Source organism: Haliotis cracherodii, unplaced genomic scaffold, assembly GCF_022045235.1.
Source record: "Haliotis cracherodii isolate W230 unplaced genomic scaffold, xgHalCrac1.p SCAF_9, whole genome shotgun sequence".
Classification (NCBI taxonomy): Eukaryota; Metazoa; Mollusca; class Gastropoda; order Lepetellida; family Haliotidae; genus Haliotis; species Haliotis cracherodii.
In genome coordinates, this window is record NW_027266343.1 from 50,421,238 (window position 1) to 50,565,416 (window position 144,179).

The 144,179-nt window shown below is 42.8% G+C and overlaps 3 protein-coding genes across 13 annotated transcripts; 1 reads left to right on the forward strand and 2 right to left on the reverse strand.

The window, feature by feature from the left end:
* Positions 1–9,114: 9,114 nt before the first annotated feature.
* On the reverse strand, positions 9,115–54,307 carry LOC139452743 (vacuolar protein sorting-associated protein 51 homolog). The gene is made up of 20 exons (XM_071234335.1): positions 54,282–54,307; positions 52,918–53,213; positions 51,614–51,769; positions 50,743–50,816; positions 49,244–49,376; positions 48,775–48,863; positions 47,993–48,113; positions 46,970–47,073; positions 44,854–44,953; positions 43,708–43,808; positions 43,080–43,159; positions 41,271–41,413; positions 28,324–28,446; positions 26,225–26,329; positions 21,369–21,509; positions 20,518–20,747; positions 19,915–20,035; positions 18,983–19,095; positions 17,322–17,400; positions 9,115–9,918 (listed from the first exon to the last, which is right to left on the reverse strand). Exons 1-20 carry the CDS (start codon positions 54,295–54,297, stop codon positions 9,889–9,891), a joined length of 2,355 nt encoding a protein of 784 aa, XP_071090436.1. The 5' UTR covers positions 54,298–54,307; the 3' UTR covers positions 9,115–9,888.
* A 183-nt stretch (positions 54,308–54,490) lies between these two features.
* On the forward strand, positions 54,491–106,426 carry LOC139452742 (dynactin subunit 1-like). 6 transcript variants are annotated; one of them, XM_071234328.1, is made up of 38 exons: positions 54,491–54,573; positions 56,222–56,341; positions 56,729–56,844; positions 57,776–57,908; positions 58,585–58,913; positions 59,453–59,653; positions 61,113–61,184; positions 61,907–62,111; positions 62,389–62,467; positions 63,384–63,543; positions 64,277–64,381; positions 65,799–65,900; positions 66,118–66,207; positions 66,391–66,507; positions 68,821–68,871; positions 70,222–70,321; positions 71,392–71,477; positions 72,170–72,297; positions 72,723–72,837; positions 74,404–74,457; positions 75,236–75,367; positions 75,640–75,723; positions 76,170–76,232; positions 76,622–76,724; positions 82,737–82,760; positions 88,180–88,279; positions 89,341–89,434; positions 91,302–91,334; positions 95,170–95,298; positions 96,485–96,627; positions 97,179–97,321; positions 98,711–98,775; positions 99,067–99,138; positions 101,730–101,885; positions 102,710–102,767; positions 103,109–103,200; positions 104,231–104,326; positions 104,520–106,426. In XM_071234328.1, exons 2-38 carry the CDS (start codon positions 56,242–56,244, stop codon positions 104,655–104,657), a joined length of 4,068 nt encoding a protein of 1,355 aa, XP_071090429.1. In that variant the 5' UTR covers positions 54,491–54,573; positions 56,222–56,241; the 3' UTR covers positions 104,658–106,426. The 6 variants fall into 6 exon arrangements, with proteins under 6 accessions (XP_071090429.1, XP_071090430.1, XP_071090433.1 ...); XM_071234329.1 differs by lacking the exon at positions 82,737–82,760 and adding an exon at positions 85,646–85,660; XM_071234332.1 differs by lacking the exon at positions 91,302–91,334.
* Positions 106,427–107,343: 917 nt separating this feature from the next.
* Positions 107,344–122,579, reverse strand: LOC139452801 (arsenite methyltransferase-like). Of its 6 annotated transcripts, none has more exons than XM_071234418.1 (10): positions 122,506–122,579; positions 121,045–121,212; positions 116,475–116,625; positions 115,311–115,447; positions 114,601–114,670; positions 113,903–113,984; positions 113,377–113,508; positions 111,907–112,046; positions 110,344–110,469; positions 107,344–108,937 (listed from the first exon to the last, which is right to left on the reverse strand). In XM_071234418.1, exons 2-10 carry the CDS (start codon positions 121,203–121,205, stop codon positions 108,842–108,844), a joined length of 1,095 nt encoding a protein of 364 aa, XP_071090519.1. In that variant the 5' UTR covers positions 121,206–121,212; positions 122,506–122,579; the 3' UTR covers positions 107,344–108,841. The 6 variants fall into 6 exon arrangements, with proteins under 6 accessions (XP_071090519.1, XP_071090521.1, XP_071090522.1 ...); XM_071234420.1 differs by lacking the exons at positions 121,045–121,212; positions 122,506–122,579 and adding exons at positions 120,089–120,097; positions 120,940–120,957; XM_071234421.1 differs by lacking the exons at positions 121,045–121,212; positions 122,506–122,579 and adding an exon at positions 120,988–121,019.
* Between the last annotated feature and the right edge of the window lie 21,600 nt (positions 122,580–144,179).

The window sequence follows — 144,179 nt, forward strand, 5'->3', positions numbered from 1 at the left end:
TGACTAAGAATGTGTAGAAACAATATCGTACATGTTTGTAATTATGGGAATAATCTAGACCCCCTTATAGTAGATAGGTATGATGATAGTCTTTATCCAAATGTCAGGGAAAAATGTAAGTAGGTTTATCATACATCTATAGATATCATTCATCAATTAGTGAGGCGACAAATGAAGAAAAACACCCTGCATATTGTAGTTCTACATTTACACTGAGAATGAAGTCTAGCCACGGGTTGATCGAACGCCTTCTTTATTTACCAACATGATTATCATGTTGTCATCTCTTGGAAGACGTGTCAGTGTTGGGCTGCGTGTAAAGACAACGTAATGCATACAGCATAGAATTTCACTTGGATCTGAACTTGATACACGCCACACCCACGGCACGGAAACACTCATTACACTGATAGGTATGACTCCACAAGGAGCTGACACACATAAATAACACTGACACGCACGTCAGTTAAAACACACATTGCACGCGACACACATATACACGCACGCACGCACGCACGCACGCACACACACATCCAAGGGCTGTGATGTGGTATGATATATATGCTACATAGATCCAAGGACTGTGGGGTGGTATGATATATACGCTACATACATCCAAGGGCTGCAGTGTGGTATGATATATATGCTACATACATCCAAGGATTGCAGTGTGGTATGATATATATGCTACATACATCCAAGGGTTGCAGTGTGGTATGATGTACATGCTACATACATCCAAGGGTTGCAGTGTGGTATGATATATATGCTACATACATCCAAGGATTGCAGTTTGATATGATATATATGCTACATACATCCAAGGGTTGCAGTGTGGTATGATATATATGCTACATACATCCAAGGGTTGCAGTTTGATATGATATATATGCTACATACATCCAAGGGTTGCAGTGGGGTATGGTATATATGCTACATACATCCAAGAGTACAGTGTGATTTGATATATATGCTACATACACCCAAGGGTTGCAGTTTGATATGATATATATGCTACATACATCCAAGGGTTGCAGTGGGGTATGGTATATATGCTACATACATCCAAGAGTACAGTGTGATTTGATATATATGCTACATACACCCAAGGGTTGCAGTTTGATATGATATATATGCTACATACATCCAAGGGTTGCAGTGTGGTATGGATGGTGTAGCAGCTACTGGGAACACGATGGGGGTTCTGTCAGTCGACTATGAACAATAATCATAGCTTCTCATCACGAAGAGTCTAAAAGAATGTATAAATGTCGACTACTTCAAAGATATGTTTGCGTAAAACCCGTGAAGAGAATTTGGAAAATGGGGTTAGAAATTACACATGTAGGTGTACTTTGTTCATCTCCGAGAGAATGAACACAACACACACAAAACATACACCATGACCATGCCATACTGGATGTCATAACCTGACGAGGCAGTTGGGACCACGTGACCTACCGTGGAGCCTATTGGAGCACATCTACCGCTGTTCACGGCAACCACGTGGACCCCAAGGTAGTCCGAATATAGACTTCTCTTCATGTACACGTGTAAAAACCTATAAATTCTGTTATAAATGAATATATCCAGTTCCCGCTCACGGACATGGCGTGTGGGAAGTCCATCAACACGGCTCGCGCCATTGTGTAGTAGCAGTGCAAGTGTTCAACAAAGCGACATCAGCACAACCGATGTTCACGTCGTAAGTCTGAAAAAAAAGAATAAAAGTTACGACGGCCATTGAACCATTGTGTCACAAAGCGACATCACCTCAACGAATGTTCATGTCATAAGTCTGTATTATCGTCTGACAGTTACGACAACCGTAAAACTACACTTGTTTCGCAACGCGATGTCAGCACACCGGATGTTCATGTCGTAAGTCTATTATTTACGTCTAGTGAGTGAGTGAGTATGGTTTTACGCCGCTTTTAGCAATATTCCAGCAATATCACGGCGAGGGACACCAGAAACGGGCTTCACACATTGTACCCATGTCGGGTCTTCGGCGTGACGAGCGAACGCTTTACCACTAGGCTACCCGACCGCCCCCATGTTTACGTCTAACAATTACAAACGTAAAACTACAATCGTTTCGCAACGCGATGTCAGCACAGCGGATGTTCATGTCGTAGGTCTATTGTCACAATATACACCCTTTTGTGCAGATATTTCCTATGTTTGATTTATTTGCATACTGTATGTTCGTGTGTAATATGTTCTCGTTACTTCAAATATTTCTCGTTATTTCAAGTTTATCTGAAAAAACTCGAAATTTCGAATTTTTCTCTCCTTGCTTTGATTATTTTCTTGTCACTTCGATTATTTTCTGGTTATTTCAGTGATTTTCTTAAAATTTCTAGTTTCTTAAATAAATTTGAAATAACGAAAAAATAACCGTCGAAGTAACGAGAAAAAACCTCGTAACTTCGAGAAAGTAACTGAAATGACGAGAATTGTTTTTCGAAATTCCGAATTCTTTAAATAAACTTGAAATAACGAGAAAATAATTATGAAAGTAACGAGAAAAAACTCGGAATTTCGAGTTTTTGAAATAAACTTATAATAACGAGAAATAAATTGACGTAACGAGAAAATAGTTGAAATAACGAGTATGTTTTTGGAGTAATGAGAAAATATTCAAAGTAACGAGAAAATATCGAAATTACGAGAAAACAATTGAATTTACGAAAATATAATAGAAATAACAAGAAAAATAACGGAAATTTCGAGAAAATAAACAAATTATTGAAATTTAGAGAAATAGTGATTTAAAAATAAATATATATGCTACCAGAGAGGCACCATTATGCTTTCGTAAATAATACAGTGATAATGAAGAATATTCATAAATATGTAACAGGAGATAAAAATGAATAAGGGACATGTACATTTAGATTAATGTACTCATTGTTACGTTAATAATTACAACTGCATTTTTAACATGACTGCCATGGTAACAGCAGCTGTGGAGGGCCAAAGCTCAACATGTTCTCCTAATTTAAAACAACAACATACATAATTACGACATATTACATGTCACAATGCTAAAAGGGGCACGGTTGGCCCAGTCGTCTGAGGCGCCGCAATTCGCTGTGCAGAGTTGCGTCCCATGGACTTTCCAGAAACCTATGGTCGTGGGTTCGAATCCCGGTTCGCTTTGATTATGTTTCTAGGTTTGACAGCACCATGCCCATGCTCGCTCGTGGGTTTTACCAAAGTGGTAAACGTCTCAGACCTACATCACTTCGGGCTTTCTTCCCACATTAGGCTGACACGCCGTGATGTAACTGGAATACTGTTTTACTATGCTAAAGTTCAAGCAAACGTGCACAGATGACAATGTTTTCATTGACACTGTTACGACGTTTCGGTGTATATATATAGTTGCATCTTTATCGGCATGTACGGTGCTAACGAAGTTAAATATTGTCAATGCTTGAAGACTGCAAATCGTGTAATATTCGGTCAGGGTGGGTTTGATATTGTCAATGCTTGACGACTGGAAATCTTGTAATATTTTGTGACCGGCTCGGTTTGGTATTGTCAATGCTTGACGACTACAAGTCCTGTAATATCCCGTGAGCGGGTGGGTTTGGTATTGGTAATGCTTGACGACTACAAGTCCTGTAATATCCCGTGAGCGGGTGGGTTTGGTATTGTCAATGCTTGACGACTACAAGTCATGTAATATCCCGTGAGCGGGTGGGTTTGGTATTGGTAATGCTTGACGACTACAAGTCCTGTAATATCCCGTGAGCGGGTGGGTTTGGTATTGTCAATGCTTGACGACTACAAGTCATGTAATATCCCGTGAGCGGGTGGGTTTGGTATTGGTAATGCTTGAAGACTGCAAACCGTGTAATATTCTATCAGCGGGTAGGTTTAATATTGTCAGTGCTTGAAGACTGCAAACCGTGTAATATTCTATCAGCGGGTAGGTTTAATATTGTCAGTGCTTGAAGACTGCAAACCGTGTAATATTCTATCAGCGGGTAGGTTTAATATTGTCAGTGCTTGAAGACTGCAAACCGTGTAATATTCTATCAGCGGGTAGGTTTAATATTGTCAGTGCTTGAAGACTGCAAACCGTGTAATATTCTATCAGCGGGTCAGCTTTATATTTTTATAGGTTAGGGGTTTATATTTGTTAGGTTAGAGGTTATAAACACTATTTCTATCCACGGAAGGGTTGATTACATTTTGTCATTTGTTGAATTACAAATTCCATTCACAGGTGATTGCAATTAATTGCATTTGTGAAAAAAAATTATAGGCTGTTAAAATGTATTGTAACATTTTGGATATATAATACTTAATTGACTTTGTTACATGTTTATGGTGAATTTGAATAATATTTCAGTTGGTACAAATGCCAACTAAGAAGATACAGACCAGTTTCACCAGCGCTAGTTTGCGGGTTAGAATACAGGTCCCAGCAACCCATGCTTGTCGCAAGGGGCCACTTAATGGCTCGGGAACAAACGGTTAGCTGCAGGCCGCCGTTATGTAGCTGGAATATCAGATTAATAGAATGTGGTACAGTGTATGAATCAAATTCTGAAAAGGAAGGGCGTGTGCTATATTCAACCTGTAAAATGTCTACATGTAAACTTTGTGTATTTCAGGACAGAGAAGCTATCAGCATCTTCCGAATGACCAATTATGAACAAAAAGCAGGCTGCGTGCCTGAAGATGAACATGCATAGACGGCTGTCCAATATGGTCCTGTCGGAAGTTCCATTTCAAATAAGACCGCCTCCGTGGTCTAGAGCGGAAGGTCCGGGGTTCGATCCCCGGCCGCGTCATACCAAAAGACGTTAATAGATGGTACTTGTTGTTACCCTGTCTGGCGCTCGGCTTTAAAGGGCTAAAACAAGGACTGGTCGGCTCGGGGTCAGTATACTGTGTCTGAGTGGGGCATTCATGTTAAACTGCGGCATGGTATCTCAGTGAGCTAGCATTATAAATTGGCATCAGTCCGGTACAAGCAGCCACACAAACACACACGTACATGCACGTCGCTATTTAAGTGCAATAATCTTGGACGCGACGTTAAACCCCATTTCACCATCACAATCACTTCAAGTTCTACAATTATTCCTTTAATTGCGAATTTTTTTCTTGAGGTTTTATTTTTCTAAGTTAAAGTTAAACCTCATAACACACTTTATTGTGTTCTGAAAAACCCACCTTACAATGGTAAACGTCCGCTTTAGGTATATAAAACCTAAATCACATCTGACATGACAGAGAATGTTGTCACGAACTACAGTGGAGTAGTTAGTTTACATATCAATCTTCACTTGCCATGTCTGCGGTCGACCGTTAAATCAGACAAAAAAAGGTTTGCAGTACGATATATTATGAAAAGAGATGATTTTAGTGGTGTGTTGGAAGGCTGACCTCATCAATCGAGATGCCCTGAAAATCTGCCCTCGACCGCTCGGTCTAGTCTCGCGTCACTATGGAGCACGCCATTGAAAGTTGGCATCATCCGACCATCAATGCCCGGCACAGCTGTCTGCCATATAAGGACATGACCAATAACACAAACGGCTCATTAGGTATCCTTCTTCTATCGTACTTGAAAACATTGCACATTTTTATGATATTATTATTTTTCTAATATCATATTGATCTCCTGTTTGCAATTATGCTGGCAGTAGATGAAGCAGAATATATAGCTTGGAGTCGGCTTATTAACATGGTATAGTTCTAGGAACCAAATGGAAACTAAACACTTCGCTTAAAAGCCAAGTATGTTCAAAGGATGGGTTTCTTTCCCAAGCATACAGATCACATTTTCAGGACCTACATATTTTAAAACATAATATCTGAATGCATTATTTCTGCTGTGTTTGAGTGGGTCTTGAACATAATTTCAGTTATATCATGGCGGTAGGCTTGTGGGAGGAGGATAAGCCGATTTAAGCTTTTTCATGATGGCCCGTGTCTACAAAGCATTATAATTAATTATTTTGAGATCGGAATGCCGAAAATAGTTGTCTGAATACTGAAATTCATTTTGGCGGAATTAATCAACATTTCAAGTTAATCCATAGTGTAAGATGGACCGAATTTCGTAACAGTAACGGGATAATAGCAACAGCTTGGATTGAACTCCTTGTCACATTTTCAGCAAAATTATTTTTATTTTCGTTTTATGTCTGAATAATAATTTTAACATTCATCTTTTAAATCCAGTAGAAGAAACAGCTTTGGTGTCAACGAGTCCAATGTAAAATAAATATTGAATTCGGCAACATGAAAGAGTTGAGTTGTATTGACAAGTGATACATATCGTTACATGGGCGTCCTTGGGCGTGTGCGCCACAGAATGGTTTATGTGAAACGTATGAAGATCATATTACCTGCTGGAATAACTGTACTCTCGTGCGACAGCCGGCATTTGCTGCGTTGGCGAGTACCGAAAGTTGCCGATGTTGGCGTTGGGGAGTATGACGTGCATTGTCGATTTTGGGGTTGGAGAGTACGGGGTGCGTTGTCGATGTTTGGGTTGGGGATTATGGGGTGCGTTGTCAACGTTGGGGTTGAAGAGTACGGGGTGTGTTGTCGATGTTGGGGTTGGAGAGTACGGGTGCGTTGTGAAAGTTGGGGATGAAATGTGCTCAAGTATTAAACAATATTGCACTCAGAAAGGTATTTAATTGCGGTCCTACTAAATAACGCCCGGGAGCGTCCGGAAGAATGATACTAAATAAATAAGTGTATTCTATATAACTGTGCCATTAATGAGGGTGCAAACTCTTCCTCCCTTGAATCACGAATACCATCTTATTTTTCACTCCGAGTCTCATTGCTCACTAATCTCAAAAGCATTGAGAAAAGGGGTGTGATTTACATTATTGAAACAAATATCGAGAAAATAGAATATATGAAGAAAATAATTGTTCATTTCGCTACACTACGGCAGATGCACACAGATGCATGTAACAGTGACTTGTAATCATGTCTGTAATCATGGTCCTTGAGCCAAGTGGAACATGTGGTCAGTGTGTGTCCGAATTATCCTGTTTTCTCAGGACCCACTGTCTATTTCATTCATATTTTCTTTTTAAATGTTGGTTGACATAGCGCAATATAGACAAGCAGTGGGTACCTTGGCAGTTAGAATTCACGCGAAAAAGTTATATAAATTCCTGATTTTCTTCAATATATCAAACTTTCGCTGCCTGTGTAACCCCCGTGTCTGTTTTCTATTATAATACCATAAGGATTTAAAGATCACACATCTTAACGTTCTCAGTCTTAAGGACAAATTTGATATGTAAATGTAGAATATGGACCTAATGACATAATTTGTGTGACTGAAACTTGGGTAAATGCGGTATGAAGTCTTCAGTTACCTTTTAGTCCATGGACATAACCTGAACAGTTTAAGAGGGGAAGCTCTTCATTCAGCGACACAAGCAACGTGGTAATACTTAAATCAGTCCACCATTTTATTGTAAAAGGTAAATGGCTCCAATAGTAGTTACAATAATCTGAATACATTTTGGATAAATATTGAAAATGAGATACTGCATTCCTTCAGCTCGGTCACCACTAGCTTAAACTCACGGTTACAAATTAACTTTATGTATTGAACATATATACGCAACATGAATATGTTTATATAAAGTTACCAACTGTAATCTGATTTTCCTGGAACGGTATATATATATATATATATATATATATATATATATATATATATATATATATATATATATTATATATATATATATATATATATATATATATATATATATATATATATATATAAGCAATGTTTTGCTTGTTTACCAATCCAGATTTCATTAATGAAACAAAACCATGTTTACTACTTTCATCGCAATATTCCAGCAACATCATTGCAACAGGCTTCGGATCCTTTCAGAAAGGTCGGAAGAGACATTCGTTTTGAGACATAAACTTCCACGTCAGGATGAAGCTGCTTAATAACCTATTACTAGTCGTGCTTGGTTGCGAGCAATCAGTCACAGGTGGTCATGAAATATTCATGTTACATGCGCCTACCTTTTTCTATTTGTAAGTGGCTTTATTCATTTTGTAGAAATACGTTTCTGAGTGCGGCGTTATAAAACAATAATTTAGAATACGGTTCTATTGCGTATTGGCGTTTTGTACCTGGTACACCACAGTTATCTTATACATTACACATCATCATACCCTCCCAACTCCATAGTTATGACTTCATGCTTTTAAAGGGGCGGTCGGGTAGCCTAGTGGTTAAAGCGTTCTCTCGTCACGCCGAAGACCCGGGTTCGATTCCCGACATGGGTACAATGTGTGAAGCCCATTTCTGGTGTCCCCCGCCGTGATATTGCTGGAATATTGCTAAAAGCGGCGTAAAACCATACTCACTCACTCACTCATGCTTTTAAGGCTCATTATCCTGATCGAACGATCGCGATCACATCTCATAAAGTTATATTTCAAGTTTCATTCTTGAATATTGACGTGCCTCTCTCGCCTATAACTGACTACATTTGGCCGACCCCACCCCGCCACGGTCCGCCTAGACCAAGATCGCACTGCAGGCTTCAGGGTCCTGAGCTTGCCCATCTTTCACACAACCAGGAGCATGAGGCTTGACTGAACCCACGCAAGCTGACATGATGTTCACCGTGTTTGTGCAACGTGTTTGTTTGTTTGTTGCTCTCAGCAATATTCAAGCTATAAGGAGGCAGTCTGTAAATAATCGAGTCTGGACCGGACAATCCTGTATTTGATATTATGAGTAACGATCCGCAGTCAGGGTATCCTGCTGGTTATCCACCAGGTCAAGCGCCGGATCCATTTCGTAGTCTCATACGACAAGCATGGGTTAGAGGTTTCTAACCCCTATTCACAAAGTATTTTGTGCAAGGTTACAAATGTACCATTGATTTATAAATCTTAATTAATATTTATAAATTTAATTAGAATATCTCTTAAACCAGAATTATTTTCCCATTTTTATTTTAGACCAAGGCAAGGGCATGTCATTTTAATCATGCAATATTGTAGCTATAATCCAAGAAAGAAAAAAGAAGACTTTCCAGAGCATTTAAACCATGTCTGAGGCAAAACATGTGATAAACATCAATGTTGACAGGATTTATTATATTATCTTCAACAAGATATACATACTTACCAATGGTTACACATCAATGATTATAGCCACATACCTAACATACACAAATGTATATACAAATTAAAGACATCATAACTTGCTATACATGTACACGATGATCTTTACAGCACATCTAACACATGTCTATGTGGACAGCATCACCTGGTTTAGATAGTGACGCAGGCCAGTTGCAGACCTTTCATTCTTAGCTGAAACTGTGAGCTGTACTGTTGCTCAGTCAAATCATTGGGATACCAATAACAATTCTCAATTTTCTGTGCATTAATGATTGATATGAGATGTCCTTCAGTGGAATGTGTTCGCTTCATAATGTTCCACGTCCCTGTGGCAAGCCAGAAACCTATCATCAAGGTTCAAATCCAGGTTCCCCCAATTATTTTTCTGGGTTTGTCAGCACCATACCCATGCTCCTGGGTTTCACTGAGGTGGTAAACATGAGACCTGCATCACTTCAGGATTTCCTGCCACATCAAACCGACACACTGTGACATAACTGGAATACTGTTCAAAGCGGTGTTAAACCCAACTCAATCACATAATGTTCCAAAATCCACACTGTACAACTATCATCCAGGTTCAGTCTTTTCCTGCTCTCAGAGGTGTCTTGATATGACACCAGGTGTGCAGAAACCTTGACACCAGTTGCGCCAGATACCGACATTTGGGTAAGCACATATTTCAGCACATGTTGCACACAGACCGCAGTTGTTGCTGTGAGGTATTTAGCCCCTTTCACAGATGAGCTCTATCACCTGAAACAGAACAAGTCACTTCATTAACAAGTGTTTCTTTAAAAATAGCTACTACTCAAAACAAGCTAGAGAACACTCACAATTGGAAGTCTTTGTGTTGCAAAACCCACAAGCCTTGACTGACTAACGTATGAATGAACTGGGTGTTCTTTAACTTCTTTTGAGTGGTATGGAATAGGATTAAGCAAGTCTGTAATTGGTACATTCCAGGTGTCTTCAAATTCAGGTGTCTTAACAGGCAGGTGTCCTCATACAGGTGTCTCAAAAGACAGGTGTCTTCATACAGGTGTCATAACAGACATGTGACCTAAAACTGGTGTTCTATTACAGGTGTCTCAACAGACAGGTGTCCTCATTCAGGTGTCCCCATACAAGTGACATAACAGAGAGGTGTCCTCATACAGGTGCCGTAACAGACAGATGTCCTAATACATGTATCTTAACAAACAGGTGACCTTATACAGGTGTCTTAACAGACAGGTGACCTAATACAGGTGTCTTAACAAACAGGTGGCCTAATACAGGTGTCTTCACAGACAGGTGACCTTATACAAATTTTGCTTTGCATACAGGTGGACCCCCCCCCCCCCCCCCAACCCCAATGACTTAATGAAAATAGTACTATTCTATCAATTTTAGCTTCCGCGGTGATGCGGCCGTCAAACCAGCTGTTTCATTCAGAGGGGGTTTATTGTGATTTAATAGCCTCTGATTGACCAATCAGAATCGAGTAAATTCCAAATTCATGGTAGAATTACACTTAATTCTCACATGTTTGCTTGAGCAACATCATCTGTGGAAAAAGATAAGTTTGCATACCAGATGAATATTGATGAATTTATAGGTGAGTGACAAAGTTGATTACCACTGCAACATGTGTCCACTGTTATTGGACTTGCATAGCTGAGTGGCTGTTGTGGATGGGTGCCCAAGGGTGACGGGGAAACATGCCTCACAGCACACCATGCATATAGCGCTCTGGTATTTATTCACCTGATCGCATCAATTACTACCATTAAGTAACAACTGGTACACTGTAAATGTGAAACCAGAGAAAAAAACACCAATCCAATTTCCATATCAATTGGATATTTTGTATAATATTTATTTCTCAATAAACCAAGAGCCGAAACAGTACCAGATGTGACCAATCATCATTTGGGTTGAGCACCTGTGTGTAGCTCAGTGTGTAGCTTAGGTTGAGCACCTCTGTGTGGTTTGGTGTGAGGCTTAGGTTGAGCACCTCTGTGTGGTTTGGTGTGAGGCTTAGGTTGAGCACCTCTGTGTGGTTTGGTGTGAGGCTTAGGTTGATTACTGGTGTGTGGTTTGGTGTGGAGCTTAGGTTGAGCACTGGTGTGTGGTTTGGTGTGGAGCTTAGGTTGAGCACTGGTGTGTGGTTTGGTGTGAGGCTTGGGTTGAGCACTGGTGTGGTTAGCTGTGGAGCTTAGGTTGAGCACCTGTGTGTAGCTCAGTGTATAGCTTAGGTTGAGCACCTCTGTGTGGTTTGGTGTGAGGCTTAGGTTGATTACTGGTGTGTGGTTTGGTGTGGAGCTTAGGTTGAGCACTGGTGTGTGGTTTGGTGTGGAGCTTAGGTTGAGCACTGGTGTGTGGTTTGGTGTGAGGCTTGGGTTGAGCACTGGTGTGGTTAGCTGTGGAGCTTAGGTTGAGCACCTGTGTGTAGCTCAGTGTATAGCTTAGGTTGAGCACCTCTGTGTGGTTTGGTGTGAGGCTTAGGTTGATTACTGGTGTGTGGTGTGGTGTGGAGCTTAGGTTGAGCACTGGTGTGTGGTTTGGTGTGGAGCTTAGGTTGAGCACTGGTGTGTGGTTTGGTGTGAGGCTTGGGTTGAGCACCGGTGTGGTTAGCTGTGGAGCTTAGGTTGAGCACTGGTGTGTGGTTTGGTGTGAGGCTTGGGTTGAGCACCGGTGTGGTTAGCTGTGGAGCTTAGGTTGAGCACCTGTGTGTAGCTCAGTGTGTAGCTTAGGTTGAGCACCTCTGTGTGGTTTGGTGTGAGGCTTAGGTTGATTACTGGTGTGTGGTTTGGTGTGGAGCTTAGGTTGAGCACTGGTGTGTGGTTTGGTGTGGAGCTTAGGTTGAGCACTGGTGTGTGGTTTGGTGTGAGGCTTAGGTTGAGCACCTCTGTGTGGTTTGGTGTGAGGCTTGGGTTGATTACTGGTCTGTGATTTGGTGTGGAGCTTAGGTTGAGCACTGGTGTGTGGTTTGGTGTGAGGCTTGGTGTGAGGCTTGGTATGAGGCTTGGTGTGAAGCTTGGGGTGAGGCTTAATGTGAGGCTTGGTGGCTTGGTGTGAGGCTTCATGTGAAGCTTGGTGTGAGGCTTAATGTGAGGCTTGGTGTGAAGCTTAATGTGAGGCTTAATGTGAAGCTTAATGTGAGGCTTGGTATGAGGCTTGGTGTGAAGCTTAATGTGAGGCTTGGTATGAGGCTTGGTGTGAAGCTTGGGGTGAGGCTTAATGTGAGGCTCGGTGTGAAGCTTCATGTGAGGCTTAATGTGAAGCTTTATGTGAGACTTGGGTGAAGCTTAATGTGAGGCTTGGTGTGAGACTTGGGTGAAGCTTAATGTGAGGCTTGGTGTGAGGCTTCATGTGAAGCTTGGTGTGAGGCTTGGTGTGAAGCTTAATGTGAGGCTTGGTGTGAAGCTTAATGTGAGGCTTGGTGTGAGGCTTCATGTGAAGCTTGGTGTGAAGCTTAATGTGAGGCTTAATGTGAGGCTCGGTGTGAAGCTTAATGTGAGGCTTGGTGTGAGGCTCGGTGTGAAGCTTCATGTGAGGCTTGGTGTGAGGCTTAATGTGAAGCTTGGTGTGAAGCTTCATGTGAGGCTTGGTGTGAAGCTTAATGTGAGGCTTGGTGTGGAGCTGAATGTGAGGCTCGGTGTAAAGCTTAATGTGAGGCTTGGTGTGAGGCTTAATGTGAGGCTCGGTGTGAGGCTTAATGTGAGGCTCGGTGTGAGGCTTAATGTGAGGCTCGGTGTGAAGCTTAATGTGAGGCTTGGTGTAAAGCTTAATGTGAGGCTTGGTGTGAAGCTGAATGTGAGCCTCAGTGTTATGATAGGCAGTGGTGTGAGGCTTGGCATGTGTATTCAGAATGAAACTGTAAAATAATTCCCAATGATGCAAAGATATGCACATATGCAGATGCACATATAATAATAACATAGTTCTTCACAAAGTTTCATTAAAATGAATTTTTAAAGGAGTGGAAAATGAAACTTCATGCTCAAGTTTCACAATTTTGAGAGTTACATGTTTCTGGTATAATTACCAACAAATGAATAAAATCAACTATTAATTTAATAACACAGCCACTTATGTTGCCATATGAAATAAAAAAAACATACCAATAAATTAAAAGTTTAATACAATTTCATCTTTCTGTGAAAAAAGACACTTCTGTTAATTGCACTCTGCTGCTGTAAATTGCATATTGTTTTGGCTACATTATATGGCAATGTAATTACGAGTACTGGCTGTAATATCCCTCACATAACAGACTGAGATGTATTACACATCTGACATCAGAAGCTGTAATGACTATATTCTACAGGTGTAATATCTATCACATCCCAACCCCTCACCTGGACCAACAGGTGCAACACTTGAGGCTGCCTCCCCCTCCCCCCATCTCCTCCCCTGTTCCTCCAGGTGCAACACTTGAGGCTGCCTCCCCCTCCCCCCATCTCCTCACCTGTACCTCCAGGTGCAACACTTGATGCTGTCTCCCCCTACCCCAATCTCCTCACCTGTACCTCCATGTGCAACACTTGAGGCTGCCCCCCCCTCCCCCCCTGTACCTACAGGTGCAACACTTGAGGCTGCCACACCAACATATCCTCCCCTGTACCTACAGGTGCCACACTTGAAGCTGCCTCCCCCCTCCCCCATCTCCTTCCCTGTACCTACAGGTGCAACACTTGAGGCTGCCACACCAACATCTCCTCCCCAATACCTACAGGTGCCACACTTGAGGCTGCCCCCCCCCCCCCTCCCCCCCCTGTACCTACAGGTGCAACACTTGAGGCTGCCACATCAACATATCCTCCCCTGTACCTACAGGTGCCACACTTGAGGCTGCCACACCCACATCTCCTCCCCAATACCTACAGGTGCCACACTTGAGGCTGCCACACCAACATCTCCTCCCCAATACCTACAGGTGCCACACTTGAGGCTGCCACACCCACATCTCTTCCCCAATACCTACAGGTGCAACACTTAAGGCTGTTCTGTCCCTCACCTCTTCCTATTGGTGCAACACTTGAGGCTGTTCTGCCCCTCCCCTCTACCTACAGGTGCCACACTTGAGGCTGCCTCCCCCTCCCCCCATCTCCTCCCCTCTACCTACAGGTGCAACACTTGAGGCTGCAACACCCACATCTCCTCCCCTGTACCTACAGGTGCCATACTTGAGGCTGCAACACCCACATCTCCTCCCCAATACCTACAGGTGCAACACTTGAGGCTGCCACACCCACATCTCCTCCCCCTGTACCTACAGGTGCAACACTTGAGGCTGCCACACCAACATCTCCTCCCCTGTACCTACAGGTGTAACACTTGAGGCTGTTCTGCCCCTCCCCTCTACCTACAGGTGCAACACTTGAGGCTGTTCTGCCCCTCCCCTCTACCTACAGGTGCAACACTTGAGGCTGTTCTGTCCCTCCCCTCTACCTACAGGTGCAACACTTGAGGCTGTTCTGCCCCTCCCCTCTACCTACAGGTGCAACACTTGAGGCTGTTCTGCCCCTCCCCTCTACCTACAGATGCAACACTTGAGGCTGTTCTGCCCCTCCCCTCTATCTACAGGTGCAACACTTGAAGCTGTTCTGCCCCTCTACCTAAAGGTGCAACACTTGAGGCTGTTCTGCCCCTCCCCTGTACCTACAGGTGCAACACTTGAGGCTGTTCTGCCCCTCTACCTACAGGTGCAACACTTGAGGCTGTTCTGCCCCTCCCCTCTACCTACAGGTGCAACACTTGAGGCTGTTCTGCCCTTCTACCTAAAGGTGCAACACTTGAGGCTGTTCTGTCCCTCCCCTCTACCCACAGGTGCAACACTTGAGGCTGTTCTGTCCCTCCCCTGTACCTACAGGTGCAACACTTGAGGCTGTTCTGTCCCTCCCCTCTACCCACAGGAGCAACACTTGAGGCTGTTCTGCCCCTCCCCTCTACCCACAGGTGCAACACTTGAGGCTGTTCTGCCCCTCCCCTCTACCTACAGGTGCAACACTTGAGGCTGTTCTGCCCCTCCCCTCTACCTGCAGGTGCAACACTTGAGGCTGTTCTGCCCCTCCCCTGTTCCTACGGGTTCAACACTTGAGGCTGTTCTGCCCCTCCCCTCTACCCACAGGAGCAACACTTGAGGCTGCCTCCCCCTCCCCTCTACCTACAGGAGCAACACTTGAGGCTGTTCTGCCCCTCCCCTGTACCTACGGGTTCAACACTTGAAGCTGTTCTGCCCCTCCCCTCCTCCACTCCCTCTGTTACCATAATGTAACAGCTTTAACATCAAATAGAACATCAATCATTGTATTGAACAACACACTAAGCAGTGTATTGACAGATTCAGTGCCTGTGGAAACAGGTAATAAAAGAACGCTTATTCCATCTATGCTCTAGTTACATCACAGCAGGGATAGGGAGGTATTGCAACAGATGATAGACAAACCGATACATAAAGAGTGCATAGACAAACACAAAATTGCATACAGCGCTGTGAATGAGTAAGTTTCGAGCAATAACACGGCAGGGAACACTATAAAACGTCTTGACCCATTGGGGACTATGTGGGGAATCAAACCCTGACCCTAAGAAGACAGTAACCACTAGGCCACCCCACCATCCCCTCGCCAGACTGTTGACACTGAGACTAATCACTCTGCCAATATCACAATAACAGTACTTTGTATTGAGTTAGTGTTTTAATACCACCATGTATACTTATTGTAATTATATATATTTTTTAAAAGAATAATTGCCGAGGCTTGTCGAGGAGTTTTTGTGATGCAATCTCACTGCAGCGATATCTACAATGTAGATATCGCTTGATCTCACCCAAGCATATCTCCTGTGGGAGCCATTTTTGGATGATAAAATACAATACACTTGTTTCGACTTGAGTGAGTTATGGATTTTACATACAAGGCTTTTGTTTCAAGTAAAAAAACATCTGTATCCAATTACCTGTCTTACATGAGTGTTCAGGTTATCCTCATCTCACCTCTTGGTCCTTGTCACAGCCGGAGGGGGGACAGGTGAGGTGAGGTGAAATTGGGTTTAATGTCGCTGGACGTTATTATAACAGAAACAAACGTATGTTTTCCATATATATCTAAAATGATATTATTTGTTATTAATTATCCGGTGAATTAAACAATTTAAATTGAAACAATTCATAATTCATCATATTATGAATACGTAACGACTTGTAATTTGTGTGTAAAAAGTCGTACTAAAATACGCTGTTTGAAGGGGGCGTGGCATAAATGTAAATGTCCGATTGGGATTTTAAATTTTCCGGACCCCTGGTCGCGTCCAAGATTATTGCACTTATATAGCGACGTGCATGCACGTGTGAGTGTGGCTGCTTGTACTAGACAGGACTGATTTATAGTGCTAGCCCACTGAGATACCATGCCGCAGTTTAACATGAATACCCCACTCAGACACAGTATACTGACTCCGAGCCGACCAGTCCTTGTTTTACCCCCTTAATGCCGAGCGCCAGACAGGGTAACACCAAGTACCATCTTTTGACGTCTTTTGGTATGACGCGGCCGGGGATCGAACCCCTGACCTTCCACTCTCCGGGCAGACGCTCTACCACTAGACCACGGAGGCGGTGGAGGGTGGACAGACCATGGGTTTCACAGCAGTGAATAAGGGGGGAGCAGAGAATTCTTTTCACAAAAGAGGAGGGGTGTGTATCAGAAATAAAGCTTGATAGTATGCTGGGGTGTATGGACTGATATGCTGGGGGGGTATGGACTGATATACTCGGGTGTATGGACTGATATACTCGGGTGTATGACTCATATGCTTGGTGGTATGGACTGATTTGCTGGGGTGCATTGACTGATTTGCTGAGAGGATGGACTAATATTATGGGGTGTATGACTGATATGCTGGGTGGTATGGACTGATATGCTGGGTGGTATGGACTGATATGCTGGGTGGTATGGACTGATATGCTGGGGTGTATGGACTGATATGGTGGGTGGTATGGACTGATATGCTGGGTGGTATGGACTGATTTGCTGGGGTGTATGGACTGATATGCTGGGTGGTATGGACTGATTTGCTGGGGTGTATGGACTGATATGGTGGGTTGTATGGACTGAGATGAATGGATGTATGGACTGACATGATGCTACAGAGTGCGGCATACTCACGCTAGGTTCCATGAGGACTGGGTCGAGGCAGCGGTGCATGGTGCTGCACACTATCTCATCCAGCAGCACCTGCACTAGGCTGAAACAGACACAGGTAAACTTCAGTCCTGGCCTGGGTGCACCTGGTCCCTAACACGACAAGTTGTTGGGGATGATAGCATTAGACTTAGAGGAAGGATTTGCACATATCTGTTTACCAACAGGATGATACCAGTGTTCTGATTGTATTGCTTGGTACAGCTCACAAGGTACATGTGAGCTGAATGTTGTACCGAGTATCGGTGCTGTGGTCCTACAGCTTGATACAGCTCACCAGGTACATGTGAGTTGAATGTTGTACCGAGTATCGGTGCTGTGGTCCTACAGCTTGGTACAGCTCACCAGGTACATGTGAGCTGAATGTTGTACCGAGTATCGGTGCTGTGGTCGTACAGCTTGGTACAGCTCACCAGGTACATGTGAGCTGAATGTTGTACCAAGTATCGGTGCTGTGGTCGTACAGCTTGGTACAGCTCACCAGGTACATGTGAGCTGAATGTTGTACCAAGTATCGGTGCTGTGGTCGTACAGCTTGGTACAGCTCACCAGGTACATGTGAGCTGAATGTTGTACCGGGACCGATGCTGTGGTTGTACAGCTTGGTACAGCTCACCAGGTACATGTGAGCTGAATGTTGTACCAAGTATCGGTGCTGTGGTCCTACAACTCGGTACAGCTCACCAGGTACATGTGAGCTGAATGTTGTACCAAGACCGGTGCTGTGGTCGTACAGCTTGATACAGCTCACCAGGTACATGTGAGCTGAATGTTGTACCGAGTATGGGTGCTGTGGTCGTACAGCTTGATACAGCTCACCAGGTACATGTGAGCTGAATGTTGTACCGAGTATGGGTGCTGTGGTCGTACAGCTTGGTACAGCTCACCAGGTACATGTGAGCTGAATGTTGTACCGAGTATGGGTGCTGTGGTCCTACAGCTTGGTACAGCTCACCAGGTACATGTGAGCTGAATGTTGTACAGAGACCGGTGCTGTGGTCCTACAGCTTGGTACAGCTCACCATGTACATGTGAGCTGAATGTCGTACAGAGACCGGTGCTGTGGTCGTACAGCTTGGTACAGCTCACCAGGTACATGTGAGCTGAATGTTGTACAGAGACCGGTGCTGTGGTCGCACAGCTTGGTACAGCTCACCAGGTACATGTGAGCTGAATGTTGTACCGAGTATGGGTGCTGTGATCGTACAGCTTGGTACAGCTCACCAGGTACATGTTGTATGTAAGTTAACAAAAGGTCTTGTTTCATTTTGTTTGTTGTGAACATCACACTCCAGAAATATTACAGCCATATGATGACTACCTGGAAATAATTGAGTATGGATCAGACAATCCAGTGATTGATATTGTTAGCAATGATCTATGCAGTAGGGTACAATGGTACATATTCAACCAAGTCACTGAGCCTGACAACCCGATCTATTTGCTCGTGACCAGCACAAGCTGCTGGGGACCTATTCTTACCTGGAATTCTAACGAATAGGTAAAGAGATCTCTCACAAATGAGGGATACTGATCACAATACCAGACTTTCACTCAGGTTTGTTTGTTTGTTTGTTTGTTTGTTTGTTGTTTCATTCTACAGCCACAACACTATGATCACTTACTTCTCGTCTGAGACGAATCTCCAGAGGTACAGTTGCAAATAGTGTGTGTCCACCTGGATCTGTTGCAGGCCGTACCGGCCGAACGTCCTCAGGCGCACACACTCCAGGAAGGTCTGAGGAGGAAACAGAGTGAGTGAGTGAGTATGGTTTTACGCCACTTTTAGCAGTATTCCAGCAACATCAAGGCGGGGGACACCAGAAATGGGCTTCACACATTGTACCCATGTCGGGATTCGGCGTGACACATTAACCACTAGGCTACCCGACCGCCTCGGAGGAAACAGGGGATCATATTAGTGGATCATGTATTTACAAACTGACATTAGTATGAGACAGTATGTTAGGGTGAGTGAATAAGTTGGGTTTAACGCCGCTTTTAACATTATTCTAGTTATATCACGGCATGTCAGCTTAATGTGGGAGGAAAGCCCGAAGTGATGCAGGTCTCTGACGTTTACCACTACGGTGAAACCCCCAAGCACGTGTATGGTGCTGACAAACCTAGGAACATAATTGGGGCAAACTGGGATTCGAACCCACAAGGGAATCCACATTTTTGCAGCAGTCATATCACTGAGGTTGGCAAATTGAATCACTGAATCAACTGCCGAACACTAAGCTGGAGTGAGTGAGTGAGTGGGTATGGTTTTACTCCACTTTTAGCAATATTTCAGCAATATCTTGCAAGGGACACCAGGATGGGCTTCACACATTGTACCCATGTGGGAAATCGAACTCAGGTCTTCGGCGTGACAAGCAAACGCTTTAACCACTAGGCTACCACTCTGCCCTGCACTGAACTGCAACCCAAACCTCACAACTCTTCCTGTTGAAAGTGATTGCCATCAACATAACAAGCAGGGGTTGTAGCTTAGCTTCTTATTATAAACGACTCCATCAGCTGTATCAGCTTGTTTGATGCTGAGATTTACCTTGAGGCTGATCTTGATGATGCCTGTAAGGACTGACACTTTGGAGAACTCAACTGCACTGAATATTTCTATCTTCTCTGAGAACAGCTTCTGTATATTGCTGATGAGGCTGTTGTCAACACTGAAACAGAGCAGTTAGAACAGTGGTTTACATCTCTGCTGTTGTGATGACTGATGGTGTGTGATGTGTGATGTGCATGTGCATGGTTCATACCGAGTTTTAGTCACCAAATTTAAGGCCTTTTTAAGGCCCTTGCACACAGAATTAAGGCCCTAATAATGAAAAACGTAACATACTTTTAACAGGTTTAATGACCTAAAACGGAACAGAGCTTGGTAATCCTTGAACCGATTAGATTCAACAAACAAGAACAAATGTTTATCAATATTTCGTAGTATTAGCAGTCAAGCCAGTAACAATGTGAACACAATAATTATTTAAAAAGTGAAATTAAAAATAGACTTGACCGTGTATGACCAATTCAGGCTTTTTTAACGCATATTGTCTGAATTCCAGGCCTTTTCAAGCTAAATTTGCATCTAAGGCCTTTTAAAGCAAGGCCTCTATGAACCATGGTGTTTGTGTGTGTGTGATTGTCTCACCTCGGGGAGTAGGACCAGGGTGTACGTCTCTGCTGCTGAGACTGACTGTATGTGTGTGTCCGCCGACTGGAGTCACTGCTACGCTCCTTTCGTACACCTTCCTCATAGAACTGACCCACTTGGTTGTCGATGGCCGAGATATCCTCCACCACACGCTTCATGACAGCACGGACATTGCGAGGCTCAATTGTATTCAGCCAGTCCCGAGTCTCAACACTCTTCCTCATCATCTGGAAGGTCAAGGTCAGACTTTCCCTCAGTCATCAAGATCATCATTATTCTAATACACCATGAATGCAGCATGTACTTTCAGGAATGAAATGTCTTACATTTACTCCATCATTGATGAAAGAAGATATGGGCAACCTGATGATACCCTGGTATGGACAGCAAAAGTCCAAAACTGACATGCTTCATGTGCGTGAGAAAAGACTAGGCTACCTGTGAGATGGTGAGTCCCATTCAAGGTGAGGAAAGACCGACCTACCTGTGAGATGGTGAGTCCTGTGCCAGGTGAGGAAGACCGACCTACCTGTGAGATGGTGAGTCCTGTGCAAGGTGAGGAAAGATTGACCTACCTGTGAGATGGTGAGTCCTGTGCAAGGTGAGGAAAGATTGACCTACCTGTGAGATGGTGAGTCCTGTGCAAGGTGAGGAAGACCGACCTACCTGTGAGATGGTGAGTCCTGTGCCAGGTGAGGAAGACCGACCTACCTGTGAGATTGTGAGTCCTGTGCCAGGTGAGGAAAGACAGACCTACCTGTGAGATGGTGAGTCCTGTGCCAGGGGAGGAAAGACAGACCTACCTGTGAGATGGTGAGTCCTGTGCAAGGTGAGGAAGACCGACCTACCTGTGAGATGGTGAGTCCCTGCACTCGGACGTGATGGTTCAACAGCTTCTGTGCTGTGTCCTTGGCCATTGCCCACAGGTCAGCCACAGGGGTCACCTGACTCTTCTCAGCCAATAGAAACTGCTCTTCTGTGAGTGTTATCTGGAAAGGGGAAGAAACCTGTCAATGTTGATCAAAGACATCATATGTGGAGATCAAGCTACACAGAATTGGTGGACAATGACTTAAAGTCAACCATGTAAAGTCACACACCAGGGCTCAATTTAACTGTATAGAACATGCACCAGTGCAACCTATTATAGAAAAATGGAACCTAATACTTATGTCTACATGCACCATGTGTCCAAGGTTAATTTAGGACGGTAATTTCACAGTATTAAGCCGACCGTTTGTGTTCTGGCTTAGACATTGCTGACACCTTGATTAACGGCCATACTTTTACAGGAACTATGGTATATCCTCATTCTTCAGTTCTGACTTAGGATGTGGAATAGGTGCACCTGAGGGTCCTTGGACCTCCACCGTAGTTCACTCAGCAATCACAAGAGGACAATGTACGTTAACAACTTTTATTCACTTCTTGTGTTGTCGGCAAAACCACTCTATTTGTCACTTAGTTGAGAGACTTGGGCTGCAAAGTGTCAGTCTCCGTCAAAATGCTGGTGCCTGAGATAAGTTTCTGGTTCAAAAGATAGTGACAACAAGATGAGAGCGTGTGAGCACCAGACTGAGGTCTGCTCTTTGTTAAAAACCTGGGTTCCTACATCACACCTGCCTACATGACTTACAATAGGTCGGTAACTTTTCCAAGCTGAAATAACTATCCCACTTCTCCAGTTGCTCTTAACTTCAATTCCTTATCTGGCCTTCCATCTGTTGAATTCCGACATTCCCATAACCATCTATGTCCGATAAGTTGAAAGATGCCTGGCTGATGCAGTTTCAAAATCTTACACTCACCATGAAATGTGATACTCACCTACTTTCATGTGTTTAGACCATTTCCCTCAGAACAGGTGAGGTGAGGTGAAATTGGGTTTAACGTCATGTCCAAGATTATTGCACTTAGTGACGTGCATGCACGTGTGTGTGTGTGTGTGGCTGCTTGTACTAGTCAGGACTGTGCTAGCCCACTGAGATACCATGCCGCAGTTTAACTTGAATACCCCACTCAGACACAGTATACTGACTCCGAGCTGACCAGTCCTTGTTTTAGCCCCTTAATGCCGAGCCCCAGACAGGGTAAGAACAAGTACCATCTTTTAACGTCTTTTGGTATGACATGGCCGGGGATCGACCCCCGGACCTTCCGCTCTACGGGCGGACGCTCTACCACTAGACCATGGAGGCAGTCTCCCTCAGAACAGTGCATTTCTAATTTAATGATATTATCAAAACTTATAATAGGTCATAATCTATTCCCTTAATTACACCATGCAATGATGTCGAGTGGAATAGCATGATGTCGAGTGGGATGGCATGATGTCGAGTGGGATGGCATGATGTCGAGTGGGATGGCATGATGTCAAGTGGGATGGCATGATGTCGAGTGGAATGGCATGATGTCGAGTGGGATGGCATGATGTCAAGTGGGATGGCATGATGTCGAGTGGAATGGCACGATGTCGAGTGGAATAGCACGATGTTGAGTGGGATGGCATGATGTCGAGTGGGATGGCATGATGTCGAGTGGGATGACATGATGTCAAGTGGGATGGCATGATGTCGAGTTGGATGGCTTTATGCCAAGTAGGATGAGTGGGATTGCATTATGTCAAGTGGGATGGCATGATGTCGAGTGGAATAGCACGATGTCGAGTGGGATGGCACGTTGTCGAGTGGAATAGCACGATGTCGAGTGGGATGGCACGTTGTCGAGTGGAATAGCATGATGTCGAGTGGAATAGCATGATGTCGAGTGGAATAGCATGATGTCAAGTGGGATGGCATGATGTCGAGTGGGATGGCATGATATCGAGTGGAATAGCATGATGTTGAGTGGAATAGCATGATGTCAAGTGGGATGGCATGATGTCAAGTGGAATAGCATGATGTCGAGTGGGATGGCATGATGTCGAGTGGGATGGCATGATGTCGAGTGGAATAGCACGATGTTGAGTGGGATGGCATGATGTCGAGTGGAATAGCATGATGTTGAGTGGAATAGCATGATGTCAAGTGGGATAGCATGATGTCGAGTGGAATAGCATGATGTCAAGTGGAATAGCATGATGTCGAGTGGAATAGCATGATGTTGAGTGGAATAGCACGATGTTGAGTGGGATGGCATGATGTCGAGTGGGATGGCACGTTGTCGAGTGGAATAGCATGATGTCGAGTGGAATAGCACGATGTTGAGTGGGATGGCATGATGTTGAGTGGGATGGCATGATGTTGAGTGGGATGGCATGATGTCGAGTGGAATAGCACGATGTTGAGTGGGATGGCATGATGTTGAGTGGGATGGCATGATGTCGAGTGGGATGGCATGATGTCAAGTGGGATGGCATGATGTCAAGTGGGATGGCATGATGTCGAGTGGAATAGCACGATGTTGAGTGGGATGGCATGATGTCGAGTGGGATGGCATGATGTCGAGTGGGATGGCATGATGTCGAGTGGGATGGCATGATGTCGAGTGGAATAGCACGATGTTGAGTGGGATGGCATGATGTTGAGTGGGATGGCATGATGTCGAGTGGGATGGCATGATGTCGAGTGGGATGGCATGATGTTGAGTGGGATGGCATTATTTTGAGTGGGATGGCATTATTTTGAGTGGGATGGCATGATGTCGAGTGGGATGGCATGATATCGAGTTGGATGGCATGATGTTGAGTGGGATGGCATTATTTTGAGTGGGATGGCGTTATTTTGAGTGGGATGGCGTGATGTCGAGTGGGATGGCATGATGTCGAGTTGGATGGCATGATGTTGAGTGGGATGGCATTATTTTGAGTGGGATGGCATTATTTTGAGTGGGATGGCATTATTTTGAGTGGGATGGCATGATGTCGAGTGGAATGGCATGATGTTGAGTGGGATGGCATTATTTTGAGTGGGATGGCATGATGTTGAGTGGGATGGCATGATGTCGAGTGGGATGGCATGATGTCGAGTGGGATGGCATGATGTCGAGTGGGATGGCATGATGTCGAGTTGGATGGCATGATGTCGAGTGGGATGGCATGATGTCGAGTGGGATGGCATGATGTCGAGTGGGATGGCATGATGTCGAGTTGGATGGCATGATGTTGAGTGGGATGGCATTATTTTGAGTGGGATGGCGTTATTTTGAGTGGGATGGCGTGATGTCGAGTGGGATGGCATGATGTTGAGTTGGATGGCATGATGTTGAGTGATATGGCATTATTTTGAGTGGGATGGCATTATTTTGAGTGGGATGGCATTATTTTGAGTGGGATGGCATGATGTCGAGTGGAATGGCATGATGTTGAGTGGGATGGCATTATTTTGAGTGGGATGGCATGATGTTGAGTGGGATGGCATGATGTCGAGTGGGATGGCATGATGTCGAGTGGGATGGCATGATGTCGAGTGGGATGGCATGATGTCGAGTTGGATGGCATGATGTTGAGTGGGATGGCATTATTTTGAGTGGGATGGCGTTATTTTGAGTGGGATGGCGTGATGTCGAGTGGAATAGCACGATGTTGAGTGGGATGGCATGATGTCGAGTGGGATGGCATTATGTCGAGTTGGATGGCATTATGTCGAGTGGGATGAGTGGGATTGCATTATGTCAAGTGGGATGGCATGATGTCAAGTGGGATGGCATGATGTCGAGTTGGATGGCATTATGTCGATTGGGATGAGTGGGATTGCATTATGTGAAGTGGGATGGCATGATGTGAAGTGGGATGGCATGATGTCAAGTGGGATGGCACGATGTCGAGTGGGATGGCATGATGTCGAGTGGAATAGCACGATGTCGAGTGGGATGGCACGATGTCGATTGGAATAGCATGATGTCGAGTGGGATGGCATGTCATGTGGGATGGCATGATGTTGAGTGGGATGGCATGATGTCGAGTGGAATGGCATGATTTCGAGTGGAATGGCATGATGTCAAGTGGAATAGCACGATGTTGAGTGGGATGGCATGATGTCAAGTGGGATGGCGTGATGTCGAGTGGGATGGCGTTATGTTGAATGGGATGGCTTTATGTCGAGTGGGATGGCGTTATTTCGAGTGGGATGGCATGATGTGGAGTGGGATGGCATGATGTGGAGTGGGATGGCATTATGTGGAGTGGGATGGCATGATGTCGAGTGAGATGGCGTTATGTCGAGTGGGATGGCGTTATGTTGAGTGGAATGGCGTTATGTCGAGTGGGATGGCATGATGTCGAGTGGGATGGCATGATGTCGAGTGGGATGGCATGATTTCGAGTGGGATGGCACGATGTCGAGTGGGATGGCGTTATGTGGAGTGGGATGGCGTTATGTGGAGTGGGATGGCATGATGTTGAGTAGGATGGCATGATGTTGAGTGGGATGGCATGATGTTGAGTGGGATGGCGTTATGTGGAGTGGGATGGCGTTATTTTGAGTGGGATGGCGTTATTTTGAGTGGGATGGCATGATGTCGAGTGGAATGGCATGATGTCGAGTGGAATAGCACGTTTCGAGTGGAATAGCACGATGTCGAGTGGAATGGCATGATGTCGAGTGGGATGGCATGATGTCGAGTGGAATAGCACGATGTCGAGTGGAATGGCACGATGTCGACTGGAATGGCATGATGTAGAGTGGGATGACATGTCAAGTGGGATATTATGGTTCAACACCGTAACAACTGTGTGTGATGGTGAAGGGGAACTGGAGGCTCTCACCAGGTAGGAGATGGATGCGTTCTCTAGATCCAGACAGAATCGGGACAGAACCAGCAGCAGAGCTGGTGGAACAGAACCTCGCTCACTCATCCCCTCGCAGAAGTCCTGAAAACAGGGGCAGTTCATAAACACAAACAACTCTCACAACCTCATGTAATACTACAAACATAAATAACAAGTGCAAAAGTGAGCGTGACTCACTAATACCCCCGACCCGCCTAGTGTGTCAGTAGTTACAAATTAAATAGCTAGGATAGGGTTAGGCAGGGTTCCCCCTAGACTCCAATATCTGAGAGTCACCTTGACTCAGCCTATGAATTTTTGGGAGTCAAAAATATTTTTTGAGAGTCAAATATTTTATTGTATGATTAATACAATACGTCGGACAGACATTAGGGTTTGAAAAATTCATAAAAAATGGAAAATTATTAAAAACAATTTTCTTCTTTTGGCTGCACCCCTCCATATGACACAGATTATATGTACTATGTTTGAGATGAATCCACACAATAGTTTAAGAGAAATCGCGCGGACAAAGTTTTCAGACGGACGTTTGGGTTTGAAAAATTCATTAAAAAATGGAAAATTAATAAAAACATTTTTTTTCTTTTGACTGCACCCCTCCATATGACACAGATTATATGTACTATGTTTGAGATGAATCCACACAATAGTTTAAGAGAAATTGCGCGGACAAAGTTTTCAGACGGACGTTTGGGTTTGAAAAATTCATTAAAAAATGGAAAATTAATAAAAACAATATTTTTCTTTTGACTGCACCCCTCCATATGACACAGATTATATGTACTAAGTTTAAGATGAATCCACTGAATAGTTTAAGAGAAATCGCGCGGACAAAGTTTTCAGACGGCGTTAGGGTTTGAAAAATTCCTTAAAAAAATGGAAAATTAATAAAAACAATTTTTTTCTTTTGACTGCACCCCTCCATATGACAAAGATTATATTTACTAAGTTGGAGATGAATCCCCTGAATAGTTAAAGAGAAATAGCGCGGACAAAGTTTTCGGACGGACGGAATTTTGGTATAACTATATACCCCCGACATTTTGTCGGGGGTATAATGAATAATGGTATGTGACAAACAGCATCAAGCAATGCAGAGCTTCAAACAACTATAAAGACTGACATTTACAGTATTTCATGCATCAGGGAAAGGTTTTTGTTTGTCCATATTCAGCAAATATTCCAGCTATATGATGGCAGCCTGCCAAATGAGTCTGGACCACACAATCCACTGATACTGTGAGCAATGATCCATGCTGCTGGGGTACTATGACACGCCATCAACCACATCACCAAGCCTGACCAGCTGATCCCATTGTAACCAAGAATACCCACTGGGAGACCAGCATAGGTTATTGGGGACGCATTCTAACCTGAAATCCCCAAGGGGGCACCAGCATTAGATGCTTGGGACCTATTCTAACCTGGAATTCCCCCCCCGGTAGACCAGCATAGGTTGCTGGAGCCCTATTCTAATATGGAATCCCAACCCCCAGACTATCATAGGTTTCTGGGGACATATTCTAACCCAGAATCCATACAGGGAAACCAGCGTTGGTTGCTGGGGACGTATTGTAACCTGGAATCCACACGGGGAGACTAGCGTTGGTTGCTGGGGACGTATTGCAACCTTGAATCCACACAGTTGACTAGCATCGGTTGCAGGGGACCTACTCTAACCCACAATCCACATGGGGGGACTAGCGTCGGTTGCTGGGGACGTATTGCAACCTTGAATCCACACAGTTGACTAGCATCGGTTGCAGGGGACCTACTCTTACCCACAATCCACATGGGGAGACTAGCGTCGGTTGCTGGGGACGTATTGCAACCTTGAATCCACACAGTTGACTAGCATCGGTTGCAGGGGACCTACTCTAACCCACAATCCACATGGGGAGACTAGCGTCGGTTGCTGGGGACGTATTGCAACCTTGAATCCACACAGTTGACTAGCATCGGTTGCAGGGGACCTACTCTAACCCACAATCCACACAGGGAGACTAGCATCGGTTGCAGGGGACATATTGCAACCTGGAATCCACATGGGTAGTTGAAGTTATTACACAACTCACGCAGCAGGTCGTGGAAATGTGCTTCAGGAAGGCCACAACCAGCCCTTCTCTCACATCCTGGGTACAGAATGGTCCTCGGAAGTATGGCTTCATCGCGAACGTAATGTCCGTGGCTATGAAGGCCTGTAACAGAAGGACATATGGTTAAAGACAACATTTACACATGGCTGATTTGTGATTGCAGTGATTGTGAGACAGTATCACCTCATGAGGCACTGCAACTAAAACATTACTTATACATTAATACAAATGATGTCTTGATTCTTTACAAACCTAGAAAAACAAAAAGAATTTAGAAGGATCAAAAGCAGTCATGATTATTATTGAATCATAATTCTATTGACAATGTTTAAGAGACATATATTTGTTAGTTTGTTGTTTAACGCCCCAGTCAGCAATATTCCAGCTTTATGACGGCGGTCTGTAAATAATCAGGTCTGAACCAGACAATCCAGTGATTGACATCATGAACATTGATCCACCATATATATATAACCTAAATACTGTTTTAAGATAGAGATCATTCCTCCAGGTAATATGCAACTTAAATACTGTTTTAGGCCAGAGATCGTTCACATCGATCCATGCATTTGGAATACGATGACATGCATCAACCAAGTCAGCGAGTCTGACACCCGATCCCGTTAGTCGCCTCTTACAACATGCATACATGTAGTTGCGTTTTAAGGTAAGTATGGGTTGCTGAAGACAAGAGACATATAGCTGGGATTGATACAAAGGCCTTGTAGTTTCAGTGAAGATGTCAAAAATATAGAAACACTAGAAAAACATTGTACATAAAGGTCAAAGGTTGTATGGCATGTTTGATAAAAATAAAATAAAAAGATGCCCAAAAATGTATTATATGTTACATCACATACTACATGCTTGCTGCATATCATATTTGAGAAAAGTATATTTAAAAATGGCTGATAATTTGGCAAAAAGTACATTTTCAATATGGCTACCATGGTGTCCATGTTTAATATCAGATCAGAATTCTGTGATCACTTTTTAAAGACACAATAGCTGAGATCATTCATTCACAGTTTTAGCTCTATAGGCTATGTTCTGTTATTATGCACACCACACAAGTTTTATAATGATACATGCAGAAATCGATGAATAATGGACAAAATTTGCATATTCAATTTGGTCACTGTGTCAGCCATGTTAAAGATCGGATTGGAATTCTGTGATCACTATTACACTAAGACTGCTATTAATAAGAGATAGGTAATATATACTGCTGTAAGCCAGAGATCATTCCTTCAGATAATACTTAAAATACTGTTGTAAGCCAGAGATCTTTCCTCCAAATAATACTTAAAATACTGTTGTAAGCCAGAGATCTTTCCTCCAAATAATACTTAAATACTGTTGTAAGCCAGAGATCTTTCCTCCAAATAATACTTAAATACTGTTGTAAGCCAGAGATCTTTACTCCAGGTAATACTTAAATACTGTTGTAAGCCAGAGATCTTTCCTCCAGATAATACTTAAATACTGTTGTAAGCCAGAGATCTTTCCTCCAGATAATATATGTAACTTAAATACTGTTGTAAGCCAGAGATCTTTCCTCCAAATCATATATGTAACTTAAATACTGTTGTAAGCCAAAGATCTTTCCTCCAAATAATACTTAAATACTGTTGTAAGCCAGAGATCTTTCCTCCAAATAATACTTAAATACTGTTGTAAGCCAGAGATCTTTCCTCCAAATAATACTTAAATACTGTTGTAAGCCAGAGATCTTTCCTCCAAATAATACTTAAATACTGTTGTAAGCCAGAGATCTTTCCTCCAGATAATACTTAAAATACTGTTGTAAGCCAGAGATCTTTCCTCCAGATAATATATGTAACTTAAATACTGTTGTAAGCCAGAGATCATTCCTCCAAATAATACTTAAATACTGTTGTAAGCCAGAGATCTTTCCTCCAAATCATATATGTAACTTAAATACTGTTGTAAGCCAGAGATCTTTCCTCCAAATAATACTTAAATACTGTTGTACACCATAGGTCTTTCCTCCAAATAATACTTAAATACTGTTGTAAGCCAGAGATCTTTCCTCCAGATAATACTTAAATACTGTTGTAAGCCAGAGATCTTTCCTCCAGGTAATACTTAAATACTGTTGTTTCCTCCAAATAATACTTAAATACTGTTGTACACCAGAGATCTTTCCTCCAAATAATACTTAAATACTGTTGTAAGCCAGAGATCTTTCCTCCAAATAATACTTAAAATACTGTTGTACACCAGAGATCTTTCCTCCAAATAATACTTAAATACTGTTGTAAGCCAGAGATCATTCCTCCACATAATATATAACTTTGTAAGCCAGAGATCATTTCTTTACATAATATATAACTTAAGTACTGTTGTAGCCAGCTAATGAATGCTATTAATGTGATCTGATCCAGTGTTAGAAATTAGCACACAGATCTAGGGACCCTGTGATAGCTTATGTCAATAATGACAGATATTGGCTGCCCCTAGATTCAAATAGTACAGAGGCAAACTTCACGGGCCCAGGACCCCTTCATTTGGAAGACTGCTGATAAGTATTTGTATGCATGAGTCAGGGCTGGCAACATCACGGTCATCATCACTGACGATCAGTTGACTATGAGGACAGAGTCGTGTGTGCTCCGACAGCACAGAAAAATTCCCTAGACAAAAGACCAAGTTTGTGTAATTGGCAGAGAAGTGAATATGAGCTATCACTGCCACAGCAACAGGTGGAAGTGGTATTGTGTTAACAGTCATGGGACAATGCTTCACACAAAATACATTTCAGCAATCTACATATATCATAACAAAAACTTTCTCATATCATTGTGCTTTGACATAACGTACTGTATATTTTAGGGGAAAAACAACATCGGGAGCAGATGTAGGATTGGTCACGACCACTGAACCACAAGTGTGAAACATCTGATTGTATTCTTGCTGCTTCCACTACCTTCAACAGTACAACTGGTATATAACTGTATGGTATAACTGGTATATAACCATATGGTATAACTGGTAAATAACCGTATGGCATAACTGGAATATAACAGTATGGTATAACTGGTATATAACTGTATGGTATAACTGGTATACAACTGTATGGTATAACTGGTATATAAATGCATGGTATAACTGGTATATAACTGTATGGTATAACTGGTATGTAACTGGTATATAACTGCATTGTATAACTGGAATATAACTGTATGGTATAACTGGTATATAACTGTATGGTATAACTGGTATATAACTGCATGGTACAACTGGTATATAACTGTATGGTATAACTGTTATGTAACTGGTATATAACTGCATGGTACTACTGGAATATAACTGTATGGTATAACTGGTATATACCTGCTAGTATAACTGGAATATAACTGCATGGTATCACTGGTATATAACTGTATGGTATAACTGGTATATAACTGTATGGTATAACTGGTATATACCTGCATGGTATAACTGGTATATAACTGCATGGTACAACTGGTATATAACTGCATGGTATAACTGGTATATAACTGTATGGTATAACTGGTATATAACTGTATGGTATAACTGGTATATAACTGCATGGTACAACTGGTATATAACTGCATGGTATAACTGGTATATAACTGTATGGTATAACTGGACTACAAATTCAAGTAAAACATGTCAACAGGCCTATCTACAACAAGTTCTGAGTCAACAAGTTGGTATTTAGACTGTGGGCAATGTTTGGGGCCTGACAAAGTTGGTATTTAGACCGTGGTGCAGTGTTTGGGGTCTGACAAAGTTGGTATTTAGACTGTGGTGCAATGTTTGGGGCCTGACAAAGTTGGTATTTAGACTGTGGTGCAGTGTTTGGGGCCTGACAAAGTTGGTATTTAGACCGTGGTGCAGTGTTTGGGGTCTGACAAAGTTGGTATTTAGACTGTGGGCAATGTTTGGGGTCTGGCAAAGTTGGTATTTAGACCGTGGCGCAGTGTTTGGGGCCTGACAAGGTCGGTAATTAGACCGTGGTGCAGTGTTTGGGGCCTGACAAAGTTTGTATTTAGACCGTGGTGCAGTGTTTGGGGCCTGACAAAGTCGGTATTTAGACTGTGGTGCAGTGTTTGGGGCCTGAAAAAGTCGGTATTTAGACCGTGGAGCAGTGTTTGGGGCCTGACAAAGTTGGTATTTAGACTGTGGAGCAGTGTTTGGGGCCTGACAAAGTTGATACTTAGACTTTGGGCAATGTTTGGGGCCTGACAAAGTTGGTATTTAGACCGTGGTGCAATGTTTGGGGCCTGACAAGGTCGGTATTTAGACTGTGGTGCAGTGTTTGGGGCCTGACAAAGTTGGTATTTAGACCGTGGTGCAGTGTTTGGGGCCTGACAAAGTTGGTATTTAGACCGCTGTGCAGTGTTTGGGGCCTGACAAAGTTGGTATTTAGACTGTGGTGCAGTGTTTGGGGCCTGACAAGGTCGGTATTTAGACTGTGGTGCAGTGTTTGGGGCCTGACAAAGTTGATATTTAGACTTTGGGCAATGTTTGGGGCCTGACAAAGTTGGTATTTAGACCGTGGTGCAATGTTTGGGGCCTGACAAGGTCGGTATTTAGACTGGGGCAGTGTTTGGGGCCTGACAAAGTTGGTATTTAGACCGTGGTGCAGTGTTTGGGGCCTGACAAGGTCGGTATTTAGACTGTGGTGCAGTGTTTGGGGCCTGACAAAGTTGGTATTTAGACCGTGGTGCAGTGTTTGGGGCCTGACAAAGTTGGTATTTAGACCGTGGTGCAGTGTTTTGGGCCTGACAAAGTTGGTATTTAGACCGTGGAGCAGTGTTTGGGGCCTGACAAAGTTGGTATTTAGACTTTGGGCAATGTTTGGGGCCTGACAAAGTTGGTATTTAGACTGTGGGCAATGTTTGGGGCCTGACAAAGTTGGTATTTAGACTGTGGTGCAGTGTTTGGGGCCTGACAAAGTTGGTATTTAGACCGTGGTGCAGTGTTTGGGGCCTGACAAAGTTGGTATTTAGACTGGGGCAGTGTTTGGGGCCTGACAAAGTTTGTATTTAGACCGTGGTGCAGTGTTTGGGGCCTGACAAGTTCGGTATTTAGACCGTGGTGCAGTGTTTGGGGCCTGACAAGGTTGGTATTTAGACCATGGTGCAGTGTTTGGGGCCTGACAAAGTTGGTATTTAGACTGTGGGCAATGTTTGGGGCCTGACAAAGTTGGTATTTAGACCGTGGTGCAGTGTTTGGGGCCTGACAAAGTTGGTATTTAGACTGTGGGGCAATGTTTGGGGCCTGACAAAGTTGGTATTTAGACTGTGGGGCAGTGTTTGGGGCTGACAAAGTTGGTATTTAGACTGTGGGCAATGTTTGGGGCCTGACAAAGTTGGTATTTAGACTGTGGTGCAGTGTTTGGGGCCTGACAAAGTTGGTATTTAGACCGTGGTGCAATGTTTGGGGTCTGACAAAGTTGGTATTTAGACTGAGGGGCAATTAACATTAACACAATGGTGCCTCACCATTCTAACATGACCAGGCTGCTGGCAGCCTACAAGCCCCATGACAAGACAACATGGCTGCCGTGACTCAGCCTGGTACAGATGTCACCAGGAGGGGATATAGATTGTTTATCACAGGCTGCCTGCCACACAAAGTAATTACATGTGTTCTATGGTTTATTGCCCATGAAACCAGTTAATATCAAGCAAGTCACCAAGTGGAAATATATATATACAATTAACAATTTGAATCCATAAAAAATACAGCTATAATGTATTTAAACAAAATTCAATTAAATGATAGTGAGTTGAGAGACAATTTTAATTCCATTGTTGCATCGAGAACATTCTGTTTATATCTATTAATAGTTGGTTTACAAAATGTTGGGCTCAAAATTCTATGCATGTTGCTGAAAAGACATTTTTTTATATTTAAAGTTTTGAAAAACCACAGCCATATTTGGGACACTATATCATGAAGGATTTCAAAACTAGCAGTTGATTGTCAGTGGCACAGGTCAAATTAAAATCACACAGTTAAAATATGTTCTTGGTGCCTACTGGAAATCACATTTGTACATTACCTTGTAATGATGCTTATACTATGCAACAAATATACATATCAACATGACTATTGCACAGAATGCCTCACAATTCAAACTCAGAATTTTGTTAATGCCATTTATTCTTTACCAATACAATATGCAGTATTGAATTCTGATCAGTTTTGGTATCTAGTGCATGACATTGTTGCACAATAGCTGATTGAGATATTGACGTTTCTGTCTACTGCATAAAATGTAGTCACTACACTCTCTATGTCCGTGAGAATTACTATGTGCTCCAATATTCTCCCGCTTAAAATTCTGACTGCCATTCACGAAACCAGTATTTCCAGCAAAAGATACACTTGCGTGTTTGCAAAAATCATAAAACATCATATCTGATGATTTGTCATATCGTAACCAGTCATAGTCTAGCAATCACGACTCCTTAAACACACGTGATTGAACATTCTCGACTTTTGATTTCTTTTCAGGGCTGACATCGGTTTCTTTGATTTCTTTGGATGTTTCAGTCATTAACTTGAAAATATGATGTAATGGTTCGTTTTAATTTTGAATTACCTTTCAAATCGACAGAAGTCTCCATGTTTGGGCGTCTGCTAATGCAAGGGATTGTGGGAGCCCTTTTATATATACTCTGTGGACTACATTGTTATCGATACTCTGTGGACTATATTGTGAGGCTGGATAATGCAAAATGAACTGGCGCCAATTACCTTACATTCATGATCTTTGCACACTTGCCAACAGATATGTGTCTTAAAATATTTTGTTGCATTTCTCAAACTTCACTTGCAAATGCGATCAATTCACTTGCAGCTTGGAGCAGTGCTGCATCTAGGGGATAAATCACTGACACCAGCAGTACCATACTAACACACACACACATACATTAACTTGTATCTAGGGGATAAATCACTTACACTAGCACTACATACTAACACACCAACATTAACCTGTATCTAGGGGATAAATCACTTACACAAGCACTACATACTAACACACCAACATTAACCTTTATCTAGGGGATAAATCACTGACACCAGCACAACATACTAACACACCCACATTAACCTTTAGCTAGGGGATAAATCACTTACACTAGCACTACATACTAACACACACACATTAACCTGTATCTAGTGGATAAATCACTTACACAAGCACTACATACTAACACACCCACATGAACCTGTATCTAGGCGATAAATCACCTACACTAGCACTACATACTAACACACACACATTAACCTGTATCTAGGGGATATATCACTTCTTGGGGATAAATCAGTAACAAACTATTTAATAAAATACACTATAGCCTGTTGTACTGTTGCTATTTATTTACTGAGCACCATCAAACAATCAAAACATTTTCAGTAAAAACACAACATTTGTTACATTTGGATATTTTCCACAAAACAAACTATTCATTAAAAATACACTATAGCCAGTTGTACTGTTGCTATCTCTGGTATTCCCATCACCATGACGATGTGACAGGTGGAACTGACAAGCCGGTCAGGTGACAGTGATGAAGCACGAGGTAATAACTTGTTGATTAAACATAAACCCAACTGTGGATGTTTCAATAATATTTTCTATACAGTATATGTTACTTTGTCGTGTTATTAATTCAGAAACGGTTACTTTTGCTGTTGAAACTGGAGAATGATGATGGCCATCCTGGAAACCTACAATGGCTAATACACACATGCTGTCATCAAGTGCATCCAATTAATACATACCAGTATAAAGCCAAATTGTTTTGACATCATGTGACTATGATATTAGGATCGTGATGGAGTATACTGTTTAGTGTAAAATAACTTTAAAGAAACTAACGAAACGTAAAATAAGTCAAATGTTTATCATAAACTAAAAACATAACAAACCCATAGTCAACTGTTTTGGGTAGATTGAAACTTTACTGTATATCGTAATTGTGCTAAAATCTTGTAAAAGTCGTACGTAATAAAATCTAAAAACACACCCAAACCACTCAGTGTACTGCAAACATGAAGAACTGTCAGCAGAGCCAGCTGTCTCCATGTTTCCCTGCAGACGAGACTGACGTTCCGCACTTGCCTAGAGATGGTTTTGCATGTTAGATTCAACGTAACAGCTTGTGCCTGTTGAATCATTTATACCACACATGTTCAAGTGAGTGAGTGAATGGGTGAGTTAGTGAGTGAATGGGTGAGTTAGTGAATGGGTGAGTGAGTGAGTGGGTGAGTGAGTGAATGGGTGAGTTAGTGAATGGGTGAGTGAGTGGGTGAGTGAGTGAGTGAATGGGTGAGTGAGTGAGTGAGTGTTCAAGTGAGTGAGTGAATGGGTGAGTTAGTGAGTGAATGGGTGAGTTAGTGAATGGGTGAGTGAGTGAGTGGGTGAGTGAGTGAATGGGTGAGTTAGTGAATGGGTGAGTGAGTGGGTGAGTGAGTGAGTGAATGGGTGAGTGAGTGAGTGAGTGTTCAAATGAGTGAGTGAATGGGTGAGTGAGTGAATTGGTGAGTGAGTGAGTGAGTGAGTGACTGAAGGGGACATCAGGCATCAGTCTTCACACACTTCATCAATATTTGGGAATCAAATTCATCTGTTGTGTGGAGTTGTAGCCAACCACTACATATTAGATATTAGATATTCGATACGTGCCAGCCATACCAAGTGTCATCTATATGTGAGTGAATCAGGTGTGCATAACATGATGGTCTTCATTATTAAACAAGCAACCATTGTCTGTCAAGAGAATAAACACAATAACGCCCCTTTGAACAGTATTTCAGTTATAGCCCACCATGACAGCTTACATGAATTAGATGTTTACCAGTCTGGTGAAACCCAAAACCCACTGGTATTGAACAGACAAACCTAGAACTTACTCAGGGCGAATCAGGATTAAAATGAACAATCATATGTGGCTGTAACTGTCAAACAGTCAGGGTGACCTCTTGATTATGGGGATTTCAAAGGGTCAATTTCCATAACTCTTGTGTTAGAATTCAATTAGAGCAATTAAGACCTGTTTATAAACATTTTATGCCCTTTTTGTTAAGTGAGTGAGTGAGTATGGTTTTACGTAGCTTTTAACAATATTTCAGCAAAATCACGATGGGGGACACTAGAAATGGGCTTCACACATTGTACCCATGTGGGGAATTGAACCCAGGTCTTCAGTATGACAAGCGAATGCTTTAACCATTAGGCTACCTGACCGCACCTTTTTGTTAAGTGTAAACTCACCTTAAGAAAGACATAGTTATGCATATTCATGGGAATTCAATTGATTGTACCGTAATTGTACTTTTTTCATTTCGGAAAAAATAAGACAAGAGTACCCAGGAATCCACCAAGTGCTCTTGATTGGTGACAACACAACACAGGGCATGGAAGTAAATTAATCAGTGACCTTGCCCAAGAACACACACAAAACAAACAAGACTTGTGGTTGGACTTATATGTAACATTGACATCCTCCTCACCTACTTCGCCCCACCCCCTCCTATATGTAACATTGACATCCTCCTCACCTACTGCGCCCCACCCCCTCCTCCTATATGTAACATTGACATCCTCCTCACCACCTGTGCCCCACCCCCTCCTATATGTAACATTGACATCCTCCTCACCTACTGCGCCCCACCCCCTCCTCCTATATGTAACATTGACATCCTCCTCACCACCTGTGCCCCACCCCCTCCTCCTATATGTAACATTGACATCCTCCTCACCAACTGTGCCCCACCCCCTCCTATATGTAATATTGACATCCTCCTCACCTACTGCGCCCCACCCCCTCCTCCTATACGTAACATTGACATCCTCCTCACCACCTGTGCCCCACCCCCTCCTATATGTAACATTGACATCCTCCTCACCTACTGCGCCCCACCCCCTCCTCCTAAATGTAACATTGACATCCTCCTCACCACCTGTGCCCCACCCCCTCCTCCTATATGTAACATTGACATCCTCCTCACCACCTGTGCCCCACCCCCTCCTCCTATATGTAACATTGACATCCTCCTCACCTACTGCGCCCCACCCCCTCCTCCTATATGTAACATTGACATCCTCCTCACCAACTGTGCCCCACCCCCTCCTATATGTAATATTGACATCCTCCTCACCTACTGCGCCCCACCCCCTCCTCCTATATGTAACATTGACATCCTCCTCACCACCTGTGCCCCACCCCCTCCTATATGTAATATTGACATCCTCCTCACCTACTGCGCCCCACCCCCTCCTCCTATATGTAACATTGACATCCTCCTCACCACCTGTGCCCCACCCCCTCCTCCTATATGTAACATTGACATCCTCCTCACCTACTTCGCCCCACCCCCTCCTCCTATATGTAACATTGACATCCTCCTCACCAACTGTGCCCCACCCCCTCCTATATGTAATATTGACAACCTCCTCACCTACTTCGCCCCACCCCCTCCTCCTATATGTAACATTGACATCCTCCTCACCACCTGTGCCCCACCCCCTCCTATATGTAACATTGACATCCTCCTCACCAACTGTGCCCCACCCCCTCCTATATGTAACATTGACAACCTCCTCACCTACTTCGCCCCACCCCCTCCTATATGTAACATTGACATCCTCCTCACCACCTGTGTCCCACCCCCTCCTATATGTAATATTGACATTCTCCTCACCACCTGTGTCCCATCCCCTCCTATATGTAATATTGACATCCTCCTCACCACCTGTGCCCCACCCCCTCCTCCTATATGTAATATTGACATCCTCCTCACCACCTGTGTCCCACCCCCTCCTCCTATATGTAATATTGACATCCTCCTCACCACCTGTGTCCCACCCCCACCTCCTATATGTAACATTGACATCCTCCTCACCACCTGTGTCCCACCCCCTCCTCCTATATGTAACATTGACATCCTCCTCACCACCTGTATCCCACCCCCTCCTATATGTAATATTGACATTCTCCTCACCACCTGTGTCCCACCCCCTCCTATATGTAATATTGACATCCTCTTCACCACCTGTGTCCCACCCCCACCTCCTATATGTAACATTGACATCCTCCTAACCACCTGTGTCCCACCCCCTCCTATATGTAATATTGACATCCTCCTAACCACCTGTGTCCAACCCCCTCCTCCTGTATGTAATATTGACATCATCCTCACCACCTGTGCCCCACCCCCTCCTATATGTAACATTGACATCCTCCTCACCACCTGTGCCCCACCCCCTCCTATATGTAATATTGACATCCTCCTCACCACCTGTGCCCCACCCCCTCCTATATGTAACATTGACATCCTCCTCACCACCTGTGTCCCACCCCCTCCTATATGTAATATTGACATCCTCCTCACCACCTGTGTCCCACCCCCTCCTATATGTAATATTGACATCCTCCTAACCACCTGTGTCCAACCCCCTCCTATATGTAACATTGACATCCTCCTCACCACCTGTGTCCCACCCCCTCCTATATGTAATATTGACATCCTCCTCACCACCTGTGTCCAACCCCCTCCTCCTATATGTAACATTGACATTCTCCTCACCACCTGTGTCCAACCCCCTCCTCCTATATGTAACATTGACATCCTCCTAACCACCTGTGTCCAACCCCCTCCTATATGTAACATTGACATTCTCCTCACCACCTGTGTCCAACCCCCTCCTCCTATATGTAACATTGACATCCTCCTCACCACCTGTGTCCAACCCCCTCCTCCTATATGTAATATTGACATCCTCCTCACCTACTGCGCCCCACCCCCTCCTATATGTAACATTGACATCCTCCTCACCACCTGTGTCCCACCCCCTCCTATATGTAATATTGACATCCTCCTCACCACCTGTGTCCCACCCCCTCCTCCTATATGTAATATTGACATCCTCCTCACCTACTGCGCCCCACCCCCTCCTATATGTAACATTGACATTCTCCTCACCACCTGTGTCCAACCCCCTCCTCCTATATGTAACATTGACATCCTCCTCACCACCTGTGTCCCACCCCCTCCTCCTATATGTAATATTGACATCCTCCTCACCACCTGTGTCCCACCCCCTCCTATATGTAATATTGACATCCTCCTCACCACCTGTGTCCCACCCCCTCCTATATGTAACATTGACATCCTCCTCACCTACTGCGCCCCACCCCCTCCTCCTATATGTAATATTGACATCCTCCTCACCACCTGTGTCCCACCCCCTCCTATATGTAATATTGACATCCTCCTCACCACCTGTGTCCCACCCCCTCCTATATGTAATATTGACATCCTCCTCACCACCTGTGTCCCACCCCCTCCTATATGTAACATTGACATCCTCCTCACCACCTGTGTCCCACCCCCTCCTATATGTAATATTGACATCCTCCTCACCACCTGTGTCCAACCCCCTCCTATATGTAACATTGACATCCTCCTCACCACCTGTGTCCCACCCCCTCCTATATGTAATATTGACATCCTCCTCACCACCTGTGTCCAACCCCCTCCTATATGTAATATTGACATCCTCCTCACCACCTGTGTCCAACCCCCTCCTATATGTAATATATCAGATGGTTTTGACTGGGCGCTGCCATTTTGTTTGAAGCAATGACAAGTGATATGAGAGGTGGAATTTTATTGGTCATTAGGAGGGAAATAGAAGGGACTTAACTCATTACAGCCACTGGTGGCGCTATGATCGAGCCTGGCAATTGCAAACTAGTTCAAGGGTGAGAAACTGGACTCTTAAAGTCAGTTAACACCCTTGACTCGGGAAGATGGTCTTCTGCAGGCACAAAGCTTGAGCAACGATCACTAGTACTGTCATTGGTCCCACCAGTGCTTGCCTGGCCTAGTACAGAATACAGACAATGACCTACCTGTAGGTTAGCCAGCACAGACTTGATTTGGTCAACAATTGATGACTGCATGTTGCCAAGCAACTCGGCGAGGTTGGTGCTGCCGTCCTGTTTTCCCACCAGACGGGGCGCGGCCAGACTCTGGCGGATATCTGTCAGACAATCTGGAACAAGATGTCCTGGGGTAGAAGGGGTGCTTCTGCTTAGCTCACTGTGGGTTGCGTTATCCAGGGGTATTATTTTTGGAGCAGGATTAGCTGGTTCCAATAATTTGCATGTAAAAAGCTGAATGTTATCAATAGATGGTCATTTAAATAAATTGGTGCAGCATATTTTCCATGCTTTATGTCTGCAGCATTCACATGCCCCTGTATCTAAAAGGATCTGGATCTGTTTCTGATAGAGTATTACAGAGGGTATTATAGAGGATAGTACAGAGGGTATTATAGAGGATAGTACAGAGAGTATTATAGAGGATAGTGCAGAGGGTATTATAGAGGATAGTGCAGAGGGTATTATAGAGGATAGTACAGAGGATATTATAAAGGATAGTGGAGAGGGTATTATAGAGGATAGTGCAGAGGTAATTATAGAGGATAGTGCAGAGGGTATCTTAGAGGATAGTGCAGAGGGTATTATAGAGGATAATACACAGGGTATTAAAGAGGATAGTACAGAGGGTATTATAGATGATAGTACAGAGGGTATTATAGAGGATAGTGCAGAGGGTATTATAGAGGATAGTGCAGAGGGTATTATAGAGGATAGTACAGAGGGTATTATAGAGGATAGGACAGAGGGTATTATAAAGGATAGTGCAGAGGGTATTATAGAGGTTAGTGGAGAAGTAATTATAGAGGATAGTACAAAGGGTATTATAGAGGATAGTGCAGAGGGTATTATAGAGGATAGTGCAGAGGGTATTATAGAGGATAGTGCAGAGGGTATTATAGAGGATAGTGCAGAGGGCATTATAGAGGATAGTACAGAGGGTATTATAGAGGATAGTACAGAGTGTATTATAGAGGATAGTACAGAGGGTATCATAGAGGATAGTGCAGAGGGTATTATAGAGGATAGTACAGAGGGTATTATAGAGGATAGTGCAGAGGGTATCATAGAGGATAGTACAGAGGGTATTATAGAGGATAGTACAAAGGGTATTATACAGGATAGTACAGAGGGTATCATAAAGGGAAGAAAACAGGGTACTTTAAAGAATATTGCAGAGGGTATTATAAAGAATATTGAGATGGTATCAAAAAGAGTAGTACAGATGTTATTATAAAGGGTCGGACAGAGGGTATTATAGAGTGAGTGAGTGAGTGAGTATGGTTTTACGCCGCTTTTAGCAATATTCCAGCAATATCATAGTACAGAGGGCATCATAAAGAATATTGCAGAAAGTATTATAAAGAATATTACAGAGAGTATCATAGAGGATAGTACAAAGGGTATTATAGAAGGTAGTACAGAGGGTATTATAAAGAATATTACAGAGGGCATTATAAAGAATATTGCAGAAAGTATAATAAAGAATATTGAGAGGGTATCATAAAGAGTAGTACAGAGGGTATTATAGAAGGTAGTACAGAGGGTATTATAGAAGGTAGTACAGAGGGTATTATAAAGAATATTGTCGAGGGCATTATAAAGAATTTTGATTCACCAGCAGGAAATCTAGATTATTAGGATGATGACACTTGTAGTTGATTCCATCAGAGCATGCGTACTCAATGTTCTACTATTTCTGCATTAACCCCTGTCGCCACATTACAGGTATTCTGTTTCCCCACTAGAATGGTGTGGCCACAATGTTAAGGACGGTACCTGAGAAGTGTTGTTTCAGGGCCTGGAGATAGTGTGCGACTCTGTCCTTGGCAGCCCGAGACACGATTTCCGTCCCTGCCCTGGTGATGATTACAAACATGGTCACATATCCTAGTCCACACAATACATGCATCAGAATACTTCTCACAATAACTGTAATACGTCAATTAGGTGGACTATTTCTATATAAATGACCATGCTCAGGCATCACATTAGGGACAACCATTCATTTTTCAGGGGATGGGGGATATTGGTTTGAGATTGGCAATTTGTCTATTGTTCAGAAGCTCAATTATTTTTCCCAAAATAAACAGGTGCTTAATTATGTGTTGTGAATTGAATCGATAAGAATAATATACTGTATTATTTGGACACTTCAACATAATCTGCAAGAAAAAGGCTTATTATATTTATTCCTACGAGGCAAAGCATATGTACCTGGTAATAGTTTTTCAGTAAGAGAAAATGAATTACTACTATTTATGGTATACGTTAATATTTGAATCTTGCAAGTACGTATCTGGCTTTACTATCACAAAACAGGATAAAAATAAAGATTTGAAAATAATCATGTATTGACTATTGACTGCAATAGCCAAGGACATGGGCAAAGGGAGGCAACTCTCACCTTGAAAAGTCGGTGTCCGGTAAGAGCTTGTTCATGGCCTGAAGTCGACGGTGGAATCGGTCAAGGGCTCGGACAAGGATTGTGTTGTCACCAGTCTCTTTCTGTATTGATACAACACATACTTCAGTGTAATGGTGAATGCACTATCTCTGCTTGCTGTGTAACGTGTGGCCTTAAAATGCAACATAAATGTAAAGTTGGTCTGTTATTTAACGCCGCACTCAGCATATTACAGCTGTTTGCTGTTTGGCCGTGGCCTATAAATAATCCATTCTGGACCACACAATCCAGTGATCGATATTATGAGCATGATCCGCAGGTACGATGACACACAATCCAGTGATCGATATTATGAGCATGATCCGCAGGTACGATGACACACAATCCAGTGATCGATATTATGAGCATGATCCACAGGTACGATGACACACAATCAACCAAGCCCCTGAGCGTGACGACTCGATCCATATGATCGTGTAGTGGTGTATGCAACATCTATGTAGTGGTGTATGCAGCATCTATGTAGTGGTGTATGCAGCATCTATGTAGTGGTGTATGCAGCATCTGTGTAGTGGTGTATGCAGCATCTGTGTAGTGGTGTATGCAGCATCTGTGTAGTGGTGTATGCAGCATCTATGTAGTGGTGTATGCAGCATCTGTGTTGTGGTGTATGCAGCATCTGTGTAGTGGTGTATGCAGCATCTATGTAGTGGTGTATGCAGCATCTGTGTAGTGGTGTATGCAGCATCTGTGTAGTGGTGTATGCAGCATCTATGTAGTGGTGTATGCAGCATCTGTGTAGTGGTGTATGCAGCATCTGTGTAGTGGTGTATGCAGCATCTGTGTAGTGGTGTATGCAGCATCTATGTAGTGGTGTATGCAGCATCTGTGTAGTGGTGTATGCAGCATCTGTGTAGTGGTGTATGCAGCATCTGTGTAGTGGTGTATGCAGCATCTGTGTAGTGGTGTATGCAGCATCTGTGTAGTGGTGTATGCAGCATCTGTGTAGTGGTGTATGCAGCATCTGTGTAGTGGTGTATGCAGCATCTATGTAGTGGTGTATGAAGCATATGTGTAGTGGTGTACCAACAGTAGAAATTGTGTATGCTTGAATTTATGCCTCTGAACAAAACTCTCAACACATACCTCGAGCTGCACCCGGTTCTGGACATAGGCAAAATATTGCTCCATCAGCTCATTGACAAAGTTCACCAACTTCTTCAGGGCGATAGTGTCAAAGTTCTCACTGTGGGAGAAGAAATAGGAATGTTACCAATTACTTCACTGAGGAGGCATCCTCCTCCTCATCATCATCCACTAACAGGCTGTTCCTCATGTTTTTGTAAATGTGTGATGTACTACAGAGTAATTGATCATAAACAAATGGTTTTGTTATTTCCCAGGAGACCATAGGTAGATCAAGCCATTGACCCCAGGGGATTTTTAAAGGTAAAGGTCGGTACACATGCATTATATCCGCCCTATTTGTTTGATACGTTTGATGTTTGATGCTACTAATAAAGCCGCACATGTATTTTGTATCTTCTTTGGTAATCAAACATTTCATTTACTTACAAAAGCATTTAATTACAGCCGTTGAGTGGGTGGCAAGCCCCCTAAACCCCCTTGTTATTTTAGTGAGGCGACAAAAATGGTGTCTCAAAAACTTAGAAACCATTACTAAGGAATGAGCTTGATGCAGATTTACTACATTCTTGCCTTTAGGTCTAGACCCCAGGTGACAATTGGTAGGTCAAGGTCTTGACCCAAGGGACTATTGGTAGCTCATGGCTAGATCCCAGGGGTTTATTGGTAGGTCAAAGTCTTGACCCAAGGGACTATTGGTAGGTGACGATCTTGACCCAGGGAACTATTGGTAGGAGGCGATCTTGACCCAGGGGACTATTGGTAGGTAAAGATCTTGACCCAGGGAACTATTGGTAGGTAAAGGTCTTGACCCAAGGGACTATTGGTAGGTAAAGGTCTTGACCCAAGGGACTATTGGTAGGTCAAGGTCTAGACCCAAGAGGACTATTGGTAGGTTAAGGTCTTGACCCAAGGGACTATTGGTAGGTGACGATCTTGACCCAGGGAACTATTGGTAGGTAAAGGTCTTGACCCAGGGGACTATTGGTAGGTAAAGGTCTTGACCCAAGGGACTATTGGTAGGTGACGATCTTGACCCAAGGGACTATTGGTAGGTAAAGGTCTTGACCCAAGGGATTATTGGTAGGTAAAGGTCTTGACCCAAATGACTATTGGTACGTAAAGGTCTTGACCCAAGGGACTATTTGTAGGTCAAGGTCTAGACCCCAGGGGACTATTGGTAGGTGACGATCTAGACCCCAGGGGACTATTGGTAGGTGACGATCTTGACCCAAGGGACTATTGGTAGGTGACGATCTTGACCCAGGGGACTATTGGTAGGTGACGATCTTGACCCAGGGAACTATTGGTAGGTAAAGGGTCTTGACCCAAGGGATTATTGGTAGGTAAAGGTCTTGACCCAAGGGACTATTGGTAGGTAAAGGTCTTGACCCAAGGGACTATTTGTAGGTCAAGGTCTAGACCCCAGGGGACTATCGGTAGGTCAAGGTCTAGACCCCAGGGGACTATTGGTAGGTCAAGGTCTAGACCCCAGGGGACTATTGGTAGGTGACGATCTTGACCCAAGGGACTATTGGTAGGTGACGATCTTGACCCAGGGGACTATTGGTAGGTGACGATCTTGACCCAGGGGACTATTGGTAGGTAAAGGTCTTGAGCCAAGGGACTATTGGTAGGTCAAGGTCTTGACCCAGGGGACTATTGGTAGGCCCAGGGGACTATTGGTAGGTCAAAGTCTTGACCCAAGGGACTTTTGGTAAGTGACGATCTTGACCCAAGGGACTATTGGCAGGTGACGATCTTGACCCAGGGGACTATTGGTAGGTGACGATCTTGACCCAGGGGACTGTTGGTAGGTAAAGGTCTTGACCCAGGGGACTATTGGTAGGTAAAGGTCTTGACCCATGTCTCACCACATGACCCTGTCTTAGTCTATGTCAAAAGTTGTGATATATAACACTACATCACTTAGTGGAACAGGGCCCAGACTCATCCCTTCTTTGGTGCCTTGAATGAGGACTACACTGATCCTACAATCTACTGAGAACTGGTCCTACAGTTACAGGGAACCGGTCCTACAGTTACAGGGAACTGGTCCTACAGTCTACAGGGAACTGGACCTACAGGGACACCCTGTGATCATCTGTCTACCTACTTTTCGCCCTGTCTGTGGAGGAACATGTCGTTGTAGGATGCTATCACCAGACACATGTTGCTGAGGAAACCATTGCAGCCCGAGTCCACAAACTCCAGCACATCCTGAACATCACACAAAAACACATAAAACATCACACTCACCATGTGCGGAAAACAACATGAAAACATATCATCAGCTGGGCAGATAGTCAGGACTACAACATATCATTGCCTCAGTTAAACCCACTCTACACCTATACTGAACGAAAAAAGTTAGGGATCATGAATATGTTTTGGGATATCTTTTCGCGGTGAAGACCATGAAGACTGATCACACAATTTCATAATATCCCCAAAAATATTTATGATCCCTAACCTTTTTGTTTAGTATATATAAAGTCATTATTGGACTTCTTATGCAAATTTATTTCAAATGTGAGGTGGGAGACATGTTATTTATATTATACTGAACAATGTTTGTTTGTTTGTTTGTTTGTTTGTTTGGTGTTTATTGCTCCACAAAATTGAGTCTGGACCAGACAATCCAGTGACTGATGTCGTGAGCATCGATCCACGCAACTGGGATAAGATCAAATGCATCAAACCAAGTCAGCGAGGCTGACCACCCGAATCCCATTAGTCGCCTCTTACAACAAGCATAGTCGCCTGTTAGGGCAAGCATGGGTTGTTGAAGACCTATTCTACCCCAGATCTTCAAGGGTCTATTTAACAACTGCTCAGGCACCTACGTGGACATTCACTGTGGACGGGTGTGATTTATGTGAAGCAGGAATGTATTTTGAGACTATGTACTGGTAGAGGATGCATTTCCCCAAGAAAGAAAGGACACAGATGTGAATGTTCTCCATCTGTAAGGTGTCTACGGGGATTATAATTTGATGTGAGGTGGGTATTTGGTAGTGAGGTGGGAAGTGATGAAAATCTAATTATTAATTTTCCATGGCCTTATGACTTAATGCTTATGCTTAATGATGGCAGTTATGACAAACGGGATGAAAACAAGCAATAAAACAGTGCTCACCATAGGCGTGTTGAGATAAGCCTGTGCTGGTCTCTGATCCTCACTGGGAGTTACCTCCCCTGCCTGAAGTTTGATCTGCCGATTCAGTTCATTCAAGTCTTCATCTATTTTCTGCCTCGCACTGTGAAGTTTTGTTATAACAGAAACATAGAATAAATACCTTCTGATATGCAACAGTTAAAATTTCAACACATCATTTGGTGCAGCTTAAGACTTGTAAAAATAAGATAAGCTTGCTTGTCAAGACAATTAATTATATTAATAAAAAGTATGTATAGTCAGTACCATAGCTACTTGTTATTATCACTACAGTAACAATGTCAGTGTGTCACTATAATAACCCGATCAGCGTGTGATGTATCACTATAATAACCCAATCAGAGTGTGATGATTCACTATAATAACCCAAATAGTGTGATGATTCACTATAATAACCCAATCAGTGTGTGGTGTATCATTATAATAACCCAATCAGTGAGTGATGATTCACTATAATAACCTTATCAGTGTGTGATGTATGACTATAATAACCCGATCAGTGTGTGATGGTTCACTACAGCAGCACAATCAGTGTGTGATGATTCACTACAATAACCCAATCAGTGTGTGGTGACTCACTACAATAAGCTAGTCAGCAACAGGTGACTTATCATAAGTTTGGATTAAAAGGAACGGTAAAGTATAAACATATTGATGTTAACTATTGACATTTTAGCTTGTCTTCTATGTATTGCCATCAGACCCTGATCAGATGAATGGTGACAGTCAGATAGCGGACTCACTGTGACAGGAACTCCTCACACAGCTGTTCAGCTGGCTCCTCCAGCTGCAACAGCAGGTCCACACACTCCGCCAGCTGCTTCGGCGTGGACTGCAGCAACCACAACAACAACCGTGAGGAGATACAGCCATTGTCAAAAATGACTGACTCATTAACTTCAACTAAGATTCCAAACCTGCATCTACATCAACTCAGAGTAACAATTCTCAGGATAATGTTCTTTAAATCAGTAAATTTTCATACTTATGTTGTATTAACTCTGTAAATCTTTAAGACAAGAGTGTGATGCATATTACATGATTTATCAAAGATTTTATCTCTCATATCAAAATTTCGTTGCATATTTCTATATTTCCAATTTTACAACAAATGTTACCCATGCATCCTCAAGAGAATATCCCTCTTCTACTTGATACAAACTGACAACTTGTTAAATATGGTATCAACATTTTCCCAACATAAATACTTACATCTTTGTCTTTGAACTGCTCGCGGAGCTTATTGCTGAGCTCCTCAATGATGGTGTTGCAGTCCCTGTTGATGCCCTGGAAGCTGGGCATATGCTGGTACTGGTGCAGCACTCGCTTGGCCTTCGTGTAGTACCTGCAGCATAGGATGGGGCTGTCAGGTACATGCCAATACTCAACAGGGGCTGTCAGGTGCACGTCTCTACTCAACAGGGGCTGTCAGGCACACGCTAATACTCAACGGGGGCTGTCAGGCACACACCAATACTCAACAGGGGCTGTCAGGTGCATGTCTCTACTCAACAGGGGCTGTCAGGCACACGCTAATACTCAACGGGGGCTGTCAGGTGCATGTCTCTACTCAACAGGGGCTGTCAGGCACACGCTAATACTCAACGGGGGCTGTCAGGTGCACGTCTCTACTCAACAGGGGCTGTCAGGCACACCCTAATACTCAACGGGGGCTGTCAGGTGCACGTCTCTACTCAACAGGGGCTGTCAGGCACACGCTAATACTCAACGGGGGCTGTCAGGTGCATGTCTCTACTCAACAGGGGCTGTCAGGCACACGCTAATACTCAACGGGGGCTGTCAGGTGCACGTCTCTATTCAACGGGGGCTGTCAGGTGCATGTCTCTACTCAACAGGGGCTGTCAGGCACACGCTAATACTCAACGGGGGCTGTCAGGTGCACGTCTCTACTCAACAGGGGCTGTCAGGCACACGCTAATACTCAATGGGGGCTGTCAGGTGCATGTCTCTACTCAACAGGGGCTGTCAGGCACACGCTAATACTCAACGGGGGCTGTCAGGTGCACATCTCTACTCAACAGGGGCTGTCAGGCACACGCTAATACTCAACGGGGGCTGTCAGGTGCATGTCTCTACTCAACAGGGGCTGTCAGGTCCACTAACTCAACTTTCAACACTGTACCCCTTACCCAACAACCTGACTGTAAGCTAACGGCTCTAGACTCCTCCTTACCCGACAACCTAACTGTAAGCTAACGGCTCTAGACTCCTCCTTACCCAACAACCCGACTGTAAGCCTTCAGCTCGATGCACTTCTTACCTGACAGCCTGACTGTAAGCCTTCAGCTCGATGCACTTCTTATCTGACAGCCTGACTGTAAGCCTTCAGCTCGATGCACTTCTTATCTGACAGCCTGACTATAAGCCTTCAGCTCGATGCACTTCTTACCTGACAGCCTGACTATAAGCCTTCAGCTCGATGCACTTCTTATCTGAGAGCCTGACTGTAAGCCTTCAGCTCGATGCACTTCTTACCTGACAGCCTGACTGTAAGCCTTCAGCTCGATGCACTTCTTACCTGACAGCCTGACTATAAGCCTTCAGCTCGATGCACTTCTTATCTGACAGCCTGACTATAAGCCTTCAGCTCGATGCACTTCTTACCTGACAGCCTGACTGTAAGCCTTCAGCTCGATGCACTTCTTATCTGACAGCCTGACTATAAGCCTTCAGCTCGATGCACTTCTTACCTGACAGCCTGACTGTAAGCCTTCAGCTCGATGCACTTTTTCAGACGAGCTGGCAGTTCAAACAGGAACTGAAGCTGAAACCAAGGAGACAATTGTTGAGAAAACAAACTTAAACATACCAGAACTTTACAATCATTTAAGTCTGTCCTTTTACATGTTAGTGGGGGCAAGTGAATCTACATACACAGTGTAAGCATGACAGTCGGGGTCCTTGTCATAACTCTAAAATACTTCCAGGCCGGCGATACCTTGACTAAAAGACTTTAGCAGAAAACCTCACTGAGTGTGTGTGTCACAGTATACTGACTCTGATCTGAGTAGTCCTTGTTATAGCACCTTAATCCCGAGCACCAGACAGGGCAACAACATGTACCATCTTTTAACGTCTTTTGGTATGATGAGGCTGGGGATCGAACCCCGGACCTTCTGCTCTACCTAGACCACGGAGGCGGTCATTTCCATAACCAATTGTACATTGTTTGTACATCCATAAACTGCAGTGCATAGGCAGAGTCACACCGGTTACTCCACAAGTCATAGACTCAAAACATAAACAAATCGGGTAAATAATCGGGTCTGGACTAGACAGTCAAGTGGTAGCCATCATAAGCAACAATCTAAGCAATAAGGATGCGATGACATGCATCAACCAAGTCAGTGAGCCTGACCACCCGATCTCATTAGTAGCCTTTTACGGCAAGCATGGGTTGCTGAAGACCAATTCTAACCCAGATCTTCACAGGGCACTCTTGAGTAGGAAACAATACTACCTCGGTCAGCTATGGTAGAGGCCGGTTGTTGACAGAAAGGCAATGGAAGAATGGCAACTGATAAGAAAGGTCTACATCTACCAAGCAGCACAACACCTTACCTTCTTGAGCAGAGAGTGAACTCCGGCCAGCTTGGTGATCTGTTGGCGCCGGTCTTGGAGAGTGTTGCTAATGTTGGCACTGAACTCTGTGATGGCAGACATGTTGGTTGCTAGGTGATCCATCTCATCCTCCATCTTCTTGAAGTCGTTTTTCATCTAGAATCACAATTCACAAGGAATACTGAGCTGCAGAGACTAGGTGTGATGCTCAACTCAATGAGTGGTGTTTACATGGTACACAATGCTTGAATTAATACTGCCACCATATCACTGTCAGATATACAAAGTAGGGGTCTTTACATATTGTCCCGTGAACAAAATATACCATTTTAACATAGGCCTTGTATCACCAGCTCATTTAATATACCTCTCCCATAAATAGAACAACACCTATATATAATATTTCCAGATTAAACGTCAAAATGCACTGAAGTATGCAAGTTAGTCCTATTATTACACTATCTGGCTAATAAAGTGTTCATTGCGTATCTGGACATGCATTTGTAATCAATTACATTACTTTTCTTCCAGATTTCATTAAATTTTATTTACATTAATTTCGGCAAAATGGTGTATGATCTCATCAGCAAATCACATCAACTCGCCTTGAAACCAACATTAGTCGTTAGAGATACAAAGTCTTCGGTCTCCCTATCAATTCCAATGAAATTTCTTTTCAGTCATGATATTGGCCCTGACATTAAGTATTTTCTTAAAATAAGTCACCCATAGATCAGGGAGTAAATGTGTAAGCAGCTGATTGCTATTCTGTTGTTTTTTTACAAGACAAAAACACATGTAATCCTAATCTCTGCGTATGAAACATTGTCTGGCATACAGTACACAAATACCATTGAATTTGTAAATCATTATGTCTAGTGATGTCTTATCGTAAATTTCATTTTTCCATTGAAGAGGTTTGCAAACGTCAAAACAAGCACACCAACTCCTGTTGCCGCCATGACCATAACACAAGATGCGCAATAAAGCAGTGAGCATGTAAAGGGAAGTAACTGCACGCTATATTGGATCGTGTTTTTTTAAACTATTGTAGCATTTCAATGCTGGGGTCATGTGTTCGAAATGCGGAATATTTAACTTTAAGGCTTTTTTTTATCATAATAGAAATATAAACAAACCATGCTGCATACTTTGTGATGATGCAGCAGTGCCTGAGAACCAAGACTAATTTTTTCTAGCCTTATACACAAGACACACATTATATGATATCATATTGGGAAATTCAATTTCTTTTCTCATATTTCAGATGACCGTAACATTACATCTACTAAGATAGTTCTTACTTTGCGAATGGTGTCTGTAGCACTGATGAACTTGTTGTAGTTTTCATACACCAGAGTCTGCATGTCGCTGTCCAGGGCACGGATCTGGCGCACCATCTCATTCTCTCTGTCCATCAACTCTGTCAGAGAGCTCTTCTTGATCAAAGTTGACAAGTATGTGTCAGGCTTGAAGTGGGCTCCATCAATGTCGCATGGATCAACTGTTGTTGTACCTGGTTTCTCCTCGTCAATCCCATAATACATCTTGAGCACTTCGTGTCTCCGTCGCTTGCTATCAGCCTGATCACCTTCATCGTCTGAAAAACAACCAGGATTCATCCACTAGTTTGTTTTCTCACCACATGGTGTTAGCTCCTTTCTTCTCTTAAACATTCAGTGCTTCTTTACATATCTGTCAGTCATATGTGTTTGAACATGTATTATTGTATGTTGTTGTATTGTACCATACAGGGTAAACTCAAACCTCTGAGTTTTCTAACTGGCTTCAGATTCCACAATTTGATGTGAAAATAGCTACAAGATTGCTTATGCATAGTTAAGCAATAATTACTCACTCACTCTGACTGCAAATTATGCAATGATAATGTAGAAGTTTAATATGGTAACTCTTTTACACACAAACAGGTCTTTGTTCTAGTTCACTTCAAACTAGTTTACAGTGGTATAAGGGTGAATCATAAGTGAAAACAAACTTAACAACTACTATTTCTACAGCTATGAACAAATATTTTACTTTTACACAGACTAAATTACTGACTGCGGAGATCACTGTCAGTTCAAGGCAATTTTTTGATGACTACTGTGTCTGTTAACCAATCAAACATTGTCAAACAACTTGAAACAAGCATTCACACACATTCTGCATATCATATTGATCAGTCTGAGGAAATATATATAGGCTATACCAGGTAAACCACAATGTTGCCATCATATGATATCATTAGTAGAGGACATAACAATCATTACCTGGAATGTTTGTTGATATTTAAATAGGGTCACATATTTTGAATAATAAATGAGTTATCAGATCAAATGAACTTGAGTAAAAAATTCACCAGATAGACCAGAGAACATCAGGCTATATCTGTATATGGTCTCTGAAAAGTCGTCCCGCAATCCTTAGGAACAAAAGCAAAAGAGTAGCCATCCCCAAAGCGAATGACAGCAGTTGGTAATTGTGATAAAGTTACACCCTACTTTGTCTATGACTTTCGATAACGACAGTGACAAAGATACTGTAGTCAAAACCTGAGACTTTTTGGGTTGCCTTAGATTCTGGAATGTTATTCTGGTGGATGGACGTAATGAATCATTTGTCTTGATCATGAAACGGAAAAAAGCAGACGAAAATATTTGCCACGAACCTTGTTGAGCAGCCATCTTGGATACAATTATGCCACCAATACCAAACTCAAATGTCATAATATGCACAGTACTGGCAAGTATATCTGATATATCCAACGGATACATTTCATTCATCTGTATACACCTGAGCGTATGGTATAATTAGTTGTAAATATTTTGTTTGAATGCCTTAACTAAATTTTGCTTTGTAGATGCACTAAGGGGCAATGATGTCAGAGTAACTTCCGGTTGACGAAGTCGTCTATGCATAAAAATGCAGCGAGAAGTTTAGATGATCTAGTCTATCTTGAGGTATAGCTTGATGCTCTTTTTCATTTGTTAAGTACACAGCGTTTCTTAGCTAGTATGTGTTTATGTAGAAGTTACAGTTTTTGCTTCGTTTGGATTGTTGACAGACAAGTCATCTAGTTCCTGTCTCGTAGTTGTGACTGACACTTGCAGACATGTCAGTGACCAGTCTTATTCAACAATTGTTCATTGGTCTTGATCTGACATACACCTAGCCTATGAAAACTGGGACTGTGCATGTGATCGAGTGTTATGAGCACAAGTTAGAGAGTCATGCAAGATCATCATTTTGACAATTTTAAGTATTGATAATCGATAACTGTAACACCTTTTCGGTAGGACATAACATAACAAAAATAGACCGAGAACAGGAATAGATATCTTAGATGACAATTCTGTCAAAATGCAGTATTCCTGCATTTAACATGTCGTGTGAAACCCAGTAATAAGCAGCATTTCAATAACCATGATAACAACCATGACTACAGAATTTAGCTTTCACCATGTTCACTGATCATGCTTGTATTTTATGCCTTAATTTGATATGTGTACCTATCTGTAATACCTATCATGGCAAGAAGTGAAGTCTGTAATATTAGGATCATCATGGGCAGCATATACCTTCAATCATGTAAATGGTATATTTTCATCAAATGTACTTTATTATTCAGAGTATTAAAATAGGATGTCATTGTCCTAAATCGCCTGGAGGACCAGTGTCCAATCTAGCACTCAGCTGTATTGTTTCATGTGGGCTTTGATAACAAGGTTATTAATATGTCATTATTTCTGCATAGAACCTGACATGACAACATAGTCCAACATGTCCATTACGTCCAGATAAAAATGCATCACAAAGGAAACTCACATTTTTTCGCATTAATCAATGTCTTGATTGCATTGCATTGATTCCTTGCATCAAAAGAATGGTTTATTGACATACAAATTACAATGAAACCTCATTGACAAGGATTCATCCAGGTGTGTAAACTAGTCACCAGTAGGTAGCATTACTTCAGCTTACCTGTGCACAATGTTCACAACTTTTGGCTGACCCATTCACAAATTATTGGAATATGTCTTGTGTTCAAGTACCGTATTTGACATAATAAGCGCTCTGCTCTAATAAGCGCCCACAGCGATATTTGCTAATGTTTGGCTAGTGAACAATCCCAATTAGCATCCCTTCCGATTGTTCAATGTACACAAAACTTATTTATTCGTTCATAATATGTGTGTTATATGCATCCTTAATTATAGAAATATAAATTCTGGAAAAATATATCTGTTGTATATAAACATTTCAGGCTGTCAGCATAAACCTCGAAATTTACAATCTTTCAACTCTGTTGTCTTTCACCAAAATGATATTCTAATAAGAGCCCCCTATTTCTAATTTTGAGAGTGCCCTGGGCCCTTATTATGTCGAATACGGTAAGTCAAATGCTAATTTTAGCATGTACATGGGTCAACCAATGAACATGATGAGTCAACATGGTAAATGTACTTGAATATCTTTTTGTACAGTCATGCCAATTTGTTAACCCAGTTAGCCGGTTTGCCAATTTTGTGTACATGGTGTGCAGTCAACATTTTGGTGAGTGAACAATTCTCTATGTGTATTTACTAGTAATGCATCTTTTACTGTTAGGTTGGCTGGAATAATTAAAGATGTCTGAAAAGCCGATAAAGATTGGGACCAGAGTTGAAGTTGTCGGCAAAGGTGTTGTCGGAACGGTGGCATATATTGGAACAACGCTGTTCTCTAGTGGTGAGTGCTGCTTCTGAAGATTAATTTCACAGTCCATTTAACATGCTTCACATAGTAAGAAATCCTTTTGAAACTATTTTTGCAGCAACTGATTCAGCTTTTTCTCAAAGATTGTAACTATGGTAACATGTAGTAGTGTTATGGTTATCATTGTTGTTGTATTTCAGTGAATTCAGGCATGAAAAAGCATGAGCATTTGGAATGCCATTTTATGTAGGTGTTGACCTCTGTTTCAACCATGCAGTGCTCCAACTGCATGTGTATAAATGTGGGTAATTGGTTTATATGGTTATTTCCACATCAATGAGAAGCTGAATTTAACAAACTTGTGGAATGAGAATTAAGACCAGGAAGGGATCAATAATGTTATGAAATTTGACTTTCCAGGGAAATGGATTGGTGTAGTGCTTGATGAAGCCAAGGGCAAGAACAATGGCACTGTGCAGGGCAAGACTTACTTCCAGTCTCCTGAGGGACATGGTATTTTTGTCCGGCAGTCCCAGGTACGTACACCACTGTCCACACAACATATCACCAACATCTCGTTTGATATGTTTGATTGTCAGCATGTTGATACTCCAGTGCATCAACACAACACAAATAATTCATTAATTTGAGACTTAAATGAGACTCATTATACTTGTAGTACCCATGCGATCAAACAATCTCTGCCTTAAAGAGATTGCTGATTAAGAAAACATACAACTTCATGGTTAACAACTTCTGGTTTATTACGTTTAAGGGCGGTCGGGTAGCCTAGTGGTTAAAGCGTTCGCTCGTCACGCCGAAGACCCGGGTTCCATTCCCGACATGGGTACAATGTGTGAAGCCCATTTTAATGACATTTCTGTGTAGATTCATGCATCGTTATCAAGCTGGAATGTTCAAGACTCCCGGTAGATAACAGTGTAAGAATCTACATCGCAACCTTGCTAAATTACCTGTGAAGATCCAGGGTAGAATAGGTCTTAAGCAACCCATGCTTGTCGTAAGAGGCGACCAATGGGATCGGGTGGTCAGACTCGCTGACTTGGTTGATGCATGTCATTGTATTCCAGTTGTGGGATCGATACTCATGATGTCACTCACTGAATTGTCTGGTCCAGACTCGATTATTTACAGACTGCCGTCGTATAGCTAGAATATTGCTGAGTGCAGCGTTAAGCAACAAACAAACAAACCTTGCTAAATGCAATAACCCAGAAATAATCATCCATAAAGCTGTATGTTTTCTTTTTCACTCAGCCACATCTAGAATGCCAATTGAACAGAAAGATAACTGATTGTTATTTATGTCTGTTTATTTATTTATGTTATTGTAGTCATGCCGAGGAGACGAAATATTATGTTTCTCCATGTAAATGTACATTGAAAGTATCTTGGAAGATTTGAAGCTGGTACTAAGAAGATTACTGACAAGTATGATTGTATCAGATTACGCCAGTTGATGACCCAGGCTCTGCTCCTGCCCCTGCCACGCCCGCGGTCAAGACACGCCCCTCCCCTGGTGATGGGAAGACCCCGGCCAGGAGGTCTGGGTTGCGGCCACCCAGCTATGTCGGGAAGAGTATGTAAACACTTGCTACTGGAACGTTATCCATAGTCCACAGAAACATTATACCATGTATTGTTATTTACATACAAAATCTCCTTAGAATGGGCCAGATATTGCAAAAAGCTAAACGTGTTGGATGATGGTTAATCATGTTAAGTGTGGTAAGTGTTGTGTTTCTGATGTGATGGATTGTAAGTAAGTGTGTGGAGACAGAATGAGAAGAGATTCTCTTTGGGGAGTCAGGTTTAGAATGGATGCCATTGACTGGGTCGTAAGTATCTGAAATAGTCTTCAGAATTTAAAGTACCTTGTTATTCTGAAATAAGTAAAATTGCAAGTGTTCCGTGGTATGTGTTTGGCTAACAGAGCAATTTGTTTTGCATTTGTGTCCATAAATCGAAAGAAATTAGGCCTGCGACTGCCAACTAATGGATTACTGTTTCCTGATTGGCTAATAATAGTGTGCAGCGTTTGTGTTACAACTTTATTCGAATTGATGTCGTATGACATTTCGTATCGTTGTCTACAGTATTTTATGTTAATAGTTAAAGAAGCAGTTTGTGAAGTTATTCTAGATGTATTGTTGACATGTGAGAATTGACTTCAATATGTTTTTGCATTTATGGAGGTATTGTGTGCACAAAACATATTGAAGTTGGTTCTGAACGGGAGTGCATGTGCATTGCAGGTAGTGAGAGTATACCAGACTCCACAGCGGCAACCGCCTCCCCTAAGAAAGAGGGGAGTGTACCAAAGGACAATGGCACCCCTGCTCCAGGTCGGCGAGAGAGTGGCATCCCCACATCGCGATTACCCCGGTCCAGCAAGGAGACAACTCCGGTTGATGACAAGCCACCTGCTGTTGTCCCCACCCCTGCCAAGCAGTCCCCACCAGGGGCCCCCACCCCTGCCAAACAGTCCCCACCAGGGGCCCCCACCCCTGCCAGACAGTCTCCACCCGAGGAGGAGAAGGCAGTTGTGGTAGAGAAGCCATCTGTAGTGGAGGTCCCCAGAAAGGTAATTAGTATTCTAGTCCCAATTGGCTGAGTTGGTTCCCTTGGGCACGCCGGACACCTATGTTTGTTGGTTTAAACGTCAGTTTTCCCCGGTTATGTCAGCACCATACCCGTGCTTGTTGGTGAATGTCTGAGACCTTCATTATATCGGGATTTCCTCCCACATTAAGTCGACACACTATACCATTAAGTCCAACTCACTTACTCACTCCACCAGATGTAGTTGCTTTATTGCTTTACACAGAACCTCAAATTTTCATGGCCAATGTGAAAAAGGGCAAGAGCTATATGGATATTACAGTTTTATTATGCTGTCAATTATGTGAGTGAGATAAGCACTTTTAGATGTAAGAGTTGTTATAAACACAGAATCTGAGATAGCATTATGTCAGACCAATAACATCAGTAGTGTTTACTCTTTAGTCCTGCATGTTGTATTGATCTTGAAGCCATGTGTTGTGGATATTAATTCTTACCTGGGAACTGTTGTACAGTGTTCAGTCTTTTGTGTGCTGAAACAGTATCTCTTTCTGTCTACAGTCACCCTCAAAGCCTGATCTAAGTGTGATGACGACATCAATCGATGACAAGATCTCCAACCTGCAGCAGCAGCAGGAGATCGAGGGTCTGCAGGCTGAGGTGAAGGACCTCAATGAGAAGCTGGAAACACTGCGCTTCAAGAGGACCGAGGACAAGGGCAAGCTGAAGGAGTTTGAGAAGGCCAAGATACAGCTGCAGCAGGTCAGTGGAGGTCTATACCCTAGAACTGCATCAGGTCAGTGGAGGTCTATACCCTAGAACTGCATCAGGTCAGTGGAGGTCTATAGCCTAGAGCTGCATCAGGTCAGTGGAGGTCTAAACTCCAGAACTGCATCAGGTCAGTGGAGGTTTATACTCCAGGACTGCATCTGGTCAGTGGAGGTTTATACTCCAGAACTGCATCAGGTCAGTGGAGGTCTATACCCTAGAACTGCAGCAGTCTGGAGGTCTATACTCCAGAACTGCATCAGGTCAGTGGAGGTCTATACTCCAGGACTGCATCAGGTCAGTGGAGGTCTATACTCCAGGACTGCATCAGGTCAGTGGAGGTCTATACTCCAGAACTGCATCAGGTCAGTGGAGGTCTATACTCCAGAACTGCATCAGGTCAGTGGAGGTCTATACTCCAGAACTGCATCAGGTCAGTGGAGGTCTATACTCCAGAATTGCATCAGGTCAGTGGAGGTCTATACTCCAGAACTGCATCAGGTCAGTGGAGGTCTATACTCCAGAATTGCATCAGGTCAGTGAAGGTCTATACCCTAGAACTGCAGCAGGTCAGTGGAGGTCTATACTCCAGAACTGCATCAGGTCAGTGGAAGTCTATACCCTAGAATTGCATCAGGTCAGTGAAGGTCTATACCCTAGAACTGCAGCAGGTCAGTGGAGGTCTATAGGCTAGAACTGCATCAGGTCTGTTGAGGTTTATACTCTAGAACTGCATCTGGTCAGTGGAGATATATAGCCTAGAACTGCATCTGGTCAGTGGAGGCCTATAGCCTAGAACTATCAGGTGATTGTGTACTTGTTCTGCAGATACAGCTGTAGCAGGTGAATGTATATAGGCAACTAAATCAGGTTCATGCTACAGAGGGGTTATATGATTTAGCACTTATATTAAAAGCTTCAGCCAAAGGGTAATTTATGCATCATTTTATAGGCAGCAATATTCGAGTAGTTTACATACAGCCACATCAGGTGGACAGCAACTCTGTATTTTGATGATACTTTTGTTGCTCAGTTCTATCTTATTATCCCTGTGGGAATTCTGGGTTAAAACAGGCCCCCAGCAACCTATGCTGGTTGTAAGAAGCAGTTGGATAGTCAGGCTTAGTGACTTGGTTGAATGCGTGTCATTGTACTCAAACAACGTAGATCATTATTTATTTTTTGTCGTCACTGGATTGTCTTGTCCAAACTCAGTTATTTACCATCCACCGTCATATTACTGATATTGCTGAGTACAGTGTTAAACAACAAGCAAACAATTTTAATAGAACTTCACAAATACACACAAGCACACTGATACATTGGTGGTATACATCGGTGGGTTTTGTTTCATGTATGTAGAGCTGCTGATTCCTTGTTTCTGACTGTAGTAGGGGATGAGCAATATGTCTCCTGAACAATTCATTACAGCCATGTTTTATGTCCTCGTCAGCTCCAAGAGTACAAGATGAAGATGCAGGAAACATCAGCTGACCTTCAGCGGCAGCTGCAGGCATCCAAGAAGGTGAGAGATGGTTTTGTTAAGCGGGGCGTGTGCTCAGCTTCAGATATTGTTGAAGGGGACGGCAACTGTTCTGCACATTCCATGTCTTGCATCTGTAGAGCCAGAGAAAGCTTGGTGTAAGAATCTTTCTTTTCATTCATCAGGCCTTTTTTCGGTTTAACCTTGACCTACAAAACTAAGGGTCCAGGGGAAATATGAGGGTTCTGTAAAGTAGTGAAATTGAACAGTGTACTGTACTGTGAGCATGGTAAGATGGCAGAACCATCATATGATCCTGTTAAGACGCTTGCTGATAATTATTGGGGGTATGTGAAATAAACTGAATACTCTGATTATCAAATTATTACTTTAATCACGGGACCTTTAGGGGTGGTCGGGTAGCCTAGTGGTTAAAGCGTTTGCTCGTCACCCCGAAGACCCAGGTTCGATTCCCGACATGGGTACAATGTGTGAAGCCCATTTCTGGTGTCCCCCGCCGGGATGTTGCTGGAATATTGCTAAAAGTGGCATAAAACCACACTCACTGACTCAAACACACACTCACTCACTCACAGGACCTTTATGTTTCGTGTCCAGAAGTTGGTGCAAATGAATATTATTGTGCATCCATTGGGATGCAACACATTTATCTCTGCATCCATTCTACACACTTTTGTATGTATGATTTCTGCGTTGTGTAGCACCCTGCTTCTTATTTCTTCTACCCACAATTCTCTGTACAGGAAGTCAAGGACATTCAAGAGGCCTTTGAGCGATACAAAGATGAGATGGCGGATGTATCTGAGACAATTGAGATTGCAACGCTGGACAAGGAGATGGCGGAGGAGAAGGCCGAGACGCTGCAGGTGGAGATTGACTCGATGAAGGAGAAGGTTGAGGAACTCACCCTTGACCTTGAACTGCTTCGAGGAGAGATCAGTGAGAAAGGTCAGCCAAGCTTGTTTTACTCTTCTGTCTCAGTAGTGAACAATAGTAATAATTTGTGGTTTATGAGGATGAGCACTTATTTGAAAGTATCTACCTTCAAGATATGCAATAAAATCCCACATATTGTATAGTTATCATGCTAACTGTTAAGGACTTGACAGTGTTTGTCAGTGTCAGCCTTTTGCCTGTGAATCTAGGGTTCACTTGTAAAAGAATGATGCTAGATGGACTTAGATATGTAGCTGAAGCATGATGACATGGTGGATCTGTGTTGCAGGCACAGATGGTGTGGCCGCCAGCTACGAGCTGAAACAGCTGGAGCAGCAGAATGAGAGGCTGAAGGAGGCACTTGTCAAGTGAGTTGCCGCACGTTACACTTTGTATTCACAGAGTAGAGAGGCGTCAGGGTACAGGTGCATCTTAGTGTATGTGTGAAAATTTGTGTTTTACCTTACCTGACGCTACACAGTGCTTTAACTTCTCTACCTTATACAAACACACACTACTGGAACAGAGCGACAGTTGAAACAGATGATAGCCCATGCCCCGATACCCACGAGTTATCCACTCCTTCATATTCTTCTGTGTCTGCCATATACAGATATGTTCCATTGAAACAGTGTTCTTGTCTTCATATTCTTCATTTCTTGACTATTTCTGTTGGTGTTCTACAAGCATATCGTTCCTCTGGCATGTATATACTCTTCTTGCATAAGAGCTTTAATAGGTGACCAGTGAAGATTCCGGGGTAGAATAGGTCTTCAGCAACCCATGCTTGCCGTAAAAGGTGACTATGCTTGTCGTAAGAGGCGACTAACGGGATCGGGTGGTCAGACTTGCTGACTTGGTTGATGCATGCCATTGATCCCAATTGCTTGGATCGATGCTCATGATATCAATCACTGGATTGTCTGGTCCAGACTCGATTATTTACAGACCGCCATCATATAGCTGGAATATTGCTGAGTGCGGCGTAAAACAACAAACCAACCTTTAATAGGTGAAAGCAGCTTGTAAAATGGGCCCTCCACCTCTGTTGCTGACATTTGCTGCGCCATCGTTCCCCTCGCCTCCTCCGATGACTCCAATGAACTCCTCTACGCAGACACGTGCACCTGCAGGTCCTCCTCCACAGTCAATGACCTCCGCTCTGGCGATTTCTTTTAATCCTGCATCCATTCATGCTTTTTGGGAACAACTGCTTTAACATACAGCCGTGTCCATATGACCAAGTTGAGCAGATCTGTAAGTGCCTCCACCATTTGTTTCCAGGATGCGAGACTTGTCCAATCAGGAGAAGCATGATTCCCAGAAGCTGAGTAAGCAGAGTGAGAAACAGGCGTCGGAGATCATCAACCTGCGGAAGGACAAAGAACGCTTCCAGTCTGAGGCCTCGGAGATGCAGGAACAACTCATTGAACTCAAGGAACAGGTTGGTTGTCAGATACTGTAAGCAGTACTAGATGGTGGGGCAAGTTATGAATACCGTATTCGATGTAATAAGGGCCCAGGGCGCTCTCAAAATTAGAATATTATTTTGGTGAAAAAAAGTTGAGTTGAAAGATGAATTTCGTGGTTAATGCTGACAGCCTGAAATGTTTATGTACGACAGATATATTTTTCCCAAATTTAATTGCGCATAATTAAGTGTGCATATAACGAGAGATAACTCTTGTGTACATTAATCAATCGGAAGGAGTGCTAATTGGGATTGTTCACTAGCCAATATGTTAGCAAATATCGCCGTGGGCGTAGAGCGGGGCGCTTATTATGTCGAATACGGTATTTATTTTAATTTACTGCACAATCAGATTGGATCTGAAACAAATTTTGATGAAGTAATATTTATTCTTTTCACTTTTGAGTTAGATATTTCTTTATTTACACAGATACTGACAATCTCCACACATTAATCCAAGATTGTTGTAGTTATATCAGACTGGTTTAAAGCTCTGCTCATACGGACTGGGCCCTGATAACTCTCTTAGTTCATGTATAATATATGTGTGGTCTTGTGTATGTAGAGTTGTTTTGTCCATGTGGGTTGTGACGTTTGCACTGTAATGAGTGTAAGATTGGTTAAAATCTCACTGATGGTGTATAGTCAACAAGAGGGGGGCATTATTTGAGACACTGACCAGTAACTCTGGTGTCCGTGGTTACAGGTGGATGCAGCACTTGGAGCCGAGGAGATGGTGGAGAAACTGACGGATAGGAATCTTGAACAGGAGGAGAAGATCCAGCAGCTCCTCGAGGAGAATGCCGATCTGGTATGTCATTTGATCGTCTTCGGTAGATAACAACTGTGCTATGTCATCTGAACATCTTGGGTAAATATGTCATGCAATCATATGTGGTAGATATTAACCTGTGATATGTCATGTGATGATATGTGGTAGATATCAACCTGTGTTTTTTTCATGTGATGATATTTGGTAGATATCAACATGTGCTGTGTCATGTGATCATATGTGGTAGATATCAACATGTGCTATGTCATGTGATGATATCTGGTAGCTATCAACATGTGCTGTGTCATGTGATCATATGTGGTAGATATCAACATGTGCTATGTCATGTGATGATATCTGGTAGATATCAACCTGTGTTATGTCGTGTGATCATATGTGGTAGATATCAACCTGTGTTATGTCATGTGATCATATGTGGTAGATATCAACCTGTGCTATGTCATGTGATCATATGTGGTAGATATCAACATGTGCTATGTCATGTGATATCTGGTAGATATCAACATGTGCTGTGTCATGTGATCATATGTGGTAGATATCAACATGTGCTATGTCATGTGATGATATCCGGTAGATATCAACCTATGTTATGTCGTGTGATCATATGTGGTAGATATCAACCTGTGCTATGTCATGTGATGATATCTGGTAGATATCAACATGTGCTGTGTCATGTGATCACGTGTGGTAGATATCAACATGTGCTATGTCATGTGATGATATCTGGTAGATATCAACCTGTGTTATGTCATGTGATCATATGTGGTAGATATCAACATCTGCTATGTCATGTGATCATATGTGGTAGATATCAACATGTGCTATGTCATGTGATATCTGGTAGATATCAACATGTGCTGTGTCATGTGATCATATGTGGTAGATATCAACATGTGCTATGTCATGTGATGATATCTGGTAGATATCAACATGTGTTCAACATGTGCTGTGTCATGTGATCATATGTGGTAGATATCAACATGTGATATGTCATGTGATGATATCTGGTAGATATCAACCTGTGTTATGTCATGTGATCATATGTGGTAGATATCAACATGTGCTATGTCATGTGATCATATGTGGTAGATATCAACATGTGCTATGTCATGTAATGTTATCTGGTAGATATCAACATGCGTTATATCATGTGATGATATCTGGTAGATATCAACATGTGCTATGTCATTTAATGATATCTGGTAGATATCAACATGCGTTATGTCATGTGATGATATCTGGTAGATATCAACATGTGCTATGTCATGTGATCATCCTGCATTTGTTGTGTTGTATGTCATGTGGTATGCTGTGTCATGCTATTTCATGATGCCTGACGACTGTGTCAGAGAAGGCGCTGCTTAAGATGGGAGATGTCATGTGGTATTTCTTGTGGTAGAATGTCATGCTATCTCATGACTGTCTGGTATTGCAGGAGGCGCTGCATGAGATGAATGAGGAGCTGCAGGAGAACACCAGGGAGACGGAGCTGGAGCTGAGGGAAGAGCTTGACCTTACACAGGCCAAGGTCACAGAGGTGAGGTCAAGGTCATCTTGTTTGACATGCGAAGGGTCTAAGAGGTTGCCCTCATGGTGATGAAATGTTACACGGAGGCTTTTGTATGCATTTCATCAGCATCATTTAAAGCTAGTTATCCAATTTAGGTGAAAGAAATGGTTTGTTTCAAAGTTAATTGTTTCTAACATGTAGTCATGAATGAGTAACAGCTATCGCTTGAGTTGTGTTGTTGTAGACACAAAGGAAACTAGATGCCACCCAGGAAACAATGGCTGACTACGAGGCCACCATCAGCAAGTTCCGGGACTTGGTGTCTCAGTTGCAGGTACGTGAGTCTCAAGCAAACAACGTGTAAAGTTCTCTTCACAATTGGATCAATAAAATTCCAGCTTACGGGGATCAAATTTGTTTCTTTCATGTTGGTTTACATTTTTGGTATTGATACTCATTCGGCCAATAATGATGTGAAAACAAGATGAGTTAAATTTTCCTGTTGCCATGGTTACAGGATGCGAACCGAGAGTTACGCAGCAAACAGCAGGAGTCTGAACACAAAGCAGAAACACCTGCCATCGAGATGTTCGACTTCAAGGCCAAGTTTGCTGAATCGAAGGCTTATGCTAAGGTAGGCTAACCTGTGTTGAACCCAACTGAGCACACAGCATGGGTGTTATATAGTGTGTACTTCCCTGTCGGTGTAGTTGTCCATGCTGTTGTTGACTGTTGTACTGTTGTTTTCATTGCATGTTAGACTTGCTCTGACCTTCTTTCTGAAGGACTACCATGAACAGAAACCATGTCATATCTTCCTCTACTAGTTGCTAGGCGACTATGCTTGTCGAAAGAGGCGACTAACGGGATCGGGTGGTCAGGCTCGCTGACTTGGTTGATACATGTCATCAGTCCCAATTGTGTGGATCGATGCTCATGATGTCAATTGGATTGTCTGGTCCAGACTCCATTATTTACAGACCGCAGTCATATAGCTGGAATATTGCTGAGTGCGGTGTTAAACAACAAATCAACCAACCAACTACTAGTTGCTATATAGCTGCGATATTGCCAATGTGGCGTTCAATTTTCACTCACTTCCACTACGACTTATGTTCTGTCTTTACTTGATGCCTGATACTATACCAACTTTACTCTAAGTGTTACAGCATTACTTAAAATGTTTGTATGTACATACACAGTGGTAAATGTAGTCAAGCTGCATAGAACTGATTTCACTTGAACAAATATTTTGTAAATAAATCTTTTTGTGTTTGTATTGATATGTCAGACTTTAGGGGTGTTACTATAAATCGAATTATCGATATATTGCTATTGGTAAGCACTTAAAGTGAATAAGTTGATTGTTAAATAAGTTTCCGATCATTGTCCATGCAATGCTGTTCAAATTTGTTTTTCTTTTGATCATGAGTGGTTGTAATTTACACATGATAATGTGGAAGTTTCTTTTACTTAAATTATTAGGGTAAAGAAAGAACAAATAAGTCATATCTCAAACTTTACTTTTAATTTGTTGTTATGGTTATCACATTCAAAGGAAACTTCAGTCCCAAGGTTTAATTCAACTCTAAAATCCATCTAAAATGATACACTGAAAACTATCAATATTTATCGCAATAGTTGCTTGCAATATCAATAGTTATCGCAATAGTTTCTTTCAATATCAATAGTTATCACAATAGTGATTTCCAGTCAAAAAGTCACCCCTATCGGACTTGAAACAATCACACATTTTTGACAATGTCTGATAAGGCTCTTGTTTCCGATTGTCATGGCTAATGTATGTAATGTCTGAATATTTAGGTTTGATGATCATTTTTGTAGGTTATGACTTTGATAGAATTAGAACTCAGTCTTAAAGTGTGTGGAAAGTGTTGTTATGTTGTTTACATGTAGCATGATGCTCTTTGTATTGGTGTGCTAACTTGCCTGCACAGCGATTACCAGGGGTGGGAAAATAGTTTTAAACCACTTGAGTTTTGTTGTTACATCCAGTTAGTTAAACGTGTTACCATGGTTACTGGCAATGTGTATTTACTGTGTGCTTTGAACCACTTAGGTCAAGGCAGTGTTCTGTCTAATGATGAAATACATGAACCGACAAACTGTTATTTTTATACTTGCCAAACTCCTGTTTCCCTTTGATTCCAAACTTTGTCACAAAAAGAAATATCTTACAGTGTTGAACTTTTTAAGTATTATATGAAAGATAGCAAAAAGGTCAGACATATGAAGGTATATGCTACTAAAAATGTTGTGGATCACCCAACTCTTTTCCAAAGTACTATAGTTAGATTACTACAGTAATAGGAAAGAATTGGATGATCTTTAACTTTCAAGAGTGGTAGGCTGGCTGAAAAGATCAATAATTGGAATCATGGTCGATGGGATGAAATATTAATGATTATCAATATGAAAATTGTGTCAGCGATAATATCTTACATAAACAAAAATTATGATGAAATACAGTTTAAATTTACCGAAACAGACTTGTAATTGTCAATCATGTCAATTACCAAAGACGGAAAATGACTGTTTTTGTATTAAATTTTTTTTGTATTAGATGTCCACAAAATAATTCATGGATAAATGTGTAACCACTCACCAGTGGCATGAAGAATGTTGATTTCTTTCAGACTTTTTTGCATATTTGCTCAGTCACTTCTCCGATATTTACCAACTATGTGTCAATATTTAGTAAGATATTATCGATCTCTATGATCTGTATCGAGAGCCAGCCGAAGTGAGTAGTACATATCTTCATGTCAGACCTTAGTTTTTGAGTCATTGATGTAAGAAAAGTTTTCCACCCTTGATTAAACATTCGCAAACTGCATGTATGTATAGTGAAGTGTATTGATGTGTCTGTGTCACTGTACTCTGCCGATATGCACACTGATGTATGTTTGTACATGTATGGCTGTAGGATGACATGGCCAGGATGAGCACCAAACGGGACCTATTGTCCTACCAGAAGGTAACAGCTTGTCACGGCAATGGTTGTTCAGCTGTCTGCGGCTCTCTCCCCTGTTTCAGTTCCGTTATTGATGTTACATGTATATACGTGAAAACTGATACCAAGCAACTGAGCCTATAGTCTTGCTATTTTCATGCAAACATTTACACCTTAAGAGAGGTCAACACAGAATTGGGGTAACACCTTGATCTGACATGGCAGTCTGTGTTGGATGAAGGCGTTCGAGAGCCCACTCAGATCTTGCTCTACGGTTTTGACCTGCTTGGAAGTAAATCATAAAGAAAAATACTTTTAGTTTTTATTTATCTGATGTAACATCCTTTGTTTTGTAATTTTGGCTCGGGGATCAGCTGTGTTATGTTTATCAGCTTAGGGGCTTCCCACTGTTCTTCTCTCTCTCCCTTGCAGATTGTTTACCTTGCAGATTGTCTCCCCTGGCAAATTGTCTCCCTTGGAGATTTCTCATCGCTCATATATAATCTGTCAGTTGTTTTACTGTCACCTGTTTTACAGTGTGCTGTTACTTAATGCACACATGCCTAGTTAGTGCCAGGTTATGTGATATTGGTTTCAAGTGGGAAGACATTTTCCTGTGTTTGTTATGGTGTCACATAGCTGTGACATGTAAGTGAGGTAACTGCATGTATACGCAGATAGGGGAATGCAACATGATAGGTGTTCTACAAGACAAGTAACTGCTGGTGTGTTGGAAGATGTCTTGACAGGTAAAGAAATATAGGTTTCTTGTGTAGGAAGAATGTTATCCATGGTGATGATGGTACAAAACTGTGTGATTTAAGTCTGGTAACTAATTGCTGGTATATACAGTGTTCGAAAGCTAAATCCACAATTCTAGGGGTATATGGTGTAGGACTCATGTTAGAAAGATTCTAGGAGGTTCTGAGATTCAAATACTGTGCTTGTTATAGAAGAACACCTCATGACCCCCTTTATTTCGAGCACTGTATATCATGTATATCTTCAGCCTTCAGCTTTAGTGTGGCTCTGAAAATAACAAAATAGCATTTTGCTATATATAATCCTGCCTGATATATCTGAAGAACATATTATATAGATATTTCATCCTATTACATATGTCAGTTATGAGAAGTACATTCCTTAGTCTCTTTTCATTGTGTACTGTGAAATTTCAAGCTCTTGAGATTCAAGTTATTCGTGAAAGAATTTCATTCTTCAGGAAAGATCCATTTAAGTAGGCGGTGGCTTATTTTTCATTTATTTTTTTTGTGATCCTTAAACATTTGCATGTGGTATTGCCTTGCATATCAGCTGATACTGTTGGAGATATGGATCTGATATATTACACTGTCCCTGTCGTTGATGTTGTAGACTATTGACATGGAGTTGAGGAAGCTGGAGGTACAGCAGGCCAACTCCCATGTCCAGATGCTCCTGTCCTTCATGCCCGACTCCTTCATCAACAGAGGAGGTAGGTACAACATAATCCTCATGTATTCCTCAGTGGTTTGTGAATCTCCCCTGATCTGGTATGTGAATCTCCACTGATCTGGTATGTGAATCTCCGCTGATCTAGTATGTAAATCTCCCCTGATCTGGTATGTGAATCTCCACTGATGTGGTATGTGAATCTCCACTGATCTGGTATGTGAATCTCCGCTGATCTGGTATGTAAATCTCCCCTGATATGGTATGTGAAACCTATGATCTGAGGTGTGAACCTCCATTGATCTGGTATGTGAATCTCCACTGATCTGGTATGTGAATCTCCGCTGATCTAGTATGTGAATCTCCCATGATCTGGTATGTGAATCTCAGCTGATCTGGTATGTGAATCTCACATGATCTAGTATGTGAATCTCCACTGATCTGGTATGTGAATCTCCCATGATCTAGTATGTGAACCTCCCCTGATATGTTATGTGAACCTCCCCTGACATGGTAGGTGAATCTCCCATGATAAGGTATGTGAATCTGAGCTGATCTGGTATGTGAATCTCCCCTGATATGGTATGTGAATCTCTCCTGATCTGGTATGTGAATCTCCCATGATCTGGTATGTGAATCTCCCATGATCTGGTATGTGAATCTCCCCATATCTGGTATGTGAATCTCAGCTGTTCTGGTATGTGAATCTCCCCAGATCTGGTATGTGAACCTCCACTGATCTGGTATGTGAATCTCCCATGATCTGGTATGTGAACCTCCCCTGATCTGGTATGTTAATCTCAGCTGATCTGGTATGTTAACCTCCCCTGATCTGGTATGTGAACCTCCCCTGATCTGGTAAGCTAATCTCAGCTGATCTGGTGTGTGAACCTCCCCTGATCTGGTATGTGAATCTCCCATGATCTGGTATGTGAACCTCCCCTGATCTGGTATGTTAATCTCAGCTGCTCTGGTATGTGAATCTCAGCTGATCTGGAATGTTAATCTCAGCTGATCTGGTATGTGAACCTCCCCTGATCTGGTATGTTAATCTCAGCTGCTCTGGTATGTGAACCTCCCTTGATCTGGTATGTGAACGTCGTCTTGTTGCAGGGGATCATGATGCAGTCAATGTCCTCCTCATGGTGCCGCGGGTCATCAACAAGACAGAACTACTGGCGTCGCAGGTGAAAGACAAGGTATGTATACGTCAAGATATGCATGATATACGATACACATAATACATTTGAAACACATGATCATGAAGATATATATAATATACACATGATACAAAATATGCTTGATACACTCAATACACATGATATATGACACATGATATACAATACACATGAAATATGATACACAGGATTAACGAGATATATGATACACATGATATATAATACACTGTACACATGATATAAAATACACGATTTTATTATACACAAGATATGCGATACACATGATATACAACACATGATATACAATATAAATGAGATATAATGCACATGATATACGATACACATTGTGAAGTGATTATAATACACATGATATACGATACATATGATTTATGATACACATGATACATTACTTCCTGTGTATCCTGATGCACCATTTTTGTGTCAAGTGCGTTTTGTACCTATATGTTGAAAAGCTACATGAATTGATGAATGTGTGTATGAGTAGTGGCAGAGGTGATAAATCCTTTTAAGAGCCTACAGTGTTCTGTTGTGTTGACTGTTACACCTGGACCCACTTGCACAAAGCGATCTTAGCGTAAGACTGTCGTAAGCCTGTGTTAAAGTATGGGAGTTGCGATCATCTTAGAGCTAAGATCGCTTTGTGCAAGTGGGACCAAAACTGTAGAGACTGATTAGCAAGATTGCTGTTTCAGTTTGAAATTGTTGACGCCATCACTCGAGATGATGTGTTGAAGAGCCACAAGGCAGAACAGAACAGCTTCGCCCATGAGCTGGTGTTGATGTTGAACACCTTGCAGGGCAACATGAGACAGTATGAGAGGTACGTTGAGAAAGCTTTAGTAATGCATGTATATTACCAGTGAAATACCATGGTAAGTCCATAGGATGATTAATGTCATCCCAGAGACAAAGTACACAAAGAAACCTTTGTGGAAGTAAGTTGCCTTTTCTTTGCATGTGTTTGTGACCGTTAGGGCAGGATACGCTTACCTTTTCGCAAACACCTGGTATGGTCACTTTTTGATACTGATTCATAAACACGTGATATAGTCAGAATGGAAAAATCAACTCTGCTTTTAGCAGAGATTTCTTCTGGCTGTGGAAAGGGTTTTGTCACTTTTATTTATATTTATTTACAGCCTTTGTGTATGGTCAACTATGTTTGTCATACTATCCCTATCCAAAATCTTCTGGAAATGCTCTGAATTGACAATTTAGTTGACCGATGTGTTTGTGTGTTTGCAGTGCTCTGAGCAGCTGTAGCACAGAGCTGTTCACCAAGATCGGAACACTGCTGCCTGAGATGATGGCACATGAGAAGGCGGTCGACTACTTCATAGATTTGCTGAGGAAGGACCAGGTATGTCTCCCAGATGCAGTCAGACTTAGATGTTGATGATGTTCATATGCCCCAAATTCAAAATCAGGGAATCAGGATCAGCTTAGTAGTTCTGTCGGTGGGGTATTTTTGGGATCTGTGATGTATTTTTGGGATCTGTGATGTATTTTTGGGATCAGTGGTGTATTTTGGGGATCAGTGGTGTATTTCTGGGATCAGTGGTGTATTTTGGGGATCAGTGGTGTATTTCTGGGATCAGTGGTGTATTTCTGGGATCAGTGGTGTATTTTGGGGATCAGTAGGGTATTTCTGAGATCAGTGGTGTATTTCTAGGATCAGTGGTGTACTTCTGGGATCATTGGTGTATTTTGGGGATCAGTGGTGTATTTCTGGGATCAGTGGTGTATTTCCGGGATCAGCGGTGTATTTCTGGGATCAGTGGTGTATTTCTTGGATCAGTGGTGTACTTCTGGGATCAGTGGTGTATTTCTGGGATCAGTGGTGTATTTCTGGGATCAGTGGTGTATTTCTGGGATCAGTGGTGTATTTCTGAGATCAGTGGTGTATTTTGGGGATCAGTGGTGTATTTTGGGGATCAGTGGTGTATTTCTGGGATCAGTGGTGTATTTCTGGGATCATTGGTGTATTTTGGGGATCAGTGGTGTATTTTGGGGATCAGTGGTGTATTTCCGGGATCAGTGGTGTATTTCCGAGATCAGTGGTGTATTTCTTGGATCAGTGGTGTATTTCCGGGATCAGTGGTGTATTTCTGAGATCAGTGGTGTATTTCCAGGATCAGTGGTGTATTTCTGAGATCAGTGGTGTATTTCTTGGATCAGTGGTGTACTTCTGGGATCAGTGGTGTATTTTGGGGATCAGTGGTGTATTTCTGGGATCAGTGGTGTATTTCTGGGATCAGTGGTGTATTTCTAGGATCAGTGGTGTATTTCTGAGATCAGTGGTGTATTTCTTGGATCAGTGGTGTATTTCTTGGATCAGTGGTGTATTTTGGGGATCAGTGGTGTATTTCTGGGATCAGTGGTGTATTTCTTGGATCAGTGGTGTATTTCTAGGATCAGTGGGGTATTTCAGGGATCAGTGGTGTATTTTGGGGATCAGTGGTGTATTTCAGGGATCAGTGGTGTATTTCTGGGATCAGTGGTGTATTTCTGGGATCAGTAGTGTATTTCTGAGATCAGTGGTGTATTTCTTGGATCAGTGGTGTATTTCTGGGATCAGTGGTGTATTTCCGGGATCAGTGGTGTATTTCTGGGATCAGTGGTGTATTTCTAGGATCAGTGGGGTATTTCTGGGATCAGTGGTGTATTTCTGGGATCAGTGGTGTATTTCTGGGATCAGTGGTTATTTCTCCAATTAGTTTGGTATGCCTAGGATCAGTTAGGTACTAGCTCAATGGTGAATGTTCTGGTTGGAAATAACATTTCTTGAATGATCTAATTGTTGTTGAAGCTAAGATTTGAAATACACTCAGGGTTAGATTAAGCGGGAAAACCATGTTGAGATACATTGTTGTTAATGTGATTATCTGTACCTTTTGACTGACCTGTAACCTCTCTGTTTTGTCAGCTGGATGAGACCATTTCCCTGGAGCTGCTGGAGAAGTCCATCAACTTCTTCCAGGTAAGTCTGTGAGTGTTGAGGAACATGGGTGTCTGAGAGTCCAGGAGTGTTGGCGTTCCTGGTAAGTCTGTGAGTGTTGAGGAACATAGGTGTCTGAGAGTCTAGGAGTGTTGGCGTTCCTGGTAAGTCTGTGAGTGTTGAGGAACATGGGTGTCTGAGAGTCCAGAAGCGTTGGCGTTCCTGGTAAGTCTGTGTGTTGAGGAACATACGTGTCTTGAGAGTCTAGGGGTGTTGGTGTTCCTGGTAAGTCTGTGAGTGTTGAGGAACATAGGTGTCTTGAGAGTCTAGGAGTGTTGGTGTTCCTGGTAAGTATGTGAGTGTTGAGGATCATGGGTGTCTTGAGAGTGCAGGAGTGTTGGTGTTCCTGGTAAGTATGTGAGTGTTGAGGATCATGGGTGTCTGAGAGTCCAGGAGTGTTGGCGTTCCTGGTAAGTCTGTGAGTGTTGAGGAACATGGTTGTCTGAGAGTCCAGGAGTGTTGGCATTCCTAATACGTCTGTGAGTGTTGAGGAACATGGGTGTCTGAGAGTCCAGGGGTGTTGGCGTTTCTTATAAGTCTGTGAGTGTTGAGGAACATGGGTGTCTGAGAGTCCCGGAGACTGGCGTTCCTGGTAAGTCTGTGAGTGTTGAGGGACATGGGTGTCGGAGAGTCCAGGAGTGTTGGCGTTCATTAATTTGAGTGTGAGTACAGGTGACTTGCTCAGGAAAATGGTGTCTGAGAATGAGAGTCCTGTGTTTTGTTTGCATCAATTGTACATGTACACACATTTTGTCTGCAGCAACTGTACAGTGTGCACCTGGTGAATGAGAAGATGGACTGTACGACGCTGCTGTCGGACCAGGTGAAGCAGGTTCTCAGTGCCTGTGACTGCATCACCACTGACACCACCCGCCTCAAGATACTCCTCATGGTAAGGCACCTCTTGTCAGTTAGTACTCAGCCCTTAGGTATCACCCCACTGGGGCAGCCGATCACAGCTGTACATGCACCTGTATGTATAGTATTTCTGTTGGGGTCATCTTTACAAAGATCCTTGAAGACATGTGCTTTTGATTAAAAGAAATCTTAAATTTGTTTGCTTTTAGCATTTATTGATCTAGGATCCATCCATTACGGAGACTTAAATAGTTGTAACACGATGGCCTCTTGTCTGGAGTGCTGATAGTGTTTGTGGTGTTTCAGCCAGGACAGGAGCAGAGTGAGTTCTCCATCCTACTGCGTGACTTGGAGACATGCAACAATGATGCACGCATGTGTGCCAGGAAGGTATGTGCAGCACCAGCTTCCTATCACTGGGGTCCAGGGCCCCGTTCCTCGAAGCAATCTTAGTGCTAAGGTGATCTTAAGTCCCATACTTTAACATAGGCTTACAATCATTGTAGCGCTGAGATCACTTTGAGGAGCGAGGCCCAGGAAGGTATGTGTAGCACCAGCTTCCGATTACTGGGGTCGGAGTGGGATTCATAACGGCCAAAGCATAGGCGAAAGAGTTACAAACTCCTAAATCCTCAAAAATGAAAAATAATAATGAAAAATGTGTAATAAACATTGATAAAAAATGGCCTTTTCATATTCTCAGCCCATTCTTCAGCAGTATCTATGCCTTATGCTATGTCATAGTATACAATCATCAGTGTAGGGCCGGGCTTACCGTATAATACTTTTATTCTTTGTGATTTATAAAATACAAAAATCGGTCTTATGCATTTTAGATCAAGCGACGACTCCCACAGGAAGGCTCGGCCATCATCACGCCGCTCATGTTTGGAAAAGAGGTAGTGTATGGGTGGAACAACTTGTTTCACTCACTCATACAAATTATTTTACAGTCGGAACCATTTGCAAATTACTCACTCAGATGAAAGGTGTTGAATGTGATGTTCATTGTTCGTAGTAGAACTGCTAATATGATTAATTATCAGGGTGCCATTGTACAAAGCGATCTTAATGCTAAGGTGGTCATAACTCTCATACCTCAACAACTTACAAAGTCGTACTGCTAAGGTTGTTTTGTACAACGGCACCCAGAGCTAATTTGTGTACTGCATTTCATTGGGAGACAAGGGGGAATCAAGCTTTTAGTAATGGTACAATTCTGAGGGTTTCTGTGCTGAGATTCATGCTGATCTTCGGTTCCACTGATTCTGTGATGCCTCATCGTCAGGTCATAGAGCTACTGCAGTCATGCACGAAGAATGTGTCCCGTGTGGCCAAGTCACTGATCCACATCGCCAGTGGTGGCATGCAGCAGGCGTCAGTCATGACAGGTAGGCAGCATTTAGACACAGTCAGGGGCATTAGTTGTGTGTGATGACAGGTAGGCAGCATTTAGACACAGTCAGGGGCGTTAGTTGTGTGTGATGACAGGTAGGCAGCATTTAGACACAGTGAGGGGCATTAGTTGTGTGTCATGACAGGTAGGCAGCATTTAGACACAGTCAGGGGCATTAGTTGTGTGTGATGACAGGTAGGCAGCATTTAGACACAGTCAGGGGCATTAGTTATGTGTCATGACAGGTAGGCAGCATTTAGACACAGTCAGGGGCGTTAGTTGTGTGTCAAGACAGGTAGGCAGCACATAGACACAGTCAGGGGCATTAGTTATGTGTCATGACAGGTAGGTAGCACTTAGGGGCATTAGTTGTGTGTCATGACAGGTAGGCAGCACTTAGGGGCATGAGTTGTGTGTCATGACAGGTAGGCAGCATTTAGACACAGTCAGGGGCATTAGTTGTGTGTCATGACAGGTAGGCAGCACTTAGGGGCATGAGTTGTGTGTCATGACAGGTAGGCAGCATTTAGACACAGTCAGGGGCATTAGTTGTGTGTCATGACAGGTAGGCAGCACTTAGACACAGTCAGGGGCGTTAGTTGTGTGTGATGACAGGTAGGCAGCACTTAGACACAGTCAGGGGCATTAGTTGTGTGTCATGGCAGGTAGGCAGCACTTAGACACAGTCAGGGGCGTTAGTTGTGTGTGATGACAGGTAGGCAGCACTTAGACACAGTCAGGGGCATTAGTTGTGTGTCATGACAGGTAGGCAGCACATAGACACAGTCAGGGGCATTAGTTGTGTGGCTTGACAGGTAGGCAGCATTTAGACACAGTCAGGGGCGTTAGTTGTGTGTGATGACAGGTAGGCAGCACATAGACACAGTCAGGGGCATGAGTTGTGTGTCATGACAGGTAGGCAGCACATTGGGGCATGAGTTGTCTGTCATGACAGGTAGGCAGCACTTAGACACAGTCAGGGGCATGAGTTGTGTGTGATGACAGGTAGGCAGCATTTAGACACAGTCAGGGGCATTAGTTGTGTGTCATGACAGGTAGGCAGCACATAGACACAGTCAGGGGCATTAGTTGTGTGTCATGACAGGTAGGCAGCACTTAGACACAGTCAGGGGCATTAGTTGTGTGTCATGACAGGTAGGCAGCACTTAGACACAGTCAGGGGCATTAGTTGTGTGTCATGACAGGTAGGCAGCACTTAGACACAGTCAGGGGCATTAGTTGTGTGTCATGACAGGTAGGCAGCACATTGGGGCATGAGTTGTCTGTCATGACAGGTAGGCAGCACTTAGACACAGTCAGGGGCATGAGTTGTGTGTCATGACAGGTAGGCAGCGCATTGGGGCATGAGTTGTCTGTCATGACAGGTAGGCAGCACTTAGACACAGTCAGGGGCATTAGTTGTGTGTCATGACAGGTAGGCAGCACTTAGACACAGTCAGGGGCATTAGTTGTGTGTCATGACAGGTAGGCAGCACTTAGACACAGTCAGGGGCATTAGTTGTGTGTCATGACAGGTAGGCAGCACATTGGGGCATGAGTTGTCTGTCATGACAGGTAGGCAGCACTTAGACACAGTCAGGGGCATGAGTTGTGTGTCATGACAGGTAGGCAGCACTTAGACACAGTCAGGGGCATGAGTTGTGTGTCATGACAGGTAGGCAGCGCATTGGGGCATGAGTTGTCTGTCATGACAGGTAGGCAGCACTTAGACACAGTCAGGGGCATGAGTTGTGTGTCATGACAGGTAGGCAGCACTTAGACACAGTCAGGGGCATGAGTTGTCTGTCATGACAGGTAGGCAGCACTTAGACACAGTCAGGGGCATGAGTTGTCTGTCATGACAGGTAGGCAGCACTTAGACACAGACAGGGGCATTAGTTGTGTGTCATGACAGATAGGCAGCACTTAGACACAGTCAGGGGCATGAGTTGTGTGTCATGACAGGTAGGCAGCATTTAGACACAGTCAGGGGCGATAGTAGTGTGTCATGACAGATAGGCAGCATTTAGACACAGTCAGGGGCGTTAGTTGTGTGTCATGACAGGTAGGCAGCATTTAGACACAGTCAGGGGCATTAGTTGTGTGTCATGACAGGTAGGCAGCACATAGACACAGTCAGGGGCATAAGTTGTGTGTCATGACAGGTAGGCAGCATTTAGACACAGTCAGGGGCATTAGTTGTGTGTCATGACAGGTAGGCAGCATTTAGACACAGTCAGGGGCATTAGTTGTGTGTCATGACAGGTAGGCAGCACATAGACACAGTCAGGGGCATAAGTTGTGTGTCATGACAGGTAGGCAGCATTTAGACACAGTCAGGGGCATTAGTTGTGTGTCATGACAGGTAGGCAGCATTTAGACACAGTCAGGGGCGACAGTAGTGTGTCATGACGGGTAGGCAGCATTTAGACACAGTCAGGGGCGATAGTAGTGTGTCATGACAGATAGGCAGCATTTAGACACAGTCAGGGGCGTTAGTTGTGTGTCATGACAGGTAGGCAGCATTTAGACACAGTCAGGGGCGATAGTAGTGTGTCATGACAGATAGGCAGCATTTAGACACAGTCAGGGGCGTTAGTTGTGTGTCATGACAGGTAGGCAGCATTTAGACACAGTCAGGGGCATTAGTTGTCTGTCATGACAGGTAGGCAGCACTTAGGGTCATTAGTTGTGTGTCATGACAGGTAGGCAGCACATAGACACAGTCAGGGGCATAAGTTGTGTGTCATGACAGGTAGGCAGCATTTAGACACAGTCAGGGGCATTAGTTGTGTGTGATGACAGGTAGGCAGCACTTAGACACTGTCAGGGGCATTAGTTGTGTGTCTTGATAGGTAGGCAGCACTTAGACACAGTCAGGGGCATGAGTTGTGTGTCATGACAGGTAGGCAGCACTTAGACACAGTCAGGGCCATGAGTTGTGTGTGTTGACAGGTAGGCAGCACTTAGACACAGTCAGGGGCATTAGTTGTGTGTCATGACAGGTAGGCAGCATTTAGACACAGTCAGGGGCGTTAGTTGTGTGTGATGACAGGTAGGCAGCACTTAGACACAGTCAGGGGCATTAATTGTGTGTCATGACAGGTAGGCAGCATTTAGACACAGTCAGGGGCGTTAGTTGTGTGTCTTGACAGGTAGGCAGCACTTAGACACAGTCAGGGGCATTAATTGTGTGTCATGACAGGTAGGCAGCATTTAGACACAGTCAGGGGCGTTAGTTGTGTGTCTTGACAGGTAGGCAGCATTTAGACACAGTCAGGGGCGTTAGTTGTGTGTCATGACAGGTAGGCAGCTTTTAGACACAGTCAGGGGCATTAGTTGTGTGTGATGACAGGTAGGCAGCACTTAGACACAGTCAGGGGCATTAGTTATGTGTCTTGACAGGTAGGCAGCACTTAGACACAGTCAGGGGCATTAGTTATGTGTCTTGACAGGTAGGCAGCAGTTAGACACAGTCAGGGGCATTAATTGTGTGTCATGACAGGTAGGCAGCATTTAGACACAGTCAGGGGCGTTAGTTGTGTGTCTTGACAGGTAGGCAGCACTTAGACACAGTCAGGGGCATTAATTGTGTGTCATGACAGGTAGGCAGCATTTAGACACAGTCAGGGGCGTTAGTTGTGTGTCTTGACAGGTAGGCAGCATTTAGACACAGTCAGGGGCGTTAGTTGTGTGTCATGACAGGTAGGCAGCTTTTAGACACAGTCAGGGGCATTAGTTGTGTGTGATGACAGGTAGGCAGCACTTAGACACAGTCAGGGGCATTAGTTATGTGTCTTGACAGGTAGGCAGCACTTAGACACAGTCAGGGGCATTAATTGTGTGTCATGACAGGTAGGCAGCATTTAGACACAGTCAGGGGCGTTAGTTGTGTGTCTTGACAGGTAGGCAGCATTTAGACACAGTCAGGAGCGTTAGTTGTGTGTCATGACAGGTAGGCAGCTTTTAGACACAGTCAGGGGCATTAGTTGTGTGTGATGACAGGTAGGCAGCACATAGACACAGTCAGGGGCATTAGTTATGTGTCTTGACAGGTAGGCAGCACTTAGACACAGTCAGGGGCGTTAGTTGTGTGTCATGACAGGTAGGCAGCACATAGACACAGTCAGGGGCATTAGTTGTGTGTGATGACAGGTAGGCAGCATTTAGACACAGTCAGGGGCATGAGTGGTGTGTTATGACAGGTAGGCAGCATTTAGACACAGTCAGGGGCATGAGTGGTGTGTTATGACAGGTAGGCAGCATTTAGACACAGTCAGGGGCGTTAGTTGTGTGTGATGACAGGTAGGCAGCACATAGACACAGTCAGGGGCATGAGTGGTGTGTTATGACAGGTAGGCAGCATTTAGACACAGTCAGGGGCATGAGTGGTGTGTTATGACAGGTAGGCAGCATTTAGACACAGTCAGGGGCGTTAGTTGTGTGTCTTGACAGGTAGGCAGCACATAGACACAGTCAGGGGCATGAGTTGTGTGTCATGACAGGTAGGCAGCATTTAGACACAGTCAGGGGCGTTAGTTGTGTGTGATGACAGGTAGGCAGCATTTAGACACAGTCAGGGGCGTTAGTTGTGTGTGATGACAGGTAGGCAGCACATAGACACAGTCAGGGGCATTAGTTGTGTGTCATGACAGGTAGGCAGCATTTAGACACAGTCAGGGGCGTTAGTTGTGTGTGATGACAGGTAGGCAGCACATAGACACAGTCAGGGGCATTAGTTGTGTGTCATGACAGGTAGGCAGCATTTAGACACAGTCAGGGGCATTAGTTGTGTGTCATGACAGGTAGGCAGCACATAGACACAGTCAGGGGCATGAGTTGTGTGTGATGACAGGTAGGCAGCACTTAGACACAGTCAGGGGCATTAGTTGTGTGTCATGACAGGTAGGCAGCATTTAGACACAGTCAGGGGCATTAGTTGTGTGTCTTGACAGGTAGGCAGCATTTAGACACAGTCAGGGGCATTAGTTGTGTGTCTTGACAGGTAGGCAGCATTTAGACACAGTCAGGGGCATTAGTTGTGTGGCTTGACAGGTAGGCAGCACTTAGACACAGTCAGGGGCATTAGTTGTGTGTCTTGACAGGTAGGCAGCACTTAGGGGCATTAGTTGTGTGTCATGACAGGTAGGCAGCATTTAGACACAGTCAAGGGCATTAGTTGTGTGTCATGACAGGTAGGCAGCACATAGACACAGTCAGGGGCATGAGTTGTGTGTCTTGACAGGTAGGCAGCATTTAGACACAGTCAGGGGCATTAGTTGTGTGGCTTGACAGGTAGGCAGCACTTAGACACAGTCAGGGGCGTTAGTTGTGTGTCTTGACAGGTAGGCAGCACTTAGGGGCATTAGTTGTGTGTCATGACAGGTAGGCAGCACTTGGACACAGTCAGGGGTGTTGTTTTACGTCTGTTGTTATAAGCTCTATCGATGTATTTTATTTAATATGACTTTTGGCAAATCAAAACATTCGTCTTAAAATTCCTCATGATGTAAAGTCTGACATTGTTTACATCTGAGAACACTTTTGGTGACAGTTTAGTTTTGCCATCCTGATCCATGTTTGTTACCATGGTTACTGTGCTTATTTGTGTTTGTTTTTCTTCGGTTGATTTTCACCCTTTTGTTTCAGGTTCATGATGTCATATATTTTACCTCTTTGGGCAAAATCATATTTTATTATTTGAATCAAATGATTGATTGTTTGATATTTTATTTATGTCTACACATTTGTTTCTCAAATAAAAAGTAATTTAGGAACAGGTTCAGTATCCAGGAGCAGTGACCTGTCGTCGTCAGTGGTATCAGATACATTCTGTTTCCGAGAGCGGAAATTACTGATAGTTCAAAACTGAATGAGTCACTGTATATACTGTAGTTACAAGACATAACTCTTGAAGACAAGTAATGGACTATTACTGTTGTTGTTTCTTGCTGTGGTTATGTCAGCTTGTTTTCGTTGCTAATGGCTAATATGTCTTGATTCTCAGCCGGGAACCTGGAGACATATTTGGGTAACTTGCAGATCTTGTCCATCTTGCCTGATATCGACAGTTCTCAGATAGCTGCTTGCTTTGTATCGTCTTGATGCAATATTCCTGTATTTTACTGTGATATAGTCATTGAAGTTCTACAACTCTGATCTCTCTCTCTGTCTCTCCAGTAATAGGTCACATAACATGATTATGTACGTAAAAATACTGCCCTATTTCGATTAACCTTGTAGGGATTTGGGGTTGAATGGGCCCCGGAAATGGATTGGGTGGTCAGACTAGGTGATTTGGTTGATTGCATGTACCTTAAGACGAGGATCATTGCTCACAATATCAACCACAGGATTGTCTGATTTGAATATTTACATGCTGCTGTCATATTACTGAAATATTATGTCGAGAGAGCAGTGTTAAACCAAATATACCCAAAGAATATCTTATTTAGAATTAACAGAAACTTGACCTGGCTGATGTGCAGTTTGGACTGCATGTATGTAATGCTTCTGTGTGTTTACCAGGTCACACCTTACCGAGGCAAAGGTGACCACTGACTACAAAAGTCCAGTTTCCGACCTTGCCGAAACTAGGCTTGAATTTCGTGGCTCGATCATAGTGCCACCAGTGGCTATTACAAGTTATGTCCCTTCTAAGTACCCCCTATTGACCAATCAGATTCCACCTCTCATATCATTTGCATAAGCTTCAAACAAAATGGTAGTGCCGAGTCGAGACGGTCTGATCGATAATCAAGATCTTTATTGTAATAGAACGGGTCTTACCTTGCAAAGTCATCATTTGAGCACCTTTATTAAAAACATGAAATGATTTGGAATTATCTGTCGGCACCCAGTTGACAGTACACATGCTTTGCAGTGGACCGAAATCTGCACAAGATCAGGTTACAGGAGAGAACCCTTGTCAGTAAGGACACTGTGAATGTGGACATCCCATTTTATGGACGATTACTGCATGGACCGCTTACACGTATACAGCATGGCATTACTCTATAACCATGATTCATTAATCCGAATTCGGTTAATAATGATTTCAGTGGAAGCAAAATCTGTACAGACTGTCAGGGTATCTCAGATGTGTGTAATGAATGTATGACCAAATCTAGATGAGAGATTAGAGTTGAGAATATCCATGGCTATAGCATGATGTGTTGGACAATATTATTAGACCATGTTATGTAGATCCAGTATGTTTGTCATATCTTGGTGTATCTTTATGTTCTAGCTGTATGTCTCTCTCAGACATGTGCTAGCTATGTCTATGTACATCTATCTCGGTGATGTCCTTGTTTTTCAGACCTGACACTAATAATTCTCAATCAATACTCTAGCTTCCCCTGCACAATATTGCCTTTACACGTATCAGTTTTGTGAGGTGGTAAGGGTCTTAAATGAGTTAAATTTTTGTTATGTTTGGAAATAAGTTGTTGTCTCAGAAGTTAATTGAATTTCAGAACTCATGGATATATTCTCACAAGAAACCTCTTGTCAGATACGTTTTGCCAGTATTTCATAGGGCCATCATTTTTAAAAAATGGAAATTGGATGGAAGTCTTTCTAGTGGTGATATGTTTGAAATTTCTTGAAGTTTTAGTGTAACTCAAAGTGAGACCTGTTTAGAATGAGCTCTGTTTAAAATGAGCTCTGTTTAAAATGAGCTCCTTTTGCAGGAGGCAGTTATTGACTCAGAATTGTTCTGTTGATGCAGACCTCCTCCATACACTAACTGCCACTCTGTCCATCAGAGGTCTGCCTCTGCCTCTGCCTGCTGTGAGGACTGTCCGTGAAGTCTGACCCTACATTGTGTCCACGACAGCTTGAGAAGCTGGCCCTGAACATGGATGCTCTGTTATTGTAGAGTGTAGAAGTTACCTCCCTTTATTCTCTTTACTATTGCCATTTCACAACCTAAGTAAGTAAACTACTGTTATAACGAACTCAAAGGGACCACTAATTTTAGTTCGTAATAACCGTAGTTTGTTATAAGCATATATACCGCATATGTACAACAAATGTCCGGGACTAGAAAATAGGTTTGTTATATCGGTCAGTTCGTTATAAGTGTGTTCGTTGTAAACGTAGTTTACTGTATAAGATAGCGCTAAGGGTGTTCATGTGTAGAAATACATCCCACTACTCTGAAGCCCCATTTTGTTCTGCCCTGTCTTGCAAGCTCAGCAAAAAAGTACATATTTATTTAGTCCAGAGTTCTGGTCCTACCTTACCAATACAAAATTGTTTACTATGTTTACATTTTCTATCAGTTTTCTTCAGATGTAATTTGTAGCAAAGTTGAAGTATTTATTTAGAACTGGATCAGTGGGGACTCAGTGAATTTTTACTTGGCATGAGCATGATTTAGTTGTCTTGGGCTAGCAGACTGAATTTCGAAGGCTGCAATAGTCCATATTATGACACTGAAAATGAAGCTAAAGGCCAAGTTCGGGTTAGTAGATACACAAGTTTTTGGCACAGATTGCATGGCAATAGCTCACATAAAAGGACATGTGTTGAAGTGCACATTTTTGTATATGTCGATACAGCTACTGTCATGTTGCCAGCAGAGATCCCTTTGTGCCCCATGTGAAGGTTTTGTGTTGTTGATCAAGGCATTGGTTGCGAAAGTCAGGGGAGGTAACTCTGTTAATTCTTGATCTTTATTGGATGTTCAATACAAGATCATGTCCGTATGTTTTTGTAACTACTAACACTATCTATGTCTTGAAGCCCATCATCATCATCATCATCATCATCATCATCATCATCTTTGTCATTTTCGTCATTTCTATCAAATGAAGTTTCCAGTTTGCAGCCAGCAATATGTATGTTTCTGTTTCCACATGACATTGTTTTGAGTTGTATATTGATTTGTGACAATCTCCCACTTTACAGAAAGGGAAAAAAAAGGCAAGGATGAGGTATTTCTTTACTAACTGTAGCTCAGCAGGTCGCTGGTGGTTGCTGAGCTTCACCAGCCGTGGGGCATATAGACTACTGCAAGCTAGTAGATATCTGGCAAACATGGTGTCCATAACACATACACACTTAACACAGCTTACTAGACTTACATTCTTTTTGTGCCCATCTTTACCATGTTCACACCTAATATGGCAGAACGTGTCATCACTATGTTTACACTCAATATGGCAAAAAGTTTCTTACTATGTGTCCATTCAATACAGCAGACATTTTCAAGATTTCACAGATTTCTGTTCATTTGGAGCTAAAATTGATTAACGTCATAAATAGTATAATATGACAAACGTTTAGAGCTCAATTTCAGCAGAATTTGTTTTTAGTCCATAGGGCATGCATAGTTTGACAGACAGACATCATCAGAGACATCTACTGTGAATGTCAGATACACTAGAACCACATGCTGCCATGTCCTCCGTGATGATCCGGATTCGAATTTCTCTTTAGAAACTCATGCTTGTCATAAGAGGTGACTGAGGGGATCGGGTGGTTATGCTAGCTGACTTGGTTGATGATGTCATTATATCCCAATTGCATAGATTGATGCTGATGATGTCAATCACTGCATTGTCTGGCCTGGTTTACAGCCTTGCGTCATAGAGCTGGAATATTGCTGAATGTGGCGTTAAACAACAAACAAAGAAACAAAACATGTTCTTGATAACAGTTGGACGTAGCACTCATCACTGGCTTCCTTCTCACATAGTTCATGCTATATTTTCTTAACCTGATCTTTCTACTTGTAGTTTAGAACAGATATTTCAAAAACATTTCGTCCCATTTGATTAACAGGAAGGAGGTTGTTTGTTAGAGCTGGAACAGATGAATTGTTTGTGTTTCTACCTGCTGGCTTCATTGAAATGAATGATATATGCTAATTGCAAAATAGAGATTCAAATTCAAGGATATATGGACAACATTATATGTTCTTGGCCTGTGTAGCGTCTCACCAGATATGCTACATCACATTAAATACCCTGCAACACAAATTGATCCTATGGTCAATATAACATGACATGCATAACAGAGCATGTTTGAGCTTGAACTTGTACAGGACGTGTGTCTAAGAAGGCTCCAGAATTGGTGGTTGGGTGGCCAAAATGATAACGTATGTTTTGGAAGATCTGGTTGAAGCTTCGCTGATCACCTGTGTCCTGTTGCCCCAATGGCATGCTGTGACTTTGGACCCATGAAGATCCAGGGTAGAATAGGTCTACAGCAACCCATGCTTGCCGTAACAGGTGACTAACGGCATCGGGTGGTCAGGCTCGCTGACTTGCTTGATGCATGTCATCGTATTCTAATTGCGTGGTTCGATGCTCATGATGTCAATCACTGGATTGTTTGGTCCAGACACAATTATTTACAGACCGCCATTATATAGCTGGAATATTGCTGAGTGCGGCGTTAAACAACAAACAAAGAAGAGAAAGCTGTAACCTTGGATGGCATGGCTGCTTGACAACATTCTGGCAGAAGTCGGCCGCTGATCTGACAGAGAGTGCAGGGGCTGGTTATTGCATTGAGAATAGGGAAACGATTATCATTGAATCATAATCATGTACTAATGGTATGCATGTTATGAATGCGGAATCCTCTGGGGTGCTACTAACCTGCATGATGGCTACTCGGTAGCTCTCTCTCCAGTAGCTGGGGGTACCAGAAGCCTAGCCAGACTAGCAAGGGGGTGGTGTGTTGGGTTGTGGGTGGAGGGGGCACCTCATCAAGACTCTATATATGGATGTGTTTTATAATGTAATATTTGGTTTTATGAAACCTTCATAAAGATAATAAGACATTTAGAAATAATTTTGGCCAAGTAAATCTCTTTGGAAAGTTTTTTACGAAGTCTTTTATTGGTATTTGGTTGAATATGTTATCTTGAATAAGATTTTTAAATATAAAGATTTAATTCTTTGAATTCTTAATTCTTTTTGATTTTGGGAACTTATTGACACTAGTACTACTTGATTTAAGTAGTTGCAGTGACTGAGATATGAGATGGCACCCATCCCTCCACACCCTCACAGTGCTGCAAACTTACTTTTATTTTACAGCATCTTAATCTACTCCTGGCTTTAATTCAGTTTATCTTTTATCAATGCTGCACCTTTTCTTCAACATTTGTTTTCCTGTCAGCATAATTGTACCATCAGTGATCATAACGTTTCATACAGTAAGTAATTAAGGGAGATATTGTATCTGTATCTCACCCCTAGAGGTGTAATATCTCGATATACCATACCTTCATCACAAAAAGTGTTGGGTAAATTCGTCAGTCTTGTGACTTATCACCATATAAGATTTGAAGTGGTTTTAGTCATTCTTAGCACGACAAGTGTCTCCAGACGGAGTATGAGTATGTTGAAGACAAGAGAACTAGTGTCTGTTCATGATATGGCCTGACATTCACCAGATGATGAGCTAATGTTCGTTCACGATTTGTCTAGATGCTGAGGGTCTTATGCCCAAGAAGCTGGAGGAGCTGGCATACCAGGCCACAGACCGGGTCTATGGCAAGGAAGACAATGGACCCTATGAGTGTCTGAGGTCAGTCAGGGATATTTAAGGAATTATCATTTTAAGGAAGACTACTGAAAGTGGCATAAAGCTAAAGACAATAAGACCAGACTTGTTTACATGACAGGCAGCTTTGAGTTAACTGTATTACTGCTAACTGCACTAAGGTATACCATCTCTCTCTTTCCATCATTTGGTCCATGCAGGTAGCAGACTGCCTCCATGGTCTAGTGGTAGAGCGTCTGCCCGTAGAGCGGAAGGTCTGGGGTTTGATCCTCTGCTGCGTCATACCAAGACGTTAAAAGATGGTACTTGTTGTTACCCTGTCTGGCGCTCGGCATAAGGGGCTAAAACAAGGACTGGTCGGCTCGGGAGTCAGTATACTGTGTCTGAGTGGTATTCATGTTCAACTGCAGCATGGTATCTCAGTGAGCTAGCACTATAAATCGGCATCAGTCCGGACTAGTACAAGCAGACACACACACACACACACACACACACACACACACACACACACACACACACACACACACACACACACACACACACACACACACACACACACACACACACACACACACACACACACACACACACACACACACACACGTGCATGCACATCGCTGTATAAGTGCAATAATCTTGGAAGCGATGTTAAACCCCATTTCACCTGACCTCACCCATGCAGGTAGCAAAGGTACTATAAGTCCCCATGGTCCCTAGTATGGTGATCTACCTTCAGTGCCTGGCAATCTATAGCTCGTTACTACCATGTATTGTTATGCATGGTTTCATCTTTTTATGGTTCTATTCTAGTTTCAAATAAAATGTGTGATAAGTCTAGTTATTTTACTGTCCTCCAACGACAGTTTTTTTTATAGTCTAAATATATCTATTTTGAATGGAGTACTTTCTCTCGTCACGATTCGGCAGAAATATTGCCAATGTGATGTTAAATTTTAACTCACTCACTCACCCTTTCCATCATTTGGAAATTAAAAAAGTGGCTGCAAGAATAGTGTGGATGTCCCTCTGATCTTATCAACTTTATATAATTAGAGGCAAAGTATGATATGTGGTTGTGATTGCAGGCTCTCATTCGGTATTGTGGTTGGGACGATGAACAAGCTGGCCAACGCCATGGAGAATGGCGAGTACGACTTTGATGGCACCAGGGACATGACGGTACGTGTATGTTTTGTCTGTCGTGATCAGTTCAGCTGTCCACTGTGTTCTTAGTTCCTCTGGCCGGCCACAGAAGGCAGGACATTCACAGTGGTAATAGCTCCTGATGGAAGTCCAAAGTCATATAAACCTTGAGGCTTAGAATTTTGTGTACCTCCAAGGATTTGGTGTTGTGACATCAGGGATTTATCTAGACGTGCTCAGAAGCCAATATTAGGCTTCAAGTCTGCAGCAAATGTCATTTAACATTCCCAAAATGGAAGTTTCCCAATTTAACATATATGTATATAACAAATAACTAATTCTATGGCTTTGTAGAAAAAAACTGTTTTTCAACAGGACGGATAAATAGGAACATGTAATGCTTAGTTATATATTATTGCATTAAGTGCAATCTCAAAATACAATGTTCAAATGGGCTTTCCTCTCATTTTATGAAAAATAAAACTTTAAAAAATCCCAGTTTTGAACAAAATAATGATTTTTCGCAATTTGCCTGCCAGGGATGCTTAGTTTAGAATCCTGGATAAATCCCTGGACATTGTATGTCGCAGGAATGGAGTCCTGTTGGAGCTCTGCATTGCATGACATCTGTACTGTCATTGTAATCCAATTATTTACTCAGTGTTAGTTTCCTTTGACCAATGACAACTATACTGACTGCAACACACAGACAGAAAAATAGGAGATGGTTTGGAATGGTGGGACATTTGAATAACAAATTGGAACTAGCAGTGTTTGAAATTAAGCAGAAACGTTAAGGGGTCCTTGTCATGACCTTATTGTTAAAAGTAAAAAATCTGGTGGAATTAATGACTATAGCAGCAATCCACATGAACTGTAGGTACCCCTTTACGAACACTGACTAGGCGGGAGCTGTTGGTGGACGGGTAATTCCCTTGTTTGGATGACACGATGGATGTTTAAAAGCCTCAAGTTTAATTCCATCATGTCTGCACCATAGGGTGGCAATGGTTTAAATATGTGATATAAAGATCTGACCTTCATTCATCCATGTGTTGATCACACGTAGACTGAGTATTCTGACAGTATCAGAGGTATACAAGTCCTAAACATTCATAGCCTCATCTGTTTCTGATGTGGCGGGGTAGCCCAGTGGTTAAAGCATTTGCTATCAGGCAGAAGACCCAGGTTCAGTTTCCCACCTTGGTACAATGATATGTTAGGCCCATAATGTGGCCATCAGTGTTCCCACTAGTTTTTAAAACTCTAAAAATTAACACTCCCCCCTAATTTTTGTCAGTCCCAACTTTTACCTAGTTTTAATTCTTTCAACATCATCAACAATGCTGTGTAAGTTCATGGCTGGCAAAGGGGCACGGGTGGCCCAGTCGTCTGAGGCACAGCACATGGCTGTGCACGCCAGAAACCTATGATTTTGGGTTCGAATCCCGATTCGACCCAATTATGTTTCTAGGTTTGTCAGTACCATACCCGTGCTCGTGTATTTCACTGAAGTTGTAAACCTGCATCAGTTGGGGCTTTCCTCCCACATTAAGCTGACATGCCGTGATATAACTGGAATACTGTTAAAAGCGGCGTTAAACCCAACTCACTCACTCACTCACTCATGGCTAACAAATTCAATGATGTTATCTCTGAAGTAACACAAAGTTCACTTTCATTTGAGACTACTTTACTATTTTGTTCGACAACAAAGATTTATAATTTGCTTCATTTGCCGGTCCACAAGGACTGACAGTTACATGAATTACCGGTCCAAGACAAATTTTACTGGTAAAGAACTGATAATTACTGGTAATCGGGAACACTGGCCATTCAACATGATGGCTTCAAGAAGTCATGACTATCACCATACCAATCTTCCCATGCCATTGTTTTCCAGCCATCAGGATTTATAACTTCATCCAAAACAGTGGTAACATTCACCTGTGTATTGTAATTTGGATGAATATCTTTAAGTTTGTGTGCAAAAAGACAATGATTCATTTTCTACAATTGCATGTTATACTTTCTCATGCAAAGAAACTACAGAAAAATGTTAATTTAGTTTTGGAATGTCTTATCTCAACTGCTTCTTTCGTGTTTACGATTGTGAAATATTGAGTTCATCATGCATGATGCTTATCAGTGTATTATGTTGATGAGAACAGTGTAATGCCAGCTTGTATTCATCATTGTTTCCATGACAACAGTGTGCTGTCAGCTTGTATTCATCATTGTTTCCATGACAACAGTGTAATGCCAGCTTGCATTCATCATTGTTTCCATGACAACAGTGTAATGCCAGCTTGTATTCATCCTTGTTTCCATGACAACAGTGTAATGCCAGCTTGTATTCATCCTTGTTTCCATGACAACTGTGTAATGCCAGCTTGTATTCATCCTTGTTTCCATGGCAACAGTGTAATGCAAGCTTGTATTCATCATTGTTTCCATGACAACGGTGTAATGCCAGCTTGTATTCATCATTGTTTCCATGACAACAGTGTAATGCCAGCTTGTATTCATCATTGTTTCCATGACAACTGTGTGCTATCAGCTTGTAATCAACACTGTGTCCATGACGACAGTGTCATGTCAGTCTTTTTTCAACATTGTTTCCATGCCCAAGCTGGTTGTGAGATGTGTGTTTGCATGCAGCTTTGTTTGTTGGACACACAGATGGCAATTGCCTTGGTTGTTTTCAAGTAGGGCTCTAAACAGCATTGATATCATGAATATAAACATTTTTTAAAAGTCCCAATTCTTAAATGGCATGTTAAATCTTATTTGAATTATTTCCTATAATGATAATGAGAAATTATTGGATATTACAGCCTGAATGATTAAGTTTAGTATTTTTTTCAGCTTCATTGTCAATAGAATATCTTACATGAGAAGCTTCCAGGTTACAGCATTAGATTCACTCACTAACTCTTGTATGAGAAGCCCCCAGATAGCATTAGATTCACTCACTAACTCTTGTATGAGAAAGGGGCGGTCGGGTAGCCTAGTGGTTAAGGCGTTTGCTCGTCCTGCCGAAGACCCGGGTTCGATTCCCGACATGGGTACAATGTGTGAAGCTCATTTCTTGTGACCCCCGCCGTGATATTGCTGGAATATTGCAAAAATGGCATAAAAGCATACTCGCTCACTCTTGTATGAGAAGCCCCCAGATAACATTAGACTCACTCACTCACTCTTGCCTGAGAAGCCCCCAGATAACATTAGATTCACTCACTCACTCTTGTATGAGAAGCCCCCAGATTACATTAGATTCACTCACCAACTCTTGTATGAGAAGCCCCCAGATTACATTAGTTTCACTCACTCACTCTTGTATGAGAAGCCCCCAGATTACATTAGATTCACTCACCAACTCTTGTATGAGAAGCCCCCAGATTACATTAGTTTCACTCACTCACTCTTGTATGAGAAGCCCCCAGATTACATTAGATTCACTCACTCACTCTTGTATGAGAAGCCCCTGGATTACATTAGATTCACTCACTCACTCTTGTATGAGAAGCCCCTGGATTACATTAGATTCACTCACTAACTCTTTTATGAGAAGCCCCCAGATTACATTAGATTCACTCACTAACTCTTGTATGAGAAGCCCCCAGATTACATTAGATTCACTCACTCACTCTTGTATGAGAAGCCCCCAGATTACATTAGATTCACTCACTCACTCTTGTATGAGAAGCCCCCAGATTACTTTAGATTCACTCACTCACTCTTGTATGAGAAGCCCCTGGATTACATTAGATTCACTCACTCACTCTTGTATGAGAAGCCCCCGGATTACATTAGATTCACTCACTAACTCTTTTATGAGAAGCCCTCAGATTACATTAGATTCACTCACTCACTCTTGTATGAGAAGCCCCTGGATTACATTAGATTCACTCACTAACTCTTTTATGAGAAGCCCCCAGATTACATTAGATTCACTCACTAACTCTTGTATGAGAAGCCCCCAGATTACATTAGATTCACTCACTCACTCTTGTATGAGAAGCCCCCAGATTACATTAGATTCACTCACTCACTCTTGTATTAGAAGCCCCTGGATTACATTAGATTCACTCACTAACTCTTTTATGAGAAGCCCACAGATTACATTAGATTCACTCACTAACTCTTGTATGAGAAGCCCCCAGATTACATTAGATTCACTCACTCACTCTTGTGTGAGAAGCCCCCAGATTACATTAGATTCACTCACTCACTCTTGTATGAGAAGCCCCTGGATTACATTAGATTCACTCACTCACTCTTGTATGAGAAGCCCCCAGATAACATTAGATTCACTCACTAACTCTTGCCTGAGAAGCCCCCAGATAACATTAGATTCACTCACTAACTCTTGTATGAGAAGCCCCCAGATAACATTAGATTCACTCACTCACTCTTGCATGAGAAGCTGCCAGATTACATTAGATTCACTCACTAACTCTTGTATGAAAAGCCCTAGATGCCAGCATTAGATTCACTCACTCACTCTTGTATGAGAAGCCCCCAGATTGCATTAGTTTCACTCACTAACTCTTGTATGAATAGCCCTAGATGTCAGCATTAAGATTCACTCACTCACTCTTGCCCGAGAAGTCCCAGATGCCAGCATTAGATTCACTCCCTCACTCTTGCCTGAGAAGCCCCCAGATTACATTAGATTCACTCACTCACTCACTCTTGTATGAGAAGCCCCCAGATTACATTAGATTCACTCACTCACTCTTGTATGAGAAGCCCCTGGATTACATTAGATTCACTCACTCACTCTTGTATGAGAAGCCCCCAGATAACATTAGATTCACTCACTAACTCTTGCCTGAGAAGCCCCCAGATAACATTAGATTCAATCACTAACTCTTGTATGAGAAGCCCCCAGATAACATTAGATTCACTCACTAACTCTTGCCTGAGAAGCCCCCGGATTACATTAGATTCACTCACTCACTCTTGTATGAGAAGCCCCCAGGTTACATTAGATTCACTCACTAACTCTTTTATGAGAAGCCCCCAGATTACATTAGATTCACTCACTAACTCTTGTATGAAAAGCCCCAGATGCTAGCTTTAGATTCACTCATTCACTCTTGCCCGAGAAGCCCCAGATGCCAGCATTAGATTCACTCATTCACTCTCGCCCGAGAAGCCCCAGATGCCAGCATTAGATTCACTCACTCACTCTTGCCCGAGAAGTCCGAGATGCTAGCATCAGATTCACTCATTCACTCTTGCCTGAGAAGCCCAAGATGCCAGCATTAGATTCACTCTATCACTCTTGCCCGAGAAGCCCGAGATGCCAGCATTAGATTCACTCACTCACTCTTGCCCGAGAAGTCCTAGATGCTAGCATCAGATTCACTCATTCACTCTTGCCTGAGAAGCCCCCAGATTACATTAGACTCACTCATTCACTCTTGTCTGAGAAGCCCCCAGATTACATTAGACTCACTCATTTACTCTTGCCTGAGAAGCCCCCAGATTACATTAGAGTCACTCATTCACTCTTGCCCGAGAAGCCCCAGATGCTAGCATTAGATTCACTCACTCACTCTTGCACAAGGAGTCCCAGATGCCAGCATTCGATGTCCCTGTCTACTACAGGTTTGTTTCAGGCTATGATGTAGACATGATGTCAAGATGTAGCTGCAATACTTCAGACCCCATTGTCATACTCACTCCTTCATTAGCTGTCAGTGTAAGGAGTGTGTTCGCTTGTTTGGCTGTTTCTACATTTTTGTGTTTTCTCTCACCAGGTGGTGCCACCAGTCAAGCAGCGTGCTAACATGGTCAGGTCCCAGATCGCGGACATTGAGGTCATGAAGTTCAAGATGGATGCCAAGGATGATGATGTGAAGGAGCTGAAGAAACAGCTGAGACTCAAGGTGAGATTCGGCCCACTTGTTGAAAGCGGCACTGTCAGGTACTCGGTGTGTGCACTTGGTGGACAATGGAACTTTTAAAACTTAGCTGAACTGATTTGCTGGTAAGGTAATTTTCCTCTAGAGAAAAGTCACGGTTTCTGTCAGGGGTCCGGAAAATTTAAAATACCAATCAGACATTTGCATTTAGGCCACGCCCCCTTCATATAGCGTAATTTAGTATGACTTTTCACACACATTACAAATTGTTACGTTCAGTGTTCCCTCGTTATTGTGCGCTTTAATATAGCGCTATTTCGGTTATAGCGTGCGGTAAAAAATGGCTCCCAAAATTTACAAACATTTTTAACAAACTAAAGTTTTCCAATGACACAATGTTTTCCCCAATCTCAGATAACATTATCAGCCGATCACCGTGATCACGTAATACCGGAAATAACAGTCAATAAATCCGTTAATGCTCATCAATTATTTTGACCTTGTTTGTTTTTTAAAATGTCTGGACAGAAAAATTTAAATGTCCGGTAAGCAATATTTTAAACCGGACATTTGAGATTCCCAATCGGACATGTCCGGTGCATATCACCGTTTCCGGAACCCTGGTTTCTGTCAATGAATGACACTCTGGTCTCTTGGTGTGAACGAAATTTTAAGAATTAGCTGAACTGATTCTGAGAACCTGGCGATGGTGTATCGGGGGACTTGAATCATATGATCATTAAGCCTATTTACAACTTCCTCTGCACAACGTGGCAGGATCATTGGGTATGATGGTGGTGACCAGTGTGACAGGCACCTGTTCTGTAAGTGTGAATGTTAACGCCATTCATCAAAGAATGTCAGGGCCCCATAAGGCTTGTTTACAAGGCCTGCTTAAATGTGTATATGTCTCCACAATATGGTTATTATTGTGCACATCCTTGTATGTCTGATAAGAGAGGTCTGTATATTTCTGAACAAGAGTTACATCCTTGTGTGTTCCAATAAGAGAGGTCTGTGTACATGTCTCAAGATGTATGTCCTCGTGTGTCCCTATAAGAGAGGTCTGTGTACATGTCTCAAGATGTGTGTCCTCGTGTGTTCCTATGAGAGAGGTCTGTGTACATGTCTCAAGATGTATGTCCTTGTGTGTCCCTATAAGAGAGGTCTGTGTACATGTCTCAAGATGTATTTCCTCGTGTGTCCCCAGCAAGAAGAGCTCAGTGAGCAGCAGGTCCGAGTGGAACTGGTTGAGAAGAAGTTGGAGAACGCCTCCAAAGACGGCGACAGTCGTGTGGACAAGATACAGCGGAAACTCGACGAGCTGAACATCAGCATGAAGAAGAAGGAGAAGTAAGTGATGTCTGAAGGTGGGCTTGGATGGTGTGTAAGTCAATAGTGATACCCTCCATTCAACTCCAGACACAGATACATCCATCCAGATATGAGCTGAATATAGGGAATCAGTTGATGATGGATGGGACTTGGTTTGGGCAATCTTCCCATCAGACCTCATATTGTGTGATGGGAATATTGTCATATTGTTCCAAGACAAAAAGTATGGAAGCTCACAGTGTCAAGCCTTGGTTTACTTGTTCTGTGCCTGATACCCATACGTGAAATTGTTGTAGCTAATACACCAATCACTCACTCTGCTATTACCTCAAGGCATGGAGATCTGGGCCCTGATCCAGAAAGTGATAGTAGCTCAAAGATGATCGTAACTTCCATACTTGAACATAGGCTTACAACAGTCGTAGCGCTATGATAGCTACGATAGGAATGGAGCCCTGGCGTCAGAGAAGTCACGAGTCTCTTTCTGTTATTGGCTAGTGATTCCTCACAGTACAGTTTTTGCCTGTTCCTCCAGTGGTGCAGTGACTTACTTGATGTTTGTGTTGCAGGGAGTTTGAGGAGACGATGGACACCCTGCAGAGTGACATCGACACTCTGGAGCAGGAGAAGCTTGAGCTGAAGGACAGGCTGAAGGTGCTATCCAAGAAAACCCTCTTGGAGGGACTCACCAGGCAGTCCTCGGGCCAGACAGGTGGGTGATGAGGTGGTCAGACAGGTGGGTGATGGGGTGGTCAGACAGGTGGGTGATGGGAAGGTCAGACAGGTGGGCGATGGGGGGGTCAGACAGGTGGGTGATGGGGTGGTCAGACAGGTGGGCGATAGGGTGGCCAGACAGGTGGGTGATGGGGGGGTCAGACAGGTGGGTGATGGGGAGGTCAGACAGGTGGGTGATGGGGTGGTCAGACAGGTGGGTGATGGGGTGGTCAGACAGGTGTGTGATAGGGAGGTCAGACAGGTGGGTGATGGGGTGGTCAGACAGGTGGGTGATGGGGTGGTCAGACAGGTGGGTGATGGGGTGGTCAGACAGGTGGGTGATGGGGTGGTCAGACAGGTGGGTGATGGGGAGGTCAGACAGGTGGGCGATGGGGGGGTCAGACAGGTGGGTGATGGGGTGGTCAGACAGGTGGGCGATAGGGTGGCCAGACAGGTGGGTTATGGGGGGGTCAGACAGGTGGGTGATGGAGAGGTCAGACAGGTGGGTGATGGGGTGGTCAGACAGGTGTGTGATAGGGAGGTCAGACAGGTGGGTGATGGGGTGGTCAGACAGGTGGGTGATGGGGTGGTCAGACAGGTGGGTGATGGGGTGGTCAGACAGGTGGGTGATGGGGAGGTCAGACAGGTGGGTGATGGGGTGGTCAGACAGGTGGGTGATGGGGAGGTCAGACAGGTGGGTGATGGGGTGGTCAGACAGGTGGGTGATGGGGAGGTCAGACAGGTGGGTGATAGGGAGGTCAGACAGGTGGGTGATAGGGAGGTCAGACAGGTGGGTGATGGGGTGGTCAGACAGGTGGGTGATGGGGTGGTCAGACAGGTGGGTGATGGGGTGGTCAGACAGGTGGGTGATGGGGTGGTCAGACAGGTGGGTGAATGGGAGGTCAGACAGGTGGGTGATGGGGTGGTCAGACAGGTTGGTGATGGGGTGGTCAGACAGGTGGGTGATGGGGTGGTCAGACAGGTGGGTGATGGGGTGGTAGGACAAATGTTTTGAAGTTTATTTTTATTATTTATGAAGTTTCATCCATAAGCCATCTTCCCCTTGGGAATTACAAGACTTATCAGGTTCTCAGGATTCATGGAAAACTGGTAGTTGAAGTGGTAATTGGGTGGCCACATCGTCTGCTGTGTATTGATTGTCCTTGGATTGGGGATTAAACTTCAACTTTCATCTGACAGTATTGTACCGTCATGGCATCAGTCAATGTTTTCCCAATAAACCACACTGCCAGTTGTCTGTACACCCCTTCACTGACTCAGATAATGTAAGGTTATGTGTGTCCATATTCTCAACATGGACTCCCTGCTGTGAAGCAGCCCGGGAAGACTAGCCTCCCAATACTGACTTGAGTGTTCTGTGTTGCAGGTGCTGCATCCCCTGGGGGTGGGGTGGAGCTACCCGTCCAGGACTCCCCGATCCTGCTACAACAGGTGAGACGAGCCAGGGGTACTTTGGTATGAGGAATAGAAGCAGATATCTTTTAAGCAGGGAGCATTATTTATTTGTTAAATACATTGTTGAAAATGAAATTCTGATTAGAAACACAATTACAGTTTTCTTGATGGTAGATAATTAAACAGGTATGCCACTGATTGTTGTATGAGTGAAAGGTAACATGGGAGGATTGAAGGGTGTTGGATAGAGTAAGCTTTCATCAGTCCCTTCACTGTTAGACACATAGAAGTCTGTTTGTGTGAATGTCATGTTGTTGATCACTTCAGAACAACTGTCTCCGTGAAGCGCTGCGCTTTGTGAAAAGTGAAAACCTCCGCCTGAAAGCCTCCAAGATGAAGGTGAGTTCAGATCCCAAGAGCGGTCATCTAATGTATTCCATCACCTCCAGGACTGTCCTGTGATGTATTCTAAGACCACCAGGACTGTCCTGTGATGTACTCCAAGACCTCCAGGACTTTTCCATGATGTATTCTAAGACCTCCAAGACTGTCCTCTGATGTATTCTAAGACCTGCAGGACTTTCCTGTGAAGTATTCTAAGACCTCCAGACCTGTTCACTGATGTATTTTAGGATCCCCAAACCTGTTCACTGTTGTATTGTAGGGCCCCAGACCTGTTCACTGTTGTATTGTAGGGCCCCAGACCTGTTCACTGATGTATTGTAGGGTCCCCAGACCTGTTCACTGATGTATTGTAGGATCCCCAGACCTGTCTACTGATGTATTGTAGGGCCCCAGACCTGTTCACTGATGTATTGTAGGGCCCCAGACCTGTCTACTGATGTATTGTGGGACCCCCAGACCTGTTCACTGATGTATTGTAGGATCCCCAGACCTGTTCACTGATATATCGTAGGATCCCCAGACCTGTTCACTGATGTATTGTAGGGTCCCCAGACCTGTTCACTGATGTATTGTAGGGCCCCCAGACCTGTCTACTGATGTATTGTAGGATCCCCAGACCTGTTCACTGATGTATTGTAGGATCCCCAGACCTGTCTACTGATGTATTGTAGGGTCCCCAGACCTGTTCACTGATGTATTGTAGGATCCCCAGACCTGCTCACTGATGTATTGTAGGATCCCCAGACCTGTCTACTGATGTATTGTAGGGCCCCAGACCTGTTCACTGATGTATTGTAGGGCCCCAGACCTGTTCACTGTTGTATTGTAGGGCCCCGGAACCTGTTTACTGATGTATTGTAGGGTCCCCAGACCTGTTCACTGATGTATTGTAGGGTCCCCAGACCTGTTCACTGTTGTATTGTAGGGCCCCAGACCTGTTCACTGTTGTATTGTAGGGCCCCAGACCTGTCTACTGATGTATTGTGGGACCCCCAGACCTGTTCACTGATGTATTGTAGAATCCCCAGACCTTTTCACTGATATATCGTAGGATCCCCAGACCTGTTCACTGATGTATTGTAGGGTCCCCAGACCTGTTCACTGATGTATTGTAGGGCCCCGGAACCTGTTTACTGATGTATTGTAGGGTCCCCAGACCTGTTCACTGATGTATTGTAGGATCCCCAGACCTGCTCACTGATGTATTGTAGGGCCCCAAACCTGTTCACTGATGTATTGTAGGGTCCCAGACCTGTCTACTGATGTATTGTAGGATCCCCAGACCTGTCTACTGATGTATTGTAGGGTCCCCAGACCTGTTCACTGATGTATTGTAGGATCCCCAGACCTGCTCACTGATGTATTGTAGGGTCCCCAGACCTGTTCACTGATGTATTGTAGGGCCCCCAGACCTGTCTACTGATGTATTGTAGGATCCCCAGACCTGTTCACTGATGTATTGTAGGATCCCCAGACCTGTCTACTGATGTATTGTAGGATCCCCAGACCTGTTCACTGATGTATTGTAGGGTCTCAGACCTGTCTACTGATGTATTGTAGGGTCCCCAGACCTGTTCACTGATGTATTGTAGGATCCCCAGACCTGCTCACTGATGTATTGTAGGATCCCCAGACCTGTCTACTGATGTATTGTAGGGCCCCAGACCTGTTCACTGATGTATTGTAGGGCCCCAGACCTGTTCATTGATGTATTGTAGGGCCCCAGACCTGTTCACTGATGTGTTGTAGGGCCCCGGAACCTGTTTACTGATGTATTGTAGGGTCCCCAGACCTGTTCACTGATGTATTTTAGGATCCCCAGACCTGTCTACTGATGTATTGTAGGGCCCCAAACCTGTTCACTGATGTATTGTAGGGTCCCAGACCTGTCTACTGATGTATTCGAGGATCCCCAGACCTGTCTACTGATGTATTGTAGGGTCCCCAGACCTGTTCACTGATGTATTGTAGGATCCCCAGACCTGCTCACTGATGTATTGTAGGGTCCCCAGACCTGTCTACTGATGTATTGTAGGGCCCCAGACCTGTTCACTGATGTATTGTAGGGCCCCAGACCTGTTCACTGATGTATTGTAGGGCCCCAGACCTGTTCACTGATGTATTGTAGGGCCCCGGAACCTGTTTACTGATGTATTGTAGGGTCCCCAGACCTGTTCACTGATGTATTTTAGGATCCCCAGACCTGTCTACTGATGTATTGTAGGGCCCCAAACCTGTTCACTGATGTATTGTAGGGTCCCAGACCTGTCTACTGATGTATTGTAGGATCCCCAGACCTGTCTACTGATGTATTGTAGGATCCCCAGACCTGTTCACTGATGTATTGTAGGATCCCCAGAATGTCTACTGATGTATTGTAGGATCCCCAGACCTGTTCACTGATGTATTGTAGGGCCCCAGACCTGTCTACTGATGTATTGTAGGGTCCCCAGACCTGTCTACTGATGTATTGTAGGGTCCCAGACCTGTCTACTGATGTATTGTAGGATCCCCAGAGCTGTCTACTGATGTATTGTGGGACTCCCAGACCAGTTTTACTGATCTAGAAACTTCTACTTTAACAGAACCAGCTTGCCAGCTTGCCCTCACTCCGGATCCCAAGTAAGCCAATCGGAATGGCCAACCAGACTGGTCATGTTGATATTGGTGATCTCCCCGACAACGTTCCTGGCAAAAGCGAGCTGTCTAAACTGGCCAGGAAGACAGCCTCACTGCTAGCTGTATGTTTACTTCATGAAACCACATCTTTTGTAAAGAATAATGAATATATGTTTATTTGGATAGATGGCATGTTTTCTCGAGAGTACAACCTGCTCGTATTTAAGCTTAATGAACATTTTGTTTTCAAACACTCTGTTTCTTTACAAGAGCAACTTATCTGGGAATTAAATGTGTTTTTCCTAATGATTTCCCAATCGTGTCATACATTTATGGATTTTGAAGATACTAACCTACAAACATGACTAAGAGGCAAAGGTTCTGATGTTGTGAGAACTCATATTTCATTATGTTTTATTCTGGATTGGTTGTTCTCCCAAAGAAAATACCGGCTTTTTTAAAATCGAATAATCATTATCTTTCAATCTGTTTTGGAAAGGATATATATGCTTACCAAAATATTTCATTCTTTTAGATGATATATATTAGAATCTAGTTTGGCTAAAATATGTTTGGATGACAGTCCGATCTCTCACGTGGCCTGTCCACTGTCACTCCGTATGACAACACAAAAGTGTCAAGAGACTCATTTATGATGTAACAAGCAAGTGACATGATAACCATTGTGCCAACTTGTATTGGTAGTTTTACAAGATGGGGACTGACCAGTCAGATAGGTATATTTCATGCTGAGCAAGGGGCGGTTGGGTAGCCTTGTGGTTAAAGCGTTGGCCCTTCACTCCGAAGCCCCGGGTTCGATTCCCGACATGGGTACAATGTGTAAGCCCATTTCTGGTGTCCCCCCAGTGATATTGCTGGAATATTGCTAAAAGCGGCGTAAAACCATACTCACTCACTCACTCATGCTGAGCAATGATGTTTGCAGGAAGCCAACAAGTTGAGCTGCTGCCCAACTGTCGTGGACATCACGAAGAGGAAGCCAGGTGGGTGGTCACTCAAAGGTTTACAATGGCTACTTAAGTTTTTAAATAGGTTGTGTTAGGGAACTGTAAATTATTATGTGGTCAATTAATTTGGCCACTTTTTTTGTTTTGTTTCAAAATTGTGTTTTTGCCAGCATCAGTGGAACATTCAACATTTAAACCTGCTGCAAGGCAATGATAAACATTCTGACTGTGAGGACCAGACTTTTCCAAAAAGGTTTTGCCTAAGGAAGTACTGGTTTTGATCTCACAGCATTAAGAAATATTTCTTCAATGACAGGTAAAATGTTACTGTACAAAATCTCTTAGATAATAGATTCTCACCAAGTTTATGTGTACAGGATCACAGCCTGTGACTGAGAGCAGCAACCCTGCCCGACAGCTTGTGGAGCAGACGGCCTCCCTCACCTCCATGGAGAGACAGATACAGGAGGTAGTATAGGATTCAGTCTGTCAGTATATATACTCCTATAATACCAACTTGTGTAGAGAGCAGATGGCCTCCATGGAGAGACAGATACAGGAGGTAGTGTAGGATTGTCTGTCAGTATATATACCCCTGTAACACCAACTTGTGTAGAGAGCAGACGGCCTCCCTCACCTCCATGGAGATACAGGAGGTAGTGTAGGATTGTCTGTCAGTATATACACCCCTGTAACACCAACTTGTGTAGAGAGCAGACGGCCTCCCTCACCTCCATGGAGAGACAGATACAGGAGGTAGTGTAGGATTGTCTGTCAGTATATACACCCCTGTAACACCAACTTGTGTAGAGAGCAGACGGCCTCCCTCACCTCCATGGAGAGACAGATACAGGGAGTAGTGTAGGATTGTTTGTCAGTATATATACTCAATAGCACCAACTTGTATAGAGAGCAGACACATCCATGGAGAGGCAGATACAGGGGGTAGTTTAGCATTCAGTCTGTCAGTATATATACCACTATAACACTAACTTAAGTAGAGAGCAGACGGCCTCCCTCACCTCCATGGAGACAGATACAGGAGGTAGTGTAGCATTCCATCTGTCAGTATAGGTCGGGTAGCCTAGCGGTTAAAGCGTTCGCTCGTCACGCCATAGACCGGGTTCGATTCCTGACATGGGTACAATGTGTGAAGCCCATTTCTGGTGTCCCCCGCCGTGATATTGCTGGAGTATTGCTAAAAGCGGTGTAAAACCATACTCACTCACTCACAGGACCTTTATGTCTCGTGTCCAGAAGTTAGTGCAAATGAATATTATTGTGCATCCATTTGGATGCAACACATTTATCTCTGCATCCATTCTACACACTTTTGTATGTGTGATTTCTGCATTGTGTAGCACCCTGCTTCTTATTTCTTGGTATATTACTGGTATATTACTGGAATATTACTAAAAGCGGCGTAATACCATTCTCACTCACTCACTCACTCAAAACAAATGTGTATCCATTCTGCATCTTCTCCTTACGTTTCCCAGGTTCAGGTCCAAGTAACGACTCTGCTGGCATCGTACAGAACGGGTGGCCAGGTCCGAACAGACTTCTCCACGTTCCCAACACCACAGTTTGCTCGGGTATGTTCAGAAAATGATCCTTTATTCCATTCCAGTCAGCTTTCAGTAGACATGCTAGACAACAGAAAAAGCTGTGACCTGAAGCTCTGATCATATAGCTAGTCAGTTGGTCTTTATGTACTACAGCTCTTGTAACCAGTTGTTACATCAGCATATAATACTTCCCTCTCAACTGCTGTTGCTCTGTGTGCAGGTGCTGCATGAGAAGAGTGGAGACTCCCTGAAGCTAGGAATTATAACAGTGCCATTCAAAGGTGGTAAAGGGGAGACAATCCCGATCAACGTGTCGCCCGATCAACTGAGGAGGATTCATGGGAAATTCATCAGCTAGAACAAAGCTTCCACTCAGGCCACAACAAAGCATCACACCAGAAAAAAACCCAAACTCATCTGAAAACAAAATGCATTCAATTTGTAGTAACAGCACACCAAGAGCTTTCTGTATGAACAGTTTTATCTCTGCAGCGCCTTTTCGCATGTACAAACTTGAACTTAAAAGTAACAGCTCTTTGATTTGTTAAACTGAGATGTGAGCTCAGGTTGTTTGGTTTCGCAAGTATGACCTGTTGGGAAAATACCTGTTGGTTTGTTGTGGCCTCATTGTGCAATATTGAATATTCGACCGTTATTTCTAAATATTTATTGTCCTCTATGTGCTGTGGGTGATAAGTGCTGGTGTCTTTGGTGATTGTTATGAGCATTATTAGTTATGTTTCTTCAACATAATCATGATAACCATTGTTACTTCTCTATTGTTTCTCAACAACAGGGATGCTTGTCCCTGCATCAGCTCTGTCAGTTATAGACCTGGGTCCCGTTTCACAAAGTGATCGTAGGGCCTCGACTATCATTACTCCCATACCTTAACATAGACTTACAACAGTCATAGACTTCGGTCATGTTTCTCAAAGTGATTGCAAAACCACGACTATCGTAACTCCAGTACTGTAACATAGACTTACGACAAGTCATAGATCTAGACCTGGGTCCCGTTTCACAAAATGATCGTGGTGCCATGACTATTGTTACTTGTATACTTTAACATAGACTTCCGACAGTCATAGAGGTATCGTTTCACAAAGTACTTTAACATAGACTTACGACAAGTCATAGATCTAGACCTGGGTCCCGTTTCACAAAATGATCATGGTGCCATGACTATTGTTACTTGTATACTTTAACATAGACCTCCGACAGTCATAGAGGTATCGTTTCACAAAGTACTTTAACATAGACTTCCGACAGTCATAGATCTAGACCTGGGTCCCGTTTCACAAAATGATCATGGTGCCATGACTATTGTTACTTGTATACTTTAACATAGACTTCCGACAGTCATAGAGCTATCGTTGCACAAAGTAATTTAGCAGATTTTATACAACAATCGTTCAGCTACGATCGCTTTGTGGGGCCAGGATGCTATTGTAGAAAGTGATCTTAGTGATAAGGTGATCGTAACTGCTATACCTTAACATAGACTAATGATAGTTGTAGGGCTAAAGTTACTTTGTACAACGCTACCCAGAACTGATATATTGTTTTCCAGCTGCAGACAATGCCATTGGTCACCTTCCATGGGTGCTGCATTCTCCTACAAACTATATCACCTTGGGCATAAAAAACCATTATAGTGACCACTGTTTTGATGTACAATTTGAATCCCACAGTGTGGTTCTAGTATGTTCAGGATTATTGAAGGCAGTGGGATATATCCCCCAAGACTTTCGAGGAGGATGATCGACCCATTGTTGACAGATGACCAATGTATTTCGAAGAGATTTAGACTGACTATTGTAGAAATCTTCTAAATTGTACTTAAGCTGTCTGCAGGTGAATCTACAATACTGAACTGTGAACCATTATCCCTGTGTGCTCCGGGCGTATCTCTTCCTGCATGTGATGCAGCGGAGGTTGACGGCAAGCTGTATCTACCACCTCATGTATAGGTGCCACACAACTGTGTTTACAGAGACAGTGCTGGAGCTATAACACTGTCGGGACACCTTCCTGCATGTACCGCTGCTGCCATGATGTAGAATATTATCAATGTGCTTTATGACTGCCAGTAAAACACTTGCCTTGAAACTGTCTTTGTTTGTGTTTGATAGCCACTGTGATGACATTACAAATTGGGATAATTTTTTATACACCTGACCTTTTAGGTCGGGGGTATATAGTTATACCAAGGTTCCGTCCGTCTGTCCGAAAACTTTGTCTGCACGATTTCTCGTAAACTATTCAGTGGATTCATCTTAAACATAGTACATATTATCTGTGTCATATGGAGGGTTGCAGTCCAAAGAATTTTTTAATTTTTAAAAATTAATTTTCCATTTTTTTATGAATTTTTCAAACCCTAACCCTATCCATTATTTAATTTGAAACTACGGACACACTAGGTGGGTCGGTGGTATTAGTGAGCCACGCTCACTTTTGCCCTTTGTTGTTAAGAAATAATAAATTAATTGCCACATTATCATCCCCTCCTGACTCATGACTAAACCCCCGACAAATTAATTTTATTTGCCCAAGTGATATGTTTAGTGTCTATGACTCTTCAACAAGTTTGCTGTGGGGAACTTGACAAGTTAGCATCAATTGAGGATAAATTCGTAAACGAGTACAAGTTGGGGCCGGGAAATCGAAAATAGGTTTGACACAGATTCATCCGACTGCTACTGTGGAAATCAATATTTATTTATTATCTTTGTTATTTCAGTCATCAGTTGTTCATACCAAGATGTCCTGTCTTCAACTTGATGACTTTAATAGAAAAAAAGCCTTCCTCCCCACTTTGGCAAAAGGCGGATGATAATCTAGCAATATATTTATTATGGACTTAGTGCTGCACTCATCAATATCACAGCTGTGATCAACACCACCAGGGTACAAGGGAGGGTAGGGGAGGGGGGATTAAGTTGATGTCAGAATCCTAACAAGGTGTAACAGTATCCATGGAAATTTATGTCGGTAACTGATGTATGTCCTGGACCAATCAGAATATAGAACCGAAGATATTTATTTGTTGAGCAAATTTATTTGTATAAATCGCACAAATCATAAATAGGGTCACATGACGGTATTCATGATTGATAATCTCTGATGAGCACAGTCTCCAAACAGTGCTTCCAATATCATGTAGAATACTGATATAATTGGAAAGTCATTGAACCAAAAAAATGAAACAATGAAATTTATTACTTGTCTGTTATAGTCTCATGTCAATTGTCTTAATTTATTGAAGATTCAGATGAATTACAGAACACCTCAAAACAGGAAGTTGAGAACTCATAATAATCCATGTAAGACTCGGCTCCGCCTTGTAGCCAGTCATACAAAGTTTACAGCAAGTCGTTCAAACATCAGTATGTCGTTTCCATAAACATTTATGATATATGTAAATCCAACAGTGAACAGTTACTTATTTACATATGGAGGATGTTAGTTTGTTTCACACAAGGCACTAATTTCAATACCTAGACATCTATGATGAAAATGAGCACCTGAGCATTATGTGTCTTTTTAAAGACTGTCGAGGGTCTGGTGCCCATTTTCTTGAGGCCATATGTAATTAATGACATGGCCAATAAGTTTCTGTTAGATACACATAATAAAATTTGAACTTGCAGATGGAGTGTTAAAGTGTTAAAAAAGTCTAGTTACGGTGATTAGAAGTAAATGAACTGAAGGCAAGAAAGAGACAGACAGCGTTGTCAACAATGATATACAATTGAAGAATGTCGCTACTAGCATCTGTAAGGGCATTCAGTGACAAGAATCCTGTTTATTCGAGCTTTGGATTATGTAAAACAATTTGTCTCATTGTGGGTGACTAAAGTACACTGTAAATGTTGGGAGATGTAAAAGAACGTCCTGATTGTTGGAACATACACGTCATGAAAGAGTTGTGAAACCGTGGATTTAACATCAATGCTGTTATAAAAACTGAACAGCTTGATCATCCTGTTGCTACCCACCACATCCAAAAGAGTGAGTGTGTTGGCTTTTAATGCAACTTTGAACAGTATTCCAGTTACATCATGATGTGTCGGCTTGATGTGGGAGAAAACCCTGAAGTGATGCAGGTCTCAGATGTTTACCACTTTGGTGAAACCCATGAGCACAGGTATGGTGCTGACAAACCTAGAAACAATTGGGGATGAACCGGGATTCGAACCAACAATCATAGATATCTGGTGTGCCCAAATCCGCCTTAGATGACTGGGCCAACCGTGCCCCCACTTCCAAATGCTGTTGCAGCAGACACCAACAAGATACATCACAAATTCAGGTCCTCTTCTTTGTTGCCATCAACTTACAAGAAAGAATCCTGTTCTGCTGTAGGGTATAATTTGAAATTCTGATCAGACAGCACACTGCTCAAGATCAACAGTTAAAATTGCCATTTGCCCTCATTTTACTCATGTCATTGGATGAGAATCAATTGTTTTTCTCTTAAGATCTGGACAATTCTTGCACGATATGTGACATTGCTCTGTGATTATGATGATCGGATTAGCAGCACTTCTTTTCAGCTGACGCACAGCAAGCAGCCGCAGGTAACTCTCCCTTGGCATCCAACTGGGCCATGTACTCGAATGGGTCAACTTTCTGTTAAAAAAAAAATATTGTATGTATGTCTGGTAACAAATCAATCTTCATGGAACAAGAGCAGAAACACCAGTGTTCAGGATTTGTGGTGGACTGGAACCACGCTTTCTGTGAGGTTGCCGGTCACAACGAGGAACAACAAGAATGATTCATTAATCTGCTGGAAATTGAAATCATGAACCTGAGATTTGGGATCAAATACAGTAAAATACGTTTATAAAGAACATGCTTATAACAAACAGACTGATATAACAAACTTATTTTTTAGTCTTGGGCATTTGTTGTATATATGCTGTATATGCTTATGATGAACTACGGTTATTACAAACCAAAATTAGTAGTCCCTTTGAGTTCTTTATAACCGTAGTTTATTGTACCAAAATATGATTCTGATTCTGATTCAAAATTCAACATGAATGAAAAAGCTAACAAAGCTATAGATATGGGCTGTTTCGGTATCCCAGCAACCATCCTTTAGGATTTGTGCTCAACTGGACAACAATCATCACATGTGACTACTTCGAGCATAGTGACTGATTTGCCTGCCCTTTGAATTTGATCTGCGTCAACTATGTCTGCAAATTGAGTTTGGTCTGAATAGTTCTTGATGTTGCGAAGGCTTGTTCAGGCCAGCATTGACCTTTAAACATAGTGTACCTTTATTGGTACTAGGACTGGGACAAGTCCAAATTTACTACCTGGGTACCCACCCCTAATTACCTGACCCAACCCCCGATTACCTGACTCTAGTTTTACCCGAGTCCTGGCAAAAGTTGCTCAGATACATGCATAAAACGATCTGATCATGCATACTTTGAAGTCGACAGAAGCTATATCTTTACTCAAAGAAATAAAAGCCAGAAGGAATGTGTGCATTGTCAGAACGAAGTGCGAACACTTTTAGCAACTTGTTGTGTAACCATGTAGTTTGACTTGTATCATCACTTAACAATAAATCACGTGACCAGGGATCTGGGTAGTCCTGTGAGACTTTATTCCTACTCAGAACCAACCCGACCTGACCCGAGTACCCGAGTTACCCATCCCTGCCCTTATTGGTACAGATGATTGACAAATCAGCTTCTCTGACCTGATTAATTATGGTGTATCTGACGTAATAAGAAAATTGACAAATGAAGGCACTAATTTTAACCATACATAAGTTAAATCTGTTGTCAAGGATCAAGTGGTAGATAACAAACTTAGTACTTTAAATGAAACTAACACCTTAGATATATTAGTCACTACACAATCATATACCCCTTATAGACTGCAGTTTTTTCTGACAGATATCTGTAATACACAAGTCATGTAAATTTCCGGGCACATGTTTATAAGATTACCTACAGATGGTCTGGAAGTTTCATGGACACTTATTGGTGTCGGGAGCTCAGAATGGTACTTACCACTTTCATGGCCGGGACACAACAATTTCCAGGGGCAGAGACTGGCTGGAAGTCAAACTCGTCCTTGAACCGCGATGCAGACAAGATGGTGGACATCTCCTCTCCTACACTGACTGCATCACCATTCTGTAGCCGACAACATGACATTGAGCAGTTGCCCTACTTACACACTGTCCTAACTAGGTGTTTTAATATTCATGGAAATTTATGTGGCATCAAATTCATTTTCTGTTATAACAAATCTGCTGACAATGGTGACAATGTTTTGAGTGAGTGAGTGATTGAGTTGGGTTTAACGCCGCTTTTAACAGTATTCGAGTTATATCACGGCGTGTCAGCTTAATGTGGGAGGAAAGCCTGAAGTGACGCAGGTCTCAGACGTTTACCACTTCGGTGAAACCCACGAGCACGGGTATGGTGCTGACAAACCTAGAAACATAATCGGGGCGAACCGGGATTCCAACCCACAATCATAGGTTTCTGGCGTGCCCAAGGGCGCAACTCTGCACAGCGAATCGAGGCACCTTAGACGACGGGCCACCTGTGCCCCCTGACAATGTTGTGACAATGCTAACATTGTTCTTTGACAATGCCAACAATCCAACATTTGGTTTGGTAGGTTGGTTTCTTGTTTAACGCCTCACTCAGAAATATACCAGCTATATTAAGGAGGTCTGTAAATAATCGAGTCTGGACCAGACAATCCAGTGATTGACATCATGATCATCGACCCACATAATTGGGATCAATGACATGCATCAACCAAGTCAGCGAGTCTGACCACCCGGCCCTGTTAGTCACGTCTTATGGCAAGCATAGTCGCCTTTTACGGCAAGCATGGGTTGCTGAAGACCTATTCTACCCCGGATCTTCATGGGTCAACTCATCATTTAACAATGCTGACAATGTGACAATGTTCCATAATGATGGCAATGCTCTATATTGTGACAGTGTTAAATCGATGCCGACAATGTTATACTGTATAATAACGTTATCAATTTTGACAACACATGGCCATTAGCTCACCTTGCCAATAGAGAAAAAATTAAAAATGGCTACCCCAGCAGCTCATTTCAGTGAGTAGAAACCAGCCTTCATGTCAACCTCTTTTCCTCAGGGTACATTTCTGTGGTACGTGTGCCGACAACGACCCCTTCAGCATAAGTAGCAAATCCTCCCCCCTTAAATTCGATATTTCTGAACCCAGGTGAGCTCCAGTGGTTCTGTCCTTTCTGTTTTAGACTAGTGTGGCTGAATATTCATCAAAGAGTTTGTTTGATTGTTTGTTGTTTAACACCGCACTCAGCAATATCCTAGCTATATGACGACGGTCTATAAATAATTGAGTCTGGACCAGAGAATCCTGTGATTGACATCATGAACATTGATCCACACACCTGAGATACGATGACATGCATCAACCAAGTCAGTGTGTCTGATCACCCGATCCCGTTAGTCGCGTCTAATAACAAGCATAGTCGCCTTGTACGGCAAGTATTGGTTGCTGAAGGCCTATTCTACCCCGGATCTTCACAGGTGTTCATCACTGTGAGGCAAACTTACCTTGAATGTGAGCTGGTAGTCAAACTTAAATTCCCCCTCGTAGCCCGGGATCTCCCCATTGTAGATGACCTGCCTCTTAGGCTGCAGGGTGGATGGTAACTTGAACAGTCGGTACGTCACCGACACAAACCGGGCATCCCCTGACACAGACACGTTAGTTAGTGTGTAACACACAATACACAGCCACCACCAGTATTAACATACAACTGAAGAGCTTAGAGCGATAAGGGCCAATGTCATGTGGAGTCTGTTTTGAGAAAAGTGATGAAAACACATAATATTATGCATGTTAAAGAACTTTTATTTCACTGATAAATTCCTACAAAGGTCGTGAGCCCAACAGTAATCATGCCACGCCACGAGCAACATGTTGGTAACAGTTTAATTCAACACATGAAAAATAATTTAAAAACAAATAAATCTAGTTCAGAGGGTACATGTCATTGTGACGAGTCCAAATTTACTACCCGGGTACCCAACACCCTATTACCCGACCCTACCCAGGTACCCACTGTAGGTCTCAAGAGTTGGGTACAAAATGTCTGACTGGGAATTATTTTACCGCAGCCCTGGCAAAAACTATTTAGATAAGTGTATAAAATGATCTGATCATGCATACACTACAGTTGATAGACGCTTTATCCTTACTCGAACATATAAAAGTCAGAACGAATGCTTGCATAGTGGGAATGAAATGTGAACATTAGCTAGACTTGTAGTTTAACCATTGAGTTATGTTGTTAATGTCATCAAACAGCATATCACGTGACTAACCACGGGTCTGGGTAGTCATGTGGGTACCCTGGTCTTACTAAGGACCCACCCGACCCGAGTACCAAGTTACCTGTCCCAGCCCTACATTATGTTCATAGTCATCGTATCATAAGAGGCATCAAATTACATGGTAAATATTATGAGAAAAACATACAGGATGTGACATGACAGTAAGTATATCTTCGGATGTACGTTGGAATAATTGTAAGAGATATCGATTAAGTAAGTCAGTCAGCCTACAATAAGAAATTATTGTTCCGTTTCTATTTGCAAGGAGCAACTCAACATGGTAAATGTTATCGGTATATTTCTATATGACTTAACACATGGTTTTATTCCTTTAACATGTTACGTAAATGTGTCTGTTTGCTAATATAAGTAAGTGATACAGTAGAAGTTGTTTGTACCTCCAAAGTAGATATCTTCTTTTGTAATAAAAACATGACCGAAAATAACATTTATGAAAGCATTAAATTCATCCCAGAAATCTTTAACATAGGAACATTCTAAATATACGTGAGCAATGTTTTCATTGTCTCAATTGCAAAATGAACATAGGTTGCTGTCAACCAAGTTCACCGTTAACCATTCCTTTTTAGTGTATATAACAGTCATATCTTTAACCACATCATTATCCATGTTCAAATATTTGCGGACAAACTATGCTTCTCAAATGACTGAATGCGTTCTGCTCACCAAGCACCTGTCTGAAATCGTCTCTGGTCACGGGAACTGGTGTTGCTGTCACAAGCCTGGGCTCGCTGAACCCCACCTCCTTGGCCAGCGTGTACAAGTCCTCCCACCAGAGGGCACCACTGATGCACTCGCCTGTAATAAGATATCAGGAGCATTCAGGGCACATGGTTGACCATTCAGGACTATATACCCAGGGCATGTGCATGCCATTTGACTACCTACAAAAGAACATAATCTAGAACCTGGTGACTGGCTATATTTACTCTAGAACACTCAATGTATGGCTCTATTTACCCTAGCACAGCTGGTGTTTGGCTCTGTTTAGCCTAGAACACATTGTGTTTGGCTTTATTTACCCTACAACACCTAGTGTCTGGCTTGATTTACATTACAACACCTAGTGTTTGGCTCTACATACCCCAGAACACCTGATTCTACATATCCCAAAGCACCTGGTGTCTTGACTACCAACTCCAGAAGACCTGGTGTTTGCCTACCCTAGGGCACCTGGTGCCTGACGACCTACCCCAGAGGATTTCATGTTTCCTGGCTGAATCTGGCAAGTCCCGGTCACAGTAGACGTCACTGAAGTACAGCTCTCCACCCTCCTGCCAATCAAACATCAATTAGAGTCAATTAGAAAAAAGTATTGCATTGCACACAAATCAGTTTATTAACTAATATTTACACCATAACACCATAACTTTGACCATCTTCAAAGTACAGCAGTACACCTGCTGGTCAACATATCAACATCCCCACCCTGTTGGTCAAAATCCGCACCCTGCTGGTGAACATCCCTACCTTGCTGGTCAACATTCCCACCCTGCCGGTCAACATCCCCACCCTGCTGGTCAACATCCCCACCCTGTTGGTCAACATCCCCACCCTGCCGGTGAACATCCCTACCTTGCCGGTCAACATCCCCACCCTGCTGGTGAACATCCCTACCTTGCTGGTCAACATCCCCACCCTGCCGGTGAACATCCCTACCTTGCCGGTCAACATCCCCACCCTGTCAGTCAACATCTCCACCCTGCCGGTCAACATCCCAACCCTGCCGGTCAACATCCCAAACCTGCTGGTCAACATCCCCACCCTGCCGGTCAACATCCCCACCCTGACGGTCAACATCCCCACCCTGCCGGTCAACATCCCCACCCTGCCGGTCAACATCCCCACCCTGCCAGTTAACATCCCCACCTTGCCGGTCAACACACCTACCTTGAGAACCTTGTACGCCTCCCTCAGTACACTCTTCTTGTCAGGGGACAGGTTCACCACACAGTTGGAGCTGGGAGGAGAGAGTGGGTACAGGATTAGTCAGGGAGCCACATAGTTTATGTAGCCCAAGAGTATTTACTCACATTATCATTAAAACTGTATAGTGATAGTTTTTTAGTGGTATTCAACAAATGTTTACTCTCTTGTGTTTTGTCTATTGGGTTTTGTAAACCAATGAGTAGACATTTATTAATACCAGTTCTACTTCTATGTTGTTTCTGGTTTCTTCTAATTAGCAGATGTTCAAGTACAGCCCCAAATGATGTCTACACTATTTGCGTCAAGGCTCTATACATACATGATGTCTACACTATTTGCGTCAAGGCTCTATAAATACATGATGTCTTCACTATTTGTGTCATGGCTCTATACATACACGATGTCTTCACTACTTGTGTCAAGGCTCTATACATACACGATGTCTTCACTATTTGTGTCAAGGCTCTATACATACATGATGTCTTCACTATTTGTGTCAAGGCTCTATACATACATGATGTCTTCACTATTTGTGTCAAGGCTCTATACATACATGATGTCTTCACTATTTGTGTCAAGGCTCTATACATACATGGTGTCTACACTATTTGTGTCAAGGCTCTATACATACATGATGTCTTCACTACTCGTGTCAAGGCAATTATACATACATGATGATATCTATACTGTTTTCCTTGATCCCAGCCTCAGTGATTTTCTCAATGTAACCCTTGACAAATTCCACATTGGGTTTGGAGTAGCCGAATTTCTGAGTATGGTAGTCAACGTACTTCCTCGCCACTTCCAGCTGAGAGAAAGGAGACAAAAGATGACACAATATGTTATTATGTGCATTATAACACCTTTAGCATGCATATTGTACTTTATAAATCATATAAGAAACTTCATGAACAGTCACGATCAGGGTTGCACTAGGTACAATGATATTTCTGTGATGTAAGGTGTGCTAAACCCTAAATGGGCCCCATCCTTAAATGGGCCTCAGCCAAAGACAGGATAGGGGAGATAACTCCCACGAGCATGCTGAGGGGTGCAAGGACATGGCACTAGCCAAACCCTTGTACACAGAGCTCTACAATTGCAGTGATTAAACAGTTAACTAACGAAGACAGCTTTGTCATATCGCCACATAAGGTGTACCTTTTGACCTCTATACACTTAATTCTTGTTTTTATTTGTGTGAACCAATTCAACATCTCTACCCTCATTCTTTTACACTATATTTATAAAGAAACATTTTTAAGGTGACACCTATTTTTGGAAACTCTTAAAAACAGATCTAAGTGGTCACTACTGCCACACAAAACAGTAGATCTTTGGTGTGGCAGTAGCAAACACTCACATCTGATTTTAATGATACAATGTGTTGGGGATCTCTGCACAGTTTGGGCAACACTTGTTGTAATAATTTTCAATATCAAGTTGTTGATCACTCTAATTGATCTTTCATGTTCTCAACAACTGACGAGTCTGGCATAGCAGCAGTTTTCCTGGGTTTTTTTAGCCATTGATGTATACCCATAATATATTCACAATGGGTATTGAAAGTCTGCTTTTGATATAAAATATTTGTACTCCCTTGAGTGCAGCCTGCTGGGTATTTTTACACCAATAAGAAGACATTTAAAAAAAAATTCTGCTTAAAATGCAGGTGACATCTGATCTATATCTGTTAGTGTGCTGCCTTAAGTTTGTGACAAGTCACTTAAGTTCACAATACCGTTATACATGTCTGATTAACTACAAGCGAGATGTACCGCCTTCGTTATAGAGTTTATGTACATGTACTGGGTAATTTCCTGTGGAGGTCTCACCTGTTCATCGGTCATGTCAAGGCCCACAACTGACCCCTCCTCACCCACCAGCTTACTGAGCGCATAGCAGTCACGCCCACTTCCACTACCAAGGTCAAGGATGCGTGTTGCTTCCACCTTTTCTGGTATGACCAGTCCACAGCCATAGTACCTGTGTACAGATGGGTGGAATACAGAGGTTCATACTACAGTAGTTCATATTACGGGGGTTCATACTACAGAGGTTCATACTACAGAGGTCATACTACAGGGGTTCATACTACAGTAGTTCATATTACAGAGGTCATACTACAGGGGTTCATACTACAGAGGTCATACTACAGGGCTTCATACTACAGAGGTCATACTACAGAGGTTCATACTACAGTAGTTCATACTACAGTAGTTTATGTTACAGTAGTTCATATAACAGTTGTTCATACTACAGTAGTTCATATTACAGTGGTTCATACCACAGAGGTCATACTACAGGGGTTAACACTACAGAGGTCATACTACAGGGGTTCATACTACAGAGGTCATACAACAGGAGTTCATATTACAGGGGTTCATACTACAGTAGTTCATATTACAGGGGTTCATACTACAGAGGTTCATACTACAGTAGTTCATATCACAGGGGTTTATACTACAGGGGTTCATACTACAGGGGTTCATACAACAGAGGTCATACTACAGGGGTTCATACTACAGAGGTCATACTACAGGAGTTCACACTACAGAGGTCATACTACAGGGGTTCACACTACAGAGGTCATACTACAGGGATTCATACTACAAAGGTCATACTACAGGGGTTCATACTACAGAGGTCATACTACAGAGGTCATACTACAGTGGTTCACACTACAGAGGTCATACTACAGAGGTCATTCTACAGGGGTTCACACTACAGAGGTCATACTACAGTTGTTACTACAGAGGTCATACTAAAGGGGTTCATACTACAGTGGTTCATACTACAGGGGTTCATACTACAGAGGTCATACTACAGTTGTTCATACTACAGGGGTTCTTACTGCACTTGTTAATACTACAGAGGTTCATATTACAGGGGGATCATACCACAGTAGTTCATATTACAGAGGTTCATATTACAGGGGGTTCATACTACAGAGGTTCAAACAACAGTAGTTCTTACTACAGAGGTTCATACTACAGTGTGTCTTACTACAGTTGTTCATACAACAGCGGTTCATACTACAGTGTACAGAAGACACACAACCCTTCACATATATATTTACATATTTTTCATTACCCGTTTTAATACTTAAATGCATTAGAAACCTAAAGTGAGTGAGTGAGTGAGTGAGTGAGTATGGCTTTGCATATTACAGCAATATTACGATGGGGGACACCGGAAATGGGCGAAGGCTAGGCTACCCCACCACCCCAAAGAAACCTAAATATGATGAAAACCAAGCCATTTAAACTGGTTAGAACAAAACCAGTGGTTAGCGATGAAAAGTTAATACTAACAACATCCATTGCTCGGGACCGGGAACAAGTGTCTGATGAGACAGATGTCAGATGAGACAGATGTCAGATTAGACAGATGTCAGATTAGACGGATGTCAGATTAGACAGTGGTCAGATTAGACATGTCAGATTAGACGGATGTCAGTTAAGACGGATGTCAGATTAGACAGATGTCAGATTAGACAGTGGTCAGATTAGACAGATGTCAGATTAGACAGATGTCAGATTAGACAGATGTCAGAATAGACGGATGTCAGATTATACAGATGTCAGATAGACAGTGGTCAGATTAGCCAGATGTGAAATTAGACAGATGTGAGATTAGACAGATGTCAGATTAGACAGTGGTCAGATTAGACAATGGTCAGATTAGACAGATGTCAGATTAGACAGATGTCAGATTAGGCAGTGGTCAGATTAGACGGATGTCAGATTAGACAGATGTCAGATTAGACAGATGTCAGATTAGACGGATGTCAGATTTGACGGATGTCAGATTAGACGGATGTCAGATTAGACAGATGTTGCATTAGGGGGATGACAGATTAGACAGATGTCAGATTAGACGGATGTCAGATTAGACAGATGTTGCATTAGGGGGATGACAGATTAGACAGATGTCAGATTAGACGGATGTCAGATTAGACAGATGTCAGATTAGACGGATGTCAGATTTGACGGATGTCAGATTAGACGGATGTCAGATTAGACAGATGTTGCATTAGGGGGATGTCAGATTAGACAGATGTCAGATTAGACGGATGTCAGATTAGACGGATGTCAGATTAGATAGATATCAGATTAGATAGATATTGGATTAGATATGTCGGATTGACAGATACAGTAAATCTTGAAATTAACGCGAGCATGAATAAAATGGGAAAAATGTGAGTGGTCTTTGCTCGCATTAATTAACATTGCATTTATGTCTCCAAAATGACTATCAATGGTAAGACAGCCTCACTGCACACGTTTGAAAGCGGAAATACCAACTTGAATATAAATACACAAACATGGTTTTTTGAGCAGCAGTTGTATCAAATATATAACAATGTCATTCAAAGAATAGACATCTTCTCTGTCTAACATTCAGTGAACTGTTATTGGTTCAATTATTTTCTTGCCTTTGAACTTCCTTAATGCCAGTCAATAGAGTAAACATATCAACTGTGTGATGTTTCTAGGAAAACAGTGTTTATTCTTTTTACGGAACTGCTCTACTCAGTGTAAATAAGCAGGGGGGGGGTCGCATTGATATTGAGTCACATTTTGGGGGGGGGGGGGGGGCAGAAGTCATATTCATTTGGAGACACATTAATTTCCAGATTCACAGTATCTTGGATTAGACAGATGTCGGATTACACAGATATTGGATTACACAATCACATTGTTGCCTCCTAGAACACCAAAATTACTTCATTGTCGCCTCATAACACATCAAGATTTACTTCATTGTCGCCTTGTAACTAGGGATGGGTATTGGAGGTTTAATGTGTATCACGATATTTTGCAATGCACAAGGTCGTATTGCGATATGTATCACAATATATTGTATAATTCTAAATTTTTTATTCAGAAGCAATCTGATACATTAAGGTATATGAATGGAACAAAACAAGATGGTGGTACCACATGATGTTTACACATTCAATAAATAAGCATGTTAAACACATGTTGAAAATCCCAATTTGAAACACCCGATATATCGAGCATGAAAACATTATATTGTGATACATATCAGGGAAAGAATGAACCTCAATTTACCTATATGACGGTAGTACCTCACACCCTTCTCGTAACACACCTAGACTTATTTCATGGCCATTTCATGCACTGCACTGTGGGCCTCATAACACACCTAGACTTACTTCATGGCCACTTCATCATGCACTCCACTGGGGGCCTCGTAACACACCTAGACTTACTTCATGGCCACTTCATCATGCACTGCACTTGGGGCCTCGTAACACACCAAGACTTACTTCATGGCCACTTCATCATGCACTCCACTGGGGGCCTCGTAACACACCTAGACTTACTTCATGGCCACTTCATCATGCACTGCACTTGGGGACTCGTAACACACCAATTCACCATGCACTGCACTGAAAGCCTCGTAACACACCTAGACTTACTTCATGGCCACTTCATCATGCACTCCACTGGGGGCCTCGTAACACACCTAGACTTACTTCATGGCCTCTTCATCATGCACTGCACTGGGGGCCTCATAACACACCTAGACTTACTTCATGGCCTCTTCATCATGCACCCCACTGGGGGCCTCTTAACACACCAAGACTTACTTCATGGCCTCTTCATCATGCACTGCACTGGGGGCCTCGTAACACACCAAGACTTACTTCATGGCCAGTTCATCATGCACTGCACTGGGGGCCTCGTAACACACCAAGACTTACTTCATGGCCACTTCATCATGCACTCCACTGGGGGCCTCGTAACAAACCTAGACTTACTTCATGGCCACTTCATTGCACTCCACTGGGGGCCTCGTAACACACCTAGACTTACTTCATGGCCTCTTCATCATGCACTTCACTGAGGGCCTCGTAACACACCTAGACTTACTTCATGGCCACTTCATCATGCACTGCACTGGGGGCCTCTTAACACACCAAGACTTACTTCATGGCCACTTCATCATGCACTGCACTGGGGGCCTCGTAACACACCAAGACTTACTTCATGGCCACTTCATCATGCACTGCACTGGGGGCCTCGTAACACACCAAGACTTACTTCATGGCCACTTCATCATGCACTGCACTGGGGGCCTCGTAACACTCCAAGACTTACTTCATGGCCACTTCATCATGCACTGCACTGGGGGCCTCGTAACACTCCAAGACTTACTTCATGGCCACTTCATCATGCACTGCACTGGGGGCCTCGTAACACACCTAGACTTACTTCATGGCCACTTCATCATGCACTGCCCTGGGTCCCTCATAACACACCAAGACTTACTTCATCATGCACTGCACTGAGGGCCTCGTTACACACCAAGACTTACTTCATGGCCACTTCATCATGCACTGCACTGAGGGCCTCCTAACACACCTAGACTTACTTCATGGCCACTTCATCATGCACTGCACTGAGGGCATCTCTCATGGGTTTTGTCATCAGCTTGGCTGGGGTCATACAGGCTCCTGTCTTGAGGTCATCGGTTTTTTGCAGGGTCTTCCCATAATACTCCTTGACAGAGTCACGGACACTGTTGTCAGCCATGATGAGACTAGAGAGAGAGAGATTCACAATCAGTGCGATACATGAAGATCCGGGATAGAATAGGTCTTCAGCAACCCAGGCTTGCTGTAAAAGGCGACTATGCTTATCGTAAGAGGTGACTAACACTCAACAGTGTTGAGACCAAAAGATGTTAAATATAGTAAGTGATCCAATATTTTGATGTAAAAAGAACTGGGATTGTGTATTGAGATACCATGAGAGTAAAACGGGGTCACTCAATCTTACAACCTTTTTCTTGTATATGATGTGTCAAACATTAAAACAAAATCCATGGCAGTTAATGTACATCTTACAAGTATATAAAAAATAAAATGACTTGTCTCACATTTGGTAAAAATTGGATGGAAATCGTTATTAGTTCAGTGTTGCCTTGAGCTTACAACAGTGTTCTGTGTTTTGAAACAGTATATTTACTTATGTCATGTGATGTAGGCATCGATACCTTTATCATTGCGTGTGTTGTTATAATCGCAATCCATAGTTTATGAATAAAGGGCTACTTGTCATACTCCTAATGTTCTGGGGGACTGGGAGGTTTTTTACAGACATATATTGTTCAGTCCTTTTTTCTGTGAAAGGAGGATCTATCAAGTTAAAAAAAGTCACAACACATTTTCTTCGGAACATTTATTTCTTTTCGTAAACCCTCAGGCCAAACTATTTTTTTCTTGTTATTTACTGGTTTAATATGGGTTTATTGATATCTCAATTTTCACACACTAAATTTGTCATGTCTTGTGAAAAATCTCTAGTTTTACTAGTAAGTATACTATACATGATTAAAATCTTCTTTTTCTAAACTCTGTCTATGATGTTATAGAACCTGCTCAGACAAATATTAGTGGTCATACTTTCTCTGTCACACAGAGTTATCTCCCTCTAAGTATCCCCCCCCGCCTCCACCCACACCCCGAGTGACCCACTCACGGTAATCCGATTAACCGGATCGGGTGGATAGGCTCGACTTGGTTGATGCATGTCATCGATGCTCATGACAATTACTGCATTGTCTGGTCCAGACTCGTTTATTTACAGACCGCCGTCATATACATGGAATGTTGCTGAGTGCGGCGTAAACAAACAAAACAACAACTAAAGAACCAACACCCCAACACGTGCCAGAATAATCTCGGGCTAATATTCTACCACTGATGCTATGTTTGTGATTTTACTGGCGTTTACATACTCTCACTGTTTCAAAACAGGACTAAAATACACTTCGAGTGAGCGAGGGCGATGTACCGTTCATTTGTACCGTTGTAGCTAGGCTAATACTTACATGTCAAGTGTGAGTAGCGATAGGCCCTGTCTGTCTATCTCCTGTCGGACGAGTGACAATGCAGAATAGCTCACTCGTGTGTCACAACCGCCTACAAGCTCCCCGCAGCATTAGTTAGTTCCCCTTACATGTGACCATGATAACTCCGAAAGTAGCAAGCGCTGATATAGAGTTTGCTAACATTATCGGTGTATCGGCGATCCTTGAACAGGTGGCCGCTGTTCATCTGTTTATCCCTACAGGCAGGCGAGCGTCACCCTTGTCACCTATATTACCCTTTAAATTGTATGTGTTACAGTCAATGTGTAATATGACTGACAGTTTTGCATGGCACATTTACAAAACGCCTAGATATTTTAGTTGTTATACAAATTGACTGAAAAATATGTCCATTTATTGATTGCGTTATGATAACGAATGTTATATTTTTGGCCCCTAAACCTAGCATAATTAGACTACTTTTACATGTTTTGGGGCCTTTTTGAACTCAATTTTCTTAGTCAATCTGTCAACTAAAAAGACAGATTTTTCAGTCAATTTATAAAAGCAATATATAAATAAAAAATATTTTTTAGATCATTTGTAGAATAAATAAAAAAATAAAGAAAAATAAAATTAAATCAATCAATCAATAAATCAATCGCGATGTATTTTAGACCATCAGTTGTAGAAATAGTTCATGCACTCTGTCCTCACATATAAGTCACTGGTATCATGTACGTGTAGAAAGCGCATTCCACTGTGACGGGTTTTAGGTCACGTGTTACTTAAGGGCTTCCAGCCTTTGCGTATGGCTTGATGGTTTCCTTTAATACGCAATGTATGAATAATAAGTGATGCATTAGCGTATATGGCTTTGCATTTTTAAGAACACACGATATTTCATACCTATACACAAATCCGTGGTATGACTGCGTCCTGGATGTGATAGAGAGACGATATTATTATCTCACTATTCTTTGTTTGTTTGTTGTTAACGCCACACTCAGCAATATTCCAACTGTGTGACGGCGGTCTGTAAATAATCGAGTCTGGACCAGACGATCCAGTGATTGACATCAAGAGCATCGATCCATGCTATTGGGATGGATGACATGCATCAACCAAGTCAGCGAGCCTGACCACCCGATCCCGTTAGTCGCCTTTTTCGACAAGCATAGTCGCCATTTAAGGTAAGCATGGGTTGGTGAAGACCAATTCTACCCTGGATCTTCACAGGAATCACTATTCTTTGTAAACTGGGCGGTCGGGTAACCTAGTGGTTAAAGCGTTCGCTCGTCACGCCGAAGACCCGGGTTCGATTCCCGACATGGGTACAATGTGTGAAGCCCATGTCTGGTGTTCCCCGCCGTGATATTGCTGGAATATTACTAAAAGCGGCGTAAAACCATACTCACTCACTCACTTAGTCTTAGTCTGTCTTACAGACCCTGATACAAATATATATCAAATACAGCCCATGCAAGTCTATAATGTTTGGCAAGTCTAGATCACTGCAGTATCTGAAAATGAAGAGAGTCACTGGGCTCCTTTTTATTATATTTTTATTAAGATAACTGAACAACTGTTTTTTTATGTACGATATGTTCATTTCAGAGACTAGATGTTAGTCTATCACTCACTCTTTGTAAACTAGATGGCAAAAGAAAGTATACACCAATGTTTGTAAAATGAGTGAGTGAGTGAGTTGCGTTTAACGCCGCTTTTAACATTATTCCAGTTATATCACGGCGTGTCAGTTTAATGTGGGAGGAAAGCCCGAAGTGATGCAGGTCTCAGACCTTTACCACTTCGGTGAAACCGACGAGCACGGGTATTGTGCTGACAAACCTAGAAACATAATCGGGGCGAACCGGGATTCGAACCCACAATCATAGGTTTCTGGCGTACCCAAGGGACGCAACTTTGCACAGCGAATTGTAAAATGAAAACAAACAAGAGAATGTTACTCAATGATGGTATATTCGCTAACAGGGTCACATGCGATAGTCAATGCACAATTTTAGTGCGAAACTCAAAACAGGTGATGTGTTCATGACGTTTACATGAACATGAGGGTAGGCAGATCACAGGTCAGAGGAATGATCAGAGTCAACCACATGTCTGGATAATTTTGTGATCTTCAACGGATACCTGGTATCTGGTACGCTCAGTCACGAGTATGACCACCGTGAGCACCAATGCACGCCCAGACTCGCCGCCCCATTGATGTTGTCAGCCGCCTGATGACGTAATCGGGAATCCGATTCCATTCAATTCTTACAGCGTCGGCAAGCTGTTGCTGGTTTGCTGGTGGACGTCATCGGATCTGACGCTTCAGATGATCCCACAAGAGTTCAATTGGGATCGAGTCAGTCGAGAGTGCTAGCCACGGAAGAACGTTGACGTTGTTCGAATTCAAGAAGTCCTGGACTAGCCTTGCAGTGTGTGGTCTAGCGTTGTCATGCTGCAGGAGTTTTCACTGTTGCTGTTGGTGAAGGAACGGAAGCACCACGGGTTGAAGGACATTATCTCTGTATCGCTGGCCGTTGAGGTTGCCACGGGTGATGACGAGTCTCTTACGTTGGTTGCCACAAATTCCATCACACACCATCACATCGCCTCCACCATCGGGATGAACTTCTTGAATGCAGCCTGGCACCAAACGTTCCCCCCTGCAACGGTATCATTGTGAAACAGCTGAAACCTGCTTTCGTCAGAGAAAAGCACTCTCTTCCAATCACGGACATGCCGACGTCCTACTGTCCTGGCCCATTGCAGTCTTCGACGTCGATGTTCCCGGGTCAATGCCATTTCACGGAAGGGAAGGCGAGCTCAAATACCTGCGTCACGTAGACGTCAAAGCACCGTGCGTCGACTGATACGGTGTCCTAACGTCGTTGCTGCTGTTTCCGCGACGAACCTGTTGCGCAGATAGTACGCGCGCATGGGCCGATCTTCATGTTGCGTTGTCACTCGTGGTCTGCCCGATCTTGGCCTGTCTTGTGTCCTGCAAGTCTGTCTGAAGCGTTGAAACAGTCTGACGACCGTTGCCCGTGTACAATTTAGGTTTCTTGCAATCTGGGTGTGGTTGGCGCCCATCTGCTCCATACCTATGGCATTTCTCTTTGTTCGGTAGTTAACCGTGACATATCTTTGGTGTTCTTTTATTACATGTGTTGTCTTAGTAACGGTTTATCGCCATTATATACAATTAAGCACGTGCAATTTTACGAATACCTGGAAAAGCTGTTGGGTAACTTTTGATAACTGCACATGCATCTTTACGGCCAACGCGTTGCGTTATTGAGATTGATTTTGCAATTCTTGGGCAACTGTTTTAAGCCTTATACGATTTTGCTCTCTTTGATAGTTTTAAGAAAAAAAATCAATTTTAAAGTGTATGCTTTCTTTTTCCCATGAGTTTATGTGCACACATGGCCGTCACTGCATTGACTCGAATATCGTTTGTTTGTTTGTTGTTAAACGCCGCACTCAGCAATAATCCAGCTAAATGACGGCAGTATGTAAGTAATCGAGTTTGGACCAGACATCATGATCATCGACCCACACAATTGGGATCGATGACATGCATCGACCAAGTCAGCAAGCCTGACCACCCGATCCCCCTTGCGACACGCATATCGCCTTTTACGGCAAGCATGTGTTGCTGAAGACCTATTCTAACCCGGATCTTCATGGGTATATGATGATGTGATATAGCTGTAATATTGCTGAGTGCGGCGTTAAACAACAAACCAACCAACCAACCAATAAAAACTAGGGTTTCAAATACTCAGGTTTTCTAGTAATCCGTGGATAACCAACCCGTGATTGTCTTGCTTTTGGGAAATGTTAGTATTTCCTTGCTTAGTCAAAGTGGCTGAATTTTTAGTCTATTAGACTAGTTTGACATTCAGACGTTCACGTCTATAAGTCTCGTGACTTATTTTAGCGATAAGCCCTCTGTGTTTATTTCCCGTTATTCAACTCAACCGAGGTTATTCACTCATTAGAGCGTGTAGTTAATTAAGTCAGGCGTTAATTGGTCGCAGCCGACCTAACTGACCTGTGCATCCTGTCTATCTCATCAAAGTGCTGTTTAAGCTACTCTCGTTATACTACTGTAATACAGTTGCTTAGCCAAGTCACTTGTATATTTGCTCGGATGTCATTAATCAGCGATCTTTGCCAGCGCTCACTGGGCTTATTTGATCCATTCATTGAAATTTGCAAACAGGGGAATTGATGCCTTTAATTTGAATAACATTCTCAGTCAAAGATCAGTTTCACAAAATGTCCAACAATATTTCGAATTTCAGGTACACCCAACGATTTCATTTTCCTATACGAACACAATTTCATCCGGGTTGTTCAATTATAGGAACGTGTTGCAGAACGTGGACTTGGCAGCTCATGAGGTAAATTCCACTACTAGTGGCTGCTAAGACTCATCATACTGCTACCAAACTGCAGGTCATATAATCACAGGTGACTTCTCTATTGTTGACCTTCGTCAGTTATTCAAATAGGGACCAAAATACCATGAGCAACCTCTTACCAATTGGGATCACAACTTTAAAATCGTTATGGATGCTGTCGAAGCATATGCCAAAAAATGGGCCAAAAGAAAAGAGGGACCTGTTGAATATATTTCAGTGTGGGTTAAATCATGGTCATTGTAGAATGCACAAACTTAAAAAGTGGAATCGGAAATGGAATAAACCCATTCTGTCCCTGCCAGCTGTCATCCAGAAGTCTGGCTGCCCTACATGAAAAATTTGTAGTTGTTCCCACTGACAAGGCCTCAAATATCATAACCGTTATATGTAAGCATCACTAATTAATTGTTTGATCAAAGAACTTGGTATAAATGATATAACTGAGAAAGAAATCGGTCAAAGCCACAAATCAGTACTGTCAACTTTTGACTTTACTTTAAAACCTGAAGACATGTCCGTCCATTCCTCTTTTGTACTGGATTCCAACGCTCCATAAACACCCGTACAAAGAGAGACACATTGCTGGGTCTAACAAATGTACCACCAAATCCCTATCTCAAAGACTAACCATAATCCTTAATACAATCAAGCAAGGACCTTCGTTATATTCACAGAAAGTATTTGAGATAAGTGGAATTGATACCATGTGGATTCTCAAAATCTCAAAGGATTCGCTTGACTTTTTGCAATCTCAGGAAAGAACCAAGCACCATTCTGTCAAAGAACCAAGCACCATTCTGTCAAAACATTTCATTTTTCAACTTTGTACACCACTATCTCACATGACAAACTTAAGGAAGAATATCACTCCTTGATTCATGGGGCTTTTGTTAAAAAAACGCCCATCAATATTCAGAGGTTTGGGACAATTTGTGAAAAATGAAAGCAAATGCCATTTGAAGTTCACTGAGAAATCAATATGTGAAATGCGTGACTTTCTCAATTTTGGGGTAAAACATTTAGGCAAGAAGTAGGCATCCCCATGGGCACCAATTGTGCCCCCCTTCTTGTGGATCTGTTTCTTTATGCATATGAATCGGAATTACTGTTCGGATTGGCAAAGTCAAAACAAGGTAATGTGGCCAAGACGTTTTACCTACGCTTCAGGTATACCAATGATCTGATATCGTCCAATAACTATCAAATATCCCATCCACTTCCACCAATTTACCCACCTGAACTAGAAATAAAGGAGACCAGTGAGACCGCCTCATCTTTTTCACATATAGATCTATGCATATAGATTCAGAGTGACGTAAACTCTCGACAAGGCATGTGGAGGACATTTCCAAATTTGACACATCAGTGACAAAAAAAGATGTCCGATGCACTTCCCGATTTTAACCATATGTTCCCATATGTTTTCAGAGGAACAATTGACTTGCCTTTGCACGTGTTTGTGACGGGTGCCAACGGTGGGGCAGGATACGCTCACCTTTTTCCCGAACACCTGGTATCATTACTGTTTAATAGTGATTCAGAAAACACATGCTCATGATATAGTCGGAATCGTAGTATCGACTCGAGATTTCTATTGGATATGGAAAGGGTTTTGTCGCTTTATTGTCATCTATTGGTACAATTTGTTGTTAGCAATAAACCCGTGAACCTATTACCACGTCTTCATTATTACTTTATTCATGTTGAATGACACCCCTGATCACTGGAGCACAGATCCGTGACACAGCACAACCCCTGAGGCGGGACACAAAGCAATCAATACCAATAATTAGTATCTATGACCATCATTCTTCCCAAGGTCTAACTATCAAAGATCAAAGAGCAAGGATACAATGCATACAAAGGAATAATCTGCCATATCTTGCTGTTTCCAGGCTAGAGTGAGTGAGTGAGTATGGTTTTACGCCGCTTTTAGCAATATTCCCGCAATATCACGGCAGGGGACACCAGAAATGGGCTTCACACATTGTAGCCATGTCGGGATTCGAACCCGGGTCTTCGGCGTGACGAGCGAACGCTCTAACCAGTAGGCTACCCGACCGCCCCTTTTCCAGGCTAGAATACTTAAGTCGACCACAGCATATTAGATGTTCACCACTAAATAAACCTGAGGCACCCAGACAAGATGTCAGTAAACAACCCAGAAAAAAATTTGTGCTGTACAAGCGACATAATTTAAGAAAAGATAGAAGTTTGACCTCAGTGTTGTTTATGTATTTCAACAAAGAGATAAACAGGGCAACCACTGCTCTGTGTGTAATATAGAAATGTTATGGAGCTACCAGCCGTCAGGGACACAGCAGTTTAGTGCAGATAGATTAGATAACAGTAAAGGACGCCGTGGGGGAAACATAGGTGTGACAAGTAGGGTAGGTGATGGAGAATGAGGAAGTGCATGCCTTTGCGACACACTGTATATCTGTAGTTTTTGTTTGTTTGTTTGTTGTTTTACGCCACACTCAGCAATATTCCAGCTATATGACGGCGGTCTGTAAATAATCGAGTCTGGACTAGACAATCCAGTGATTGATATCATGAGCATCGAGGAACTTTAAGTATCTCTTCACGTAATACACTCGACCTGGACCACTATTAAGATCATACAACGCTGGTTCACCAGGCTTTGAGACTAATCCGATATTTCTAAAAATATCAAAGACCATATGGGATCGGTGTCCTTAACACGACCTCCTTCGAGTTCACCAGACTCATACACGTAGCGAACATGAATATCAGACGGTAACTTTTCCTGCATATATTGAGTTAGTGAGTGAGTATGGTTTTACGCCGCTTTTAGCAATATTCCAGCAATATCACGGCGGGAAATGGGCTTCACACATTGTAGCCATGTCGGGATTCGAACCCGGGTCTTCGGCGTGACGAGCGAACGCTTAAACCACTAGGCTACCCGACCGCCCCTTTCCTGCATATATAGCTGCTAAGCCTAAGAAACCAAAGATATGATGCTGAGTTCCACTACAACGTAGTTGAGTCACCGCAGTGTTGGGTTGAATGAGGTTCAATTACAGTAGAAGACTGTGGTTTGACTATTCCTGTTGTGCCTGTACTTGGTTGAGTTATTAAGGTGGTGTTGAGATCTGAATTGATACCTAGTGTTTGTTTATCAGTAGCAATTACAATTTTATTATTATAACCTACCACTTGTTCAATCATCAGTTCCATGTTACCTGGGGACATATTTATACCTATTCCGAAAACATGGTCTACATGGTCTACTTTAGAACCAGATCTTGATATCGCTTGACAGTCGAAGGTAGATCAACAGCTGACGATATGGCATCCTGGACGTTTGCAGCAAACTGCTTTTCAAAACGGAGTTTGTGCGTGTTTGAGCCTTAGCTCCAAGAGCCCATACATAAGTTCATATTGAGTCATTAAGTTTTTCTATACCATGATCAATACCACGATCTTCTAAAACCTTTTGATTTGAAAATTATATATTTCCAACATTTTTAGCATATTGTGGTTGCTCAACCCTTGAAAAAGTGAAAGCACCACCACCCTCAAAGTGCATACTGTCATTTCTCTACTCATTACTCGAGAGAGCAAAGGCCAGTCGAAGATTGTCACTTTTCGGTGAATCATCGCTAACTTTAAGAGAGCGTATGTCTCTGTATGGAACTCCCTGCTGACGCCAGTACGTTCATATGCCCGCTGGTTGTATGGATTATTTGATGCCTCCCATGCTTGATCCTGTGGTAATGATACACTTATTTCTGCAAGGATACGTCTAATCTAATAGTATACATGGATACGTCTAATCTAATAGTATACATGAAAAAGTGAGTGAGTTGGGTTTAACGCCGCTTTTAACAGTATTCCATATATATCGCGGCGTGTCGGCTTAATGTGGGAGGAAAGCCCGAAGTGATACAGGTCTCAGACGTGGTGAAACCCACGAGCACGTGTATGGTGCTGACAAACCTAGAAACATAATCGGGGCGAAGCGGGATTCGAACCCACAATCATAGGTTTCTGTCGTGCCCAAGGGACGCAACTCTGCACAGCGAATCGCGGCGCCTTAGACGACTGGGCCACCCGTGCCCCCTATACATGAAAGAAGAGACTTACTTTATCAGTTGTTGTGAGATAATCACAAACAGATACACCACAGCCTGTTTTAGCACACCTTAAAGCAAAGTTGAGCTGATTATGCCAGAACTGCAAAACAAACAAACAAACAAAAATATAGTAATAAACACCCAAGACTTCCGTCTCTTTCAGGTATCCTCCCCTGCTTGGCTGACACACTGTGATTTGAACTGAGAAATTATTCAAAGCAGCGTTAAACACAACGACCTCCCACCAGAGACAAGATCTTCCGCCCAAACATATGGCCTTAAAATGACCACCTTAGAGGTTGTAATTCTCTATGAGACATGGTCTGACCACAATAGACCAGGCCTTACCATAATGGCCTTACTTCTAATAAGCATGGCCTCATCTCTAAAAATTACGTTTTTCTTTACTTATCAGCAGCAAATTATCTGCACTTGTAAACTGCCGGCGTAATGCAAACTTAACATATCGTTTTTATTAGTTTCTACAAAATTCGTAATGGTACTCTCGTGTCACTGGATTGTCTGGTTTGTTTACAGGATGACGTGGCACGGCAGGGTACTGCTGTACGGCGTCAGGCAATAAATCCTTCTTTTTTAAGCATATTGTATGAATGGCAGTGTTGCTACCGGTGGGGCAGGACATGCTCACTCTATTCGCGAACATCTGGTGTAGTAACTGATTTTACCCTTTACGCCAAGTGGAATATGTTTCGGCAGAAGATCTAGGCTGTTGACAGTTTATATTTACACTTACAAAGTCAGACCTTGACCTAGAAACAAGGCGTTAACACTAAACAAAATAGCCTTACACAATCACACTCGGCTGTCAGCGCCAAGTAGTCAGTGCAACATAAACACGCTGACATTGACAGCTGGGGTCTCGGCTGAGAAAATCATTGTTCCATTTGACCTGTCATCTCTGTATAAAATGTGAACATCGACCACAGCTTATATTTCTTATTGTACCTGACCTACTTCTTAAACAGAGCGTACCGAGTTTATTCGGACTCATATTAAGGCAGTGAATAAATTGTTTTCTCTGAAAAACAAAGAAATCATATTCAACCTCTTCCTATGAAGAACTGTTCACCTATAAATACATGCTCGATAATTCAGTGTATTTTGTCTAACTTATATCTCAATTCTATGATAAATATTTGTAATAAAAGAATAGATATAGAAGACAGTGAATAATCTGACGTCGTTGTGTGTTGCCACCTTGTGCTGTCTTTGGTTAATTTGAAGAAAAGCCAAACGTCAATAGTAATGAGAATAGAGTTTTGTCATTGGTCTGAACCAGGGTTTCAGACGTGATAGGCCACCGAGAAATGTATATACAAGGATACAGACGTGATAGACCACTGAGAAATGTATATACAAGGATACAGACGGGATAGACCACTGAGAAATGTATATACAAGGATACAGACGGGATAGACCACTGAGAAATGTATATACAAGGATACAGACGTGATAGACCACTGAGAAATGTATATACAAGGATACAGACGTGATAGACCACTGAGAAATGTATATACAAGGATACAGACGGGATAGACCACTGAGAAATGTATATACAAGGATACAGACGGGATAGACCACTGAGAAATGTATATACAAGGAAACAGACGGGATAGACCACTGAGAAATGTATATACAGGGATACAGACGGGATAGACCACTGAGTAATGTATATACAAGGATACAGACGTGATAGACCACTGAGAAATGTATATACAAGGATACAGACGGGATAGACCACTGAGAAATGTATATACAAGGATACAGACGGGATAGACCACTGAGAAATGTATATACAGGGATACAGACGGGATAGACCACTGAGAAATGTATATACAGGGATTCAGACGTGATAGACCACTGAGAAATGTATATACAAGGATACAGACGTGATAGACCACTGAGAAATGTATATACAAGGATACAGACGGGATAGACCACTGAGTAATGTATATACAGGGATACAGACGGGATAGACCACTGAGAAATGTATATACAGGGATACAGACGTGATAGGCCACTGAGAAATGTATATACAGGGATACAGACGTGATAGACCACTGAGAAATGTATATACAAGGATACAGACGTGATAGGCCACTGAGAAATGTATATACAAGGATACAGACGGGATAGACCACTGAGTAATGTATATACAGGGATACAGACGTGATAGACCACTGAGAAATGTATATACAAGGATACAGACGTGACAGACCACTGAGTAATGTATATACAAGGATTCAGACGTGATAGACCACTGAGTAATGTATATACAAGGATACAGACGTGACAGACCACTGAGTAATGTATATACAGGGATACAGACGTGACAGACCACTGAGTAATGTATATACAGGGATACAGACGTGATAGACCACTGAGTAATGTATATACAGGGATACAGACGTGATAGACCACTGAGTAATGTATATACAGGGATACAGACGTGATAGACCACTGAGTAATGTATATACAGGGATACAGACGTGATAGGCCACTGAGAAATGTATATACAGGGATACAGACGGGATAGACCACTGAGAAATGTATATACAGGGATACAGACGTGATAGACCACTGAGTAATGTATATACAGGGATACAGACGTGACAGACCACTGAGTAATGTATATACAGGGATACAGACGTGATAGACCACTGAGTAATGTATATACAGGGATACAGACGTGATAGACCACTGAGTAATGTATATACAGGGATACAGACGTGACAGACCACTGAGAAATGTATATACAGGGATACAGACGGGATAGACCACTGAGAAATGTATATACAAGGATACAGACGTGACAGACCACTGAGAAATGTATATACAGGGATACAGACGTGATAGGCCACTGAGAAATGTATATACAGGGATACAGACGTGATAGGCCACTGAGTAATGTATATACAGGGATACAGACGTGACAGACCACTGAGAAATGTATATACAAGGATACAGACGTGATAGGCCACTGAGAAATGTATATACAAGGATACAGACGTGATAGACCACTGAGTAATGTATATACAGGGATACAGACGTGATAGACCACTGAGTAATGTATATACAGGGATACAGACGTGATAGACCACTGAGTAATGTATATACAGGGATACAGACGTGATAGGCCACTGAGAAATGTATATACAGGGATACAGACGGGATAGACCACTGAGTAATGTATATACAGGGATACAGACGTGATAGACCACTGAGTAATGTATATACAGGGATACAGACGTGACAGACCACTGAGTAATGTATATACAGGGATACAGACGTGATAGACCACTGAGTAATGTATATACAGGGATACAGACGTGATAGACCACTGAGTAATGTATATACAGGGATACAGACGTGACAGACCACTGAGAAATGTATATACAGGGATACAGACGGGATAGACCACTGAGAAATGTATATACAAGGATACAGACGTGACAGACCACTGAGAAATGTATATACAGGGATACAGACGTGATAGGCCACTGAGAAATGTATATACAGGGATACAGACGTGATAGGCCACTGAGTAATGTATATACAGGGATACAGACGTGACAGACCACTGAGAAATGTATATACAAGGATACAGACGTGATAGGCCACTGAGAAATGTATATACAAGGATACAGACGTGATAGACCACTGAGAAATGTATATACAAGGATACAGACGTGATAGACCACTGAGAAATGTATATACAAGGATACAGACGTGATAGACCACTGAGAAATGTATATACAGGGATACAGACGTGATAGACCACTGAGTAATGTATATACAGGGATACAGACGTGATAGACCACTGAGAAATGTATATACAAGGATACAGACGTGATAGACCACTGAGAAATGTATATACAAGGATACAGACGTGATAGGCCACTGAGAAATGTATATACAGGGATACAGACGTGATAGGCCACTGAGTAATGTATATACAAGGATACAGACGTGACAGACCACTGAGTAATGTATATACAAGGATACAGACGTGATAGGCCACTGAGAAATGTATATACAGGGATACAGACGTGATAGGCCACTGAGTAATGTATATACAGGGATACAGACGTGATAGGCCACTGAGTAATGTATATACAAGGATACAGACGTGACAGACCACTGAGAAATGTATATACAAGGATACAGACGTGATAGACCACTGAGAAATGTATATACAAGGATACAGACGTGATAGACCACCGAGAAATGTATATACAAGGAGACAGACGTGATAGACCACTGAGAAATGTATATACAAGGATACAGACGGGATAGACCACTGAGAAATGTATATACAAGGATACAGACGGGATAGACCACTGAGAAATGTATATACAGGGATACAGACGTGATAGACCACTGAGAAATGTATATACAGGGATACAGACGTGACAGACCACTGAGAAATGTATATACAAGGATACAGACGGGATAGACCACTGAGAAATGTATATACAAGGATACAGACGGGATAGACCACTGAGAAATGTATATACAAGGATACAGACGGGATAGACCACTGAGAAATGTATATACAAGGATACAGACGGGATAGACCACTGAGAAATGTATATACAAGGATACAGACGGGATAGACCACTGAGAAATGTATATACAAGGATACAGACGGGATAGACCACTGAGAAATGTATATACAGGGATACAGACGGGATACACCTTTAAGAAATGTAACCTGGTGATACAGACGCAAATGATACAGGGCTCAATTCTAATACATTTCCCTCGGATCCAGATGGAAAAATTCAACAGCATCCGTGGTATAAGAAAGGGAGGTCCGAGAAATGAAGCACCTATAAAATCATCGCCTGCCTGCCTGTTTGACGCGTAGTTTGACAGTGCGCAGATACATTTGCAGGGTGAAAGGTTATAGCAAACATCATCCTGTCGAATGCGGGGATACTCCGCGCTGTGAACGCAGTTTTCCATTTGGCTCCTCTCTGGGTCAGTAGCCCAGTTTGTCGGGTCGCTGACGCTAATTGTCTTCTGGTAATTATGTGGACTATTAAAAATGGCGCCGGCTAGACGATTGAGAGTTGGAGCGTCGTTTCCCTTTAATTAAATACATAGCAGTGCACGCGTACTCTAACTGTATTCTTACTACCCTGTCGTGGTCGTAGTCCGAACCCCGGTCTCAGCAGAATATGGCTGAAGTAAAACACATATCATTGAGAGAGAAAATTCTCGGGAGTGTTGAAAAAAAGTTATAACGATTTGTTGAGAATAACTAGTCACCTGAGGATATATAATTTGCGCTGACACGGAGCCGAGAGTAGGGGTTTACAAACGTGGTATATGAGGGAGCAAACATCAAGTATTTCTTTAAGCACTGAAACTACACGTGGGATTGCTGTCGAAATGTTTAATTTGCAAGTGAATACCCAGAGGCATTTGTGTGATGACCTAGATGTATAAACTGTGAATCTGTGATGATTAAAAGAACTCTGAAATGCGGCACTCGTTGCCTGTGCCCTGTCAAGCCCTTGTCAGTAGCTGAAGTACGAGCGTCACCTATCGACCCTGTGGTTGAGTTTGACGAGCAATGGTGGACTGAAAAAAACCCCGATTTCCCTGTGCAGTATAGGAGGACTTTTAACTCCAAAGAGTGTCAATTTTTAAAAAATATTTTATCAACTCAATATGTACCTTTGTAGATGAGTGTAGTTTCGGGTTGGATTGCCACTGTTAACGTGGAGGCCTCTTTCCAGTTTCACGTTTCCTGTCCGTTTAGATTTATGTCCCATTGAAAAAAACACGCGATCCCTCGAACGCCTCGTGTCTGTTACCTTTTTAATGCTATCATTCTTAGAGCTGTTAATGTGTCAAAATTAATTATTTTAATTCACACAATCTCAAATAAAAGCTGGAAACTTTTTCCAACCATTTAACTTTAAATTGAACCATTTAACTTTGTTTTTGCACTTTTCAACATATACTCTCCCAAAAATGAAACGCATAACGAAAATGGTAATTTGATGCAGCAATGTATTGGTACAGGGTGGGTTTTCAAAAATATTTGTTTTCTTTATGATTTCTATCGTGTTTTTGTCTTAAAACGTCATATCCAAACGCATCCCGCATGAAAAACCCGTATGTTAAAGCATGATTTTCGATAGACGCATTTAATGTCTCAGAACACGTATTGCACGTGCAATGCGCGGGAGACTCGGGGATCACATCGTGTCGTGGATGGGTATAAAAGATCGATCTCCGTCTTTTTTCATTCACTTTATTTGGAAGTTTGTGAAGACTGCAAAATGCCAAGACTGAGCCGCGTCAATCGTCACATCGCCATAGGTCTCTTGGAAGCAAGACAATCTCAACTTTCAGTTGCCCGTCGAATGAATGTTCACCAAAGCACAATTTCTCGTCTCTTGGAGAGATATCGGCAGCAGAACTCGGTGGAAGATGGACCTAGAAGTGGACGTCCTCGAGTCACCACTGCGGCACAAGATAGGTACATCCGGGTACATTACCTGCGTCAGCGAACAGCTACAGCGACCACTACCGCTAGGCAAATACCCGGATTGAGAAGGATATCTGCACAGACTGTCAGGAACAGACTACGAGAGGCAGGTTTAAGAGCAAGAAGACCCTACTTTGGCCCCGTTATGCGTCAGCAGCATCGACGCCATCTGGTTCAGCGATGAATCGAGATTTCTGTTGGAACGACGCAATGGCAGAATGCGGGTGTACAGACGACGTCATGAACGTTTTGCCGACGACCTGTGTCCCCCAGGTGGACAGATTCGGCAGGGGCAGCGTGATGATGTGGTTAACTATATCCTACACTGGTAGAAGTGAGTTGGTGTTGATCCAAGGCAACCTGGCAGCGCAATGCTACTGCGATCAAGTCCTTCGTCCACACCTCCTTCCCATTATCATACGCCAGAGAGAGCTATTCCTGCAGGATAACGCCAGACCTCATAAGGCACGTGTCACGAGGGCCTTCCTCCAGAATGAGAACATCAATGTGCTGCCCTAGCCCTCCTTATCACCAGACTTAAACCCGATAGAACATCTTTGGGATGCCCTGGACAGACGGGTGCGACAGCGTAATCCACAGCCCCAGACACTCCAGCAACTAGCACATGCACGACAGGCAGAGTGGGCAACATTGCATTACATTGCAGCAACATCAGATTCAGAGACTAATTCGTTCTATTCCGAGACGATGTCGCGCAGTTCTGAACGCCAATGGTGGTCATACGAGGTACTGACTTTAGCGCCATCAAACGTCGATGTGTGATTCATAAACTGCCTATTTCCGATGTCTTATTAAACAGTGGTACCTTGACATTTCCTGTCTAAAATTCTTCGAATTCCATTTGCTAGTAACTTGTCCACAGTGTATCAAAATAAAAAGAAATATGTAGTTAAAATTCTTGCATGCGTTTCTTTTTTGAGAGAGTATATTTACTCATATCAAATAAGTGATTAAGTTTCATAGTATCAATTGGGTCATTTCTTCTCGACAATAGCTTCAACAGCACTCTCCGTGAACACAACTAAGAAGCATGCAGAATTTCAAGCATGAAATGGCAGCCATCTTTGAAAAGGGGCCATTTTGCTTGGCCCTATAGCCAAAATTAATTACCATGTTTAAAGCTTTTTTTGTACCCAGTTTCAAGCTTTTTACTCAAAGTGCACAATTCGGCCATTTTTTTATACTTAGCCGCTCCACTGTTCCGTAACTCCAATATTTAAACACAGACTTACGACCGTCGTCGTGCTGAGGTCGCCTTGTGGAACGGGTCCCTGGTGGTTAGATGCGGTGACCTGGTTGACCGCGTGTAATTATACCCTCTTGCACCCGCTGCACGACCACGACGCACTTTGCAGCCCCGCGTTACCCTACATCATACTGTTCCACTGCCAGGAGCCTTCCAGTGGCCCGTTCCACAAAGCGATCGTAGCGCTAAGCTGATCGTAACTCCAATACTCGAACATAGACATTTTTACCGCTACGATCGCTTTGTGGAACGGGGGTCCTGGGAGTTTGTTACTCAGTCGATGTGTTTTGATGCTATTTACCTGTACCTTGTATGCAATGTAATTGCATCCAAGCCATTACATGACGAAACAGGCCGATTTCCAGAGAGTTACTATCAAGTAACGACGCAACGGTAAAATCGAATCTTCCTTTATAGCCTTGGTTAATGGATTCACGATGGTAATTCTCAGCTCAAACTACATTCATTCCCCGACTCCCTACTTGTAGAAGAAAGATAAAGTCATCCAAAGTCCCGCAGTTGCTGTCCTCTACATCTCCACTATTGCAGCCCCCAATACCCCCGCTGTTGCAGTCCCCTATACCCACACTGTTGCAGCCCCCAATACCCCCGCTATTGCTGTCCCCTATACCCACACTGTTGCTGTCCCCTATATCCCCGCTCTTGCTGTCCCCTATCCTCCCGCTATTTCTGTCCCATATACCTCCGCTATTGCTGTCCCCTATACCCACACTGTTGCTGTCCCCTACATCCTCGCTATTGCCGTCTCCTATATCATCGCTATTGCTGTCCCCTATACCCCCGCTATTTCTGTGCCCTATACCCCCGCTATTTCTGTCCCCTATACCTCCGCTATTGCTGTCCCCTATACCCACACTGTTGCTGTCCCCTACATCCTCGCTATTGCTGTCCCCTATAACCCCGCTTTTGGTGTCTCCTATATCATGGCTATTGCTGTCTCCCGCATCGAAATTGCCTGCCACAAAACATACATTGTTGCAGGGTGGTTTTCTTGCTCGTGAATTTTGTTTGATACACGTGGGTAGAGAGTACTGACTGATATTTGATACACGTGGGTAGAGAGTATTGACTGACGTTTGATACACGTGAGTAGAGAGTATTGACTGACGTTTGATACACGTGAGTAGAGAGTATTGACTGACGTTTGATACACGTGAGTAGAGAGTATTGACTGACGTTTGATACACGTGAGTAGAGAGTATTGACTGACGTTTGATACACTTGAGCAGAGAGTATTGACTGCTATTTTATACACGCGGGTAGAGAGTACTGACTGATTTTTGATACACGAGTACCCAGCTCATTCACACGACCAGACATAGGTGGAGAGTTTACACTGGTGCCAGCAAGTTTGTATCAAGCCACGACAACAATGCTGTTTTACTGTTGTTTAATACCCCACTCGGCAATATTCCAGCTATATGGCAGCTGTTTGTAAATAGCCCAGTGACTGACATTAGATGCACTTGGGTAGAATGTAATGACTGATGTTTGACACAGGTGAGTAGTGTGAATTGAATTATGTTTGACACAGGTGTGTAGTGTGAATTGAATTATGTTTGACACAGGTGTGTAGTGTGAGCGGGCAAGGGGGGGGCTTCACACATTGTACCCATGTCGGGATTCGAACCCGGGTCTTCGGCGTGACGTGCTAACGCTTTAACCACAAGGCTACCCGACCGCCCGTGTGCTGTGTGAATTGAATGATGTTTGACACTGTAGTGTGAATTAAATGATGTTTGACACAGGTGTGTAGTGTGAATTGAATGATTTTTGACACAGGTGTGTAGTGTGAATTGAATGATGTTTGACACAGGTGTGTAGTGTGAATTAAATGATGTTTGACACAGGTGTGTAGTGTGAATTGAATGATGTTTGACAAAGGTGTGTAGTGTGAATTAAATGATGTTTGACACAGGTGTGCAGTGTGATTTGAATGATGTTTGACATAGGTGTGTAGTGTGAATTAAATGATGTTTGACACAGGTGTTCAGTGTGATTTGAATGATGTTTGACACAGGTGTGTAGTGTGAATTAAATGATGTTTGACAAAGGTGTGTAGTGTGAATTGAATGATGTTTGACAAAGGTGTGTAGAATGTATTGCCTGATATATGGTGTTGTGGAAAATGTATTGCCTGACGCCTTGCGAAGACTGTTGTCTCTTGTTTCCCTGTTCGTTGATGCCGTTCAAGAGGATTCCGTTAGTGTTGCCAGGATCACAGTGTGAAATATTCCCTTGTCTGTTTGATGTGTGGATCAGATACGTGGATGTGACAACTGTCAGTTCTTGTCTTGTCGCGGCTGCTAAATGAGGACACTGCTAAAGTGAGCAATGAGAAGGATCCCCATAAACTGGCCCCATCTATCAGTAGATACAGTATTCCCACTGGCAGCCTACACCGTGTGTGGAACCATCGACTACTGTAACAGTGGCCACCGCCAGCTTCTTGTTCCCGCGACATCTACATCACAGGAAATAGGAGCAGAGATGCAAAATATTACATGGTTAATTCACTCGACATTAAAATATGTTCTCAACAAAGCAATTATCCTCTCGACATAACATTTAATTCTCAACAAGACAATCAGTTCCAAACCTTACGATGATTCTGTCAATACAACAATCAGTTCTAAACATTACAACGATCCTGTCAATACAATAATCAGTTCTAAACATTACAACGATCCTGTCAATACAACAATCAGTTCTAAACATTACAAAGATTATGTCAATACAACAATCAGTTGTAAACCTTACGATGATTCTGTCAATACAACAAACACTTCTAAACATTACAAAGATTATGTCAATACAACAATCAGTTCTAAAATGTCACAATGATTTTGTCACTACAACAGTCAGTTCTAAACATTACGATGTCCCTGTCAATAAAACAACCACTTCTAAATATTACAAAGATTCTGTCAATACAACGATCAGTTCTGAAATATCTCAATGCTTCTGTCAATACAACAATCAGTTCTAAAACATTACGATGATTCTGTAAATACAACAATCAGTTCTAAACATTATGATAATCAAGTCAATAAAACAATCAGTTCTCAACATTAAGATGATCCTGTCATTACAACAATCAGTCCTAAAATATCACGATGAGTGAATGTGACAGTAAGTATGGTTTCACGCCACTTTTAGCAATATCCCAGCAATATCACGACGGGGAACACCAGCAATGGGTTTCACACATTGTTCCCATGTGGGGAATCAAACTGGTGCTTTGGTGTGACGGTCGAACACTTTAGCCACAAGGCTACCCCACCGCTTAAACACTACGATGACCCTCTCAATAGATCCTGACATTACAAACATAAATTCGCAACATGCTGCTGCCATCGTTTTCACAGAGAATGGTTATAGGTAGGACATTTTATTGATTTTTTTTGTCTCTTCAGTCTGTTGTTAAAGTTCAAATCGAATGTGGAATTGTGTTCCTTGGGTGTGCCAGCATCCGATGATTGTGTGGTCGAATCCAAGACTAAAATTATGATTCTTGGTATGTCAGCATCATAGCCGTGTGGTTTACCTCAGAGATATGCGGCAGTTTGGAGATTTAGCTGACACACTTTGATGTGACTGAAATTCTGTTCAAAAGTGGCGTTAAACCCAACTAACGGATAGATTTAAATGAATTGATATTTACCAAAATTGACTCATGTCGTTTCAAACATTTTCACCAATAGTTAATGTCAGACGCAATGATTCGATTTTTTCATGTCGAATTTATAAGTAAAATATCATCATGCACATCGACAGAGAAAGGAGAGAAAGCACCAAGGTGAGCAACTATTCAGTTATAAAAGACAATGTTTTTGTGGAAAACATTTTAGTCTGGTTTCAATCCATGCTATCCATGGAGAGATCAATGGTGTCTGTCACGATAGATGCTTTGATGTCTTGAAACTTAAAAACTTAAACACATAGTTGTTTTGGTAGAAAGTTAGCATTGCCTGATGGAAGTCAGTAACGATCTGTTTCCTTCAGGAAAATGAACCTCTTGTCTTGTCTGTCTACAGCAACTTGCCTTACATTTGTTCTTTGTATTCCATTCAGCTGTCCCGGGATGACGTTCTTCACGCACCTGTTTCACATACTCACGCTTCATTCCGTATTGCAGACATCATAGTAGCAACGGCAACATCAGTTCCAAGCCGAATGGGGGGGACGGGTGGCCCAGTCGTCTAAGGCGCCGCGATTCGCTGTGCAGAGTTGCGTCCCTTCGGCACGCAAGAAACCTATGAGTGTGGGTTCGAATCCCGCTTCGCCCCGATTATGTTTCTAGGTTTGTCAGCACCTTACCCGTGCTCGTGGGTTTCACCGAAGTGGTAAACGTCTGAGACCTGCATCACTTCGGGCTTTCCTCCCACATTAAGCTGACACGCCGCGATATAAATGGAATACTGTTAAAAGCGGCGTTAATCCCAACCCACTCACTCACTCACTCCAAGCCGAATCATTAATACATATAACTGCTCACCTGATTTCTTGTTTTGTATCTATTTGATGCCTTTTCATACCGTTGTGAGCGAGTGAGTGAGTGAGTGTGTGTGTGTGTGGATGTGTGACTGAGTGAGTGAGTGTGTGGGTGTGTGAGTGAGTGAGTGAGTGAGTGAGTGTGTGGGTGTGGATGTGTGGGTGGAGTGAGTGAGTAAAAATGTAACATTAGCAGTATTTCAGTCATATTGTGACTAGAGTGAGTGAGTGAGTGAGTGAGTGAGTGAGTGAGTGAGTATTTATTTACGCCGCTCTTAGCAATATTCCAGCTATGTCAATGAAGGGTAACACCAGAAATGGGCTTCACACATTGTACCCATGTCGGGAATCGAACCTGGCGTAACGAACCAACGCTTTAACCACCCGACCGCCCCTTTTGTGACTAGAATATTTGTAAACTTTATATCAAAATCCTGTCAACCAAGGAGAGTAAAACAACCAATAACATATCCCATAATTTCATTAATAACAGATTGGAGAATACAATAACTTTAATTAAACAAAGAAACAAAATAAAATTCGGATAGATCGTTAGCATCCAAAGTTACAAAACACTACTACGGACCTCTGCTACCTGCAAGTTTTTGTTTGTTTGTTTGTTGTTTAACGCCGCACTCAGCAACATTCCAGCTATATGACGTCGGTCTGTAAATTAATCGAGTCTGGACCAGACAGTCCAGTGATTGACATCATGAGCATCGATTCACGCAATTGGGATCGATGACATGTATCCACCAAGTCAGCGAGCCTGACCACCCGATACCGTTAGTCGCCTTTTACGACAAGCATAGTCGCCTTTTACGGCAACTAGGGTTGGTGAA

Coding starts and splice junctions, on each gene's coding strand:
- LOC139452743 (XM_071234335.1), bottom strand. Junction 28,447..41,270: donor CTGTGCTGGCTAACCTACAG/GTAGGTCATTGT, acceptor CTTCTGTTACAG/GCCTTCATAGCCACGGACAT. Junction 21,510..26,224: donor ACGCATCCATCTCCTACCTG/GTGAGAGCCTCC, acceptor TCCCCTTTCCAG/ATAACACTCACAGAAGAGCA.
- LOC139452742 (XM_071234328.1), top strand. CDS start 56,242: ATGTCTGAAAAGCCGATAAAGATTGGGACCAGAGTTGAAGTTGTCGGC. Junction 72,298..72,722: donor AACATGAGACAGTATGAGAG/GTACGTTGAGAA, acceptor GTGTGTTTGCAG/TGCTCTGAGCAGCTGTAGCA. Junction 95,299..96,484: donor AGAAACAGCTGAGACTCAAG/GTGAGATTCGGC, acceptor GTGTGTCCCCAG/CAAGAAGAGCTCAGTGAGCA.
- LOC139452801 (XM_071234418.1), bottom strand. CDS start 121,205: ATGGCTGACAACAGTGTCCGTGACTCTGTCAAGGAGTATTATGGGAAG. Junction 115,448..116,474: donor TTGACATGACCGATGAACAG/GTGAGACCTCCA, acceptor CCTTTCTCTCAG/CTGGAAGTGGCGAGGAAGTA. Junction 110,470..111,906: donor ACTACCAGCTCACATTCAAG/GTAAGTTTGCCT, acceptor TGTCGGCTACAG/AATGGTGATGCAGTCAGTGT.